General features: G+C 36.9%; 1 protein-coding gene across 2 annotated transcripts; it reads left to right on the forward strand.

Moving 5' to 3' along the window:
* The first annotated feature begins 7869 nt into the window (after positions 1 to 7869).
* tcerg1l (transcription elongation regulator 1 like) lies at positions 7870 to 78443 on the forward strand. Of its 2 annotated transcripts, XM_084435236.1 has the most exons (14): positions 7870 to 8367; positions 9260 to 9589; positions 12390 to 12536; positions 13346 to 13529; positions 28939 to 29115; positions 65343 to 65468; positions 69477 to 69559; positions 70823 to 70911; positions 73317 to 73459; positions 74738 to 74807; positions 75432 to 75528; positions 75732 to 75821; positions 77490 to 77608; positions 78171 to 78443. In XM_084435236.1, exons 2-14 carry the CDS (start codon positions 9326 to 9328, stop codon positions 78325 to 78327), a joined length of 1746 nt encoding a protein of 581 aa, XP_084291362.1. In that variant the 5' UTR covers positions 7870 to 8367; positions 9260 to 9325; the 3' UTR covers positions 78328 to 78443. The 2 variants fall into 2 exon arrangements, with proteins under 2 accessions (XP_084291362.1, XP_084291363.1); XM_084435237.1 differs by lacking the exon at positions 7870 to 8367 and having other exon boundaries at positions 9217 to 9589.
* The last annotated feature ends 65736 nt before the right edge of the window (positions 78444 to 144179 follow it).

Consider the following 144179-nt stretch of genomic DNA (forward strand, 5'->3'; position numbering starts at 1 on the left):
ATTTTCAAAGAAACTTGTAATACAAAATTTTTTACTTTTCATGGGTACTTTCATTGTGTAAAGTTTCATTTTGTTAGGAGTAAAGGAAAAAAATAGCCCCATTGGGGGTGTATTGTTGCCTGGCCTTATTGGCACACATCTCGGATTGATGAGAATTTAACATATTTCCTCAACTAGGATTTCTTAGGACTTTTAGTATGTTGTTCTGGACACCTCATAGAAAAGATCTATGCTGAAAAAAATTCTTTTACAATTTATTCTATTTTTGGCTCCAAAATGAGTTACTTTGCCTGGACTAGTATTGCTACGTCACCTAATGTGGGTGGGAGAGGTTGTCAATTAAGAGCAGGCAGGTGTATAGGCACCTGGGGTCCTCATGCCGGCAGCCATTCACTGTAGCTAGCTGCTAACCAAGCGGCAACATTCTAATCTGAAAAATGAAGCCTACCCGGAAGTGCGAAAAACTGCAATACATCGAAAATCCGCTAGGGACAGGTCCCAAAAGGGAGCAAATGTCCATACACCCCCATGTTAAAATGTCCGTTTTCACAGCATAAATTCATGTTTTTACAGGTTGGTCCCATGGACTTTTATTGTATTTTTCGATAGGTTCCGAGTGCCTGACAACTGTGAGGGGGGTTAATTTTTTTCTAACTCGTTAGTTTAGATCGTATTTAGATATAAAATGTATGACAAATAAGGGCGCGATTCACAGCTTGATTGACAGCTGACAACGAGCATAGGCTGCGCCGAGTGGAATTCCTGAAATTTGACGTCTCGGCCATGATCTGACACAACACATCATACCTGTAAGTTATCCTTTCTGAACATTTGTATTGCAATATGGCGCCGCCCATACCCCCCATAAACGGCCTCAAAACCGTTCTTCAGAAGTCTATGGGTGACGTCACAGACGCTTTGTCCATATTTTTTACAGTCTATGCTGCTAACGCGTTGGAGTGCAGCAGTGTTCCGCGGTGCTGTTTGTAGCGCAAGCGTTCAGTGACCCTGGTGAATGCGTGAAGCGCCGGAACACTGTCTACTCACCCAATCGCTAGACTGCAAAAAGAGGCTACAGCCAATCCGACTGTCGGCTGCTGTTCTCTTGAATGTGTTTGAATGTGTATGTATGTGCAGGTGCTGCTTTTTAGACACTTTTTCGTTTTGTTTATTGATTTATTTATTTTTATTTTTATTTTACCACTAGCCGGCGGGCTGTAAGAGATTTGTGTTAGTGAACTGATTGTGACCACTGGCTAGCGGTTTCTTCTTTGTGTTTGTCTTCCCCCCTTCCCTATTAATAGCCTCGTGTGGATTGGGCCCATAGGATAGATTAGCCCACCGGGTTGTAGCTTGGTTTCCTTAGAGTGTTTCACCCATTTGGAACCGATGTGTGCAGTGTAATGCTGTGAAGTGTGCATCTTTTGTAATAGCTCAAAGAGCATGGTTGCCGTGGTGTGTAAGCTGAGTTTGTAGTGTTCGTTCTACTCTAAAGTGGTGTGCCTTAGCTCACGTGTGGTATCGAAACCTAGGCCTGGTTAAGCTTATATTCCGGTGGCCCACCCAACTATGGCTTATCCCTATGTTAAATGATGGATTTGTGTGTTATTTATTGACAACCTAAAGCGACTCATTTTTAACTAAGATAAAATAAAGATTGTATCTTTTTACTTCGCTAAACCAAGCCTGTGCGTGCTTCTTTATAAAATAGAGTCCCCTTGCTCTCACCAGTCTTGTCCAAGGGGTGGCGTAGTCAGCACTGCCATCGCCCCTCCAGGGGGCAACAGTAGTAAGAACTACAGACAATCTGCATTAACACAGTTTTAGGTATTAGTGGGCCACAGCTGATTTGCAGCAACTATTTCAGCAAGTATAACGTGCGTAATAACTTGAGTTAGCCTGTTAGCTGGAATATAAAACACAAAACTACGTATTTTGAACACCCAGTAGAAAATATATACATAAATAATTATTCATACTTACAGGTTGTGATTATGAGGAGCAAGTTGGTCCAAATAAACTGAGTACTGAACTATTTCAAGAGCAAGTATTTTCCGATTCCAGTTAGGGTACCGCTTTCAACTCCGAGATTTGAGAAGCGGGCATCAGTAAAATGTTTGTGGGCAGAGACAATGTACAACATAGGCGGGCATTATGTACATTTCTTTTCTAGTGACATAGAAGCGTCACGCAGTGAGATTCGAATTAAAAACAACTTGTTAAGGCAGTGGCATAGCAAGTTGTAACTAATTAGTCCCAGGCCCATATGCAATTTTTTTACAGGCCAACCTAACCCCGCCCTCCAAGTACATCGAAGAGACAGAGACGTTCACTGTAGCGCATAAAAAATAAAATAAAAATAAAAAACGATACCATAAAAAACACACTCAACCCAACATCTTTTCACAACCAGAACGGAACTAAAATAACCAAGGCTCAGCAAATGTCAATAATAAACTACTGCATGCAAACACAAACGATCTTGGCACAGCGGACCAAATTGTAAAAACTACTCACTCATTTTAGTTGCATTCTTCGGGCCTTTCTTTCGGCAAATTCATCCATGATGTCCTTGGTGTTTACTTCATGGCTTCGTGCATTCTCAATGGAAAGTTGGTGCTCCGCAAATATGTTTTTATTAGCTTCAGTTTTGAAAATGAGCGCTCCGCCCGTTTTATTTTTATTTTTCTTTGGCGTGGCAATGCAGCGTTTGCTCGTAGTATTGCGTCATTAAACGAATGACAGCGTAGTTCTATGGCAGCCGCGCGCGGGGTGCAAAAAAGAACAAATGCACACAATTATTAATTATTAAATTACAGAGAAACAAGAAATGACTGCACATGACATGCATAAAATATATATATATATATATATATATATATATATATATTCGTTGTAATTAAAAGGTCCCCCTCGGCTAGCCCCCAATCGGCCCAGTCCCAATACCCTGCATTCTGAGTCGATTCTTTCTTTGTTTTGGGAGACATTATAACTTCATTTATCGTGCATTTTCGACTTTACAACTTTTACATTCACAAACAGCTGTATTACACATTGTATGAAAGGGAATATTCGGAAAAAAACAAACATAGGCTAATAGGGGCACTTTTCTTTAAGTTAAAAAGAACAGCATTTATTTAAAACAGAAATATTTTGTAACATTATAAATGTCTTTACTGTAGCTTTTGATCAATTTAATGCATCCTTGCTGAATATAAGAATTCATTTTGTTAAATTTCATTTTGCTGAATGTAACAACTTGAACATATTAGTCCTACAGGGACATTTGCAGTGAATTTGCAACTTTGTGTTCCACAGAAGAATGTAAAGAAAGAGCAACTATAGAAACTATTCGCGATAGGGTTAGTGCACCGCTACACCACAACACCAATCCCTCCAATCATTGTTTTCATCCCAGAAGTCACAGGATCCTGCCTGTACAATCAACACTTTCCTGAACAGTAGAAGCGGTACATCAATTTTCCAATGCCCGCGGCAGCTGTGGTATGAACAAGCACTTTTGTAATACAGCACAAGCGATGGGAATATTCCTGTCCCAGAATCTAACATTAAAACAAACAAGCAGAACACAGGGAAAACCTCTGACTAGTTCCCAAGTGAGGTTTAGACCTCACACATGTAAATGACCAGATTCAGGAACAGTGCTATCCTGAGGCTATGACTCCACCAGGCATTATGAAATGACTGACACAAAAACACATTATACACATTTTACTTGTTATTTAGCTGCTAGTTGCCAAACTTTTTTGAATGTTAATAGATTAAAATAATTAATTGTGATTTAATTAAATATTAGCATTTTAAATTATTTTAATATAATTTACTTTGAATAAGCTATAGTCATCTTGCGCCCCCCAAGGAGCCCCTCTGCTTTAGATCATTTAAATAATTATAGATTTAAATAACTACTGACAGCTATTTAAACCCCATGTTCTGTTATCGCATGTTTTAATGAGAGACACCAATGCTATGTTATTATTTTTCTAAAATATAACATTTATTTTCCTTCCAAGTTATTTTAATGTGTTGCTCTTATTGAATCTTTATTTATTTCTTTAAGCTTTTATAACTAGAAGCTTTAATCCTCTGTTGTATCACAAATTAGACATGCACTCAGTTGACTTGCATCAAATTCTTGACAGAAAACCTAAAAAAACTGACCCATAATGCACTTTCACAGTCTTATTGTGGACGAATAAACGATTTTCCTTTCAGCTAATGGCATGAAGCTCTTTTACTTTTAACCCCTTCTCTTCCACATTCTGGTATACAACAGGGCACTTTTTTTTTTTCATTGAAAATTCTGTTTAACTCCAATAGCATTTCAGTCAAAACAACACTCAACACTGTCAACACTGACTAAAGAGAGATGAAAAAAGTGTTGGGAAACCTGTTTGAAAACAGACATTTTTTCCAGTTCTAGTTGGTGATGGTCCAGAAATCTACACTTCAGCCTTTTATTTGACATATTTTGTACTCAGTAGCAAAAGTGGTTACACTTTATTTTAACCCTTAAATGCATGAATGTTTTGCCAATCATTATTACATATTCAGGTCTTTATCTTCTTCACCAGATGTAACACCAATATTTGATTGCTTTCAGTATTTTCTCTTGCAGTAAATTGCTGAACCATTTAAAATGTTGCTGATGATACTTCCTATTCTTTTGTTTTCTGCCTGCGGTAACTACGAGTGAAACACTTCATCATTGTGTATCAGACATTTCCACCTTGTGGAATAAAGGTGAATTGCACTTATTCAGTCATCAAAGATTCAATTATTGTTGTGCAGAAAACATATCTTTACACTGTAACAAAAATTACAAAAATTAATATGAAAACAGGCATTCATTTATATATATTTTTTCCCTTGTTATATTGTTTATAATGAATTGATTGAGGGATACTAAGAAGGTTGATGTCTAACTTTAAAATGAATGAGGATGTGGGTATGCGTTTAAGGGTTAATGTCCATGTTACAGTGTAATTACACATTTAAGTACTGAGTAATAGTAATTAACTACATACTTTAGGGTTAGGGTATGATTAATTGTGCCTGATTTATAGTTATCTCTATAACGTGTAACAAGGGCACAATCAAATGAAATTGTGTCATTTTGTTAATTTGTGCACTAAACACATCAATATAAATGAGTTCCACTGTGCTTCAAAGAATCTTTAATCATAAAATGGTAGTAATTGTGTCCATATATACACCAGCTTGACCCTGTAATTAACCTCACCATGTGCTCTGTCTTAGCATAATCATGCATCCAGCTGTGAGGGGCGTTTAACATTCATGTTTTCTCTGAAACAAATAGACCAAAGCCTTTCGATGTCAAGGCAATATGTTTCAATAGTATTGTGGGCCCATGCCAAGCCAGTTCCTCCGGGTAAGACACCATTCACAATGGATCATCTCTCTTTTTAACACTATTAAAATATAAATGAACGTCCATTGTGCCAAACAGCACTATCAGCCTTTGCTGTTGCTCAGGTAACCAAGGTGATGATTGTGGCACCATGTTTTCTGAATATTCTTGTAATGCTGAATATATTCTGACATGCTTTCCTCATGCTCACAGAATCTAAAGTAAGACCGGCCTCGGGCATTAGACACACTGAAATGAAATCAGAAATGGTTGGAAAATTTCATTTCTGCATCCAGATTTTTCCTTCAGAGAAATGGCAACTCCTACGGCAGACCCCAAAACTGGAATATCTGGAATATCAACTGAAACAGGCCCAGTCAAATCATATCGGCACAGCACTGACAGGGCCATATTCTGTGCCAGGAACAGTCGTGGGTATCCAGCCTCTCTCTCCAACCAATCTAGTAGGGTGAATGAAAGGGGCAACAGTCACTAATTATGAGCACAGACCGATTTTTAAAAGTACATGAAACTGTGCGAGAGCCTGGGGTGTGAGGCCACACAGCTCAAGATTTTTGTTGGAGAAAATTAAGAAGTCATGGCCTAGGGGTTTCCTTGCTTTCAAGTCAAATTGTTGAGTTCTCTCTCACTCCCAGAATTTATGAACCTACCCTAGTAATAAATTGATTTGGAATGCTTACCAACACCATAAATGATAGTTATAAAAGCCAAATGAAGAACTGGGCTTTTGGCAGAGGATACAGATGTTGCATTGAGGGATTTATGAAACGATCAAAAGATCACACAAATAGTCTTTGTCTGCTACTACATATACACTACGTTGAGATTTTTGAAAATTATTATTTATTTGAAAGAAATTAATAGTTTTATTCAGCACTGATGCATTAAATTGACCAAAGTGACAGTAAAGATTTATAATGTTACAAAAATAATCATTTAAAATAAACACTGTTCATTTGAATTAAATATTACAAAAATTAACAAAAATATAACCAGCATAACAGTTTTCAACATTGATAATAATCAGAAATATTTCTTGAGCAGCAAATCAGCATATTAGAATGATTTCTGAAGGATCATGTGACACTGAAGACTGGAGTAATGATGCTGAAAATTACCGTCACAGGCATAAATTACATTTGATAATTGTATATTCAAATAGAAAAGTTATTTTAAATTGTAATTCTATTTCACAATATTTTAGTTTTGGTCAAATAAATGCAGCTTTAGTGAGCATAAGAGTCTTTTCAAAAACATAAAAAATCTTTCAACTTTAAACTTTTGAAAGAGAGTGTACTTTTAACTGAAACTTTAATGCAGATATTCTGAGTTGTGAAGAAGAAACCTCTTTTGCAAGTACTGAAGTATCATCTGTGAATCACAGACCACACCATACAGTGGACATTCATTTATAATACGCGTGTATACATATGCTTGCTTACTGTTTTTGCTTGCAGGATAATCCAACCTGGGGTTAGGCGCATGGGGTTACGTTTCATGGATTATACTTTGTGGTAATCGAATCTGTAACCTTTCAGTCACCAGCCCTGAGCCATTACTCCATTTCACACTTCCAGGGCTCTTCCAAACTGTATAAACTCAGGCTGGGGTGTCAAATCCACTTATTATATCATTTGTGTTCGCACACAGCGTTTTGTGACATTCACAAGAGTTAGAGTTGATCCACTTCTGATGAGACGCCCAGTTGTAGGCAAAAGAAAAGAAAAAGAAAAACTTTGGATAACCTCGATTTCCCTCTATATGGCTGCTGAAACATACCCCCTGGCGATGTAAGAAAAATATGATGACTTGTGCTTCAGAGTCACCACAGAGGATTGATTGATGAGAAAAAAAAAGACAAGAAAAGCTCTTTGACAAGGCCCCCCATTGACCAAGGCAATATTGGAAGGCTCCCCATGTAGACTATATTTCCTCTGTACTTCTTTAATGATGACAAATGTGCCTTTTTCATCCTTTTTATGAACAGAAACTAAGAGTGACAATAGATTAAAATAACCACTATTTCAGACGTTTACATCGATATTTTAGCTGTTTTTTAATTTATTTATTAAATTATTCAAATAATTATACTATATTAAAATAATTGTAGTAATTCATATATTGATATTTTCCCTTTGAATTGTTTTAATGTGTTGCCTGTCCCAATCAAAAACTGTCAGATTATTTATTTAATCTTTTATAAGTGATTGAAACTTTATGCACTTTTCAGATATCTGACTATTATGCATTCTAATCAGGTCTTAAAAAGCCCCAGGGGTCCCCAAACAGAACATGAGGATTAAATTGGTTTTAAACAAGGTAAAGCATGTCACCCTTAATAGATTAAAACAGTTGTCACAATATTCTAATCATCCCAGATCATCTGAGGGCGAGGTGTGCGTGTTTGTGCGTCCTGACGCACTGTGCTGTTCTGCGCACGGCGCCATCAGATCCGCTCAGAACGCATAAGCACCCGGTCTGGACTGCCAGGACTTTCAGCTGAGCAGAAGCACAGTCGCATCTCTTCATCAACGAGGAATTTCTACTTAACATACACAAGTTCTACAAGCATGCATAAGAAATAGAGGATTATATCGTGATGAGGAATGGTTTTGAGATTCTTTAAGAGGCACCACTGCGGGAGGCTGGAGAATCATCGGCTTGACAGTGAACAGATTTCCACGAGATTCCCACGGAGCTCTTGAGAACGAAATGAACAACCCGCCGCTGTGATCGTGCACATGGAGAGTGCGATCCAAGGCGCGTGAACGCACGCACGGCGCTTTGGACACTTTGGACACATTTCTTACTGGATACCTCAGAAACCTTCGTCTGCAGCTACAGTTCCATTTTAATTGATCTGTTTATAGTTTGCATTATTTATTTATTTTCACCGAAACACTAACAGACACATACATTATGTTGAACTAAGCTGTTTTTGAAACACCTCATAGGTGAGTTCGCATGCATGTTTGGCTACAATAACTTTTCCGTTTAAGTTTCACGGAAAAGCTTTCTTGATAAATGTCTTGCATCCACATGTTTAAGTCAATGCATGCATGTGCTGCAGAATTTTGGGAGGGGAGCCTATTTAATTACCTTTTTAATTATTATTATTTATTTAAAAATGAGATTCGGATTTTGACCTTAACTTAATGAGATAGGCTATATGATTATCTATAGTGAAATAGGCTAATATAACAGAAGTGATGTGGTGATATTGGAGTTCTGGTTATGCAGTTAAAATAATTTACGCATGTAATTAGCCTATTATTGTTTTTGTAATTTGTGCTAAAATGTGCATCAACTTTCAGGGGACTTTCGGACAGTGCAGTATAGTAAAACATCATTTTGTTCCTTTGGTTTATTGGTTTATTTTAGCGAAAGACCCGGAATAACTTTTCCATTAAACACAGAAAAGCACTCTTGATAATGTCTTGCATCCACCTGTGCATGCGGATGCATGTGCTGCAGAATTTGGGAGGGGAGCCTGTTTATTATGTTTCAGTGGGCTTTTTTTTCAGATTCGGATTCTCTTATTATAGCCTACCTGAACTAAATGAGATTTTTTTAATGTTTACAGCAGATTGTCAAATGAAACATAACACATAGGCTACTTACGGGGATTTTGCGTTTCGGCTATGCAGATAATAATAATAAAAATATATATATATATGCATGCATAGTAATGAAATGTGTGGTGAAATAGAGATGTAACTTTGAGAGACTTTTGGACAGTGCTCCCATATGACGAAACATTATCGTTGTCATCTAGCTTTTTTTTTTTTTCATCAGAGACGCTGGGGTGCTGATAAATGTGCGATATCTATCTGTGTTTTTTTTCAGTGTCCGTACTGCACTGACAGCTTCCTTGGTCTCCATCCTTCTTCCGAGTTGTAGGATGCAGCAGGAATGATCCCGGTCCAGCGCGTTAAAGCTCAGCCTCAGCTGTGGCACGTGAGCGCGGAAGCTCCTCCATGGCTCTGGATGGTCCCGAACACCTCCAGACTGTGTAGGGTGGGTTCTGCTCCTCCGGTGCTCATCTCCTCTCGCCCTCCTCCGGTGATTCAGGCAGTCTCGGGATGGCAGATGTCCTGCGATCCGTTTGTGCCTGTGATGCGCGCTCCCGCCGCGGAACCCGCGACCATCAGTCAGTTCAGTCTGCCCAGTGTTCAGGTAACAGGGTTTTGCATGCAAATAACAAAGCCCAATTTCCTCTACTGAACGTACAGAGTTTAAAACGGCTATTTAATGAATGAATAAATGCATTTGTTTATTATCCGGTAGTATTATTATATACAAGGACCTCCTTCAGCTGAGTCTTGGTTCATCTGAGGGTTTCTTCTTATATATTTTAGGGAGATTTGGAATACCAAACAGCAATAATAACTATGATATTACAGATAGCAGTAGATGTAGAGCAACCATAGAAAACTCTATGTTTAGTCCCCCATGCAGGTTTTGGGAGACAATTGTTACTTTTCCAAGACCCACTATAGGCATATGCCTTCTATTATTTGGAATGTATGGAATGAAACATTTGTGTTTAGTTTGTCAAATCAAGTGGCTTCTCTTAGTGGCGTCTTTTTAATATGAAATTTGTGTTGCTCATGCAACATTTTTTTTAGGACAGTTAATAAGATAATAAGATGATTATGCCATTAATTCATGTTCTGAAAAGTAATGAAATTCTTACTGGAAATTTTATTTGAACGTAATATTTAGATTGGCTACATTACTGTTGGACTTATCACCTATCACCCTGTTGATTATTTGTATGAGTGAATAATTTGTGTATGTGTTATTGAAATTGCAATAGAGCAAATATTGCATGTTCTTTCATAAAAGGCATTAAGACCTCACCTTGATCCATTAAGTACTCCGTGGCTTGACAAGTGCCATTTTATTTTCTGCATTGACGTATTTGCTATTGAAACAGGAAGCTCATGGGCTCGTGCTTAGAATCCTTTAGTTTGCATCACACCAGTGAATAATGATTTACTTCTTGCTTTTGTGATGTTAGAGAGAGGAACATTCTCATTCTAGGGACAGCCCTGTGAAAAAGATGAATATTTTTAAATATTACATGAGTATATTTTGTGAACTTGTAGGAGAACACTAGCATTTAGATGATCTCAAAAGGAAACAGACATAGACTAAAATCTAAAATACTAAAATATTTATTTATTTTTATTATTATTTTGTTTATTTGAATGGTTTTCCTTTTGGCCAAAGGTCAGAGGTCATCACCACAAATTATAGTGTGAATGTGGTTGAATAATATTTCCTTTTTCTGTGTCAAAACAGATTAGACATTGATCTTACGGTCATTTGTGTATTGAAATCTTCAGCTATATGCTGACTGACTCTGCAGTAAATGTAAAAAAAAATATATTGTAAATCAGAGATTTAATTGAGTTTTAAATGATTAGTACAAAAAGAAAAGGCAAATGCATTATGCACATGCATAATTACGTTTATTATTATTTATTTATTGCATTATTACAAGCGAGTGTCTGTCTTAGTTAATTATATTATAAGACCAATAAAGGTCTTGATTAAATCTTGAAACGGTTATAGTTAACTCGCAGCTGCTTGAATATGTCTAATAATATGGACAGGAAGGATTTAGATGTGCAGGACACGATTCGATGTTGATAACGTTTTATCAGCATCCCTTTTGGTGAACTGTTAAAGCTGAAAATCAAAATTCTGTGCATCATCTCCCTTCAGTTCCTCTGTATTACCACTAGAGGCGCTGTGTTCAGGATGACCCTCACATCCGCAGCTGAATCCCCCTCACGACTCAAACTCGGCTTGACATTTAATCTGTGTGCCGGGCAGAGGCATGGTCACCACTACTTCACATCCCCAGCGTTAAGAAATTTGTGCTTTCTCATTATTAAAGGGCTGTTCAGAGGAGGTGGCAAACATTCCCTCAATAGCACTGTACTGAAACCAGAGAGAAAGAGAGAGAGAGAGAGACAGTGGGAGCCAAGAGTATATTATTTAAACAGAGACTCTGAGTTGCAGACAGCCTTCAGAAGTCTTTGATTGACTGCTACTGCAGAAAGGCATTGACGCATAGCAGAGCATAATAGAATGGGACGTTATCCTGAATGCAGAAGATACAGAGGCAGCATAATCTGCAGAGAATTTAACATGAAATTACTGTATGTCCACAACCAAGCTTCTTTTTTGTAATATGATCATATGTTCTTCTAAGATCCACTAACATGAGGTGCAGTGGTTTGCACCATATTATTTTCACATAAGTGTGGATGTGGCCATTTGTAATGTGAATGTGTTTGGCTTCCGGTATAATCCGCTTCCTGTTATTTTTAGCTCTACAAAATTAATTAATTTTGCTGCTTGATATTGCAAACTGGTATTTCTTACCACATTATTTTAATGTATTGTCGCAATTATAAACACACGGGTCTGTAGCGCAAACTATTTTACTGTTTACTGCACTTTGTTGTTCTTCTCGTTATTTCCCTATAGTGGCTAATGAATCGTCAGAGAATCGGCACATTCAAAGAAAACTTCCGCATTGAAAAATAAAGTGGATAGTTTCTCTGGATTTATTGATTGAGAGGACATTGATATGGCCGTGATTGAGGCCGTCATTTTAAAGTGTAGTAATTAAACCTTCACTGGTCCAGAAAAGTCTGCTGTCATCAACTTTATGAGGAAAAACATTGATGGTTTTTGTTGACACTTGGGATTTTTATAATTTATTCTGTTGTAGTTGGTGAAATTGGTGAAGAACAGCAGGTGTCATGCCAAAAATATTTTTTTCCACAGAATACCATAACTTTTCCATAAATCTCCAAAGTCCCTGCAACCAAAATTATTTCTTGACAGCTTTTAGAGAATCCCTGTTAGGTCTTTTATGATTCAGTTATGATCTTTTCAATAAGATGGATCTGAAAGATCTCAGTGGTAATCTGTACTTCTCTTCTGTCTATCCCAGTGGGAGATGCCATCCAGGCCTCATGTGTTGGGTTACCAGCCTTCTGCAAGTGTGGATCTACTTCCAGTGTTTCCTCACGTATACCGGACTGTCCTGCCTCCACACTATGGAAAGGGCTGGGTGGAGAAACGTGTGCCTGACTACAAGGTAAAGGATGCATTCACTGTAATTGATCATATTTGGTTTTGGGGAATGAACATCTGTCCATCCGTCCATCCGTCCATCCGTCCATCCATCCATCCGTCAATCTATCCATCCGTCAATCCATCCATCCGTCAATCTGTCCATCCATCCATCCATCCATCCATCCATCAGTCAATCTGTCAATCTGTCCATCCATCCGTCCATCCGTCTGTCCATCCATCCATCCATCCATCCATCCGTCCTTCTGTCCATCCGTCCATCCATCCATCCATCCGTCCATCCGTTTGTCCATCCATCCATCCATCCATCCATCCATCCATCCATCCATCATCCATCCATCCATCCATCCGTCAATCTGTCCATCCATCATCCATCCATCCATCCATCCATCCGTCAATCTGTCCATCCATCATCCATCCATCCGTCAATCTGTCCGTCCATCCATCCATCCATCCATCCATCCATCCATCCATCCATCCATCCATCCATCCATCCATCCATCCATCCATCCATCATATTTGGTTTTGGGGAATGAACATCTGTCCATCCGTCCATCCATCCATCCGTCAATCTGTCCATCCATCCATCCGTCCATCCGTCAATCTGTCCATCCATCATCCATCCATCCATCCATCCATCCATCAGTCAATCTGTCCATCCATCCATCCATCCGTCCATCCGTTTGTCCATCCATCCATCCATCTAGCACAAAACCTCATATCCGCTTGTGGGTGTGAACAACTGTTCTTTGTGAAACTTTCAGTTTTTTGCCATTCTGTAACTGCACAGGATTTCTGATTTCTCATTTGCAGTTTTATCTTAACAACAACACTTTGGCTCTTGAAACCACCTGGATCAGTCCAGAGGAAATGGGAATTTTCCAGCGTCAGGAAAAACCACTGATGAGGACGAATCAAACAGCGTTGAGCATATGTAGGCCAGCTGCAGCCTCCAGGAATATCCACACTCTTCTTTTGACACCTAGGCGTGTGTCAGGTAGGAGGTTTCACCCATTTTTCCTACCTTTGTGATTCTGGCTTGCAGTTTGGCTAAAATTCATCAGAGGGATTTTTTTTTTTTATAATGAAGCTTTCTGTTTTCTATTTGCTCCCTAGGCTATTTCACTTTCTGCTTCTAGTTTCTTTTTAAACAGTTTTTCCTTTGTAATGTTAATCTTCTTATTTAACTTGATGGAACAATATTGGAGGATTGTCAACTGAGATTTTACGGAGCGAAAACCGAAGAGAGGCTGTCACTCTGTTTTTGTGTTTATGTGTGGGAAGAGAGGCGGGTTGATTTGTGCTTATGAAATGAAACTAAACTTACTTCAAATTTCAGCTCATTTTCAATCATGGTGTGGTTTAATCAACTAGAGCATGCAGAGAAGACTGCTTAAGAGTGTGTAATGAAGACCCATAATGAGTATGCAGTAGAAAACGAATTATGCCATTTGATTCTGGTAACTTGACAAATGTATACGACAATCTGTATACTACGCATCTTAGGGTGATTACTGTTTTGCAATATATTTTGAACTCTGTACCTTTTAAAAAGTTAATGCACGTGTTTAAACTGGTGTTTATCTATAAAGGAGTATAGAAGCCCAATATGTATCCCTCTAACACATTTCTTGAAACCAATCACTCACTTTCTCAAAACCTTAAACATAAAACCAAATTTTTAAACCACATTCACAGAACCTCTGACTCTTCTGGCAAAAATCAAACAATTGCCTCAAAACCATTTTATCTGTGCTCAAAATCAAAGAATGCTCTTAGATCATACACACAGCGAGTCAAAATTATAAACTCTACAGATCATTCATTAGACACTACATCAAAAAATGGAGACCACAGAATTCAATGCAATTACGTAAGTAATGACAACAGTAGTAGGTAAATAAATTGTATGAATCCACTGCAAGTATAGTATTGTACTGAATATTGAATAGTAGGCCTATCAAATGTCTGTATATTCACCACTTGCATAATGTGAAAATACAGTGACCCAACTGCAAAAGCCAAAAAGGTTACAGTAAAAAAAAACCTCTAACTGAAAAGCATGTTACAGTAAAGTACACTAAGAAGAGTTGTGCAACTGCAAAATCAAGGTCAGTGAGAGAGATTTTAAAGCTTCAGCATCATGTCTTCATGTTGGTCCGGCCGGAGGAGTTTCTCCAAATCACAGATAATGTGAATCTCTGCAGGCAAAGGGAAAAACCCTAAAGCAGATCCAGCCTTGACAACATTCTCCACACCTTGATCTTCCTTGTCCTCTTCCTCCTTGTACACATACTTTTCCTTCTCTCCCTCTTATATTGTTTCCATCCATTGTTGGTATCAACAGTCAGTGCAACATTTTGAGTACATTTTGGGACTCTGAACTGACTTGTATTATGTGCAGTTGGTTTGGTCACATCATTAGAAATAAGTGTGAACAGTTTTGAGTCGTTTTGTGTAAACAATGACAACTGTGTTGCAGTTGTGTTTAACTTTCGCCTACCTGTGTTTAGCATTTCGAAACATAAGCGCATCACAGTGCAAAATGTGTTTTAGTGAGTGAGAATGTGTTTAGAGTTTTGAAAAAAGAGAAAAAAGATTTTCAAACAGTGTTTTAACCTGAACTTGTTTAACGTTTTACAGAGTGATTTATTCGTCAAATTGATTTAGACTATTGAGAATTTGGTTCAGAGAATGGGGTTTAGTGTTTTAGCAATTCAGAAAAACTGTATTATGCATTATAAATAAGTATTTTTATTAAATCTTCAGAGGGCACTTTTTTTGTATAGCAGAGTTTGGCAAAAAAATACACGTACACATGATTTAATACATTTATTTAAAAAAGGGCAAGAAAAACAAGCTGGAAATAAAGAGCTAAAGTGATGGATTGACAGTGAGTTTACTTGAGGACAGCAACTTGAAGTTCATTTAGGATTTTTAACAATGTTTTTAAAATTTAAGTTGCTGTGTGTGTGTGTGTGTGTGTGTGTGAGAGAGAGAGAGAGAGAGAGAGAGAGAGAGAGAGAGAGAGAGAGAGAGAGAGAGAGAGAGAGAGAGAGAGAGAGAGAGAGAGAGAGAGAGAGAGAGAGAGAGAGAGAGAGAGAGTTTTATTTTTAAGAGCGCAAGATGCATTAAAGACACATAGAAAACCAAAGTGGTTGTAAAACAAGATTGTTTACTTACAATACGTTTACACCACATACTTTGCTCCTTGCAAAGTTTACATTGGCATACAGTATACAGAAGTCTGAAAGTTTCGGGATTAAACATGAGTGATCAGTTGTGTGGGAATAGTATCAGATCTATTTATCTAAACCCTTATGCTCAAAATAATTAATTAGTTTGAGTTGGGCAAACTTAAATTAAACAAATTAGTTCAATCAAATGAACTTTTATGAGTATTTAGAATTTTCTTTTTCTTTTGAGTTCACAAAGCTGAAACCTTTTAAGTAATCAGAATTGTTTCACTGTTTTGAGTTGAACTTGTTTCTTTTAATTTAGACAAACTTAAGTTTAAATGAAACTTAATGGGATTTCTATTTCCCATCATGCTTTGCCTTGACTTTCGAAAAGGGAGAGTAAATGCTAAAATTGAGAGTTATATAATGATTTTTGTGCAAAATCAATGTTAACTGGGAGATTTAGTGTTTAATGTTATGTTAATTTAAAATAATTTCTGTTATGTGTGTTTTTTTTATGCGAGTAGAGCATGAGCTTGGTTTGAATACAGGTATATGTTAAATGTGCTAGCTGTATTTAGAAGTTACTATGCTATGCTAATGCTATCAAAGCATTGTGTTATCTATTAGCAAGTTAGCACTTATTGAATTTGCTAGTTAAAACAATAGCTAAGGTTACACTACTAAAAGTTAAAATTACATGATCATTTTGAAGTTTAATGTATGAATGAACTTCTTTAAAGATGCAAACAAATAAAATGCCTGAGTACAAAAATAAAAATCTGCCAGTTCTGCTTACATAAACCTACATTTTTTTTAGTTTTGCCAACTTATTCTGGTTTACAGTGGGCCAAGTGTGAAATGTGCACACCTAGTAATCCAATCGATCAAAACACATGAAGTGACCCCTTAAAATATTCTCCTAAGTTAAATTTACCCGCAGTGAACAAGGTAAATTAAAAACAGACCAGGGATTCAGATAGAGCTGTGCAGTGTATCACATAGCTCTGCATTTAATTCCAAACACTCTTGTCCTCCAGCAGAGACTCAGTGTGCTACACCTGTGCTCTCCCCTGATCATAAGTCTTTAGCTGCAGATGCTTTCAGGTAGGCAGTGATGAATTAGATTGCAGATACACTCATGTGCCGTTCAAAGATTAGTCCTTGAGAGATGAAAAGTTCACTCTGTTGAGGGTTTTCTGTCTTTCAGGCCGCAAAGTCTATAATGAGTGAAAGTGAATGGAATATCTTAGCAGCACAGAGTCTTAACTTGTAAAATTTTGACCTTTGCTTCTACGCTTTTACATCTTTAACACTTCAAGTGTGCTTTAGAATAGAGGGAAGGTTTGAAACATGTTAATAAAGCTAATAGACATTCTGAACATATTGTAAATGTGAATGTAAAACTCTTGAATATTTCTCCCCTGGTATCCTTCAGTTCATCTTGAGAATATAATCTATATTAATATCATCCATCCATCCATCCATCCATCCATCCATCCATCCATCCATCCATCCATCCATCCATCCATCCATCCATCCATCCATCCATCCATCCATCCATCCATCCATCCATCCATCCATCCATCCATCCATCCATCCATCCATCCATCCATCCATCCATCCATCCATCCATCCATCCATCCATCCATCCATCCATCCATCCATCCATCCATCCATCCATCCATCCATCCATCCATCCATCCATCCATCCATCCATCCATCCATCCATCCAGATATAGAAACATAAACAACACTAATTTTAAAAGCCACTAATTTTAAAAACGTACCCATGAAAGTGTCACTTGAAAAGCTCTGGAAATGTCTGTACTGGCAAACTAATATAATTACTGACAAAAAAGATATAATTATTATATATATTGAGCATAAATTTTACATTAGTGCTTTGAGCGTGACTTTAAAGCCTTATATTGCTGTATGTAGGGAGCTCATTTTAGGGAACAGAATTACTGAGTAGTATGTATGTGTTCAGTCCACCCAACTATGTCCATATCCCTTATTTTGTAGATTGTTCTATTTCTAGTTCAAAGGCAAACATAGGCCATGGGAGCATTTATCCTGACAGTACAGTATGTGTTGTGCAGAAGGGGGGTGAGTCATTCTTACATTCGCAATACATTCTGAACAACATATTCTAGTAGGTTTCGGCTAGCAATGAGGTTCTTTCTATAGCTGATGACAGTTGTTAGAGATATACCACCCTGAATAATCTCTCTATGAAGTTCAGACTTTCTCTAGGCGAAACAGTAACCCAGTTTGAGTATCTCCGATATATATACAGTATATAGCATATATCACACATCTATATAGTGAAAAATAGCAGTGTGTAGAGGTTTGGAACAAAAAGAAAGAATTTTAATTTCGCCTGAACTATTGCTTTAAGTATGCACCATATCGGCAATAACATGGCAGACAAGAAATTATTAATCTCTACACGTGAGCAGGTTGTCAAGCTTCGGTCTTGTAGCGTGTGCTTTTCCTTACCCATTGAGGGTTTTTGTGGAATCGAGGTGACAAATATTAAGATGGAAATAACAGATGTGGGTGTGGAAGTGGAGTCTGCTGCCATCTGTCAAATACTTCTATGGTTCGTGGTTGCCTCTGTACGCTTCATAACCCAAAAATCATATCTCTACACCCCGTAACCCAAAAAACACCAGCAGTCTGTTTCTGTGACTGAAAAAAACATTGAGATGAGAGAAAATTACTTGTTTCTCATGCATGTATGCAAATCCGTTGGTTGTGACTGATGTTTTTGTGCTCCTGAGCATCTTATTATTGGGTTAAAAATTGGTGTATATATTTAAAGTTGGATTTATGGTTAATATTACGTTCTTGCATGCTGTTGTGAAGGTCATGAAACGACTTGAATATTTTATGGAACGGAAAGTTCTCTGGAAGTCCTCAAACTATAATTTTACATTCAGGAATAGGCCATCGTGGAGTTTGAAAGGAGCATCAAATGATGTTGGCACCTCAAAACTGTTCTTTAAACATGCAAAACTTTCCTTTTATAACTCTTTTGGGGCATAAAATAAGCATTCACCCCGTCTGTTGCCTGTCTGTTTCTCTAGGCCACAGGCAAGTTGCCTGAGAATTAGAAAGTTGATCTTTGATCTGGAGAATTACAAAATCTACTTGATCTTTGTCTTCACCTTTGATGAGCTTAGCTCGACATAAAGGTGAATGGATCAAACCATTGAACACACCTCTGCGTCAGTTACAAAGTGATAGTTATTCACCCTCGGCACAACAAAGCTTTGGGGAAGAATTGAACTTCAGAAGGTGAGATGTCTGTGTCCGGGAATCAGTTCTGGAGTGGTATTGAGAGTTGTTCTTACAAAGTCCTCCTCACGGGCTTGAGCCGTTGATGAGCGTGAGTCGAGGCAATAATTGGTGCCAGAGGGTGTGTGGCGTTCTCACAATCGAACACTGCGAGGAAGTCCAATTTGTGTCTTCGCAGTTACACTTCCTTACCGCAGGGAAAAGGAAGTTCTTGACGTCTGCAAGCACATCCACAGAGGTCAGCATCAGTTTAAGAGCTTATCCCTCAGGTAATGGCGTACTTTATTAGGGCTGCTAGAAATTCTCGTGATAAATTGGTGCGGCGCGCAGCATTTGCCTTTTGTTTAAAAGAAGTGTGTTGTTTTTTTCTCTCATAGTGCTGATTTCTGTCATACTATGATGTTTTCCTCAACTTTCTCGATTTTAATAAGCCTGGAACACAGTATTAGTCTCACTTGTCACACACACAGTTCTTTAACTGACTTTCTTATGCACATTGCACACAAAACTGGCAGCTACGATCCAAAAATCGAAGTTCCAATTTGCTGTCTGGTACAAGGTTGACGTGAGCGTTTCTGAACAGCTAATCACTGGATATACCAAAGTTTTAAAGGTTAGTGGCATCTCGCAAAGATATTCTAGGATTTTTTTTAAGGTATTTGCAATACTAAATAGATATCCACAAGCAGAACTGTATTATTGTTCAGCTATAAACAAGAAAACTAAAATAGTTTTTCTGCTGAAAGTGACAATCGCCAGATTTTTCACCTGAAAGAGACAATTATTGGAAGATTTTCACCTGAAAAATTCACTAGTAAGAGACAATTGGCAGATTTTTTTACCTGTAAGAGACAATGGGCAAATGTTTCATCTGAAAATTCACCTGAAAGAGACAAATGGCAGATTTTTCAACTGAAAATGTATTTGTAAGAGACAATTGGCAGATTTTTTACCTGTAAGAGACAATGGGCAAATGTTTCATCTGAAAATTCACATGAAATAGACAACTGGCAAATTTTTCACCTTAAAATTCACCTGAAAGAGACAAATGGCAGATTTTTCAACTGAAAATGTATTTGAAAGAGAGAATTGGATGTAGTAAATTGTGCATTCCAGTAGCTCAAACTGTACAGCATAGTCCTAGCGACGCCAAGGTCATGGGTTCAATTCCCAATTCAATGTAAGTTAAATTAAAAGCATCTGCCAAGTGTATATATGTATAAATTTAAGAAGTGTCAACAGTTCCAATGATACGTTCACTTATGTTTTGTTATGAACTTCAGTCTAACATTTTAAAATGATGCACAAAATAGATCTTGGGTGGCTGGAAACAACTCTGCATACACTTACTTAGAGTATGTTACAGGCTTAAGAGATTAAAGTGTATAAATACAATTTGCATGCACACACGTCACTGGAGGGAAACAGATATTAGTCAAATGATGTTCTACAGATTTAGCATTTCAAGTGACTTAATTATTATTTTTTTTCCATAAAGCAAGACCAAAGAAAAATGTGGTTATGTTCAGAAAATGATTGTTGAAGGTACAAGCCTGTAAACGCGTACATACAATCGTGGCATAATGAAAACAGAGCAAATCAATATCTGAAGCAAATAATTTCCTGGCATTCGGGCATTCTTCATCTACCCAGCACAGAATCTGCCGCCAGCCATGCATTCCAGGTCCATCATTAATAATCTGTGCTCTACAGTGTTTACATCTAACCAAAGGAAATAAGAAATATGTTCAGAACAAAATAAAAGGCGTAATAACTCAGACGTATGTTTCCATCTTCAGTGCAGTTTATCCCTCAGGGCCATTACACTCCTTTTGAAGGTTCCCATCCCTGTTCTGAGGCAAGCTTCGTATCGATCCATAACACCACTGCAGCTGGATGTCATGTACCGATAAACCAATATTTTATGGCGATTTATTTGTCATGTGTTCGTCTGTTTTGATTTGCATCAGCGTGAAAATCAATAAGTACAGTTATATGGTTTTTGGAATATAACAGTGTGCTGTCTCTGAGGGATAGTTTAGCCTCTGTGTTGATGGAAAGGTACAAACACAGAACGAGTTAAAATAGTCCGAATTTAGTGAAAACAATGGAATTCAATAAATTAGCATACATATATGAAGTCAACAGTAAATGATTGAGAAATTTAAGTTATGACAACATATGTTATCACTGTACATTGCTTTTTTTATAAGTTATTCAAGATTCAACTCATTTTTTAAAGTCAGTTTTTTAAGTAATTTAAGTTGAAATGACTTAAATATCCAAGTTGATCTATCTATCTATCTATCTATCTATCTATCTATCTATCTATCTATCTATCTATCTATCTATCTATCTATCTATCTATCTATCTATCTATCTATCTATCTATCTATCTATCTATCTATCTGTCTATCTATCTATCTATCTATCTATCTATCTATCTATCTATCTATCTATCTATCTATCTATCTATCTATCTATCTATCTATCTATCTATCTATCTATCTATCTATCTATCTATCTATCTATCTATCTATCTATCTATCTGTCTGTCTGTCTGTCTGTCTGTCTATCGACAGATCGCCACAGCACTGCTGAATAACGGTGCAGGAAACATTGAAATACATGAAAATGATTTGGTTCCAGTATTTTATCAAAACTAATCAACTAATCAATCCAATCAATTGAAATGTTACGTTAGTTTTATAGCAATTAATGAATGTAAAGTTGGAGTAGAAAAAATGCCTCCGTGTTTTAGACAGCCAAACTAGTTCAGGCTTTATTTTAGCTCGCTCAGGGTCGTTCATTTATCATCTAATAGGTGGAAGCATTGCAATGCTTCCTGAGGGCTTTCCTGAGAAGGGCTCATTCTGTTGTGTGCATTTTCAGGTTCTACACTGTGGTTTCTAGGCCAAAAAGTCATTTTTACTTTAACCCACCATTCCTCTGCTTCACAGACCCACTCCAAAATCTCATTTTTCATCTTCATGAATTTTAGCCTGGTCTTATTGACAGGACCTAATGGAACGTGAAAAGTCACTCTGGTTGCCTTGTCAAGAAATACGCAGCTTCTGGAAAATAGAGTTTAAAAGTTGAGCAGGCGATTTAGAAGTGCGCACTGAAGCGTTTTGGCCCACCTTGAATGGATCATGCCGAAAGCTCTCTCGGGAACTTTAATGAGGCTTTAAACACCTTCACGTGGAACTTTTTCATGCTTTTATTTTGTGCCACCATGAGATTCATAACCAAGACCAAACATTTTGAGAAACAGTTTGATCTCATTAGAGATAAAGGCTGAAATCAATAACACACAATTGATGCTAGAACATTAAAATGGGAAAGAAACAGAAATAAACTCTGCTTACTTTAGCTGTGCTAGAAGAATCCACTGCAGTGCAACAGTCACACGCTCCTTCGCATTTGACTCCATCTGGTCCAAACAGAAATCTAGACACATTTGAAATAAGAAACATTGATTTGTCTGACACACTTTTACTGCAGACTACGTGCGAATACTAATTATACACAGTGAAACTCCATATTCCAGGGTGTGAGTTAAACAATGACTTTCAGGGGGAGTTAATGTCTATAAAAGAGTTTTTAGGTCATTTTCAAGGGCACAGTCTGTTGAGCGGTGTCTCAAGCAATCCATATTTAAGTAGATTATACTGCACATCAGCCAAACCCACATGATTGTATTGGTCGTAGATTTCTCTTTTAATAGCTCAAGAGAAATAATGGAGCTCTTAATGTTTACTTGAAGTATATCGGCAGATGTTTCCCTTAAAATGATTTGGAAGTAAAAGCAGACCCAGATGGGACAATTGTTGATAATATATTTGATCGTTTGAGTTTGACTTTTGATTGCACACTTGTTGCAGAACCTGAATTCATCAAGGGCAACATGTTCCTGTATTAATAATTTGTTTTTGGAACAACATTCCAATCAATCAATCAATCAATCAATCAATCAATCAATAAGATATGAGGGACTTGTTTACAGTTTATGTCAAATTTAGGCTTACAACCAGGGTTATGTGCTTCTACATCAGTGTTATTCACCTATCAATTCCCTTTGATTTTAGGGATAAATTATGGATAAGTTTAGGTTTAGGAGTAGGGATAGGGTTAGGACTATGTTTTCGGACTGGAATGTTGTTCCAGGATCAACAGGATTTTGCCGCTTAGAAATATCCAGCCTGGTCTTTTGACACTATACAGCTAACAAAAATATATCCTAAGAACATTTTGCTAACATTCCCATTTAGTTATGAAAAAAATGCTTCAACGATGTATAAATAAAGTTTTTGTGCCAGCATTTTGAGAAAATTATTCATTTGAACGAACGTTCTATTAATGTTACTAGAAGAACATTCGGTTCCAAGAACAAATTCTGAGTTCCCTGTCCATATTTATCATAACAGTGTCATTTGGTCTGATATTTACATCTGATAAGTTACTTTTTACATGCATGTTATTCATAAAACCCATGCAATAACTTTCATTGATTGAAAATGTGTATGCAGAGCATGCTGCAATACTTTTGCCCTCCATTAAGGCAAATCAGCCAGCCAACACAATTTCAAATCAATACATATTGGCCCCTGTTCATATACCAGCAATGCATACCTGGCATTTTAATGACCTACCTGGATTTTAATTTTAAAGGTCCAAAAAGCATTCTTTAAAGTGCCAAAAATCACTGAATCTGTGCTATAGATACAGTATGCATGAGCAAATAAAAATGAAAATGTTAATATAAATATTAAAAAAATGAAAATATTAAAATGAGCACTTCTTGAGGGTTGGAAAATCTAAAAGAGACTTAAGTTAATATTTAAAACATTCTCCTGCCTTTTGTTATGCACTGATAAACTAATATTTACGCTGATTTATTTACTATGTGTTGTTCTTGATTCACGTTAGTGTGATTATCAGTAAGTATGCAAGGTTTAGGTAAATTCATCCATGTGCCATTTCTGTCGATGGAAAGGTTAAAACACACGGTCAGAGCTCCATGGAAACAGTGCTTTAGAACTTATGAACAGTTAAATGATGGTTATTACAATTCCTAGTATTACTGTTATTAGAACTGTAGTCAATGGTACAGTAAATGGCAGATAGATAGATTTTTTAGCAACATGCTCATTTAAAGTCATTTCAGAGGCGGAGAACATTATTAAATTAGATTTAGATTTAAAGGCAAAAAATCTTTTTCTTAAAGTGGGCGGATTAATTGTGCAAAGTACGATCATGAATGCGCATTAAAGGGATTAGTTCACCAAAAAATGAACATAAGTGAACGTAATTTTTTCTCAAACCTGTATGACTTTCGTTGTTCTTTTTCCATGTATTTAAAAAGCATAGGGGCACGTTTTAAAAGATTCCAAAGCAAAAGAATGTGCCACTTTTATAGGTGTAGTTGTATATAGGCATAATTTGGATGTTTGGTTGAACTATTCCGTTAAGAAGGTCATGTTGACTTCAGAACCATGTTTACTAAAATTGTTGTGCTTCTGCCAAACTTCTTTCTCAACTCAACTCAACTCTCCAACTTCATAAATTACGATAAAAGCCTCTTCTTTAGGCAGTTACCTTCAATCCACTTTTACCCTGAGAAGAAGTGCTCAGCATTATTATCTGGCCTATGTTACAGGAGGAGTTTGGGGAGACTAATGGCCTAATTCAACAGAATAAGTTGTTTTCAGGGAGACGGTATGAAGTAGTTTGTTAACCAGGTAACTAAGGTAACCGTGGGAGGACAGCATAGTAAGAGAGACAGACTCTGACACAGAGCCTCTTTGTGGATCAAGATGATGGCAGTGTAGTCTGGAGCGCACATAAGTGGCCGAAAGTTTCATAAGTGCAATCACTCGCCATTTCAGCACCGCTGCAGGACGGACAGCTCCAAAGCGCTGAAGGCTCCCGCTACATTTACCCTTGTCTTGGCCTGAATCTTTCTGCTCAATTTCTCTGAAACAAGACCCCCTGAGAGAGATGGGAGAGATTGCTCGAAACATGTCACACTTAGACTTCAACACACACACACACACACACCCACACACCACACACACACACACACACACACACACACACACACACACACACACACACACACACACACACAAACACACACACACGCACACACTCACATATTTTGAATTAGCTTTTATTTTTAATTTGAATTTATTTAAGTTTTAGTTATTTTATGTGATTTTGTCATTTTTTATTAGTTTTCTGTGTTTTTTATATTTCTGTTTAGCTTTAATTTATTTTTATTTATACTTATTATCCTACAACTCACAACTTATTTATCTTAGTTAGTTGGCAACATTTATAATTAATATATATATATATATATATATATATTTATTGTAAACTCGCAATTCTGAGAAATAATATCTTTTGTGAAATATAAACTTGCAATTATGCCTTTTTTATGCAAGTTTTTCTCCCACAATTCTGACGTTCCCCCCAGAATTGCAACTAACTAGCACTCACAAGAAAATGTTAGAATTGTGAGCTGACTTTTTTCCTCAAAATTGTTTATATCTCACAATTCTGACTTTAGAACTTGCAATTGTGAGTTTGCATCTCACAATTATGCAAAAAAAAAAAAAGTCTGAATTGTGAGGTGTAAAAAATCTAAATTGTGATTTATGATGCAATTTTTTTGTTCCGTGGTGAAAACAATCTTCCATTTGCATAATTTTACCTTTAACGCTTTTCTGGTTTTATATTTGTCATTTTATAACTTTTGATAAAATTGTATTAGTGCCCAAACTGTTGGTTCTGGTGACTAAGAGAAAGTTTATGAGTAAATATTGATTTTTTTTTTTTTTTTTTTCACTTCTTGCTATGTTCATATTTTTGTGATAGATATAAAATATTATTATTTAAATATTATAGTATATTACGTCTGTTGAAGTATCTGGGACAAGAGAAACATACAATCTAAAAATACATGCTCATAGTTCATAAATTATAAAATAAATATGTAAAAAATAAAATCATTTTAGATTTAATGCAACTTTCATGGACTGTAACAAAAAGAAACATTTCTGGGAGAGTTCATTACTGTATAGCTCGAAGAATCACTGTATACTATCATAGGGTAAATGGCTGAGATGTCAAAACAAACACTGACTGTGGTTCAAACGTAACTTGTGAAAGCATAAATCGTAAGGACTTGTTTCAGACAGGTTTGAGGACACTTCTTAGGAGCACAGCAATAATAGCTCCCCTTGAGACTGGGAAAATGCCCTCATTCCTGCAGCCTTTGGCCACCGTATATTTATAGTGTTTCTCCCTCTTCGTTAAACCTGTCAAAAGGCAGCACCCAGCCACGAAATGAAGAAAGATGTTTTTTTATATATCATGAGTGCTATTTTCCGAGCAGTGTTACTTTTGAGGATTTACCTGGTTTAGAGCCTGGGCTGGCTCTCAAGAGAAGCCCTCAGTGGATGTATAATTCAAGGTTTCTATTTCACGTCATGTCCGCGGAGAGCACTTCCTGATGAACGATGCATTGTTTATGTGATCTGTGCACCTGTCACTTCATCTCCAGTGGCGAGGTATTAAAGTGAAGCAGTTAGATCCACATTTATCATTACTATCAAGCTAAAAGGTTAGTAGAGTTTAATCTGCATTCCCCATACCCTTTGCTTCAGCTGTCAGATGACAGAGTATTCCTCCCTCCCCAACCGCCCTCTAAAGCGTTCTCGCTGTATGGGAGAGTGGATGTGCTGGAGCGGTTCCATATGATATATTCCCCGGTGGCCTGATTTCCAGTGCGCTACATGTGCATGCTAACTGCTCTGGTTGGCTCTGATCCGCCCACTCTGTACCATTAGATAAAGTGTTTCGGCTGCTCAGCATGGAAGAAACACCTCGCCTGCTCACTCCAAAGATCTCTTCAAGGTTTCGTTAAATAGCATTTCCTTCGCTCAGGGGAGACAGATGTTAGAAACGGTGGAGATGAGACGAGCATGTGTGTGTTAGCTCACCCAGGTGACTAATAAGGGATCTTCATCATGGTTTTGACAACACAGTGAAGTTAGGTACAGTGTAGATCACAACTACCATCCACTTCGGCTAGACATTTCAAAAAGATCTGCAATAAAGAATTCTAAAGCATGACATATAACGCCGTTGCGCTTCAGGCGACCCGAGTTCGAGCCCCGGCTCGCGGACCTTTCCAGATCCCCCCCCCCACTTCGCTTCCTGTCTGCTTACTGTCCTATCATAATAAAGGCAAAAACACCCCAAAAAAGAAAGAATTCTAAACCATGAACCAAAGCAAATCATATTGAAACCTTAATGAGCCAAAAATATAGTAAAAATCATGAAAAACAGCAAGGTATGTACACCGTAAAAAAAAAAAAAAAGTCTTTCTACTTCAAAATGTCACATTTGAATTCAATGTGTCACTTTTATTCATTGATTAGAATGTAAAATACAATATATTCGTTGGTTATGGCAAAATATTCAAACGTATACAAATATACAAGTGATTAGATGGTGTGACTGGAGTCTATTCTGGAGCTTTATGGGAGTCACTGCTGTTGTTCATGTTTACATTCAATAGCTCTTTAGGCTCACGCATAGAATCGGTTTTAGATCTTTAAAAATTCATACAGTGAAAAAAATCACGTAGAAACAGTTTTCACTCTTTAAAACGTAAATTTCTCAATTACAAATGGCAAGTATCACATTGAAATGAATGTGACATTTTGAAGTAGAAAGACTGAAATGGTATTTTCTTGTAAAACAGACTCCTGTAATCTCCAATCATTTTGATTTCCTTTCAAATAAAAAAAATGTTTTACAGTGTAATTCTTAAAAAAAAAAAATTAAAATTAAATTCAATGCTATGGAAACTACGATATAACAGTTGGTAGAGCTCGCTTTACAGTAAGTTAACACCATGGTAATGGATTTGATTCCCAACAAGTGCACATACTGATATAACGGCTATAGATTGCTTGTAACTTTATCCACATTACATTTTGGTTTTTCATTTGCAGCAAAAAGCATTTGCCAAATGCATAAATGTAATGTGGATGAAGTTGACTTTGCTTGCATGGTGGTCATAACTCCACATAATTCAGTTACAAACCACATTTCTTCTAATGTCTCTAATGTGCAGTTACAGAGTTTGGCTTGTTCACTGACTCACATATAGTATATATTTGTGTGTGAGGGTTTGGGATTGTGTTCAGATTTGATAAGGTTTTCAACACTTTGATGAAACTCACAGGCAAAGCCCATGAAACATTTGGCAGCCAGTTAAACCCCAGAACAAAGACAGTCCTGCACACGACACACATTGCATGTTCAAACCTCCACTGATGCACATGATGGAATTACAAGAATCTGTATTTATATGATTGTTTATATATGCAAACACTTCAGATTCTGAAGTCAAAAATGCACCCCATTTACTTTCTTATAATAACATGTAATTATTTTTTCCATGTGTGTTTTCATGTTGACTACTATGTTGTTTATATGAAATTATATGAAGGCAGATTACACATAGTAAAATGATTAAAGCCGCATAATACATAACATAACATCTCTAAAACATCATGCATTTAAAGTCGGCATGAAACGGAAGTTGCAATCGTCTTTCGTGTCATATCCAAGTGAAATTCCAACAAACACTTCGAACACTTGAACAAATATTGTAATTTTGATTTCATGGTGACTTTATGGTTTGATGATGAGGAAGAAAATCCACATCCACACAGACGTTACTGATTTACTGGGACAATTTTCCCATCCCAGTTCAAGTGCAACCATTAAAATAAACATTTATGAGCACGTTTTGTTAGATTGACCAGCAAAAGAATGGCCAGCAAAATACAGTGTTATTTCCAAAGTCAACTATTTATCAATCTTTATTTGTCTTTTCAGGTTGTCCCGTGGCCATTAAGCGAAGAGGAAGTTCTAAACGGATCGCTTTGGCAGCAGCAGCCATGATGGCGATGGATTCTGACGTGACACAGGGAGCATCTGTCTCTTCCGCTCACCCTCTCCACCTGCTCTCGCTCTCACCGATCAAGCTTCCGTTTCTGATGACACCTCATGCAGGTAAGGAGTACAACAGAAAAAGCTTTTATTAGTGATCCTATCCTATCTGCAGTTTTAGGGAGTAACTTACTAAAAGTAGATTCGCTCACAAAATTACATTTCGCAGTGACAGCAGCTCCGCTGTTTCCAAAATAGTGACGTTTTTTCAGTTAACATGGCGTGATATAACTGTCACAAGGGTTTGTGAATCATTCAAGAATGCATGATCGTGAATATGTTATTGCTTTTATAAAACAGGCATTACTATTGAGTAACTGTGCATTTCCAAACAAAGAGGAATGAACTATTGAGCTTCCCCAAGCAGAAGTGGCATACCTGAATGAATCTGTATAGTTGAAGGATGAGTGAGTGGTTTAATGAATCACTGGTCTGCGGTCCGTTAAAGGCGTAGTAGTATGTCCCAAAAACTTGCCTAATTTTCTGCTACACGGTCAAAAGTATGTACTTTTTCTTCACAAAAATAGTACATACTTTTAGGGTATAGGATAAGTATGTATATTCAGCCCGATCTCATCCCAAGGCGTCATATACTGACGCTTTTGACATTTCGTCTACATCCAACGCACATGGCACCCTTTAGTGTCAATATGAGACGCAGATAGATATGGGTCAGAAGGCGCCTCCTAGCGGTCTAACCCTAACCCTACCCCAGACCTAAACCTACCCATAACCGAACAAAGCGATCTGCGTCTCATATTGACGCTAAAGGGTGCCATGTGCGTTGGATGTAGACGAAATGTCAAAAGTGTCAGTATATGACGCCCTAGGATGAGAATGCGTTGGTATATTGGTACACAGAAATGGTCAACCTGAATGAATGAGTGAATGATCCAATGACTCACTTATAAGGATGAGTTGATGTATTTATTGTTGATGTACAACTTATAGTTGTTTGTTTCATCACTGAATGAATCACTGTGTTTAAACGAATCGGTTGACTTAATGATTCAGTGACTCATTCATAAAGATAGTCAGTTGTTTAGTTCCTAAAATAATCAGTGTTGTTGACCGAATCTGATGAGTGAATGTTTCAATTTCACTTTTAAGGACAGTTACTTATTTCACTTCTTAATGAATCAGTGTGTTTGAATGAATCAGTTGAGTTAATGAAGAAAGAATCACTTAAAAATGATTAAATTATGAGCTTTTTGAACGTAGCTTGACTGTTGATTTATTTTAGTTGATTAATGCACTAATTATTTAGTGCAAAGCAAACTTTGTTCCTGTTTGGTTTGCACTAAACTGTCTTTACCAAACTATACCAGCAACACTCTCTCCTCATCAGTGCTTCAGCACGCAACCCTTTTTTCTTCTGGCTCAGATTGAAACCAACCTGCTTTGCGTTGTTTTGTCTAACCCACTTGGTTAGATTCTTGGGTTCATAATGAGGGTCTGCTTTCTCACAAAGCTTCTGATGTCCTAATTGGTGAATTGTAATTGCAAATGCCTTTGGTTATGCAAATGTCACAGTTTTTTAGTCCTGGGTTGTCAGAAATAGTCTGCATGTTGTTTTATTCATTCACTTTAAACTTAGCACGCATGAAAGGAAAGGTTTTAAAGTGCATTCTGGTAAAAAAAAAAAAAAAAAAAAAAAAGTTAGCTTGTTTGTGTACAGTGCTTTCATGCAGACTTATTCGATTTGAGAGGAAATTTGAGGATTTTATATTTGTTGGTTTGGACTTTCCCAAGCAATTACAAGAAATGTTGCTGCTTGAGCACCCATCTACTTGCTGAGCTTGTTTAGGTGTTGTTCTTTCCGTGGCGTTCCCATTATTCTTCAAAAAGTAAAAGCTTCACTTTGCTGAAGTGGACGGGTTTAATTCAAGGGTCAGTGCATAATGACTGACCTGAAAGAAGTACGGACGTTTATTTAGGGAAACAGACAGAGCGTATCCTTTTTATTTTCTGGTCTTTTTTTTCTTTCTTTTTCTCTCTGTCTGTTTCTCTTCCTTCATGCCTATTGATTAACTGTTTCCTTCATCTGTTGTTCAGTGAACTTGTTCAGTCCCTCTTGCTTGTGGATTGCCTGAGGTAAAAAAAACATGCGTGCGTGTCAATAAGAGGGTGTACATGATTCTGAGTGCAGATCTATATATTTTATGAGCAAATGTATGTATTTCTCACCTCCAGTCTTGTATGTGGGTGTGAGGGATGAATACTCTAACAATGTATGTGCATGTTTGTCTGATGCCGTGGGCACTGTATCACTCTTCATGTCTGGTCCACAGAGCATCAGCCCACTGCATTCGAATTGTAATTGGCGTTGTAATTCTTTCTGATTGCAATCTAATTCTTAAGTTAGGAATTATTGGCGTACAGTTTGTGTAAGGGAAGATAATTGAGGTGTACGGCTCTCTCTGGATGCTGTGTTTAAGGATTGTAAACTTATGTAAGACAGTCTAATTAATTAACCCACAATTCAGTTTAACAGGAAGCTAAATAACTGGAAATACCAATGCAGTGAGTTTTTATCACTCCCTTTCTATATAAATTAGGCTCATCACAGAATGCACCTTATCACATCTCAACACGTGCCACAATTATCAAGATAAATTATCCTGTTTTAATTTTTGTATGAGTTATTAAATATTTAAAATGTTGATGTTCTTGGATGTCTAAAACTGGCTATGTATACATGTAAACATATATATCAAATAGAAATTTTTATGTTATGCATTTTTAATGTAAAAATTTTGTATCATTCATTTTGAATCCATATTTAAGCGGTAGCACTTCATTTAACAGTCCTGTTCCCCATGTACATACTATGAACTTATTATAGTCATTGCAATAACTGGTTAATAACTAGGGACTAACCCTGAAACTGTCCCTATACCAAACCATATTGACTTCCTTTTGTGTTCATTTTGTTCAGTTTCCCGCCACTCCTTGTTACCATCATCACGTCTTCATGAGTTCATTTGGTTCAGCTGTGTGTCGTTAATTATCTCATTAGTTCTCTTTGTTTGCCACATGTATACCCTGTGTTCTCCCTTAGTGTTTGTCAGTTCTTGTTGATGTTTGTTTGTGTGTTTCTCCAGAGTTTCTCCTAGTTCCAATGTGTTTGTTCAGTAAAGTCTTCATTCCTCATCATGCGTATTTCTTAGCACCACTATTCGTAACACTTATATAACCCAGTACTTTCTTAGGTAAGTACACTGTAAGTACACGTAAGTGCAACGTGCTGTAAAATAAAGTGTATTGCAGATGTTTGTGTTAAGAGCACTTTATTAGACACTGTGGACAGAGGTGGTACTCTTTTCTTGCAATGGCTGTTGTGAGACATCTTGCTGTCTACAGCCTACGGACACCTGACTTTTAAGTCAGTATCTTAACTAAAATGGAACTTGATAAGGGACAGATTTTTTCATAGGCAGCAAGTTTTGCAACACAAAAATATATAGTTCAGTCATGAACCTCTGTAGGGCACAGGCTGTCAGGCTGATACATGCAATCTACAAGAAATCGCATTATTGTGACACTGAAGCTGATTGGCCTCTGCTGATCCTGCAGCCAATGAAATTGCTTGCTCAGCATTTAAATAGTCTGGTTCATTGTTTGCTGTAAGTTAGTTCTGCAACACGCTCTCAGAGTTCCTCTGAAATCCTCCACCTCCCCCAGCTCCGCCTGTCTATTTATGTGTGTCTAATTATGTGTGTCAGTGAAGCTGCTTTGACACCATTTTGTTTTGTATAAAGTGTAGAAATGTGGGAGAAAAAAAAATATTTCAACAGAGTTTGGTGTTAACATGTTTCTAAACTAACTATATAACACATAAAATTACATAGCACATTCAGGTAAAATAGTCCTTTTTTAATTTTACTGAGCTGAATACATTTTGGTATTGAAATGATAAATTATAAGTACACATACATCAAATCATTTCTCTTTCTTTGTCTGCCAACTAAAATGTATTTTTCCTCCCATCTTAGATGGAAAGCGCTACACAGTGCATGCTTTTCATGTGATACTACAGTACCTTTGAATTAAGCCAAACAGAAGGTATTTTAGAATAATTATGATGCCTACCATTTGGATCAACCTTCATGATGGAAGCATGCATATGATGCTTCCTACGTAGAGCTAAATAGAGCCAGCGAGGAGTCTGTGGATGCTGATGGCAGTTGCACTGATGCATGTTTTTTGAAAGCAGATGTTGCCATTATATCAATGTGCATGAGTTGAGTTTAGTCACTTATTTATCATGCTCTCTGTTAGTGCCAGTGCTGTGGGGGGGAATCCTTTAATGCCAATGGAGGCGGCTTTGAGCTCTCTTCAAATGCCTGAATTACAGGAGTCCTACACATCTGTTCTGAGAGATTAAGCTTTCAACTGATGCCCTGAATGTGACTCCATTGTTGCCAAACCAATTTTTTTTCCTGCAATTAAATGATAGAGGAAGAGTATTGTATGACCAGAATTCGAAAAGTTTCCGATTACAGTATCAACATGAAGTTGAGTAACTGATTTTCTGTGTTTGTGTCAAAGGTGTTTATCTATTTATGTCGAGATGTTGCAGAGTAAGTTGAACTAATGTGTTGTCTGCCAAATTCCCAAGGCTTATGGTGTCTATAGATGCCTTTTACTGATGTGGGAGAAGTTGTTTTTTGGCTCACACCTAAAGATGTGTTTTTCTGCTCTTTACTTGGAAATCGACATGCTCAGTAGACTTGTAAACTCGGTGGGGGTGCACAATTTTATTGTTCTGCAGCGATAAATATGAAAAGAAACAAAGCTGGAAATATCAAATCTGAAAACGTACAAAAATTGAGACAAATGTGTATAGAAAACAATACATACACTGTTAGAAAAATCTGTAGAAATTACAGTATTACTGGCAGCTACTTGCCAGTAACTTACTGTAGATTTAAATTTATGTTATTTACTGGCAACAATTTGTTCAAAATTAAATGAACATTAAACATTAACAAGTCTTTATCTTTACAGAATAAAACTAAAATAACAGCCTCATGCAAAGCATTCTGGGAACCAAAATCTGAAGGAAAAAAACAGAAAAAGGTTGATGAAGATTTCTGGTTCCCAGAATGCTTTGCATTAGATTGTTATTTTATAATTTTATTCTGTAAAGACAAAGACTTGTTAATGTTTAATGTTCATTTAACTTTGAACAAACTGTTGCCAGTAAATAACATCAATTTAAATCTACAGTAAGTTTCTGGCAAACAGCTGCATAACTACAGCAAATTTTTTACAGTGTATGAAATCAATATAATATAACTATATATATTGTTGCTCAAAGGTTAAGAGTCAGATTTCTTTAAAGCTACACGGTGTAGGATTTTCTCCCATCTAGCGGTGAAATTGTTTATGACTACCAACTGAATATTACTTTCTAGCCCCTCCCATTCCGAGGGCGTTTTAACTCCTACGGTGGCCGTATTATTTCAAATCTGCCGGCAGTCGCGAGTAATCTCTCCCTTGCATTCGTCACGGTGCCACTGAGTGTCAAAACGCGAAAGGCGAAGCTTGAATTTCCAGGTATGTCCCTCTTTGGCTAATGTATTTTCAAGATGGAGGCGCAACATGGCTGCCGCCATTCGAGCGACTCGCTCGTATGTACAGTATTCTAAATGGCAGATTCTACGCTTACGAGAATACTTGATTAGTTGGTAGAAGTAATTACACATTAATGAGCACATATCACTTTGAAAGAACAAAGTGTTTTTTTGCTAAGAATCAACTTAAAAAATTACACAGTGTAGCTTTAACGATTTTTTTTTTTTTTTCAAAAAACTTACTGACCAAACTTTTGATTGGAAGTGTAATTCTGTCTCTGACTTCTGATATAGTATGTGGGTGAAGTTTTTGAGTTCCTGTTATACAAATGCCACTCTTGGAGTTTTCATGACTTATACAAGGTGTGACCCACCAAAAGCCAAAGGTCAAAATTTATACAAGCCGGGCTGCTGAATGAGGGGGCAATTATGCAAAGTACATTGTGTCTGATAACAGCAGTATTAGTAGGTCATGATTTACATAAGAAGTGTCTTCACTGCTTGGGCATAGAGATAACACTTTGGAGATTAATTTGAAGTTTTCTGAGAATTCTGATAAACACCTTCACTGATAAATCTTCAAATTTAGCTCTCTCTCTGTGTGTCTATCTCTTGAGAAGTCCTGCTAATTTTCCTAATTACAAACTTATCTCAAAACAGTAGTGGGCCGGTCCAGGGGTCAAACTGGTTAGATGCCATAACTACAGCAAATGCGTGTTGACCATAATATTTTTAACAAGCAAGATATTTTATTATATGAGTAGATGTTTTAACCAGTGACTACTTCTTTTTTCTTGGCTCTTTAAAGCCTAACATAACATATTTTATGCTATCTTTTGGCTTTCTCCGCTCAAAATATAATCAATTAAATGGACCCTCCTAAATATTTAAAGGTGCACTGTGTAATTTTTTGCGGCATCTAGTGGTGAGGTTGCGAATTGCAATCAAGAGAAGTTACGGTGGCCAACAGGAAAATGTCGTCGTCTGAGACAGCAGAGAGTAGCCAGTTAAGCAATGAGGTTTCTTTGCAAAGATAAATTAAGAAATTAGGTTTACTTAATTATTCAGTTCACAATTATGTTATTGTGAATATTATTGTTACTTGTTCATCATTGTGTCAGTGTTGACACAGACTTTAGTATTGAGTATGCGCTGACTTTAGCTAGCTTCTTTGCACGAAGAACAACATAGTGACAAAACACGTTTGTCCATTTAGGGCCACTGTAGAAACATGTCGGCGCATTTCAATGTAAGAGACCCGCGGTGTATATAGATAGAAATGGCTCATTCTAAGGTAATAAAAACAGAACGGTTCATTAAATAAGGTCTTCATACACCACTGAAAACATAGTTATGTATATGATATTGCATTTCTGTCAACTGATCCTCCTAATTATTACACAGTGCACCTTTAACACTGATACAGATTTAGTTTTTTTGAAAGACGTTGATACTTTTATATTGAATTGTCATAAGTGACAGTAAAGACATTTATAATGTTATAAAATATTTCTATTTAAAATAATGCTGCTCCTTTGAACTTTCTATTCATCAAAGAATCCACATTGATAATAATAAGAAATGTGTATTGAGCAGCGAATCAGCATAGAATGATTTCTGAAGGATCATGTGATACTGAAGGCTGAAGGAAAATTCAGATTTGGTCTCAGGAATAAGTTCGACTTTTTAAAAATATATTAAATAGAAAACAGTTACTTTAAACTGTAATAATATTTCTGTTTTTCTTTATTTTTGATTGAATAAATGTAATGTGTTTCAAAAACATAAAAAAAAAAAAATCGCACAAACCTCAGACTTGTAGATTTTGTCCAGTTTCCGCTCAGACAGTGATTGCACTGGCTCTCAGCTCTCAGCTCCTCCACCTCATGGACTCGTGGACAGCTTGTACTACTCTTGTTCACACTGATCAGGTCAGCCTTAAAGCTTTAATTGATTGAAAAGGTCACCGGAGAGCGATAAAGAGCGAGAGAGATGAGGATGATTAAAGTGGAGAGGTCTCTAGAACAGCTTTCATTAATATTATGCACTCTGACTGGACTAAGAGAGATTCACTAATGACTCTAAGGACGCTCGCTATGAATTCTGTACCATATTTAGATGAGCAGTTTGCCCCCTGGAAACTCCCTGCGTGGAGCCCTGATTTAGCAAATCTATCAAAGTTGTCATTATACCTTAAAATTCCTTCAATGATAAAATACTCTCTGCTGTTCTAGTTTCATGTAGACTACAAAATACATCCATAGGTTGATTCCAACCAATGGTGTGAATTTGGAGTGGTTGTTTCACCAATAGCAGACAGGGTAAATAATTCATTATTTTTTATAATAACTATTATTATTAATTAACAAAATAATGTGTGCCATTCAGCATCACGCTGTGAATAAAAGATGTGTCACTCTGTATTAATTTCCATGTTTTGGCATCACACTGCACACGCACAGCAACATTACCTGTAATTTGTTTCTGAACAACTGCACATTTGTGTCAGTGGTGGCGGAACTCGCCACAGCGCTCTCGTTTCAACACTTTGTTTGCTGTGTTTTATTAATGATTGAAGACAGGATCGCATCGCTAATTTTGCTGGTAATGTGATTCACTTGAAAAGAATGAACACAGACAGATAAAGTATTGAATCCTCTACATGAATTCAGGATGTTCTTTTTTTTAACAGACATGTCTAGAAATGGTACACTGGTAATTATCCAAGCCCTGGTTTGCCTTCTATTAAAAGCCTGTGTCTGATGTGTTCGCAGACTCTTTTCACAAGTAAGAGCAGATTTATGCCACGGAGCCTTTGATTTATGAAATCTCAATCATTAGGCCAAGCAGGATCTCATATAATGAAGTATTCTTAATCCAGGGCATAAAGACTAGTTAGTATAACTATCAGTACTTTAATTGTGTGATCATGCGATAGTCTATTTAGCAGTTTTGAATTTCTTATTACACTGATGCCATTATTATGAATCTTATCCTTTAGATAAAATAATCAAATGCGATTATTTTTTAATTTATTAGATAAAAAAAAAAAAAAAAAAATCGGAATCTATTTTCCAGCAAAATATGTATATTGTCATACAATTACTCATTCCATGGTATACAATTTTAGTCAAACTTTAGGTGTTTGTATCTTCTAAATAGCTGGTCATCATGGTGGATGAACTTCAGACAGAGCCGATAATTACCATTTTCTCGGAGGGAATATGCTATTGACAATTCGAGAAAGCCCTCCTGTAGATCACTGAGACATTGATTCTCACATTGTTATGCTGAACAGTTGGAGACTTTACAGATTTACTGCAAACCAGTTTCCCATAGCACTCAGATTTACTCACCAACACCCAAATCAATTTAGCCTGTCAAGTTCCCAGCTTCTCTGAGTCGCCGAATAAAACTCTTATCGCTTCTCCGTTCCTACAGTCTCCCTTTTTTAATGTGAGGTCATATCTTATCCGGAGAGATGCCCTCACAATTTCTAAAATAAGTGAACTCCACCAGTATCTTATCGTTTGGATGGAGAAAAGAAAGCTATTAGCAGTGCCTCCTGGTCCGCTGAAAGAGTTCTGAACTCTTCTTAAGACTTTTGAAGAGGGTCACTCCTTTCCTCTGTATCTGTCCCTTTGTAAGCCTCCACATTAAAATTCCCTTTCAAATTTTTTATCATCAAAAGGTGGGGGAAAACCTCTCGAATCTTCAAGCTGTGCTTCTGATTGGTTGTCAAAGTAGATGAGGGTCTAATCTCTGTGGGTGATGTCCTAATCTCTGCCCTCTGTTTAGCTTTTCACTCCGGTTCCTCAGCGGAATAAACTCAAGTCCGCTTCAAGGAGAGTCTCGAACACACCACTTCACGGCCCGTTTGAAAGTAAAATCACGAATTAGACCTCGGAAACATTGCAAAACAGCTTGTCTTGACTTTTTGGATTCTCATGTATATGTGTTTATACCAGGCTATCATCTGTGCTCAAATACATTCTAAAGGCAGGATCATGAATAAAAGCAAGCAGGCATGGTAGAGGTGGAGTTAATAGCAGGTGTTATATGCAGGAATGGACCTTTATCTTTACATAATGTGTCGTAGTCTAGGTTTGTGCAGCAGTGTATCATTTTATTCAAATAAAGCACCATAAAACACTACTGTGATCAAGGATGCTGAAGTGTTGAATAATGTATTAAATGACTGCCCTACTCTAGAGTGAACTGACATGTGTGGCTTTGGAGGCTTGGGTTCTCACCAGGAGTCTCTTTTCACTGTGTGCTGACGGTGAATATGAAATCTCATGCAACCAGTGTGTCAATAGTTGAAGAAAAAAACTCATCTGTAATCAGATTACTGTCATTTAAATGAGGCTGGTTTTTCCTCACATCATTAGCTTCAACCCTCACACTAGTTCTGTGCAATTAACTGGGGAGCTGAAGGCAGACTAATTATATTAATTTTAATTATGTAATATGTCATCATTATTATATTTTAATATTTGTTTCAGTGTACTTGATAAGTAGCTTGGGTGCTCTGATTATGATAGACAGGACCCTTGGTGTGGCGATGCTTAATTGAAATTCCATGCAATTTAGTACTAGTGTGCTGAACCTGAACCAAACTCGACTAGTTAAAGCGAGGGTTGTATTGGGATCTTTGAAATTCATCGGTGATTCTGGTGCCCATCAGCTGAACGACTGAACAATTCTGCATTCAAGTTATAGCAGAGTGTCGTTCCAGGTCATTCTTACCTCTGCGTGTAAGATACTTTTTTTTGCAATTCTACACATAAAATGTCCTTATAGCTGACAGATATCACTAAAATAGGTGTCTCTAGAAATCAGACCTGTCTCTGTGACAGAACTAGCGAAATTAAGTGAGTGAAGGGAGAAGCCCACACTTTTTAATTCAGAAACTCTCTCTGCCTGTTGAATGATTTTGCGCGTTGGAGCTGCTGACATCTGACACGTCCGTTATCAAGCTGGTGGAAGTTAGTAAAGTGCAGTAGCACTTCACTGCAGTACACGAGATCCAGGGGGCGGAGTTGGATCCAGATCTAAGGGGTGGAGATTGGTAGGTTTAGGGGTGGGTTTAGGGATCAGGGGGTGGAGATGTAAGGTGGGAGGAGTTGGATCTGGATCCAACTCCTCCCCCTGGATTTCATGTTCTGCAGTGAGGACCATCTCGTAAAGTGGCAGAAATTGCTTACAGCACGGTAGTCTCTTTAGATATTGTATTATTTGGAACGAACCACGGTACTTTTGTGTCTTTAACATGAGTACCATCGTGAGTACTATAGAGCACAGCTGTTTGCCTCTGTATGTAATGGAGGAGAAGGCGTCATTTTCTTTGTGCTTATGAAATATTTGTCTTATACACCAAAACTTTACATGCACAGAACAGCGCTTAGTCAGTCTTAGATGCACTGAAGAATGAGAATAAGACAAATAATTTGGAGACAAACAGCAATGAAATGCGTGTCATCAGGAGCATGCAAATATCCAATTTATACACCATTCAAAACTTTGGGGTCAGTAATATTGTTTTTTTTAGATATAAACAAAGTCATGGCACATAGGAAAGTAAAATCAAGAATGAGATCTCTTCAATTGTCAATCTCTTCATAAAAGTATTTCTTAAAAAAGAAACATACTGGCCCATTAAAACATTAATATGGTACAATATGCATTAGTTATAGGCCAGAAACTCACTTTAATACAATATGTAACTGAAATGTCCATCAAATCCTTTTATACCCTTTTTTTTTTTTCAGGTTCCTGCAGTTTCTCTGTGTATAGCAACACTCATTCATATGTAGTTTCGTCTCAAGAGTCAGTTTGCCGTTTTTATTCAGTCTGATTTTAGAAGCAATTTCAAGTCACTCTTGTGAATGGAGCAGCCAGCGGTGACACGCCAATATCCCTCTGATGTTTAATTCACAGGGCAGTCAAATACAAAGTGCTGCGATAGTGCTTCCCCTGAATTCTGTTCTGATGCCAAATTTATCACAGTATTTCTGGCAGGCCTATATATTGTAAGTCTCCGAAGTGCTGGTGAAGTCCTGCAACCCTCATACACAGATATTAAGCACACAGAAACAGCTGTATTACATTTCTTTGAGTGTTTTGCATCACCTACAAAGGTCTGTATATGCAGAGCCAGAGCAGACGTCGTTCTGAAGCGATAGGCGTTTGTGGGATGTGACAAACAGCACTATGTATATCTGCTTCTGAACCCACGCCGATCCCAGCACTCAGGTATCAGACATGATGTCCTGATTTGTATCTGCTCACTGTGAGTGCATCTTTAGTTGGCCAGGTGAATGACAGCTCTGCTATTCTCTGTTTTTAGACCTGTGCTGGGAAGAGATAGGTTTTTCCACAGTTAAGTGTGAATGGAAGAAGGAAAGATAGAGAGACTTGAGGAGAATTACAGCTAAACAAAGAGCCTTTCCACTGATAAGTCGTGCATGACACACGCTGGAGTGCTTGGAATGAGCGTGTTGGGTCACTGTACAGAAACGCTCTCCCAGGTGCATTATGAAAAGGTCATCTGCAAATATGCGTTCATGTTGTGGGAAACAACCTCAACTGACCTTTTGCTTTGAAAGGAGCTGAGGTTAGTATGCGACTCATTGCTACAATATTTCTGTGCTGGCTTAAATACCTTGGGGATTCTATGACTGATTCATGTTTGGTTAGGGCACTTTTTGCATATATATACAGTATATCTATCTATCTATCTATCTATCTATCTATCTATCTATCTATCTATCTATCTATCTATCTATCTATCTATCTATCTATCTATCTATCTATATATATATATATATATATATATGAAGAGTTCAGATGCAAAAGCCTCTAAGTGCCATCTGAAATTTTCTTCTAGAATGATCATTTTTATCAAGCTTGTATATTTAAGTTCAGTAATTTCACTTAAATGACAATTCATAGGTAATTTCCATTGCCATTTATGTGAAATTACTGAACTTAAATATACAAGCTTGATAAAAATGATCATTCTAGAAGAAAATTTCAGATGGCACTTAGAGGCTTTTGCATCTGCACTCTTCATATATATATATATATATATATATATATATATATATATATGCTACTGTTCTAATATTGTGTAGATTTTAAAACAGTAATATTGTGGAATGTTATTACAATTCAAAATGAATATATATATATCATTAATATTTAAGGAAGAATTTTTTAAATACCCAAAAATATAAAAAATATTTATATTCATGCCTATATTTGTATTGTTGCCTTAATTGCTTTTTTTTTTGGTTTTGTTTCTAATTTATTCATGATTGATGCACCACTAGCTAAGAGGAACAGTTTTTAACATTGAACAAAATCTGTTATTATTTATTCACCCTTATTTCATTCCAACCCCGTATGCTGTTATTTTTTTGTGTGGAAGAAAGAATCTCCACACAGCTCTTCACAGCGGCCACAACTGTCAAGCTCCAAAAAGGACCAACTCCATAAAAGCTTCATAAAAGTAGCCTGATGACTCATGCTCTCTATTCCAAGTCTTCTGAAGTTATTCAATAGCTTTGTATGAGGAACAGACCAAAATGTAGGTCATCATTTATTGAAAATCTTCCCAAAACTTTTCTTTTTGTGAACTGTTTCTTTAATGTTGTAGCTCACAGTATGTCTATATAGTGATGGTGAAAATCTTCACCACCAAATTCCAGCTTAGACCAGTATGAGTTTAAGCTGGTTTAGTCTGGGAAGTAATACAGTAGTAGAATAGCCATGACATTTAGAAGCCTGGTGTCTACCAGACCACAACATTATGATGGCGATTGGGTTGACAAGCTTTTATATACAGATTAACTTAGGGACATTGTCTGCAGAAGAACTACAGTTACATTACAGTGCACTACTTCATAAACTGTGCCTCACAGTGGTCTCAAACCTCTGTACGGCCTTTAGCTAAACCCACCAGATCGTTTCATCCATTTTCCCCAGGGCGAGATCATTCCCTCTGCCACATGAGCAGTGTCCTGAATTTCCCATTCAAACCTGGGTCTGATAGTCCCTCCGTTAGCCCAAACACAGATGGATAACTGTGTCACGAGAGCCAGCCATCGGGCCATGATGCAGTTTGAATAATATAACGGTCGGTTTAAGGTCAGGCTGGACTGAGCTACTGTTGCATATAATAGGGCCACAGTTGCATTATATTGTTGAATATTGCAGAATCTTCCTTTTGAACCACTGCCAGTGCTGTGTTGATTTAGCACAGATGCTATAATTCAGACAAAACGCTCAGGATTTTAGCGTTAGTGCCATGAAAACTGGAACTGTGCCATGAAATGAAAGCTTAGGCGACTCATGTGGCACAGCAGATGTGTTTGGTTTAAGAAACCAGTTCAAAATGCTGAAAGTTGCTGCAGAATGAGACTTTTGCAGGATGAATAAGATTATCACAAGATGTTTAGTGTTATGTTGTAAAGACATGGAATATTTTGGGAATGGCATAGTTAGAAATGTAGAATGTACCATTTCTTTGCCAAAATATGCAGTATACAACCAGAGTACACTTTTTTATACTCTATCCCACGATGCAATGCACTTGACTTGTGTGTGTGTGTGTGTGTGTATATATATATACAGTATGTATGTAAGAAGAGCTCAATCACACAGCATCTGTCTCTGAGGCTGATAATATATATAAATTCATGTTACTACAATCTACCTACCTAATTACAATCTACCCGTCTAAGCATATCAAATAGTAGTATGGTACATTGCATAGTATATTGCACATGTTATTTTTGAAATGCTATTTTCAAAGATTTTACAGCGTACAGTATATACTAACACTGCTGTTCACCGTACAATTTTCAATTTTCAACCTTAATTCAATTTTTCATCAAATGTTTCTGCATTATGTAAGATGAAGAGTGAGAGCTCTTGTAAGAGTACACAGTACAGCCTCAGAGACAGATGCAGTGTGATTGAGCTCTTCTTAAAGTGATAGCTCACCTAAAAAGTACCTGTAAATCATGATTTACTCAAACCATTATGTATAAGTCATGTAACCAAAAACATTATTTAGCTATCATATTACATTTTGGACAATATTCCTTAAAAAAAAACGAATTTCAGGTCATATTTTACTCCAAAAAAAAATAGGGACAGTTCAAATAAATAAGATAATATATAACAAATAATTAAACAAGAAATCATATTTTGCTTAAAGAAAATAAAGCATATTTTCACAATTATTAATATTGTTGGGCATTGTGATATTTTTATGACAATTAAGCACAATAAATTCTGATTACTGTAATACAAGGATGTGTGTTCAAATCATGTATTTAATTAATCCGATTATAGACAGTACTACCAAAATCACTAAAAACTAAAAGCAGTTTCAGTGATGCTTGAATAACTTGAAATAATGTCAAAATGCATATTTCATTGTGTTTGGGTGAACTGTTCCTTTAAGAAAAGCATTGTGTTTGTGTTTGCCACATCAATCCTCATTCTGTTTATAAGATACGTAGATTGTTCAAATGTTGTAGTCTTCCATCAAGTGAGTTTCTCACCAAAATGGCCTTGTTCCTGCAATGTTATAGCATTCTTCTGTAGACCTCTGGTAAATAATTGAACATTGTACTTTTTTTTTTTTTTTTTTTTGGTGCAGTCGACAGAAATGCAGAGCTTTAATAGCAAATCCACATGTGGGAACAAACCTTCTAGGCTCTTTTAAATTTTAATTGCGCTGAACCAAACATCTTTTTCACGCAATTGTTTGTTAAAGTGGGAAACTGATTACTAGCTGAGGTCTGAGTGTGGGGAAATTAGCAGGCACTATAGGGGCTCTGTGCACAGATTGCACTCCATCCATACAGTATATACTGAAGATGTGCTGGGAGCTTTCATCGCAGAGAGTTCAGGCATCTCCGGCTCATTCTTCATGTCATTATTTTCATACAATGGAGTGTCATTTCCTCGAGAGCAGAAATATTCTGTGTCTTAGCATTCTCGACAAAGCATTGAGTAAATAACACTAAAGGATCACTGGATGTAAGAAAAGCAGGAGGCAATGAAGGACAGTGTGTAATGGATGCATTTTAGTAAGCAGTGTGCAGAGCTTTGGAATGAACGAATCAAAGTGAGGATGCGCTATCATGCTTCACTATGCCATCTGTCTTTTTTGAGCACAATAATTGAAGTTAACAAGAAATATTTGAACTTTAATCTTGTAGTGAAACATTCATATAACTTGTATTAAAGTCTTTTCTGCTCACCAAGGCTACAATTAATTTATCAAAAATGCAGTCGAACTACTAATACTAAAATATTATCACAATTTAAAAATAACTTTCTATTGTAATATATTGTAAAATGTAATTTATTCCTGTGATGCAAAGTTGAATTTGCAGTTTTCAGTGTCACATGATCATTCCAATATGCTGATTTGCTGCTTAAGAAACATTTCTTATTATTATCAATGTTAAAAGCAGTTGTGCTGCTTAATATTTTTGAACTTGTGATACATATATATATATAAAAAAAAAAAAAATGGTATCAATATAAATGTCTTTAGTTTCGCTTTTGATCAATTGAATGCAAACAGTCTTAATAACAGTATAAATTAACTAATTAAATTGCACAATTTTCTGGGATTCATTGTCTTGAAAAGGTGCGTTTAAACTTGTAGTCATAAATATATTTACATATTTGTGACCCTGGACCACAAAACCAGTCATATGGGTACATTTTTTGAAACTGAGATTTAAACATCACCTGAAAGATAATAAATAAGCTTTCCACTGCTGTGTGGTTTGTTAGGATAGGACAATATTTGGCCGAGATATCTGGAATCTGAGGGTGCAAAAAAATCGAAACATTGAGAAAGTCGCCTTTAAAGTTGTCCATTTATGTTCGTGATTGTGCTGCATTCACTCACAAAAATAAATGTTTTATATATTTACGGTAGGAAATTTACAAAATATCTTCATGGAACATGATCTTTACTTAATATCCTAATGATTTTTGGCATAAAAGAAAAATCGATAATTTTGACCCATCCAATGTATTGTTGGCTATTGCCACAAATAAACCCGTGCGACTTATGACTGGTTTTGTGATCCAGGGTCACATTTAACCCCCAAATTCATATTAAATCAACATAAAGGAAGAATATTTAAGTGTATAAATACAATTTGTTCATCAGCATCTGTTTGCCAAGTACCATCAAGGCAGAATTGAACATATTGATTGCATTCAAAAATGTTTTTTTCTTTTCAGTTTTTGTTTAGAATTCATTAAGAACACACAGGAAATGTGGTCGATTTCAATTTCATGTGGACCCCAATAATCCCAGCATGTTATAATTGCAGGGTGTTTGCAGCTTACTGCTAAAGAACTAAAAATATTCCCTGTCAAACTATACGACTGCCTGTCAGCCTGCCTGTAAATGACAGGTAATTAAGAGCGAGGAAGTCATATGTCCCCATTTCAGTTCCTTCTCTTCCCCTTCAGATCTAGATTATGGTGTGACTGCGCTTAACAGACACTCCCACACTCACAGAAGTCTAGATGAGAACCGCAGGCATGTGTGTGTGTGTGTTTTTTTTTTTCTCCGATTTGAGATATATTGCATTTCTGGACTGGATAAGGATCCTTTCTGAGTGAAAAGCCATTCGACAGGCTGACACTTGCTAGAAGCTGATCTGTTTTCTAATCAAGACCGATGCCAGCATCACATGAAATCCTATAAGAGAAAGAGAAAGGAATCGAGAGACGGGGATAGCAGGAGGTTGAAAGAGGACAGATTTGAATAATTTGTTATTGTGAAGGAGAATAAAATTTGCTCTGAAGCGAAGGCAACGTGACATTGAATTGCAAAGCCTGCCAAAGCCCTTTCCTTGTTTTTAGAGGTAAATTTCAGAGCTTTGACCTTGCACAGACTTTTCAGGGTAGGACACAAGACAGGACTGTATCACAGCTGAGCTCTCGAATATATGAAACAGGGACATGCTAAAATCGTCTTGATACAGCAGCTCTCTTAAGAAGACAAATGAGAGGAGATTAATGAAATGTCGCTGCATAATGTCCTGAATCAACGCAACTATTTGACACTAGTGTCGTATTCTAATTCAGACCTTCTCAGGGCTCTTTTCAAATGGAAATGCATATGCATCTGCTCTGCCTCTTCTCCATCATCTATAACAATGGCTGCTTCCCAGCATGAGGACAACAAAAGCTTCCTATTTCAAGCATTAATATGATACTCTAACTAACAGTAAACATACACCCCCCAAAACTTGACCTGTGTTGCTTTCCAGAAGGGAGCTACAAGTAAATGTGAGCCGAGAAACCCTAATGCCTATAAGCCTAACGCCCCTGACAAAGCAATTTTGTTTCCACCCCGAATGAACACACCTTAGGCAGTTACTTTGGTAATTACACTGTTAGACTTTTCAAGGGTTTTTTACAGTAACTTACTGTAATTAAGATGTACAGTACCAAACCGTATTTCAGTTTTACAGTATGGTACTGTAATTGTGTAATACAGTGCATTACTGTAAAAACGAAGCTAATCAGTACACTACTGTAATTTCTTTTTTTATTTGTACTAAACATACATTAGATTTCATAATTTTGATATATGATTCATTTTATTTTTATCCTACATAAGTACTACTGACATACAAACCAATTAGACAAAGTTATCACAAAATACCATTTTTTTCTATTTAAAACATTTCATATATATCACAAAATAAACAGTCTGCCAATGCTGGAAATGATGTGTGAAATGTTTACACATGAATGGGTGAGTTTAGGGATAACGTTTTTTTGTGTTAATTTTAACTCATTCATTGTGTTAATGATTTTAACAAAGTAAATTTGTCAGAAAGATTAGCACAAAGATGTGTAAACGTGTTAAATTAACACATTATGTGCTGTCCTTCACTGCACACATTGTTAAAAACATACATAAAACCATAAATAAAACGTTAGCATTTGACAAAATGAATGTAGAGTCATTGGATGTTTAGCTTATATTATAATGAAATATCAACCATTACATTCATAAAACTGCAGAATATAAATACATTTTTAAGCAGTCAAAAAGGAAATGTCCAACACAGGACAAAACACAGTTACTTTCACAATACATGACACATAACCCCACCTTCAAAATAATTTCACTTATTTACAAAAAATTGTTGGATTCATGTACACTGGTGGCCAAAAGAAGTATTGAAGTATTTTGTATTGAAGTATTGATGCTCAAGAAACATGACTGTCTACTCCTCCATCTTTTCTACAGCATAGGAGTAAAAGTCATCATCAAAATAATCTTTAAAAAGCCAACACAATGTTCTTCTCCAAAGATTGGTTCCTGTTCAGAACTTGACTGACAACATCAGAATGTTCCCTGGTCTGTATGCGTGTCCACAAACACTAATGTACTCAGTCCTTCAGAGGAGATCCTGGTTCCAACACTATATACTGTAAGAGAGAGAGAGAGAGAGAGAGAGAGAGACAGAGAGAGAGACAGAGAGAGAGAGAAAATATTAGTGTCAAATTATTTTAAACCTCCTTTTTAATTTTTTTTTTATTATTATTTTCACAAAAACTTAAGAATATATATTTGTAAACAGCTTTTGTCAATAAATAGCATTACATTTTAATACTTACGACTAAATTCTGTCCAAAAATGCTGAGATCCATAGAGAGAAAGACTGACATCGATGATTTAGCCCATTTCAGCTTGTCTGCAGTGAAGGAGTACCTGTTTGAGACAAATACACAGTAAGACACATGCAAGAAATCACTGTGTGATGATCGTTCTCCTTCCTACAGTAGTTAACCCACCTGTGCGCTGATATTAGGACCTTCCTGTTCAGGTGGGAATGCAATGGTAGAGAGTCTTCTGCCTAATAAAATATCAAAATAATGCAAAAATATAAACCTAAGTAATTTAGAATGCTAGATTTGGTATGAATGAATTAGTGGAAGTATTACTGCAGTGCTTACCTGGATACATTTAATCTGGTGAGACTGAACAAAGACAATGGTCCATCTTCTGATTGGTTCATTTGCTGTGTAATAAATATAAAGTTAGACATGATGCAAAGGTCACTTATTTGATATAAAGTTAGCCAATTTTATAGAGATTTTATAAGATATTGTAAGCTACCTAGTTTGCACCAGTGGCTTCAAAGCACTTTTCACATATTGCTAATCATTTCAGCAAACTTATCTCAAAATATATCACAAATGGCCTACCTCCGGAAGCTTGCTAGAAGTCACTGGCGCGAATTGGCGCTTTGTTGCAGTTGCCTTTAAACACATACAAAAATGGAAGTAAATATTAAATTCCATAAAAAAACTTAAAAAAAACTAATGCTAAAACTATAAAGGTTCTCATCAGTAGTCCAACATTATCTACAACCAAAACAGAATTTCACATTAGTTAAGTTATTGTTAATGTAACTAAGCGTTGCTCGTTGGCATATTTAAACTCGACAATTCAATAATCTAACAAAGTCTGTAAAATGAAACGTTAGCGCAGTTTACCGTGGTAAAGTTCGTTACCGCCATGTTGACGAGTAACGTTAGGCTAACGTTATAACATAGGTTAAACTGAGCACAATCCTGTCAACACACACAGAATGTTTTGTTTTTTTACCTTGCTTGCTGGTCTCTCTCTCGGTGAAGTGAATTCCGTCTCTTCCCCAGGCCAGACACGAACGGCGCGGTCCATCAAAAGACAGTCAGAACCCAGTGATATTACACTGGATGCTCCGGCGCGACACGACAAAATCCCAGACAGTGTATAGTGATGCGCCGTTATATTTCTGACGTACGGTTTTCCGAGTCCAAGCGCTCGCGCTATTTCTGACAAGGGACAAACAGGTTTGCATTTTGTATTAATGGTCCGGTCGCTTCAATGTGTCCAATATAGACAACCTCTGGCTATTATAGCGTTGTAGACACGCGGTGTGAGGCAAAAATTAGGAAATAAAAAGCACGATGGAATGGTGCCAGCCAGAGAGACCGTTACGTCAAATACAGTAGTATACAGCAAATTTTAAAAATACAGTAAGTCTCTGTATGTGGTGTTTGACGTCACAGAAAATTCCCATGATGCAATGGGAATCACAGTTATTTACTGTAAAGAGAAATAGCAGTATAATACTGGGGGATTTAAAGTAAATAACAAAAGTCTAACAGTGTAGATGAAGCTGGAATGATTAAATAAGGTTTGTTAGGCCAGGTCCAGGACCAAAATGAAAACATTTAATCAACGGGATGCTCTGGAAATAGGGTTGTGAAACAACTGTTCTCATGAGCTGTCAGGTTGTCAGGTTGCATATGCAAGATAAACATAATTTAAAGTAGTTAAAGGGTTAGTTCATATCCAGAGCTTGACATTAACTTTTTTGCTCACCGGCCACTGTGGCTAGTGGTTTTCTAAGGTTACTAGCAACTCAGTAATTTTGACTGGCCACAATTTTGATTTCTATACCATGGGGAAAAACTGCCATATATATATATATTGATATTATCTCAAAATTTGGCAGTAGAATATTAGGCTGCTGTCACTTTAAGACCTGACGCACATATCCATTATACTGTTATACGTGCATTTTCTTTCTCAACTGTTTATGTTCACTTAAATCATATTCGTCAATGCTGTTTAAGCACAATAAGCAGCTAAAAAGAACTTGTACTGTACTTGTACTGAGAGTCTGCTTTATGTGCGCACCCTTTGGGTGTGAGCTCAAAATGAGTAATGAGAATAAGTAAAATTATATCAATACGTGCAATCCCATGCTGAAATTCAAGCCCTGTAACACCAACAAATGAGAGGAGCGAGTGAGGCGGGTTTGTTTGTGTCAGCTAGCTGTTGGATGATGAGATGAGAGCGAGAAAGCGCCACATCTGCGGAAAATGAGTATTGGAAGCGTTTCAGATATTTCGGTATAGATGATAGATGTATTCAGATATAGATGTCGAAAAATCTTTATTTCTGACAACACTACATTACACTTAGTTTATTATTTCAGATGTCTTTTTAAAAGACTACAATTAAAAAAAATGTATATATTTGATATAAATGGTGTGACTGCATCAAATGCCACTGCTGAAATCCACCCGCATTTGGCTGGTTGGCTGTTAATGTCAAGCCCTGTCCATATATATATATATATACATACACAGTATGTGTGTGTCTTTGCATTCTGGACGCGATGCTGTCTTGAAATATGGCCAAAACATGCCTTAAAATACTTCCTAGGTAAACAGCTGACTAGGTTTTGGATCAGAGCCATTGTCTTACTTCTCTCATACCCTTGATTCCACCGCTATCTCTTCGTTTCCACAGAGACCCGCAGCAGAAAGTTCCTGCTTCATTTTTAATGAATCCTGGCTCAAAGTTGCACATACTCTCCCCATGAAGTCTGTTTCTCTTGTAGCTCTTGCACACTCCCACATTTACCTCAGTGCTACACAAACTCTCTCTCACTGTATCTTGACCTCTCTCCATCCTGACTCTTCATACATATTATTAGACCTCATTTTACAAGTAGTCTCTTACTGTTGATCTCACAGTGTACTGTAAATTATCACACTCTCTCTTCTCAAGCTGCTCATCTTCTCTCTTTTCTTCCTCTCTCCACTACTTATGTACTTCACATTAGAAGCATCTCTGGTTAAAAATGTGTGGGGATTATTCCACATAGAGGACTTCTAAAACATAATTTAAAATAAAATAAAAAAATAATTCAGTTTAGTTTACAATTGTCACAAAAAAGTGGTTGTGCAGTGTGTTTTAATTGCCAATTTTAATGACCAATAGCCCATATATTTAAAGTCGGCATTAAATATAAGTTGCTATAGTCTTTTCTTCCCTTTTGTGACGTATATCTGATTGAAATGACTTCTTGAACTAGAGAAAATGTAGGGCGGGACTTGATATTGTTCACGGGGAATTGGTTGGATGGTTGTGGTTTGCTATTGGTCGATCTCATGTGATTGGCAGGTTGTCCCGCCCCCTTATGAGATTTCACTGCGGGTGGGGGAGTCATTTTGATTTGATTTTATTTACATTTATTTTTTCTATTTTGCTCTGCCAACAAAAATAGTTCCCAACAAACTGGCAAAAGCTGAATGTACAGTTGCACACACAACAGTGGTGTTTATGAATGGATGAATCCGTGCTTTTGAACAAATCGGCTGAATAAATGATTCATTGAATCACTCATAAAAACAACCGCTTGTTTCAATCCTGAATTATTCATTTTCAACCTAGTTGGTTGAATGAATCGATGATGTAACCTTTAGAAACAGTCAATGGAATAGGGCCATTTACATGACATCTGTTCAAAAGTTTAGGGACATTAAAAAATATTTGAAAGAAATTTATCATTTTCAACATTGATAATAATAAGACATTTTTTTGAGCAGCAAATTTTAGAAGGAATTCTAAACGATCACGTGACACTGAAGACTGGAGTAATGATGCTAAAAATTCAGCTTTAATACACCCAAATGGAAGCCCCCATATATCGCAAACAAGTTTTTACTCTCGCATGAGGTGGTTTTTCAGGCAATTTGAAAAAGGAATATTTCGCACAACTGCAATGGAAACAGTTTTATTGACTGTTCTGAAACAGTTTTGCGACTTTGAAAAGTCTGAAATAGTAAACATGGAAGAGGTGGAAGTAAAGTTCTCATAGGCGTTGTGTATAATTGCTTCAAACTCAGAGAGTCAAAATACACCCACGATATTTGGGAGAAAATGACTATGTGTACAGTGTGCTTGACATTTATGTAAATTATCCTATATCACAGCCAGTGTCTAAATAGCACCTGTCACCGCAAACATCACATTCCCACATTAGAGGCTGTATTTTTAGGCTTCTCATCCTCACTCTGAAAGAACTAGTACTCTTGCCACATTGCATCTTATTTCAGCCAAGAAACACCCACAGGAAGAGGCCGTCTGTCGACACGTAAAGTGACCAACCACTGTTCATTTAAAGTGTTATTAAGGAGCGGGTTCTGGGTTTTTTTTTTTTTTTAGCTGCTATAATGCACTTCTTGGTGTGTCTGTGTGAGTTCATGAGTTAGTGTCAAGCATTTTACGTATAGCGTCAAGCATGTTAGTGTCAAGCAGGTTGAACGCTAAGGCTGATGCAAAGTAATTAGGCCTTCAGAGATGTCAATTAGGCCTTTAGAGAAACCAAGACTTCAGTCTGAGGCTTTCACCTGCTCACTGGTTGAAAGAGGCTTGGCGGTAAATCAACTCCAAATCAGCATGTGTGTCAGGTAGACTCAAAGAGGTATTAATGTGTCAAGCTAAATATATTTGCTAACGGTCACTGCGACGTCTATACACATCACAAAGGCTTTACCTCATAACCAAACGTGACATGCATGTTCAGAAGCTGTAACAGGGTGAAGATTTTCAGTCAATAGCCGACATCAATTTTGCCTTTACCTTACACAAATCTATTAAGACTTCGAATATAGTGCATGTATCATATGAGTTACTTTCATGCTGCTTTTATGGTGTCTTTTAAGGAGCTTAAGGTCTCTGTGAAATCTCGAATGGGAAAAAGCTGCATGAAGTTTCTTCTTTTGGAGAGTTTGGAAGAGTAAATTTTTGGGGAAATATTCCTCCAATAAAAATGTTTTATTGGAAACCTCTTTTGTAAGCCACTTTGGATAAAAAGCATCTGCTAAATGCATAGGATTTTCCATTATGTAAATTGATCTATTTATAATAATTAAGTTGTTGTTGTTGTTAAATTATACTACACCAGCCATTTCAGTTAATTAATTGAAATAATTATTGTTTGTTTGTTTCTTGGGGTCAATCATTTTTTAATGACTAAAATCTTTAAATTTAGAATTTCGTCTCGGTGGGAGTTCAGTTTAAATGGTTATTTTTCTTCAAATTAAAAGTTTCAGGACCCATGTCAATGTTCCTCCATTAAACTGCCTAGTGGAGGAAATTAATGAACATATCATTCAGAACAAGCTTTGGCAGATTTATGGATCTCACAGTCCTGGCAGATGGAGAGAAAGGAGTTGAGTCCAAGAGGCTATATGGGACGGATTGTGCTCGCAAACAAAAGACAACAGGATCTGGATGGATCAAATGCACTGGTACTGCATAGATCAGTGGGTTTGGTGTGAAATGTGCAAATATTTAGTGTGGAAGAAATAGAAAAATCTGTCAAACATGGCGTGTTTTGAATTCTTACGCCAGTTTCACGTCAAATGAGTGTCTCGGTTCTAATTTTGAATGCCTCGTTTTTATCAACCCCGTTTCATCTCGATCGATTTACATATCACGTCTAAAATACTGAGCATTATTGCCCGGCCAAGGATGTGTCGCTGAGAATCTTTCAATTAAGCGAACACCTAGAGCTTAAAAGTTGCTTTTCAGGAAGTTTGTGCAGTGCAGTGTGTTCAAGGGCTAGAGAATGAAGACTATTGATTATAAAGGTACAGCATCTGCCTACAAATAATGCAAGACCTACAGTACTCCGCTGAAAAAGCCTTAATTTAAGCTTGTAAAGAAATATCACTTTATCAGAGGGAATATTATGCCACTGCAAGCATTAAATTGTGCTTTGCATATCACAATCTCAAAGACCCAGTGAATTCAATACCTGTCTGATCAGTTTGCATTTGTATTATTTGTATTGCAGTGTATTATTTTAAAGTAGGCCTATATAAAATACCAGATATGTGTGCTGGTAAAAGTGGGCAAAATGGCAGATATATTAGCAGATATTAGAAAATATTGACTCATCTTTCTGTTGTGGGCATATCGAAATTTGAGAACAAACTTGAGAAATTTGAAAACGAGAACATAATATCACTTTTATCTGACTAGCATTCCCTTGTGAAAAAGAAGTACACTTTATTACAGAAATTATATACTTTAAAATAATATACTTGAGTGCAGCTGAATGTAATGTTTTCAGATACTTAATTGCATGCATTATAGTTTAAATTTATATGAAATGCAATAGCTGAACTTTTGACCCACTTAAGTAAATTTTTTATGTAATTTCATAAAATGTTTCTATTGTCTTTGAAATATGGTTAAAGTGTGCTGAATGTACCAACAAGTATTTATGGTAAACTAAAATATATTCTAATGTAATTTCTATCAAAACTTTATATGTCATGAATTTGTATAATTTATAATTGTGCAATTTAGTGCATTTAAATTTAGTATATTGAGTAGTATAGTATATACTTTCCTTGTACTTTAGTAAGTTAGTCAACACATCAGAAAGAACAACGGATAACTTAATTTGACAGTATAACAAAGTGTACTTTTTAAATGTGTTATAAACGGTCATGAAAGTGCACGTGCTCTTTTATTAGAATAATATTGTTATCTGTAGGTATCGGTTTTTTATGTACTGTTAAGATTTGAAGTACACTTCAAGTGCACGTTCAATACAGTTAAGCACACTTTTTCTCAAGGATTAACAATTAGCAAATCATATTACACAGAAACTAAAGACTATTGGCTATTTTAAAACAAAACATGAGCCACCCCAAGGTCCTATTTGAATAGAAAATGCAACAGTTTTTGAGTTTGCTATGATGACCTGGCACTCTATTAGAAGTATGCGTTTGTATGATCTGAAAGAGTGTGTCAGTATTGCCAGTATCTTGCCTGCTGGCTCTACAACACTTGTACACATAAATGGAGGATGTTTGTTTTCTCAACATGGCAACGTTACAGAGTGTTACATCATGAAAGTGTCCTGATCACAGTCTCTTTGATTTAATTTTCGACTCACCTATGAGAACAGTACTTCAGACACTCTTCAGGATCTCAGTCTTTGTTCCCACTTCATTTAAGTGGAATATGTGTTTAGAATCAAGGCCAGCGTTCCAGGCATCAGGACCCACTCGGTAGGTGTTCATTTAATCTCTGTGTCCGTCGCTAAATGAATAACACATGAAATTTTCAGCAAAGTACTTTTGAATCCTTGAGCATCCAGTTGAATGCAGAAACCCAACAAAGAAAAATGTGTTTAAAGTGACAGTTCCTGCTAAAAAGGCCAGTTAGACTGACATGAATTTCACACAGTTCCAGGATGGTTTATGCTGGCCTGGCTGATGGATCCTTTTAGCAATGCTGTTCAACACTAAAACATTTGCTGCCTCACTGACCAGAAAGTCAGTGACTTAACAGGCATCATTTTTGGGCAGCTTGAAAATGTCATAAAGCTTCCCAAGCACCTTAACGTCTTGTCAATTGAACATTGTTTCTCAAACGAGTTCAAGAATTCACTATGTTTTTCTTTGTTGAATAAGGATCCAATGAGTGATTTGTCTAGTTTTAAACAATTGACAGATGAATGTTGCACCATTGGACACAACTCTTTAAAACATCAACAATAGAAGGTGTGGAAAGTATTTTCCCCTACCCTTTAAAAGTTGGAAGGTCTATTTATTTTGCTATCTTAACTCTTTCCCTGCCAGAATTATATATATATAATTTTTTTTTTTTTTTTTTAAGTTGCCAGTTACCGCCAGCATTTTTGATCATTTTCACAAAATGTTCATGGCCTCCAGAATATTTTGTTCTAGCTTAATGCATTCTTTTTTTTTTCTCAGACTACATCCAGATCGGATTCAGAACGATAATCAAAACATAGATGGAGTAGATTCATCAACACCCCCAAAGCTTCACAGTCCTATAGCTCGTCCTGGGTCGACATTTAATTCAGTAACATTAGGCCGTTTTGATTTATATGCTGTTTAATGCTGATGATCTTGTTATTTTACATATGCATCTGCTTACATGTGCTATCGCTTGTTTCTGCTTTTTCTTCGCCTGTGTTTTGATCAGGAGATCTTCTGATCTACTCTTTCAGAAGATGTGTAATAGTGTCCCATACCGTATAACAGTGAAAACATGGAAAGCCGTAAATTTCCGTCAATGGCGGGTAAAGAGTTAACCTCTGTACCTGTAAATGATTGGTTGCATTTATTGTATTTAGCATTGTTTTTGTTCCAGTTGAGAACCACTGATTTAGATTTTTAGACATTGAATTGAATTCGGACATGCCCTTTATGCCTTTCTACTTAATGTTGCCTTTGCAGGCAATAAACATTTTCAGACACAGCTTAGTTAATTTTTTTTAGACTTTTAGTGGTGTGTGTAGTTCTATAACCCATAGCAGCAGAAATGTAGATGTCCATGAGTAAGACTGAACACTTGTCTAAAGATCCTATATGACCTTTTAAACAGGAGATGTTATTCACATTTGGAAAATGCCATTTAGTATAATTGACTTACTTCCCTCTAGTAATCTCTATTGACCCAGCACTTCCAAGGGACAGGAGTACATCCATGTCCTGTTATCTAGATCTCAAATTAAATCCAAATTCATTAGTAAGACAAACAGGGCACACAATGAAGAGCAAGCAAACAGCCATATCACAGAAAGGACCTTGCATGAAAGTCTTTGCTGCCTTATTTATATATACCACATAGTGCTTTTATCAAAACAAAGTGTGCTGTGATAGTGAAATATTTTAATTTATGTAAAAAGGAGTGGTTGTGAAAGCCTACCAAGTGAGAAAACATGCTTGACTTGTTTCACTTGTACTACTTTGCCTCTTTCGATACAACAATTTAGGAAACAATCAGGGATTGCCTCAGCTCAGATGTCTGGCTAAACACTAATTGTTCCAGGATTTCCCAGAAGTTAAACCTCTTTAGAGTCACAAAGACTGGGGATCGTTGTGGGAGTTGCGGGCCTCTGTGTTTGAATTGTGTCCGAGCTTCTGGTTTCCTCAGCGCACCGCGTCATTGTAAGTCTACTTCTGTAAAATGTATAAAGCGTGTTTCAATATAGTGCAAGTAAAAAAAAAAAAAAAACAAAACACTGAATACTTAGATTTATGCAGTATGTAGCCGGGCCAGAGTTAGAAATACTTTCTATGCAGAGCAGCCCGGGTTCAATTCCCATGCTGGAATAAATGTTTCACCTCGTTTTAATAAATCAGGTAATCAAGTAAAATTGCAAATATATGCCATCAGTGAATGCATTAAGAGGAGCAGCATCTCCTTTGGTTTAATTTTAGTTATTAACACCCTGAAAGCAGTGAATAACTAATTTCAAGTGGCAGCTTCACTTATTCAAAGAAAGTGTTTTTACAGTAATTCTTGTGCTGTGAGTCACCTTTATACCATACTTGAATCTGCTTGCTACACTTAAAACAATCTGGTTGCAGTTACAGTAAAACACTGGGTTAAAAACAAACCAATTTGGGTTCACAACTACTTGTTTTTATTAAATTAATAGTTGTCGACATATACCTTAATATTCTTTGTCCTTGTGTCCCTAGCTCATCTATATGTTGGATAGTGTTCTTACAAAATTGTTGTTTTTATATATAATCTGCACATCCTTTGTTCTATTGAACTGCATTTATTATATTAGCTCACCTCTTAGGTCACCTGATGTGTTTGAGTGAATGCGTATAGCATTTGGTTGAGTATAAAATTCTGGAACTTGAACCAAAACTGAGATAACATTGTTGTTCCCTGCACTTACTAGACCTATTGGTTCTTTTAACCAATGCTCAGAGTTTTAATTTGTCTTTTGAGCTTTCTTGTTTCAAAGGGCTGAGCTGGTTTGCCCATTATTTACCCCAGAAGTGAAGTCTTCTATTGACCCTTGAAGTTTGTTCTAGTGGGTTATCAGAATCAAACAGTAGGTATTGATTTGTTTTTCTTGTAGACTTTGATTTCCTATATGCTGCCCTCTTTTATTTAAACTGCTGAGTCCAAAAAGGCCAATTTGTTCTCTTGCACATCTTCCCAAATGCGCTAAATGTATATGTCCATTTAGTTGATGCGTTCTGCGTTTGTACTCCTTTGTTTGAGCTCAACCCAGGTGCCATCCATCTATTTGAACCAACACATTGGTGATGCCATGGTTAGAGGGATATTTCAGCTAAAACTGAACTGACCCTGCTGACTTTTATTATATGGACAATATATAAAAAAAAAAATGTTTTTTTATATATATGTTTTATCTTCTTTGACGTTCCACGAAATAAAGAAAGTCATGCAGGTTTGGATCGGTATGAGGGTGAACAAATGATGACAGAGTTTTCATCCCTATCCCGTTAAGGTCCCAAAAAGGAGGCTCAATGGAACAACAATTCCAAAAAAATTGTAATTCAAACATAGCCATTCAAACTGCCTGCATTTTGAGTCCCTCACTTTCCCTGTTTCCCTGGGTTTTTTGTGGTCCTGCTGATCAGAGTAATTCCCAAATTAATGTCACGCATCTGAGGCCTTTTGTTTACCCGATCTTTAGACGGATCTGTTTGGGGAGATTAGTAAGGCCAGGGGTGGCAACCTTGGCGCGACAGGTCTGATTGGCCTCCCACAATGCACTGCTGAGGCGTGACATCCTTCAAAAACTGAGAATGGTAGATCAGTATCTGAAAGCATATAGGTCGACAACACTCGCCAGTGTGTGTACATGTGCGTTTCATGTGTTTATGTGCAATTTCGTGATTATATAAAACAGTATTTCAATCAGTTTTCCCAAATATAGAAATAAGACTGATTAAAGTGCCACTTGATGAGAAAATTACAGGGAGAGATATCGAACGCAGGGCAAAGCCGAAGTGCTGCAATGATGAGAGCTTGTGAAATTGTGTTGTCATTTTTTTATGACAGGGCAATATTACAAACAAGAATTCATCTTCAAAGTTTTGAAGAGGACCGTTGTCGCATGACAGCCTAAAAGAGGTAAGAGCCTCACTTTGGCTGCCAAGACAAACTAGAAATTTGGGTCCAATAAAAGATTGACTGCATTGGTTGCATCTCCACAACTTCAGAAAGTTGAACTAGAGAAATCTTAGAAGCCTTCAGAAGCTGTATCTGATAGCGTATATCAATTTCATGGATATTATAACTGGGATTAGTTTTGGCTACAATAATGAATGCAATAATAGTTAAAAGTAAAATCCATTATCCAATCAAAGGATTGTAGGCTGATGATGTAAAATATAAAATTAATTTTGTTTTTAGTGGGCCTACACCCAGATAACCTAAATCTCCCAGGCACTAAACTCCAACCCACACTGGGCTTTTCATAATTATTCCCAGAATTAATTAAAGAAAGAGTTTAAGCACAGCTTTTAACATTCAACTCATCTCTCCCAAAACACTCTTGCCCTAAGGCCACTCGGTTTAGCTCACAAGACGGAGTTCTTGATGCCTCCCAAAAAAAGAATGAAGCCTTCGGTTGTGTTGCATCTTAAGGCCAACAGGAGTCTCCGGAGTTAAAATGCTCGCAATTCTTGGCAGATGCGCCGCACGTCTTCGCTCATTGATTCTGATTTGCGTTTGATGTGCCGTGGGACTCAACTAGGTCACATTTTATTCCTTTGTTTCTTTGATACGAGATGTTTTGGCAGAGCGAGGTTTGAAATGGAAGGGAGAGGCAACCAGTGCTCGGAGACACTCAGTCTGTCGTAAATAACGTGACTCACAAAAATGGATTATGAAGCATGAGTTTTGAAGCCGTAGGTTTAATTATCTCACAGCATGTGATATTATTGCGCATTATACGTAAATAAAAGCATCATTATTGTTCCCTAGAGTTTGATAAAGCGAGAGGCAGAAAGGTGATTTATATGGTGAGCACATCAATAGTTATTAAAACCTGAGCTACAATGATATCAGAGCTGGATGTTCAAATGCCTCAAAAGGTGTTTTGGGACCAGAAAACTTTAAACTCAAGTCACTTGAAACGTCTTTTATAGAATGATTTCTGAAGGATCAAATGGAGTAATGATGCTTAAAATTCAGCTTTGCCAACAGTGATGGTCATTCTACTATAAGTAACTTTGCAACTACATGTCAACTAACTTTTATTAGAGTATTAGTAGACTGTATTATGTATTAGACTGTTAAGATTGTTAGGTTAGGGTTAGGTGTTAGGGTTCGGGAAAAAACCTGTTTGTTGGGGGGAGCATCAAAATAAAGTGTTTACCGATACTCTACTGAGAGTTAGTTAACACGTAGAATAGTGTTTTTGCTCAGTACAATTAAACAGATTGAGTCAGATACGGCAAATAAAACAAACAAAATATATCTGTTTTTTACTGCCTGGAATCTAAAAGTAACTTTTGGTTAATGAATTGCTATAAATGTGATTAGATTTTTTTATACTACATTTCTTAACATGATGATCAACTATCTTGACTTACGGTAATGTGATGCATGTTTTTTCCCTAATAACTACCGAGCCAAATTCGCTCATCCACTTTGAATATGATTAGATAGCACCTTCATGGTGGTGATCTTGTTTAAAAGGGCTGGCGATGTGATAAATGGTCCATAAAAATTGACCAGCTACCCGGCTGAGTGAATATAATCAGAAGTTATAGAAGCGTGTCTGATGGTGAGGCCAGTGAATCGTCTTGGTGGGCAGATACGATCAAGTAAGGGGCTTCAAGGTCCAGTGTCAATAGTAGCAATACATTCTCATTCATAATGAAGAGGCCATTCTGCTTCCCAAATAAATAAACATTTATTATTCTCTCGGTCACATGAGCATGACAGGAATTGTAAATTGATACAAATTAGTGGGATACACAGTGGGTGCATTGGAGTTCACCTCTTATGACAAATGCATATGACAAAAGATGTGGTCTGTTCGGACCTATACACTATGCTAATATTTGGAAATGGACATGTGCATATCTCAGGTCGGCATGTTGGTGACGTTACAGATGCTAAATGCTTTTCACACATTGCTTTGGCAGTCACACACAGCATGGATGAGACTACCTGTACTTTTTCTATTCCTTTTGTAGAAAGACATCCTCAGACAGTTGCATAAGAATTGTTTTTGCGTGGTTAAAAAAACTAGAAAGGAGAAAATGTTTGGACTCAGTAAAATTTTTGCCTAATGTTGCCTTCTAAAATACTTATTTTTAGCACACTGTATACAGTACTTAGACAGCATTATATATTCTTTGCAGAGAAGTCTCTCCTATAATGCATAGAGTGCTGCAGTGTTGATGTATTTTTATAGGACAACCAAGTTAGCATCACCTTCGATTTTTGCTTATGCATTTGGATTATATAAAAAATAAAAAAAGATAATCTTATAATAGTCTTCAAATGCTCACATTTATGAATTCTAAAGACTAAATACAATTTCAAGAAAACGCTGAAGTTAGGCTATAAGCAAACTAAACCACAGTTGCATGACTTAAACTTTACCATCATGACAACTCTTTAAATCTTTATAAAAAGTTGGAAAGTTTGAGTAAGAACATTTTTCAAGAATGCAAATATAAAGCGAGTAGATGAGTTTACCTGTTAGCCGTGATGACGTTTGATGTCCCCTACAGCCTAGTCTCATTTAGCCACTTGTTAGCAACCACCTTTTTCAAGACACATAAAAGCTTAGAAAAATCACACGTGGGGTTTACTGATGTATTTTGTGTCCTTGGATTAAACAGAAAAGGACCTTTAATCCCATTCAAAAAACAATTGACTTCTGGATGATGGAACAGGAAGTGCAAAAAATGACAACTCGTTTCCAGGTTTTAGAACGCATTCCTGCAGCACAAATGTTTACAAATGTATTAAGTCATGTAATGCTGTTTCTCTCATGCACAGCTATGTAGAACGCTTAAAATTGGTAACTTACCTGTGTGAGGTTTCATTTCTTTTTGGATGCTGCCTATATACAATAGGCTGTAGCCAGCAAGACAGCTCACTTGGTTTTTGGAACAAAGCCTTAGATTAGCCTGAAAACATCAGGGTACAGCGTCAAGCCAAATAAAAAAACACAGGCACTTAAAAATAAAAATTCCAGTGTTTTCGCAGCGATGCAATAAGAAAAAAACGTTTTTGGTTCCCAAAAACATTTCAGTAAGCAGTTCTTAAAGGAAGCATTATTATTTTAGAGTGAAGAGCATTTAAATATTCTAAAGAATCTTTTTCCACTATAAAGAACCTTTTGTTGGATGTTAAAGGTTCTTAATAGAACCATGCCAAAGAACCTTTATTTTTAAGAGTGTAGCAGTAGAACGCACAGTTTTAGACCTTGCATTTTAACCTTAACATTCACCACACATCATGTCGACTGTAAAGGTCTCTGTCTCTCACCCTTAGCAAACATTTTTCATATACAGGTCATTCTGAAAGCTTTCACTTGCTTTGTCTGATGCCTTCATAACAACAGATTACAAATTATGTCCTCGTCACCCTCTATCCCATCAGTTCTGACATCAAAACGCATCAAAGTCTCTTAACCTTCCCAAGAGTAATATCAACCAATCAACCCTGTTTCGCTCGGTTCAGGGTTTATACAGGACACCTCTATTTTTATGAGCAAATTCGTCCTTTTTTATCCTCAATGTGAAAGGATAAAAAAAAAAAGTGTTTAAAAGGAAAGTTAACTCAAAATTGAGATTGTCTACTCAAACTCGTGTCATATTTTAGCAGTGAGAAAGCAGTACTAGGGCAGAGGCAGTGAACGCTACGCTCTCGCTGTTGATTTTGGTAGCTTTAATCAGTTTTCAGGTTTTTGATCATGCGCGTTTAATTATTTAATGACTAAGCTGGAAGACATATTTTTACTGAGGCCTGCGTGCCTGTTCTCATTAAACGATCTCATCTTTATATACGTAAGACAAGCAGCTAATTCAAGATTGATGAGATATGTGTGAGACACGTCCTCAAGAGTACAGAAACAGCGCGACATACGCAACTTTAAGTGAAATAAATGAAAGCTAATGCCCAGTAAGCTAAAGACGAGCCAGACATCATGAAGTGTAGTGATGATCTATTGATGCCCAAGGTTATCAATCCAGCATTTGTGTGTGTGAGTTTCAGATCTCTCCTGGATCTGAAAGCAGTGGCAAGAACAGCCATATTGTTTCAGGGAACAGATGCAAATCATGCGTTCATGCACCATTAAATGTTTTAATGAGCAGATCTCATCATCTCCCTCTTCATTTAACTCCCATAACTCCCACTATCTTTTCAAAAAAGTAACTGACAGGACCCAACTGAGAATGAATGTCCTAAACAGTATTAGTGTGTCTCAAATCGTAGTATGTTGAAATTAATATTCCAAAGATACACGGATGTCTACTATTTCCGGTTCGAATTCGAATCCATGCACATTTTGATATTCACATCCATTTTGATTTATTTTTTGTGTAATTTCTTTCAATTGACATTATTTAACTGGTTCGTTTTTAAGTTGTGGCGTAAAAGGGCAACTACGGAAAGAGAAAGGGCAACATCATTTACAATCTCGAAAGCTTGATGACTTCAACCTTTTTTTGTGAAGCAGAACATCACAAATGCTTTAAAAATGCATCTGCTTTTTGTGCTCTTGGAAATGGCACATACATATTCAACCTGACAATCTGTCAACCCCTCTGGATTTCAGCAATGCCCAGCCCAGAGCTGAAGCCAAATGTAATTAACCTTTATGAAGAAGCAGAGTCTGTTGAGCAGAATTCGGACAGACGCTAGAAAATTAAAGGTTAAATATGGCCCGGTTGATGAGAAAGAGCCTCAAGGCTTTTCCAACATTTTCAGTGTTTAACCAGTTAGCGGAACTTTTGATTGAAGCTTTGATGAATTTAGCGTGTAATTTAAACACTTCTTTGATTCTCAATGATGAAGGCAATGTTGATTGGTCCTCCTGTAGGTTTGTTTATGACAGGTTTGAGATTTGGGAATTGATTCCATAGCCTTATTGGCTGGTGGAAACCGGATAGCCAGACTGAATTGTACTGCATAATGTTTGTGTATTTTGCAGTGTCCTTGGCATCATCTCTCTAATAGCATTACTTTCCACAGTTGGTCAGATTTAATAGGAAATAACATGGTATAATGCAATCCCTTCTGTATAAACAGCTTATTTCAGCTTAAGCTGGTCAAGTTGGTTTTTAAACCATACATTTCTTTTTTTTTTTTTTTGACCAAGATGACAGAAACCAGCGCCACCAACTGGTAATCGACACTCTTTTAGCTGGACCAGTTGAAAACCATGCAGAACCACCTTAAAGGCACAATATGTAAGATATTTGGATTACAATATACAAAAAACCCACTGGAACAATGTTATATATTTTGTTAACTTGTGTACTTACATTATCCCAAATGTTTTCAACAATGTTTAAATCCAGAGAAATCAGCTATTTTAACCAGTGTAACGTGTCATTGCGTCGCCTGTCAATGATGTAATATCCACGCTACCCTTTACTTCCGTAGAAACCATGAAGACACTTTAATATATTGTGTTTTATTAGACAGCCGAGTACCTGTTCGGTTAACTTTATTGATAGAAAACTTGATCATTATTATAGTCTTATTGTTTGAATCTCTAATTTTCTTGATTTACCGCGGGTAACATGTTTGTAACATGCCTCAGATACAACACTATTTTGACAAGTGGCAACTCCCATGATTCCACGCTCACTCTCGCAGTCATCATGCTACGCCTTTGTTATTGTTTTGAAAAACCTGCATACTGTGCCTTTAAGTTGGTTTTAGTTGGATTGAATTTTTGGCTGACCAGTCTGTTTTATCTGTAAATCTTTGTCTTTTTTCTCTCTGTGGTTCATGCATAGTAAAATCTACTTCCATGTTTTCTTTGTGGCATACAGGAACACGTAGAAGCTGGGAGAGCTTGCTGGGACCCGTCCTTCCATCTCAGATCACCGCATTAACATCACTCTCTGCTCCTGGAGTGACCCTACTCACTGGAAACTGGAAGGGGCAAAGAGCGACAAGTGAGATTACACACATGATATATAATACAATCCTTAGTAGAATTCTCACAATTGCTTTCCATTGTGTATACCAACCAGGGTTGCCAAGTCTGCATAACAAAACTAGCTCAATGGCCAATCAAAAATAGCCCAATGACCATATCCCAAATATCAAAACCGAAGGTAACACTTCATTTTGAAGGTCCCTTTTGAACATTCTGTTGACTATAAGTAACTTTGAAACTACGTCAACTAACTCTCATTAGAGTTTTAGTAGACTGTCTGCTTAATATCTGCTAACTCTTTATTGTGATCCTCCTTCAACAGACATTCTACTACTATAAATAACTTTGCAACTGCATGTCAACTTATTCAAACCCTAACCTAACAGTCTACTAATACTTGACTAACACTCTAATGAGAGTTAGTAGACATTTAGGTGCAACGTTACTCATTGTCAACAGAATGTGTTGACCATCAAAATAAAGTGAAACCAAAGCAAAAACATGCCATTTCCATACCTACAGTAACATATGTTTTACAGTCACTGTTATGCAAATTGAAACCACTTATAGTGATCATAAACACAGCTCAAAGGCTCCCTACCAATGGCATTCCTTCACAAAACTCAACATATAGCACAGTTTTATCATTGGTAGAATATGGAATATTTAAATACAAGCATTTACGTCAAATAAAATGTATGCAATATATTAAAATGAAAAAAATTCAAATTAAGTTTTGGCTAACCGTGCTGAGAATTTCAGGCAGAATCAAGTTTGTATAATCCTTCTGTGCCGAGTCAAGCTCAAGTGGAAATATAACTGGAACCGTACCTTACTGTTCTTAGAACCGTTAGGCCAGGCGGTGGAAAAAAGGCTGTTGTATTTAAGACAGATTTGACTCTGAACTCTGTGAACAAAACAGATCATATTTAATATATCCAGCTATGTTCAACCATCAACTTCTTTCCTTCTACACTGTGAGTCTGTGCAGTTCTGCTTTATGTGTTGCATGTTTTAGAGAACAGCATAAACAGCTTGTGATTCAACTAGTCGCCACACAGTTCTTCTTCTATACTGTCTTCTGTCTACGTAAGACCTCAGAGTGGAAGCTTGCCACGGAAGTGTCTGCGCTAACAGAAACAGATGAATGGTTTGTGTAGGCGTGGATGAGAGGTTTCTCGTCAACGCTTCCAGCGTAACGATGATGACTGATATAAATCAAACTGAATCTTTATTCAGCTTTATTGCAAAGCAGTTTGCTTGTTGAAATACAAAGAGTTGCTATGGGGCCAGAACCGTTTCATCCACGTTTAATCTGAATTTGTCAGTGCTAGATGTTTTGTAAGAAATCCATTACTATCTGCCCCCCTTATGCCACATTTAACTGTATACATACACTACTGCTCAGTGCTCAAAAGTAAAAGTGTGTTTTTTGAAGGAAAAGCAAGGATACATTCAACTGATCAAAAATATTAAAGGAGAACTCCGGTCAATTTTAACATTGAGCTCATTTATTTGTACATTTGGAGTGCTGTCAGCACAGAGAACAACGACAAAAATCGGTGTTGCCTACACTGTGTTATCCTCGTTTTAAAATTTGCACCCTGTTGACTTCATTGGGGCAAGTTTTAAACCTGCTTTTAGCCTCTTAACATCCTTGATGTGTCATTACAAGTGCACAGGTCATGTGAGTGATTCCTTCGGGGTGAACGCGGGTGAATCTGACTGCAGTAGATGTGAAAGAAATATATAAAAAATTATGTTTATTCAGCCAGCGCACATACCTGTGTTTACATCCTGTTTTCGTTCGAAGTCCAAAGTAGTCGATTGTCGAGTTCACGCGCATAGGTTTAGTACCTATGATCACGCGCGTGAACTCGACAATCGACTACTGTGGACTTCGACCGAAAACAGGATGTAAATACAGGTATGTGCGCTGGCTGAATAAACATCATTTTTATTCATATCTTTCACATCTACTGCAGTCAGATTAACCCGCGTTCACCCCGAAGGAATCACTCACATGACCTGTGCACTTGTAATGACACATCAAGGATGTTAAGAGGCTAAAAGCAGGTTTAAAACTTGCCCCATTGAAGTCAACAGGGTGCAAATTTTAAAAAGAGGATAACACGGTGTAGGAAACTCTGTTCTCTGTACTGACAGCACTCCAAATGCACAAAAAAATTAGCTCAATGTTAAAATTGACCGGAGTTCTCCTTTAAGCAGCACAACTGTTTTCAACATTGATAATAATCAGAAATGTTTCTTGAGCAGAAAATCAGCATATTAGAATGATTTCTGAATGATCATGTGACACACTGAGGACTGGAGTAATGATGCTGAAAATTCAGATTTGATCACAGTTTACAATATATTAAAATGTCACTGTTTTTCTGTATGTGATCAGTGCAACCTTGATGAGCATTCTTTAAAACATTAACATTAAAAAAATATGTAAAACTTCTTACGACCCAAAATTTTGAACATTGTCATTTGTCATTGCATTTTTCAAATATACATTTTTTTTATTGTACAACCAGTTGTATTATATGCTGATATACCATCAGAATGCCTTTTACGTAACTTTAGAATCGAGACAACCTTTAGCAATCCCCATTCACACCTCTGAGCAGGATCTATTTCTCCCTGATGTTTCTTTGTTGTTTTATCCTGAGCTGCTTCAGTATGCAGCCCGCTTGAGTTGAATTTCATGCAGGACAAAAGATCAAGCAGCGCATTTGATTTCCACTCCACCTTATGCTTGCCACATCTAATTTCATACTTTTCCATGGAGATAAAGTGCAAATTATTTTTGGGGCAGATTGAGTTTAAGTGTGTTCAAACTATCTAAAGTGACTGGCTTTGTGTTGTATAATGGTTTCTACCATTACTGACAGTCTCAGTGTGTAGTTTTCTTATTGATTTGTCTGCCAGCTGTTATTTGATTTTTGTAACAAGATTTATGCTTGTCAATTTCTCTTCAGAATGTTGCAATGTCTTTTGCTTTTTGATGTTGCTTGTAATGATGTTGCTTGTGATTTTTTTTTAATACATTATTGATTTTCTGAATGTTCTGTCAATAATCATTCTGAGCAAACAGCATTTAATTGTTTGGACTCAATGTATTACACTTTCTGTATACTGTATATACACTACCATTCAAAAGTTTGGGGTCAGTAAATTTGTCTTTTATGCTTATAGGCTGCATTTGATCAAAAATACAGTAAAAACAGTAGTAATAATTAAAAATATTATTGTAACACTGTAACACACACACACATGTGTGTTTGTTTTACTATATTGGTGAGGCAATTGCATAGACTTCCATTGATTTTATATGATTTTAATTATATTTTCTAAGGCCTAGCCCAACCCCTAAAACCTACTCATCAGAGAAACATGTGCAAAACACTAGATTTAAATATAAAAATGTTTTGGCTGATTTATAATCTTTTTTTAGTCGGTTGTCATTATATTTGACTATACGTGAAGACATTTGACCCTCACAAGTATAGCCAAATCTCACTAATCAATAATCACTAATCAATAATCTTTAATTTTCATAATTGAATGATTAATATTGAATTATAAAAATACAAAACACAACCTTTTAACTGTGGTGGAATTGCATGAGGAATAGCAATCAAGTAGAGAAAAATCCTGTCATTCACACATATGAACATAGCTATAATTAAAAGGATATATTCATATGTGCAAATGAAGGCACCCCTCTTGATGACTGCTAATCTTAAAATAGAAGGCACAATGATACATAGCTCTCAAACAAACTGATTTGCAGTGTTTCATAATGGGATTTTGGATGCCACACCATTTGATTAGTAGATGAAGTGAGTATTTGAGTGTTTAATTAGAATCTCTGACATCCATTTAGAAGGGAACTGTCTTTTACTCTTTTTATTTGAACTATATTTACTGTTGATGGGGTGCAGATTGTTTGAAGAAACAATGTGGATTGAAAATGGGCAACAGGGGGATACTGAGCATTTATCTCTGTCTTCAGATAAGATACTGGAATTAAAGAAGCCATCCTGCACAGACGCCTTAGTTCTCCGCCGCGGTCCAAACCCAGAGGCTAAAGCTGAGGTTCGTAATCTGTCTTTCTCTCATTAGCTATTCTTAAAATGATATTAAAGGCAACATCCACTTAACTGCCATTCAGTTCATTTGTTGCCAGACCATGATCCTCATGAAAATAGTTTTGGATTGTCTTAGAGGGAGAAAGAATATCGAACTGATTTGTGGAAAAGGTCACACTGCGGGCAGAATCAGATTTTGAGTCCAATTAAGATTGAGTTAATAATCGCTTTTGTTGAAGTGCGCCGTAACACAGTGTCCCCATAGGTGACGGCTTTTGAAATCTTCTCAGCCAGATTAATTAGTGAAATTCCCCCAGAACGGTAATTCATTTGACCATAAAGAGTGTGCAAGACCGCCAGCCCCGATGTGGAGAATCTGTAATCTGCAGCATTCGGTCATGCAGGGACTGGGTAATTGGTTGTTTTCCGAGTGTGTGTTCAAGGCTGAACGCATCTAGACCATTTATCAGGTTGATAATCAACACTATATTTTGTTATTAGCTTTGTAACCCATGTTTGGGGTGAGATAATTGAGGTTCACTTCGCCTGCGTGATTACAGAGTAGAAAAAAAAAAAACAAAAAAAAAAACACCTGCTCTGTTCCAAACCATTGTTGCAAATGAACTAAAATGAGATGCTTGATTTCATAAGTGACTTTGAAAATATACAGCGATGTTAAAAAAAAAAAAAAAAACTCTAATAAGCATAACAATACATATTTTGACTTTAATCTCGAAATGCTAGATTATTTTAAAAATCAAATTTTTTTTTTTTATGTTGCGGTTCAGCTCTTCAGTATATTTGTATGGATAATTTTCGGTATTGAATAAAGTATATTAATTGACATTACTCACGCTTGCTTTGTTCAAATCATGTTTTCATTGAGCTCTACACGATGCATTCTGGTATTGCACATATGCTTGCAAAATTGTGGTAACTGGATTAAGCAATAAGCATTGATTTCTTAAATTAATTTGGTTACTTTTTAATCTGAGATGAATTTGATTACTCTTGCATTCCTCCATGATGCCATAAATCACATCTAAAAACTTGTATTAAAATATATTAATTATATGAATAAAACAGAATGAACTTTTAGCTAATATCAAACACACACACACACACACACACATGCACACATATAAATTTAAGCATTCCTCATAACAAGACTCACATGGCCATTTCGGTCACTCAGACAACATCACATGCTCTTTTATGTCTTTTATGGTGTACCTTTCCTTTCGGTGTATGTGTGTGTGTTTGTGTCCAGGATGAGCCTTTTAAAGTCAGTATGGACGAGGATATCTTGCCCAAAGACAAGCGGCCAGTTGCAACCACGCCTATACCTGGATCACCATGGTAACTACCCGCTTTGTCTGCACAGATATGATTGTACAGCTCACCATTAATCTGATGCATCTTTATTGATAAAAAATGACTATCCGCATGCAAGATAATGACCAATCGATTGTTCTCTCACAACTGTCTCAGTGTCAACCTACACTTTAAAATGCCACAATTGAAATTGCAGTGTTTTTCTCCTGTTTTGAAATGCTTTAATAGCCACTTTGTTCTTATATAGTGATATAAAGATGTTTGTTTTATCTCCTCTCATTCTGTCATAAATGTCAGCAGCTTTAGCACCATTTAAATGATGCATGCTGCTGTATAACTGTTTGATGACAGTAATACATGCTTGGATAAAATACAGCAGTGCACATGGCAAACTTCCAACAGATGCTGTGACATCCAATCGAAAACCTGCATGAGGACAATGTGTTATGCAAGGCATCCATTTCTCTCTGCCAAAGCAGTGTGGGCTTTCCTTCCCTGCAAACAAACACACAAACATACACATACACACACTCAGACATTTTTGAAACCCGGCAGGCATCGTGGCTTATGGCAGTCAGCTTTTGTTGACACACACAAACTGGCTTGAACTGGTAAATCTTTGCTTTTACCATGTAGTTGATGACACCAGCTTTGCAGAATTGGAGCTGTTGTGTGATTATCCAGATATAGATGCGGGATTAGATTCCTTTGGTGCATAACAACCCATTTTAGAGTCTAGACAAAAAGGAAAGATCAAGTGAGATCACATGATAATGACAACATGGCGAATGTACGTCCGGATTACATTCATACTACAGACATTCATACTATGTTGAAACTAATTTTTTAGCGGTCGCATAGTAGGTACTTATTCTAAAGGAGTACCTACTCAAGAGAGCATGCTATTTCGGACGCAGCCTGTTTTGAACTCAGAGGTACCAATTCATAAGAATCATTTGTTCGTGAATCATGTGAATGATTTTTTAATATGAGGTCTTTTGCCTTGGGGCTGTAAATTCAGCAGCAGGGTCCGTCACCACTGATAACTGATGCAGGAAACCCTGGTATGACTAAATTATCGATAGTGGGATTTTAAAGGCCCGTTCACACTAAGAACGATAACTATAACCATAACCATAACTATACTAGCGTCCACACCAATGCATGATATCATGCTGTTTATTAAAAGGGGGGCTGGAGTTTATCGTCTGCTGCTTTAAATGCTCTTCAAGATTCTGATTGGATGTCAGTGTTTTTATCGTTCATTGGCCGAGGGAAAAAAATAGTTCTGAAAGTGATTCCAACGATAACGTTTCTTTGTGCCGTTATCGTTATAGTTGTGGTGTCCGCAATTATTTTATATTTAGAATGATTTTTAGAACTATATCTTTATTGTAATCATTATAGTTATCGTCCTTGGTGTTAACAGGCCTTAAGAATCAAATGAAGATTAATCAATGTATGTCAATTGTCTCATTTGTGCCTTTTTCATTTTAGGATCAACTTTGAGATGGAGTTAGATAGTGGCACAGTCACAGTGTTTGAGCTAGAAATAGATTATAGTAGTTCTGCATAGTAAGCTGAGACAGAAAAGAATGGGGAAAATATTACACGCAACAACTTCTGAGCAATAAAATGGTCCGTTGTGTAGAATAAAATAGGGCTCTAAATTTTGTGGTTATTGTTTTATATGTAGGCTGCATGGACATGATTTGAAAATTGAAGAATCCCTGCAAGGAAGGACAAATGAAGCATGCGACTAGCAACACCCATATGTTTGCACTATGATTAACTGCATATGAGCAGAGCGGATTCGCCGTTTCAAAGATTTTTTAATATCATTGGGTCAGTTTTATGGTACAGGAAGGCACTGCCGATCTCCCTGATGCGATTGGGTAGCAAAATGAAATGTCAGGATTGGTTTGTCATGGTTGGCATGAGGTTGTATCAAATTACCTCACAGACTACTGCAGAATCCATGAATTCTTTATCCGACTTACCCTGAATGAGGCCTGAAATGGGTCTAAAATTATCACTGTAAGGTATGAATATCTAGTGCGGAACGCCTGAAAAATTGGTCACTTTTGGATTTATGACCGGAATCTAAAACCTATAATAGGCTTGTAGATATTTGATTCTGGACATATTGTGGATTTTATCCATTTAAAAATATCTTGTGAAACAGCTTAAGGATGATTGCGGAAAAAAAAAAAGTTATAATGATTCAGGCCATCTGGTTTTAGTGGTTCTTAGTTGTCATGTGTGACCCTGAATCCTCTCTCTCTGGGTCACTTTGGTCTCGATGGGGGTGTTTTTCTTCATCAGGATTTCTTAGTCACTTTGTGAGAATACCACTAACAGGCTGTTGGGTTGTGTTTCTGTGTGTGTGTGAGTAAATAAAAGCATAACAGCATCTCTCTTTTCTCTAGGTGTGTGGTGTGGACAGGCGATGACAGGGTGTTCTTCTTCAATCCCACCATGCATTTGTCAGTATGGGAGAAACCAGTGGATCTGAAAGACCGTGGAGACCTCAATCGAATCATCGAGGACCCACCACATAAACGCAAGAAAGGTGAGACTCAATGATTCTGGCCAGAAATAGTAGACTATTCAGACATATTTAACATTCCCTTTTAAACATACCATGATTTGGGACACATTATATCCAATTTTAGAGACAATTCAGGATAGATAGTGTACGAATTAGTATGCAGGCGATGTGTTTTCTGACCTATTTAATGGCAAATTTATTTGTAATTGAAATCCAAATGGCACAGACAAAGATAAATCATTGGAACTCTTTATATAACTGAACTGAATTATCAAAATTGTAGCAAGTATGAAATATATGATGAAAACATCATCATCTTTAGTTATGGAAACTGTTATGGAAGATTCAGTAATTATCTAATTCCATCTCATCTCAACCTGTGATTTCCATGAACCTGTAATAAGGTAAAAGTGTTTACATTTTAGATGCTTTCAGTTTGTTGATATTGTGTTTCAGTGTGTATCCAAATCTAAGTAAATGCAAGTGTTCAGAAGTTTGGGGTTAGTCATATTTTTTTCTAATGTTTTTGAAATAAGATAATATGCTAATTTGCTGCTCAAGACAAAATTCATATATCATCAATGCTGAAAAGAGTTGCGCTGCTTAATATTTTGAAGGTGTGATTTCAGGTAAATTTCAGGATGAATAAAATCCCCCCCCCCCCCCCCAAGAAAGATACTTACCCCAAACTTTTGAATGGTAGCGTACAGTACTTGCAAATACTAATGAGATCACGTTGGCAAGTCCTACTGTAGCCTCAAGGTAAGAGTCACTTGAGTTCAGATTAAGTTGCTGAATCAGTGAAGTGTAACTCATGACTGATACAGGAGCACTGTAAAAGGGATGAACTTGACAAGGGATGAAGTTTAATCCTAACAGTGTGATAATGATGCTCAAGCTAAAGTTGAATACACACACCAAACTGGAGAAGTGATGTTCTCGCGGATTACCTAAAAGCAGTAATCCAATGAAGCGGCTCTGCAAATATTGAATTAGTCTGGATCTTGTCTGGAAGTTATTATATGGTTGGCTTCATTTCACAGAAGGCTTTTCATCTTTATTGATTTAGTTTTATTGCTGTTTCATGGAGATTATTTATTGATGACCTTAATCTATTCGAGTAAATTAGTTCTCATTGTACTTTTCAGATGAACAACCTGGCATGATCCAGGTATATCAATACAGAACCTCAAACAGCTGGTGTTGTGTGCATAAATAAAACTATATTATTTCACTATATAAATAAAACTATACTTTGTAGGATATATTCATCTAAAGCTTGATTTGTTCCATCAATAGACGACGGCTCAAATTCTGCTGATGAAGATGATGACGAGGATGAAGAGGAACGTAGTTCAAAGCGCTACAAGTAAGTCGGGTCGAGCCATGTAAAATATGACAACAGATGTATCCTGGGTCTGCTTTAACTGATAGGGAGGATATAGTGTCAGATGTGCTGTATGTCACTCACCTTAATAATCGCAGCTCAACAGGAAGTCTTTGATTTGTGGTGGGCAACATCTGCACTCACAGCTTGATGCAAATTTCACAATCTGTCTCTCTTGGTGATGATTTGAATCGAACAGTTGGGTGTTTGATGTATGTCCAAATGTCTGCGTAGAGACAAGAACACAAGCCTACACTTTACATTTCAAGAAGAACTGAGAGATTCTGAGAGGTCTTGTTTACGGTGAATATTTCATTTACGGCAACAAAGTGTGTTTTCTTTTTCAGTGTATGATTCAATTTAGTGATAGCAAAAAAGGCAGAGTGAGAACTGCTGAAATGACATGGATATTTAATTTACACAATATTTACTATAATATTTGTGTAGAGTTATTCATTGACAAGACTTTCGTAAACACTTTTATTTTAATCGGCATAGTGTGCATATCATAATAGTTTGGGCAGAATCAATGCAGTCTATTGGACATTACCTCCTGAGATATTAACAGCATTAAAGCTGTTGTATTTTGTCTCCATCGCTTTAAAGACTGGACCATCCTGATGAGTGTGATGAAGGAAAAAATGGATCATTACCGCTGGAGCTCCGGATCGGCCATTTCAGAGACATGCTTCTGGAAAGAGGGGTGAGAAATTCAGTGATTCTGGGACAATAATGAAACTTCAGACTTAGGGAATAAAGGAGATAAAGGTTAATCCAATAGTTCACCCAAAAGTGAAAATTCAGTGGGCCATAATAATCTTACAGATGGAGCAGTGTGTAATGAAGTGGGTGATTGACATGCGTTTGTTCTCTGTGAGCGTCAATCATCCTGTGTGTCTTGAACAGGTGTCTGCATTCTCCACCTGGGAGAAAGAACTGCACAAAATTGTATTTGATCCACGGTACCTGTTGCTGAGTCCAGAGGAACGTAAACAGGTATGACATGAAGCTTTCACATCAGCCTCAATCAACCTCAAACATTAATAAAACTTCATTACCTCTACACTTCCACAGGCGTCTAGTACCAGCATGGTCATTTTAAAAGTACTAGTAGTTGGTGGTAGGACCTACTGTAAGGTTTTGCGTTAACTGTATAAACTGTATCACATCATTGAGGATAATGAACAGAGGTGTCAAAAGTATTCACATTCATTACTCAGGTAGAAGTATAGATACTAGGGTTTAAAAAGACTTCTGTAGAAGTTGAAGTATCAACTCAAGCTTTTTACTCAAGTAAAAGTATAAAAGTACTTGATTCAAAACTACTTAAAGTATAAAAGTAAAAGTAATGTAAGAAAAAAAAATGCAATTAATGCTCTCTCCCGATTTCTCCCTCGCTTACCGCATCTAGGTTTCCTTCGGAGGAGTTTTGACGCTATTCAGGAGGCGGGACTCAGATCTAAACCGTTTGTGTAATTGGCCAATTTTTTTTTTTTTTAACGACGACAAGCCGGAATGAAAACAAGCCGAAATTAAATAGGAGTAACGAGGCTATTTTTAAAATGTAAGGAGTAGAAAGTACAGATAATTGCGTGAAAATGTAAGGAGTAGAAGTAAAAAGTCGTCTGAAAAATAATTACTCCAGTAAAGTATAGATACCCCAAATTTCTACTTAAGTAAGGTAACAAAGTATTTGTACTTCGTTACTTGACACCTCTGATAATGAAAATTATTTGCACTATATATTATGTAAGGAATAATTACAAAATAATGCACACCTAAGGTGGTAATGCGGCCACGACATGAAGCGGATGTGTGCAATATTTTCTAGTAATTCAATGAGCCAGAGTCAATTATTAGGCTTAAACTATGGTTACCACACCTCAAGACATTGTTCAGATGTCAAGACATTTGTCAGTTTTTTTTTCCTTAAAAACGCTCTTGTGTGTGGGACTAATTTCTTACTCATCTCATCCCATGCCTCCGTTGCTAATTCCAAAACGTCATTTTAGAGCTAGTCACAGAGGCTTGAGCAATTGATAGCAGACTAATGCTGTTATTATTGCAGTTATTAGAGAGAGAGAGAGATAGAGAGAGAGATTAAGTGTGTGTGAATTACCTGAGTCTGTGACTAAGTTTATCTGTTTCAAAAACAGCGCCATTATTACCTCGCTAGTGAGAAATGTCATGTAGCTTTTAAGTTGCTAGACTATTTTACTGATTAAATCATCAAAACAGCACTAATGACACATTTCTGTGCGAGTGTGTGTGTCCGTACTACATGTGTGTACGTTTGAGTGGGAGAAAAAGAGTATGTGCTTTCCATACATAATAAAATTTAATTTTGTGGCAAAAAACATGGAAATAATTTGTCATTTTTATCCTATTGTTTACTATATTAATTTGCTTTGTCAGTGTCGTTGTGGGTTTTGGTTCTATTGCTGTTGTAGGCTGTATGAAACTTTGAAATAACTGAAATCAGTTGGCGAAGTGATATGAACCTGTAATGCGGTCAAGACCTGCCTGGAACTATTTTATCCGTGTGTTTCCCTGAAAATAATTGCACACCTTAGAACGTTCGTCAATCAAGAATCATGCATTCAGCAGCCCTGTAGTATAAATAAACATTAAATCTACCTTCCCATGTATTTAATTTGCCAACAGATTTATGATCAGTTTGTCAAAGCAAGAATGAAAGAGGAGCACAAAGAGAAAAAATGCAAACTCCAGCAAGCGAAAGAAGAATACAGAAAACTGCTGGAGGAGTCAAAAATCACAACCAGGTGAGCTTATACAGTATATGAGTGTGACTGCTTTTGCATTAATAATAAAAAAAAAAAAAAAACATCTCTAGAGCGGATTATTCATTCAGCAAAAGTGTTAAATTACTGATGGTCGTGTATTTGATTATAACCTTGTTTCTTGTTAAAGGTCTCTTACAGACCTGAATTCAAACAAGCCACAGGGATTAGCTCTCGGCTTGAAGTTTGCCTCTTTGCAGGTTGAACGGAGACCGGCTTTCGCTTTTACTCTATTCTTCACCTGATTCATTTATAATGAATGGAATGGAAGAGACATGAATCCATACACTTGAGGCAAAACAATGAGGTTTTAATGCACCAAAATGAGTGGTTTCCTTGTAAAATTGTGCATTATTGCTGTATTTGCTCTGTGCAGGTTCATGTGTTTTCAGCTCTTTTCCAGACTTGAGACTCACGACTGTACAATCTCCTCTATGAGACGTCTTTCAAAGTCTAGCCACGAAAACCACCATGATCCATCACACTGATGACATAAAACATTTGATGACTGTCAAGGGTCTCATTTTGATGTTCTCTTTTGTAGGTCAACGTTTAAAGAGTTCTTGGACAAGTACGGAAAGGATCCTCGATTCAAACAGGTTCTGAAGAGGAAAGACCAGGAACTGTTTTTTACCCAGTTCATCAGCACATTGAAGAAGCGGGACAAGGAGAACCGAATGCGTCTGAGGAAGATGAGATGAGTGCTTGCGGACAGGGACGTGAAGTCTCCACACTACTGTGAACTGATTTCCTGTGACTGTTTATCACAGCGTATAGACGGTGATACCATCTGCCCATATGTCTGACCAAATGCCAAGGGCAGTGTTGCTGTTTGCTTTTCAATGACTGACTTTCAAACAAAGGAACAAATACAAAACCAGCTGGGTCTGGACAGCGGTTTGGGGATTAACTCTGTATATGTGAATGTGTTTCATATTGAAGCTCTTAATCTCCGGTTTGAGTAAAACAAGGTTCCTAAATCACAACACTGAACATGAATACAGAGTCTGACTCGATAGAAGCATCTAAAGCCATTGACCTGTGTGCACAGGTGGAAAATGATTTTTATAAAAATTGTACATAGATGTTGATTTACTTGGCGCTGTCTTGAAAGTGACCGTAGAAGTGAAACCATTTTATCAGAGTAAGGGAACGTTTACACGACACCGTTTTCAGCTAAAAACGGAAAGCTTTTTATGCATTTTGGCTGTTCGTTTATACGACAATGGTGTTTTGGTCAAAGTGCAAGATTTTGAAACCAATACGGTTGTCGTCTCTGTGTAAACTACAAAAACGTACATTTGTGAAACCGGTGACGTCATCCGCATGTGTATTATGTGTTCAGTCTATTGGTGCGTAGTGTTTCTTTACAAAGTGACATCGCCAACTACTGGCCTGGGATGAATAATACAGTGTTTTTAGTCGGTTTCGCAGATCCGTGTGAACGGGGATCGTTTTGACACCTTTGGAAAACCGTTTCCGTTTTTAGTACATGGTTGTCGTGTAAACGTACCGTAAGACCAGATTCAGACAGCATCTGTGAGAAACAGTAAGTGGTGTTGTGTGTCGATAGAATTTTTCAAATGTTGTCTAACGGTTTGTTGTAATTAAATTTGTCATGGTATCGTAAAATGAAAGTGATGCTTTTTACAGAAAATTAATGTACAGCTCTGTGAAGCGTTGTAAATCTCAAGTCGGAGCAAGTGGATCCTGATTACAGAGAGAGATTTCATTGAAAGGACTGTAGATGTTTAGGCTGCATTCAATTCATGTAGCTATTTGCAAGTATGATTAAATAAATTATTTTATTTATTCTGGTTGAAATGCAATTTTACATTTTCTGTCAGCTTTTATACACACTAAAAACCATATTCAGGGCTTAACAATATGGATTTTTTTATCATTTTTTCTGTTGACAATGCTAATGTTACCAGCTATTTTACTGCATTGATCTTTGTTTCAGAAAAATAAATAAAAAAACATCGTTTTACTTGCAAAATAAGATTAAGATTATAATGTATAAAGACTTAATATATATGGCATTAATTCTTACAAATAGTACATATTTGGATATCATTTTCAGCACATTTAGACTTTTGCAAAGTCATTCTTGCAATTTAAATAAATGATTTATTTTAGCTAGCATTACCTTGTTGACATTGAAATCAGCAGGATGAACAAGGAACCCAAGAATTCAAATGTTTGTTTTCAAGACATTAAAACATATGTACATAATCTTTGGATTTAAGAAATGGCGATACAAATTAAATGAAAAATAAAATAAATAAATAAATAAAAAAGGGAAACCTTTGCAAAACTTTCTAATGTCATCCTTATTGCTGGGACATTACAGTATGATATTATGTTGACATTTCATTATAAATTTTTATTTTCTACTTTTTTTTTTTTACTGTAATACTTCAGTTAGAGCTTTCAATCTCCAAACATTTGATTTTATTGATAATTGTTTTTGTTGATATTGAAATAAATTACATATATTGTGGAAAGTTAAATAAAAAGCAAATTCCAATTAAACATTTCTGAATACAATACACATGACCTCTAGAAAAATGTCACATCCAATTTTCTTGGCCATAGAAAACAAGTTATTCATGTCCAGTTTCCTAATTAACTTTGACATGCCAGAAGAAATGTCAGCTGAATAAATGTCCAGTTTCATTTTGTGTTCCTAGATGTTAGAATTCAGTGTGACTAATTAAATGTTGATGGACAATTTTCACTTGTTACTGTGCACATTTGTCAGCAAGACACATCCAAACAATTAACATTTCTCATGCATCAAGTTTAAAAATAAATCCGGGTGCACACTAAGATTTTGACTAATGTTTCCTCTGATCGTAGACCAAAATCTGAAGTGTTTGATCGCTAGTTTGACATGTTCGCCGACAGCCTATATCAATAACCATTGCAATCTAATTTTACCTCCAACGAAATTCTGCCAGTGTCAGAAGTTTTGAGGTGCAGTCTTTGCAGTGTGACTTTTACGACAACTGTCAAATAAAGAACCAATAGGAGCGCAGAACCTGATGACACAATTTGTGAGACAACAACAAAGCACCACTCGCTCCACACACACACACATCTTCATTTTTTCCAGTTTTCTTTTCAAGAGAAGCAATGATTAAATGAACGCTAGAGATTGGTTTGTGTTTGCTAGCCACCATTTCTAACCCACACATAAATGCAGCTCATAGTCAATGAACGTGTCACGGATTGATGATGTAAAACTCTGGATGAGTTACTTAACAGGATCATGTTCTTACAGTCTGACAAGCAACAGTTGTAAATTGTACAGTGTGCACCCAGCTTTAGATAATAAAGCTTTTGTATATAAACTTTGGGTGATGATTCTTAGATTCATGTTGTTTGGATTGACATTATTGACATGTTCTTTGGGCATCACTGAAGCTCTTTGGTTTAATGTGGTGGCCTGTTTTCAGCTGCATTGCCTACAAACACAACAAAGACTGTATTTCATCACAAGCACCCTCATTATTTCAACACAAGAGACAATTGAGACAAGAAAACCCTGAATATTTAATGAATGTGATACTAAGGCTGGAAATAAATCTGTTTTTTTTTTTTTACCCATAGCCCAATGATTATTTGAAACCCTTTTCACACAGCCATGCACTGATGCTGGAGAAGTATCTTTCAGATGTCCTTATACACAGTCCTTATTCAGCCTGTCTTGGATCAATGAGGTCAAGGGAACCACGTTCTATAGCGAAGGGACCAATGACGTCTGCAGCTCTCCAGATAATACAACAAAATAGCCAGCATAGGACAAGTCATGACTTTTTAACAATGAAATAGAGTGGGCACCTATGTCAGTTAGGGATACTTCACTCACAAATGAAAATTCTGTCAAACCTGCGTGACTTCAGAAGACTACTTGTGTGATACATAATGCAGCTTCACAGCTGTGGTCACTATGAAAAAGAGCTTTTTGTTGATTCTTTAGAAATTACATTTTGGGTTTGGGATTAATAACCTGGAAGAAAACCACAATGATTTACACTTTGAAGAAGCGATATCATTTTAGAAAACACTGAGGGGGAATTGAAACAAATAGATTCAATTATCTTTTCCAGTTGTCCTATAATACAACAGCAAATATCACAATAACTATTAAAGCACAACACTTAGTATAGCACTTCTACAGTAGAAGGACACCCTTTTCACTCCCTGCAGAAATAACAATAAGCCACAGCTATTTTAACACCTTTAGCAGAGTTGTCTCTCTTAAATTAGTCTAATTAACACTAGCATATAAGAATGGTTTCTGAAGGATCATGTGACACTGAAGACTGGAGTGATGATGCTGAACATTTAGCTTTGCATCACAGGAATAAATGTCACAGTGTCAAAACTAAAAAGGGCCTTTAATGTAGGCTTCATTTCTTTCTTCAAAATATTTAGTCCTGTTCAAATATTACCAATCATCAATACTTGAAGTACATCAGAAAATGATATCCTCTCTCAGATTGTGTTAAATTAAAAAGTGTCGACTCCATGAGAAAATTCCCCTTGCATATTCTTCCACCATATAAATGTATTTGCCCTCTGACTTATCTCCTCTCACAGCACGTACAGCAGTGGAGCCGTCCACACATCGGGAATGATGGAGAATTTGCCAACTGGCATTGAGGCCCAGCGCTCGTTTACTGGGTGACGGAGCCGGAGTGTGTTCAGGCCGTCAGTAGTGCTGCATTCCCTCTGTGCCTCACACAGGCTGATTGAACCGACTCACTGGTGAGGAAAAGTCAACAGCCCTTCTCCATCAATGTCAACTCAATGAAACACAACTATAAATAAGCACAGGGACGGCAGACAGTGCGCTGGCAAACTGTTTTATGGGGGAGTAAACTCCATTATGGCTCCACGGGACATCCATAGTCTCTGGCTTCATTCCAAGCGTGCGTCTACTCCTATCCATTATTGAAACCGCAGGTGACTGTGGTGCAGGATCAGGGAGGAAAGCTCAGGGTGAGGGGGAGAGATCACTATATAGTACCTGACCTGACTGGAAGGGGATGGTTGCAGATGGTTGAGACATGCACAAGTTTTTCACTCTATGTTCCAAGAAAAGACTGAAAAATCATGGTTCACCTTCAGTTTGCTGTTAACTTAAAGTGCCCCTATGCTATTTTAAAGGTTCCTAATTTTGTTTTGTAGGTCTCCTACAAATTATTTACATGCATCAAAGGTCAAAAATCACTTCAATTTTCTCATAATATACACTGTATATTACTTAATTTACAGAGTCTGAAACGGTTCTTTCGAAGATTCAGTCTCTCTTAATGCCTCCTTTCCGAGAGCTTACTTAGCTCTGATTGGTCAGACGGCACAGTCTGTTGTGATTGGTTTACCGCTTACAGCGCAAGTCGGACACGAAACGCCCATTACCAAATATGAATTTCAGCTCCGGAAGCTTCGGCAGCTCTTGATACACAGTGATACGAACAGTTACGATGACATCGGTTTTACCGTATCAATTCCAGAGCGAGTCCTCATACTTTTGAATTGCATGCAAAGTGGATTTGGAATGCTGAAAACAGCACAAAACCAAACTCTTCCAGTCTCGGCTAAAACTACAGTGTTTGAGGGCGGGAAAAAGTAGTAAATGAAGACCATATGCGAACAGGAAGCGAAACTGGAATCGATTCTTTATTTTAGGAAACATTAACTTTATTTAACATTTTACATTTAATCATTTAGCAGACGCTTTTATCCAAAGAGACTTACAAATGCGGAGAGCAATAGAAGCAAATCAAACCAACAGTAGGGCAACAATATGCAAGTGACGTGACCTGTCCCAGTTAGTCCAGCACAGTAGCAAGTTTAAAAAAATAAAAATAATTAATATATAATAGTAAGTGTTAATATTAATGCGTCTCTAGCAGTTTCTTGAAAATGCCTAAAGATTCTGGTTGAGATGGGCAGGTCATTCCACCAGCTTGGAACAGTCAAGGTAAAGGTCTGTTAAAGTGATTTTGTGCCTCTTTGGGATGGCACCACAAGGCACCATTCACTTGCAGAACGCAAGCTTCTGCAGGGCACATAGATCTGAAGTAGAAAGTTTAGGTATAGGAGAGCAGAGCCAGTGGTTGTTCTGTAGGCAAACATCAGTGCCTTGAATTTGATGCGAGCAACGATTGATTGGCAACCAGTGCAATTTTCTGCCACTTTCAATGATTTTTTGAGGAGGGGTGTGACATGCGCTCTCTTCAGCTTTTTAAAGACAACTCTTGCTGCAGCATTCTGGATCAGTTGCAGAGGTTTGACAATGCATGCTGGAAGGCCTGCCAAGAGAGCATTACAATAGTCTAGTCTGGATAGAACAAGAGCTTGAACGAGAGGCTTGATTCTCTTAATGTTGTTTAAGGCAAATCTGCAGGACCGTAGCCTGGGAAAACCCTGACGAACTTCCGGCAAATTTGAGATTTACTCTGCAAGTCCGTCCGGCCAAGAGCCCATTTAAGGCCATTTCCAATTTTTACAAATCGAGCCACCGATCACAAATGTTGAGGCGGGCTTTACACGATGACGATCGCTCTGATTGGTTTTAGGTCTATTCAATTGCGCCCAGAGGCATTTGAGCAACGTCCGTTGGTTACGCTGTGAATGAACCTTCCCCAGACCCACTCTCAGTTACAATTGAGAAGGGTCTGGTGTCAACCAGGCTAGCAGGGCCGGGCAGTACTAGCAATGTGGTCTGTGAAGTTTAACTGATCATCAATCACAACTTCACGGTTCCTGGCTGTCCTGGATGGAGTCATGGTTGAAGAACCTAGCTGAATGGAGAAGTTGTGATGAAGTGTTGGGTTGGCCAAGACCACAAGCAGTTCTGTCTTCGCAAGGGTTAGTTGAAGGTGGTGGTTGTTCTTCATCCATCAAGAAATGTATGTCAGGTCTGCTGAGATGCAAGTAGCTACCGACAGTATCCTCTGGTTGGAATGAGAGGTAGAGTTGTGTGTCATCAGCACAGCAGTGATAGGAAAACCCATGATTCAGAATGACAGATCCTAGTGATGACATTTAGATGGAAAAGAGAAGTGGTCCAAGCCCTGAGCCCTGAGACACCCCAGTAGCTAGATGTTGCCACTTCACCACTCCACGACAACCTGAAGGACCTACCTGAGAGGTAAGACTTGAATCATTGGAGATTGAAAGGAGGATCTGGTGGTTAACTGTGCCAAACACAGCAGACATATCCAGCAAGATGAGAACTGAGGATTTGGAAGCTGCTCTTGCCAGTCTCAGAGCTTCAATAACCGAGAGCAGGGCAGCTTCAGTTGAGTGGCCACTTTTGAAACCAGACTGGTTGTTGTCTAGGAGGTTGTTCTGTGTAAGAAATGTTACTATTTGTTGTGCAATTTGATTTTTAAAACTGAAACAAACAGCTATATTACACACTGCATGAAAGGTAATATTGGAAAAATCACTAAGCCAATTAACAAATGGTTCAACTGAAAATAATCAATAGAAAGGAATGATTAATTCACAAATCAGACTGATCCACTTTTTGAGTGACTCAGTGGTCCAGTTAATTGGTTCACAGCTCTGATGAAGGGCACGATTACCAGTGAATAACAACTTTCAAGATCAACTACTCTTAACTACTCTACTCAGAAATTGCTAGTACATTTAAATAAACTTTTTCATACTTGTTTTCCCCATTTGTTTGCAGTGAAGTAACAGTAGTATAAAAGATTGAAAAATGAAAAAAAGATTGAAAAAAAATGACAAGTGTTAACGACATTTCAGTCTATTCATCACACATATAGACATTGATAGTACGTTTTTTTTAGATCTTGATAGTTGTACTGAAAAGACTTGCATTAAGTTTGTACTCTATGGGTTGGGAGCAACACCATACAGAATTTAGAACAACGTGTGTGAGTAAATCATGACAATTTTTTATTAATTTGGAAGAGCTAAAGACGTTAAACGGAAGCTGATTCTGCATAATATTTTATTTAGACTTAATATTGAGTGTCACATTTATGATCTAACCTGACATCATGCAAAACATAATTTCCCATGCTCTTTTGAATTAAAAGCATTTGGTTTACTTTACTACAAATTACTTTTAAACATTTAAAATGCTGCTGAAAAAATCAGATTTTTCTGAAAGTGACATTTTTATATAACAATCGTAAGCACTTTAACATTTACAGATCAGTTCAGTAGGCTATTCACTGCAAAAGCTAAATGCAAAGAGGTTAGCAAATAATAACAGAGGTCATTTGTGTATTGAAGTCTTACAGGTGAAGCAAAAAAGTGGGAGAAATATACTTAATTTTCAAAAAGTGAATATTACGGCCCTTTGAAGTCACTTAATGTTCAACACAAATCATTAAACAGCTTTAAACTCATATCATGACGAATCAAAGCTCCCTTGATCTTTTGAGTTAAAAGATATACTGTAACTTTCAAAAATATAACCTTTTCCCCAGTGAAACAGACTGAAAGTAAAAATGGCTCACTCAATCAATACATTTCAACATATGAACAAAGAGGCCCTCGATGGAACAAAAAAATACTTTATATAACATTAAACAGCAAACCTACAGCTTGCAAATATTTAACTTCACATGCAAAGAGAGTATAGCAGAAGAAAAATTGCAGATTTAATTCTGAGGGTCAGAAAGAAGGTGGGAAATGGTTAAATTGAAATAATGACTGTTTGTGGCACAAAATGTCTTACTAACTGTGAATATACAACGCTATCTCACGACCAATTCGTACGAATTCGTACGAATGATAAAAAGTTGGCTAATTCGTACTAATTCGTACGACCTCACTCGTACGAATTTGTACGATTTGTCTAAACCCACGTGATGGGTAGGTTTAGGGGCGGGGTCAGGGGTAGGTCATTCGTATGAATTCATACGAATTGGCCAATTCGTAAAATATGTAAGATTTTGCAAAAATCGTACTAATTCGTACGAGTCAGGTCGTATGAATTCGTACGAATAGGCCACCTCGTAGAATTTGTACGTTTTCCCGTGAGATCGGGCTCGAATATATACTATATAAAAAAAGGATTATTAAAAAACATAACTTGAGGTCAAACTAACACTAACTAAACAATCATATATGCAATTGTAACATCCAGCACGTACAGAGGTCTAACTCACAGTTTTGAATAAATCAAACATCTGGCTCAGTGGAGGAAACGTAGAGTCAGTGGTACTTTTTTTTACGTGGCATCATCTGTGACCGGTCTGGAGTGCTGACGCAAGTATATATCTCTTGATAATTGAGAAAAATGAGATCTGTAGAATCAAACCTGTCTCAAGAGGTACAAAAAGGGAGGAAAGGACAGAAGAAAAGAGGTTAAAATGAGAGCATACCGGCTTGAGCGAGCGCAGGTGCAGCGCTGTAGTGGTAATGCATCACAATCAATATTGATCAAAATGCAGACATCAAGACTAACGAAAGGCAAGAATTCTGGAAATGCAGACGTTATTTTACAATTTGCCACTATTATATTATATTGGAAATGCCATTTATATTTTTCACCTGCTTTAAAGTAAATCCTAATTGCTTAGAAAGAAAACAGAACACTTCCTCTTCAAAAAGTCGATTTGAGATATCATTCATTTTCTTTTGCACATGTGCATGTTAGTAATAGGGAAGAGTGGTGGTGAAAAGCTTTTAGATCAATAATAATGATGCTTTCAGCAAGGAGCACTAAAAATAAACATCTTCAAATGGATATAATTATGAATATAAGAATGAGATTAAAAAAAGAACAACACCAAAATTAAAGCTAAAAATAACCCAGCTTTTGTGCCACCAAAGCTACGTTTCCATCCAAAGTTGCTAATTTAACTTACTACAAGTATGCGCAAAATTTGAAATATCACATAAAACATTTGCGAATAAAGCTGTGAATCACATCTACTGTTGAGGCAAAGTCACGTTTTTGTTGCACATTGAGGGATATGTATTCGGTAAATTTTTGCTTATGCACATGTCTTCCTATCAGATAAAAAAAAAGAACTTGCTTCAGTTTTAATGCGCATTCCAACCACCATTTTTTATGTGACATCCCAAATAAAAACACTTTATTTTGATGGTCCACTTTCGACATTCTACTATTTGACATAAGTAACTTTGCAACTACATGTCAACCAACTCTCATTAGAGTATTAGTAGACTGCATAATATCTGTTAACACTTTATTTTGATGCTCCCCAACAGACATTCCACTGACTATAAGTAACTTTGCAACTACATGTCAACCCTAACCTAAGTCTAATACTCTAATGAGAGTTAGTTGACATGTAGTAGCAAAGTGTCTTATAGTTAGTAGAGTTATAGTAGTAAAAACTACCAGAGTGATATATGCAAAGCTGCTGGGCAAAAACAGTGGATTTCAGAGTGTTATTCCTCCCAAGTCAAACATTTGCTTCTACATCTAGAAGTGTCCGCTTGATTGTGGGCAAATACATCTGCACCTGTGGCCATTTTTATGAAGCATCTGAAGTCTGATATCTCTCGCATTTATACCAATCCCTGACACAAAAAGTTTAGCCCTGTGGCAACATGAATCCATGAATTCTAAAGTGCAAATACAGCCTTGTAGTCTCTATGTTCTGACATGCCATCTATCTATCTATCTATCATCAAACAATAAACAGACATTCTTAAAGCTCAGAACAACTTCCGAGTTTATATCACACAATTTTGACTTTATTTGTCAAAAATGTGAGTTTATATCACGCAATTCTGACTTTATTTCTCAGAAATGCGAGTGTATATCATGCAATTCTGACTTTATTTATTCATTGGCGAAAAAAAGCTTCCATACAGATCTGCAAACCAAATCAAACACAAATGAATTTCTTGATCTCAAAGAAGTCAATTCATCATGTTCTATAAATATTTCAACATCAAATCAAAACAATCCAAACTGCTCATTCTGTGTTTCTGAACTCTGATAAATCTTTAGCAAGCTGCTGCTTCATACAAGGGCGAATTCCAGTTTGCTCAATGCTAATTAGAGGACATTCAGTAGTTTAATCGATATCAGAGTGAATACAGGCGGTATTGAACAAACTGCAATGTCGATTGGCTACTAAAGATGACTCTGACTATATCTTACAAATAGGGCACAGAGGAATATGCATTACACATAACTTTTAATGTTAACAGTGAAAAAATGACCCAGTTTTCACAGATAATAATGGTTTAGGAGTGGCTGACATCACCAGTGTGATGAATTTCTTATCATTTACTCACTCCCATATCGTTCCAACTCCATTTTATTTCGTCTTTTCCATGAAACACAAAATGTGATGGTATAGGCAAAATGTACGAGGTGTTCGTATCCAGAAAAAAATATCCCCCCCCAAAAAAAGCATCATAAAATACATATATATTTGACCCATTTCGGTTTTAGTATACCAAAAATATATAATTGGTGTTAAAATAACTTGAGGCTGTGCATCCCTCATTCATTAATGATGTTCATATGCATTCATGCTTTGCATTCATATGGGCAAATGCGTTTCACTCAGTTTAGTTGGTGAGTTTAACTGAACGTTGTCTAACTATTCTAATCATTTTAACATTTTCAAAATAATTTTCATCACTGATGAATATGTTCATACAGTACATATCTGAATATTTACAAGAGTCTAGAAGAGGAGCCAAACCCCACGGCCTTCATGAGCCTCGTTATACAGTGATAAATTAAAGACCTGCAACTTAATGTCCCTTAAAATGAAGACGCTTTGTGGGGCTGACTGCTAGCATTATTCTAGCTGACAGTGCATTGGTCATTTAACAGACTGCGCTTTTGCCGTTTCGCGTCTGTGTGCAGCTTTTGCCAGTTGCCGTCTATTTGCATATGCAGAGCAAGCAAGGAAGACAATCTGTCCCAGACCATTTTATATTTGTAACATAAATGGTGAAATGCACCCACTAATGAAACGCCATTTTATTTAATTTGAATAGTTTAACAAAGAAGTTGAGACGAGTGCACTTTTTGCATTTCGTGGCGTCATGGGGCAGTGATCAGCGCATATGCTTCTGATCTCATACTCCTCTTCTGTCATTAGAGCTGAACACTGAAGTTGCATAGCCCCAGTTGTTTTAAACAGATTTTTCATTTTTTTTTTCTGCTTGGGAAACCCAGTGTGTCTATGGTAGAACTTATATCGTACAGTGTGAATAGTACTGTCTGAAATTTGGCACATTGATTGAACCTTTCAGTTCAGAAGCATTATTTTTTTACTCAGAGTTCAGCAAAGTTAGCCATTTATAATCGTTTATGTTCTGGCCCAGTGTGTGTGTGTGTGTCTATTTGAGCTCAAGTGAATGCATTGTGCCGTTTTCTTTGTAAAGCACACATAGAATGTAGGCTGACAGACCATTGATATAACCATTTGTCTTTCTCTTTTTTTTTTCTATTGTTGCTCACCTTAATGGACCCGTATTCCAGTCCATGGGCGAATCAAGCATCATTTTTGCTGTCTACTGTCTGTGACGTTTATCTACACTCTGTAATGGTCCATCAAGCATCCCAATTCACTGAAAAACATTTCCAAGCAGCAATCAACCTGGATACATAAATGACACACAATGGACAGAGAGATACACAATGGATCAATGGACAGCAACCCCTCTTTGTTGAAAAATGGACATTCAGGAAGCTGTTAGACAGCTGGAAAATCACTGGAAATTGAGTGAGAACAAATCCTGGACAAGCAATGTGCCACTTACTGCAGCTTCATAAATGCCTGGTTACATACAGAATGTGGTGGTCAGAACAAAACAACATATACAGTGTGATCCAAATGTCTAAGACCACATTCTGGATTATGTTTTAATTTACTGTATACCTGGAAATCATAAAAAACATTAGTTATGTTTTAAAAAATAAATTAAATCAAACTTTTCACCACAGTTTTATTGTGTTTTTCTACACAGCTTATCGCTTTTATAAGAAATGTGGCAACAGCAATATGATACAAACATGTCATATTCTGAATAAACTATTCTTCCACCAATAAAACATTTCATTGGCACATTAAAGAGGCCATACAAGTCTTGATTTTGTTTTGGGGTTTTTTACGCTTGTTTTTTTGCTTGAATGTTCAAAAATCACATTATTTTTCACAAATTTGACATTGTTGCAGCTCCTCTCTTCCCAGTCTGTCAGTAACACTCTGTTTAGTTTCTGACCCTATGAAGCCCCTCCTTCCGAAAAGCGCAATATGCTCTGATTGGTCGGCTGAGCCAGTGTGTTGTGATTGGTCAACCACTTCAAGCGTGTTTCAGAAATGTCACGCCCCTTACCATAACTGTGAGTTTCAACACACTATTAACGCAACTCAACCAGGCTTTATGCCCTTCATATTGCATATACTTCTTTGGGTGGGAATTATTTAAATGAGGAATATTGTGACGTGTTTGTTCCCGAAAGATTTTTCATGCTCAAACAGCAACACATCACATTAAAAGAAAGTTGCAAATGTAAAAATGATGGGTCCTCTTTAATACATAATTACCAACATTTCACAGTGGCTTTGAGTGTAGCTCATTCAATCAGAATTTAGAAATAAAAGAATCATAATCATATGTTATTAAAGCAACAAGCCACTTGAGCCTGAGTTAAAATCTAAATAGAGTGAAAAGCTCATCCAATCTGATTTTTATGCCAAAACGTTGCACATTTTAAATACAGAATAAGTGAATACTTGAAAGCATTCCAGACTAACACTTTCATACAGACAGCATCTCTTTTGATCAATTGTTTTGTGTGAGGTTTATGAATCATGACTAAATTCATTTCTCATCTAAAATCCCACATGTGCTTTCTGTGGAGAAAATTGTACTGTTATTTCCCTGCAAGGCACTCAAATATTTGTCTGCAGCAATTTGTGTTGATGCAACAGCAAATCACACGCTGAGTTTTGAGAAATGAGTGGGGTTAAATAAAGGTTCCACTCCTTTAAGCCGTCTGACCGCATGCCGTCTGGTAACTAACCGAAGAACAAGAGTTTGATTCAAAAACAGAACCTTGTTGCTGCCTGTAAAAAGGTAATCCTTGCTCTTCCCTTTCTGAAAGCCTGTGTGAGGTAAACATGTCTCTAGCTTCTCTGGTCTCTTAGCTGTGGTCCGTAATGGCCAATCTGGCAGGGTGGCAAATGGCTCCCTGACTCCTGAAATATTCACCAAATCCTCAATTAGAGCTCGGTGTCACCTCTCCCATTTGTCAGTGCCTCATTTGGCTGGGGTTTCGCGCTCTCTAGCAGGAGATGTGCCACTTTCAATGACTAATTAATCAAGTCTTGGCACTTTTTCAGGCGGAGAGGAAAAGTAATCTTCCGTCTATAGGGAATGAGTGTAAAATGTTTATTCCATACGCTATTTTAATCTATCATTTACAGGTGATTCACACAAGGACGAGGCTGACCATACGCTGCTTTCTCAAGGGGCTCATTAGGGACCAACAAAGAGCTTGCTTCATATATTTATTTAATATGTATCAGCAATATTTACTAGAATATGCAAAATGTCTATATTCCAAAAAAGCACATTTGTAGTACACACTTGAATTGAATTAGTCCATAAAGTCTGAAACAACTAGTGAAAATACTTTCTTTTTTAATACAATTTTCCATTGCGTTTTTTATTTCATTGCAATTTGTATTATCAGAACATATACGCATTCTAAAGTTTGGGGTCGGTAAGATTTTTAATACGTTTCTTATGCACACCAAGGATGCATTTATTTGATTGAAAACACATAAAAACAGTATTATTGGGAAAAATTATTCCAATTTGATCAAAGCTGAAATTTTAGCATTATTACTCCAGTCTTCAGTGTCACATGATCCTTCAGAAATCACTCTAATATGCTGATTTGCTGTTGACATTTTCAATGTCGAAAACAGCTGTGCTGCTTAATATTCAACTAAGCCATTCATACAGAACATTTTCAATGTAATCAGTACTGTTCATTAAAGGGGTCATATAATGGTACATGCACTTTTACAAGTTGATTGTACTGAAATGTGTGTTGGCAGTGCCTGTACACAACCATCATAAAATGATAAAAATCAATCCAGTGTTTTGTTTTTAATCTTCTTATATGTTTTCCCCTATCTCAAATCAAGTCGTTCGATTTTGTGACGTCACAAAATCGACGCCCCTCCCACGATTGTTGATTGACAGCAGCGTTTCAACACAGATCCGCCCTCGCTCGTGAGCGAACTGTCAATCATAGTCCGCGCGGTCATTGTTGATACGCTGGAGCACTGTCTATGAGCAGAATGGCGTCTAAGCGATTGTGGTGTTCTGTTCTTGGGTGTAACAACGAACACAGCAATCATTTTGATGTTCCTAAATCCGAACCGCTGAAGACGCAGTGGCTGAGTTTTGTTTTCGAAGGGAATATTCCCCACGATCAACGTCAATGCTTTCATGTTTGCGCGAATCATTTCACACACCAGACTGCTTTATAAACTGCTCCTGAAAAAAGGATCGGTACCAACTATTCGTGTTCCTGCTGCACCTCCAGAATAACTGAAGTGAGTGTAACATTTTATTAACTTTTATATTAATATTTATATTAATCTTTGCAAATCGCTTGCTGCACGCTTCCCGATGAATGCGGCTAAGGTTTACACTCAGGGTACATTACGGCATGTTTTCTATGTATGACGTTCTCAATATAATTCATAATCCCACGTTTATAATGAACAACGCGTTATGGTTATTGTGTTATTGTGTTACAAACAGTGTACGCACAGAACAGAGGGGCGGGGTGAGCAAAGCTCATTATCATTTAAAGACACATGCACTTAAACGGCGTGCTGAAAACAGAGCTGTTTTTGACCAGGTAAAATGAGTGTTTTCTTACAATACTAATGAGAATTTTTAATTAAAGTATATTACAAACTTTTAATTTAGACCCTAAAGAATCATATTAGCTTGTACAAAAATGCCATTATATGACCCCTTTAACACTTACAGGGGTACGGCATTTCCTTATGCAAACAGGTTCTTCAAACAGAACTTCACAAGCATTCTGAATTTGTGTGGAAGTTTCCTCTGTGACACTCTATCAAATACTCACTTCAACCATGACTTGTCCAACATTGACTTGTGCGAGTTCCACCAGAAGGTAAACTGAGAAAATTGGAAAAGCATATATATCGAATTGCTGCAGGTTATTATTTATAGTGCTCTTTGATCATGGCAAGGGACTGGGATTGTGAATATTGAACGAGGCACCTGGGACTCAATCAGATGACACATAACTATTGCATCATAATGCAAGTACTTGAATACATACTTAGAAGTGGCCACTCTTCTTAAGCAACATGGCACCGGAAGTCCTTCAACTTCACAAGCAGACGTTTTAAAGATAATTTTTTTTAATGTTAAATTGTAAGAACTTTTTAAGTTGAATCCAACCAGTATTCATGAAATATGAAGTGATATTTGCAACTGTAGGACTTTAAAACAAAATAACAAGCAGTAAAACAAACAGATCTATTGAATGTCCATTTAAAATATAATCGGTTAACTCTGTTTAATTTAGCCATGTGTCTGTCTGCACCTCTTTCCCTTCACTGCCACATTAGTGAAAGCAGTGAGTCAGATTTATTACTGAGATAAAGCATTAGAAAATAGTCAATTAAGAGTATAATGAGCACTAGTATTAGTCTGCTAATTTTGCCCGTTGCTGACTAAATGACTGGCACTAGCAGCTATAGTTCTGTAATCACCAACTCAGCATTTAAGGAGCAGATCACCCAAAAATTAAGTTCCTGTCATTATTTGTGTGGAAATCTTCATGAAGCTCTTTTCCATTCAAGGAAAAATAATAGTGGCATAATTTCATTGTTGGCTGAAATACATTGCTGTGGCTAACGACTATTGAAAATGTTTCAAAATGAAAACTGAAAGCATTCAAAGTGAATAACATTCACACATCTCATTGGCAAGCAATCTTTCTGACTTCATTTAACTCACTCACAAAGTTTAGAGAACTAAACAGACCTGCATTCGTCTTGTTTAGTTTGACATTCTAAGATTGATAGTTTGAGGAACCAGCGGAATGTTTTTCATCTCAGTAAAATTGCCATGTTGTAGCAATTCATGTCAGAAGCATAAAATGCATTTCCTTTGTGGCAGAGAGATTCAATAATAATTACCAGTGCAGAAACAAGGGGGTCAAATGCATTGCTTAATGTTGGAAGAGACAAATACAGTTGCATTTATTGTAGAGCTTTTGGAAGCTCACAGCCAAAGGCCAACACATATTTATATAGCAGTCATCAGCAGATACAAAACCTTTTCATAAAACCAGTGTGAAAGAATGAAAGCCATCCAATAGTGATAGAAATGACACCAATACGTGTTTTTAATTATTATTTGTAAAGACTGACTAAAACCAAAAATTGTATGAGAAATTGCAGAAATCATACTAAACAATATACTAAGCAAAAATTGTTACTAAAACCTGTGAATATACAACATCATCCATTTACTGTTCTCTTTTTGATTTCACAAGCTATACCAAAAAGCTAATTCTGCTATTAAATATTAGTTTTCATACTATGAAGCTGAGGATGTTTCATCCATGCTTTATACATTTCTAATCAGGTGCGAATTTTTGAACACGTATGAAAAAAGCTTATGAAAAACTAGGAGATGGTTGAAAATATGACTGCTGGATGCTGGCTGCAAGGTTCTGGACAGAATGGTGCAGAAAATAATTAAGCCTTTTTCAGCTAGACTGCTTCAGAGAATGCTTGGCAGATTTCAATATGGGGCCCTGCAGGAGAAATATGGAAATGAATCCAAAGAAGAAGGAAGCTGGGAATTTAAATCAGCCTGCAATGATCTAGGATACATACATCATTGAGGGAAGAAAACATGCTACGACCAAGAAATGATGTCTCACACAATACGTGCCAAGAGCTTTTTTTTTTTTTGTCACGCAACCCAGACTGTCAAACCTTAGTGTGATGGAAATTATTCACATCACATAATAAAAATAAAAAAATCTATACTTTTTTTCTTTAGGTGAAAATATACAACATTAAAAGGAATTGTTCAGAGAAAAATTAAAATACTGTCATTGTTCACTCACCTGCATGTCTTTCCAAACAGAAAAGATCAGATTTTGAAGACTGTGCTGGGTTTTTCTCTCTATATATAATTACAATGAATGGTGTCGGAAACTTCCAAGCTTTAGAAAGGATGTGAAAGCATCATAAAAAAATAAAATAAATTGACTGATATATATGAGGAACAAAAGTCTTCTCTTCCAGTGAGCTGTTAACAATATGACGAGATCACAATATCCACATGAGTCAATTTTTGTGAGTGAACTGGTTCATTTAAAAAGAACTAACTGATAAGAATGATTCATTTCACATATTGGGCATTGCTATTTAATGATTGCACCAAGAAGAGCTAGGTTGAATTTTTAATGAATAACAACTTCACTTATCTTTCTCCTGACACAAAGCCATCAAATGACTCCAGAAGACTTGTATAGTTTTATGGTGCTTATTTGTGCTTTTTGGAGTTTAAAAGTTCTGGTCACTATTAATTGTAAATGCAGCTTAATGAAATTATCAGTGCATTAAAAAAATTAAAATCATTTTGTTTAAAAAGTGGCTTTGGATTGACATGGGGGTGAGAAAATGTTCACTTTTGGGTGAAATATTTATTCAATGCTTTCATGAGATCTGACCGCCACGATCCTCGGTCTACTCCAATGTTTCTCTTCTTTTACCCTTGATGTTTCTTGCACCCCATGTTGTGATTCTCCTACTCTGGATGGGAAATGTACAACATCAAACAGGTTTGACACTTGACAGGTCTCCTCATTTCATTCTTCAATGAGTTTGTGTCATTTCTCCATGCTGAGGCACTTCTGACAGACAGACAGTTTCCTGGCATCAAACTCACAGCACCAACATCTCAGCCTCGAGCAGAGAGGACACGTCTTATAAGGGAGCATTACTAATTATTAAAAGGCTCTGACTAATACACACTAAAGAGATTAGCTGACCAAAGAGAATCATGGGATTGCTACATATTTAGACACAACACTGAATACATAAATGCTGCAGCTAACCATAAATTTAGTAACTTTCAGTTATGCAATTATCAGAACATGAACCGCATTTTTGTAGAATTTTCTTACCTAAAGTCAACATTTAGTACTAGTAAAGGTAGGTAACTATGGAAGCTTGTTTCCGTCACAGAATAAATAAATAAAAAGCGACATTTTATCTCACAATTTTAACTTTATTGTGAGTTTGTATCTAGATCGAGATATAAACTCGCAATATTAAGAAAAAAAGTCAGAATTGTGAGTTTATATCTTGCAATTCTGAGTTTATTTCTCACAAGGTTTTACGTTTTTATTCCACGGCAGAAACAAGCTTCCCTAAGTAAGATATTTAAATGAATTAAAAAATGTATTCGATTGACAGCCCAAGCTTATTTACATTTCTTAAAGCACATTTTAAAAGGGCAAGAAGAATCATGTTTACCAAAATATAGCTCTAAAAAAGAGAGCATGTTTACATCCAGCACAGCACAGTCCTTCAACCAAATATTTATGGCCAACCTTGCACACAGTGAATAAAATTTCCCCACATTCTGCATATGCAATGCCTCCTTATTGCTTTCTTGCCTTGCTTTCTCACACTGCCGCATGTTCTGTCCGGGTGAATTGATGTTTTGAATCTACTAATGGCCGAATCAATGTCTTAACAACCAACATGACTACTTGATTTACATGCATGAAAGAAAAATAACCTTATAACCGCTTATGCTCGTTGTCATTATGTTCTCATCTCATCTTTCAAATCACTTATAGATGACAAGTGATCATTCACCATTGGAAAAAATATATATATTGGCACCACCAAGGGATTTCATCATTAGTATTGATTCATACAAATCTACAGCTAGACAGCCTGGAAGGTAAAATGTTATTTTGTTCAACTACACAAGACACCAGAATTTCATGCATGCATGCAAAACTGTATTTGTTCAGGGGTAAAATTAGAAAAAGATCCTCATCAGAGCTTCATTTTTAAATATATGACGTTGATTTCAGGGTATAGTAACTAGAGACACATTATAATGTTGTTAAAATGACCTCAGATAATGTGCAGCTGTAGTATTATACTAAGCAGTATGGCATTAAATCAGAATTTCAGCTATTTATCAGACAGACACTTGATTCAGCACATATTAAGATATCAACCTGATGCCTTGAGGGCCTTCTGTCCTCACTGCTTTTGTGCCGTCATTTCAAACATGGCAGATAAAAACACCTCATCCACCAGATCAAGAAACTCAAATGGCGTTTAGAGGAATATTTCTGTCATTATTAATTATCACCCTTATGATGTTCCAAACCCATATGCAGCTCTTTTCAATTCAACGACCACATCTGTCAACCTCCCAAAAAGAACCAAAAATATCATAAAACACCAGCAGAGGGGAATATTTTCCACGGTCCGTTTTTCCGTGAGGGCCCCCTAAAGCACAGGCCATGCTGACCAGGCATCTCAGTACAAGTGTGTTACATTAAACATTAAATAAAAATTAAATGAAAGAACCGTTCACTATATTTGTAGTTGTATTGTGTTTTTGCTTGTTTCAGACAAAATGACGGTCTACTTGATGGCGTAAAGGAACCGACGAATTGGCTTTATGAGCCACTGTGCATTGGTAGTAGGGATTTTTTCATTGACTGCAAGTTACATAGTTACACCAGTAGATGGAGACAAGTGACTGTCTTAATGAGTGAGCCATTCATTCAAACGATTTGTTCAAAAACATACTGATGCATTCAGGAACAATACAAATTGCTGTCTTGAGTCATTGAATCATTCGCTCATCCAATTCGTTCAAAAACACTGATTCATTCAGGGATGCTTTGAGTAGGAAGGGAAAATTCTTTTTTATTCTTTTTTTTTTTACGTTGTGGACACACAAAGCGCTAGGCTTTGGCTTCTTTAGAACCATTTAGTTGGCGGGGGAAAAAAACGTGAACTGGACAAATTTAGTCTGAAACGTAATTTACTCAATGTTAACGTATTGTTTATTGAACTGTTTACCAGCGGTGTTGTGCTTATGGCTGAATCACTGCAGTAAAGAAACAGCACTCTTGCTCATGTGATATTGCTTAAATAACACCTCTGAGGTTGACAAAAGATGATACAATCTTTGTCTGTCTTCTCAGCGCCGTAACCTTGTTCAGCTCTGTGCTCTTGGGTTCACCGGCCACTTTCAATTGTAACAGATCTTACTAAGTCCAGTTCAGCAGCTGTGGGGGCATTATGGGAAATGTTCCATCACTCGCTCCGTGTCTTAGAGCAAAAGGTCACTGCAAGAATAGAGCTTGCACTTTGGGGACAGGAGGTTATTATGACAAAGCTGTAAAAGTGTGAAGGACTTTAAAGTGTGATTCTAAAATAAAAATAAAAAGACAGTGATATTTACACCACCGAAATGAAGCAGGGTTGTGCATTATTCAAAAATGAATTCAGAATGCCTTTTGAATTCCTGAATTTGAATTGAAATTGCAAACACACTAAATTCTTTACGTTTATACAGTATATATATATATATAGATTTTAAATGTTTTTGAAAGAGGTCTCTATTCTCACCAAGGTTGCATTTATTTGATAAAAATGTACTAAAAACAGTAATATTGTTAGATATTATTGCAATCTAAAATACCTGTTTTCTATTTTAATATACTGTAAACAGTCATTTATTCCTGTGACGAAAAGCTGAATTTTCAGCATTATTGCTCTTCAGTGGCACACGATCCTTCAAAAACCACTATAATATGCTGATTTCTTATTGTTGAAAAAAAGTTGTGCCGCTTAATATTCTTGTGGAAGATGTGATACACTTATTTATGCGTTATAAATCTTAATACAATGTAATGCATCCATCCTGTTGGTCTAAAAAAGTTCCTGTTGTAGATTTTCTTCATATTTTCAGTTCCCACCATTCAAATTCAAACTCACAATCATGATATTCGAACGCAATCCGATTTACAATGTTCCAGAATCCTTTTTCCAAAACAGAACAAATATTGTTAAATCCTGCTAGTAAGATGTTTTAGAAAGTTCACAATGCAAAGTTTTGAGTGTAAAACTCCCAAACAAGGTTCATTTTTCTCTTCAGTCTTCAGGTATGTCCCCTGGATGATGCATGATGCTTCAGTCTAGGGCGATTAATGTTGCTGTTCTCTCATCTTTAACTGTAGAGCAGGGCCAGGTTTGGACTAATGGCAGTCAGCCCAGCTAGACTGATTACTAGAAGAGAACTAAATAGCACTTCCTAATTACCTGCTCAAGAAAAAGCAGATCGTTGGCACCGGTGTTACACTGGCTTGCCCAAATCACTCTTTTCATGATAAACAGGGCGGGATGACAGATAACAGAAATGGTGAGACCTGCACAGAGAGACTCACTGAATGATATTTCCTGAGGTTACTGATGTTGAATTCCTGCTAAATGTGCTCTACTTTTTACAAAGAGGGGAATTCACCAATATTTAATTGTGCCCATTTATTTTAGCACCCAAAGGATTTACGTAAATGAAGTAAAGGTGCAAACATATCAAAAATCTGTGCAGAATGCAATTCCACATTGAAACAATAAAAATGAAAGAGAACATTATCAACATACTCAACCTTTATTGTTTTTCGCTGCATGAGTGGCAATGTTTACTATAATGTTCGGGACAAAAGAGTTTTAATTTGGCACTCATTTTTAATCAGAGAAGATCAAAAAGAGACACTTGTGAAGTTTGTTCGCTTGTAGTGTGGACGGCTTGTTTGTGAGGATCTGCCGTTTAATATTACACTGGGAACAATTGGAAATGTAATCAGAGATGAGGCAATTAGCTTCCTTCTCACAATATTCTGTGAAGTTCGTTTGTCCAGCTATTAGCACTTTGATGTTGGTTTCATTCTACATGTTTTAAAGCTGAAGTGTGTTTTTTATGTATAAAATTATCTTTTATACCAGTTTAATATGCAAAATGGCTTTTCACAATGAGCGTACACTGGGTTATCGTCGTGCTAAACGCTTTTAAACCCGGATAAAGGAATGTTGTAATTTAGAAGCGGGGTCGGCACCGCATTTTACCCGGGGTTAGAGCAGGGTTGGCACCACTTTTGTGCCGTTAACCGTTGCAAAATGCATACAAACTGAAACAATGCGGTGTTAGACACAATGTGCAGTGTAAATGCTATGTTTCAGTGTTTGAGGAGAAAAATTAGTGAAGATGAGACCGTTTCATTCTTACATTTATAGTCTGAAAACTACATTTTGGAAAAACTTGCATAATTATTATATATATATATATATATATATATATATATATATAATAATTATGCAAGTTTTTCCAAAATAATATGAGAACACAATGCTAGAGCCTTTATGTAAACAGGTCGCATGCTGCATTCGTCCAATCAGTGACACCGCAAATATGCAAATAAGCACGTTAACCCGGGGTTTAGGAATGTACATGTGAAACGTCCAACACATTCTCATCCTAGGGCATCATTATACTGACGCTTTTGACATTTCGTCTACACTCAACGCACATGGCACCTTTTAGCGTCAATATGAGACGCACAGAGCTTTGTTCGGTTATGGGTAGGTTTAGGTCTGGGGTAGGGTTAGGGTTAGACCGCTAATAGGCGCCTTCTGGCCCATATTTATCTACGTCTCATATTGACGCTAAAGGGTGCCATGTGCGTTGGATGTAGACGAAATGTCAAAAGCGTCAGTATATGACGCCTTGGGATGAGAACGGGCTGGAAACGTCAGTGCATGAACGCTTAATATTAATTGTTAACCCCATGTAAATTATGAGCAGTGTGAAACATGAAGCAAGATAACCCAGGATTCCGTTTACCCGGGGTTAAGAATGACCCAGTGTTAACTATTTCACGGGTGAAAAGTCCTATTGTGAACTATAAATAAGCTATTAGTTGAGTCAACATCACGACTACACTGGCATTGTTTGGCTAAACAATGGCAAAGAGTTTGGGAAAACTTTTTGAAAACCCTCATTATTTTGTAACTCTTTTACTAGTGCCGCAGACACACTTTCAGCTTTAAGCAACTCTGGGAGGCAAACATTTCTGACTCCAGATTTTGAGAACAAACAATGCGGGCATCTTTCAAATCAGGTTTTGAAAGTCCACAGCTGCTAGATCTCGTGTACAAAGCACCATTCTGTCCAGCAGAACATAATTACTCTCACCCACACAAGCCAATATGATAATACACACATTCCCTTTGATCCGTTCAGTGTGTGAACAGAGAGAGGGAGCGTGCTGATAAGATGTTTGGAGACGACGTGGCGTGTTTTTCCTGCTTCGTGTCAGTCTCGGCTTCAGATCAGGATGATTCATTCTGAGCTTTTCACTTTAATTACAAATTGCCTGCAGCACAAACCTTCAGCAGCAACAAAATAAACTATTTGCTACTTGATTGCCACAGGCATGCAGTTAGCAAAGACAACCCACAAGCTTCTAAAGGGACAGTCTGAGCCTCACAGATGTTCCCTGTCACAGTAAAGAACCGAACAAGCAATGCAGGTGCAATGCAAGATGACCTTCAGCCAAAGGAAAAGGGATAAAAAGAGATAAAGAAACAGAGCAGAATGCTGACTTGCTTTGGGGACTTTGAAGAAATATGTTTCTCAGCAATTTGTATATATGTTGCACTATATAAATAATTAATTTTTAACAAACATCATACTGTACTTTTTCATGATGTTTACTTCACCACTATACACCCAGTTGAACATGACGTCTTGGCTAAATACTCACAGTGGTTTTATTGCTTTGGCAAGAGCTCTAAATCTCCCTGCTTTTTTAAAAGGAAAGTTCACCCACAAAATGTGTCATAATTTACATTTATATTTATGCACTCACAGACGCTTTTATCCAAAGCGACTTACATTGCATTTCAAGGTACGCATTTACATTCTTAACAGTTCTTGCTTTCCCTGGGAATCGAACCCATGACCTTAGCGTTGCAAGCGCCAACGCTCTACTGTTTGAGCTACAGGAAAATTTTGTGCTTTCGTGATGTTCCAGCTCTGTGTATGTCTTGCTTTCTTCTGCAGAACACAAAAAAGAAAGTCAATTTAACTTTCGAGTATCGAGCTCTAAAAGCGCCATTAAGAAAAAAAAAAAGAAGAAAAAAAGAAAAAAACGTCTGCAATATTTTTCTTAAGTGATAGTTTTGTGTGATGAAAAGACATCATGCATTTTCTTGGTGTATCACATTTATATTTGAAAAGTTTAGCACTAAAGTGCACAGTAAGAAAATGAGACGGAACACACACACACACACACACACACATACATTGATAATAAACCTTTAACACTACACTATATAAACCCTCAGGTGTTCGCTTAGTAAAAGGTCAACTCTGTAAAACTCAGCAGTTGTGTGTTCCATAAAAAGCACTAAAAGAAGCAGGTTTTTAATAAAATAAACTTTACAGGAACCTTTCTTATGATTTTAGGTAACAACATGATCAATCTTTTTTTGTCATGCGGGCAGAGCTTGTAGGACTCGTGTCTTCATTTGAATTTTGTCATTATTAAAGTAATTGTTGAGATTACATGATAACAATAACATAAAGTGCATTGTTATATCAACCTATTCAATATGGATATTAATGTATCACTACTGGGCTGATGGATTCAATGAATCATATATTTTCTTTGTTTCTCTAGATTCAAGAGAAATTTAAGCATGTGATCCAGCTGGGAATCTCTAATCGAGCTCTTAGCCATCTGCGTACTGACCCTTCCCTCGGATCTGTGCTAATGGAAACGTCTTTCATTGTCCTTGAGCACAGACAGATGTTAGTATGCGATGCATGTTGGTATGCTACAGACAATTTTGTTTATTAATATATACAACGTATAGGATGAGCAAGTAAGAAGAGACTGGTCTCAGTATTGGAAATTAGAGCAGTTTATGCTTATTGACTGAAAAACAGTTAATTTCAAAATGTACTCTCCAATGCAGTCCCATGCAAAGCATGCTGGGAACCGAGTGCCACAGTGAATGGTTGCCCACTGCTCCGTGTGTGCATGTCCACGGTTTGTAGTGTGTTTGTTTTCACTACTCACTGCTCCTAATGTGTATGCACTACATTGGATGGGTTAAACGCAGAGGACAAATTCTGAGTGTGGGTTACCATAGTTAGCTTTCACGTCACTTAGCCTCACTTCACTTGAACTACAGATCCACTGTCCAAGTTGGAAAAGAAAACTGATTAATGCAGTCCCAACACAAAATGATTATGTTAACTTTCTTTTTACAAATTTAAGTTGATTTAACATAATCATATTCATTTTTTGGCAAAAGTAAAATAAAGGTGCTTCAGCACATTTTAACAAAGAAATTTGATCAAGCAGCAAAAATGTATTTTTAAAAACAGATACAGACTATATATATATATATATATATATATATATATATATATATATATATATATGTATGCATGTATGTGTGTGTGTGTGTGTGTGTGTGTGTGTGTGGTGAAGGGGGAGCCAACACTTTACATCTTTGTCCTGTGCATATTAGCGACGAAGGGAATTGCTCTGTTTACTTGCATGTCTTTGAAAATGTTATGAAAAGTTAGTTCATGTTTTCTCTGTGGCAGTCACGCTGTAGACAATTGGTCTGAATCAAATATTTAATTGAAATTTCAGTGTGGATTACATCTCATCGCTAAAGGTTCAATAACCGATGAAACCATAGTGCATGATATGGTCCTCCAATCCAATCTGTCAAGTCGAATTGTAATTCCATCTCTGGTTTGCTTAGAAGGACAATTTGCTCTTGCTGTTGCATTAGCATATTTGCACTCTCATACCGCCTGCGGCAAATGTTATTTAAACTAATCTGATCTGTGCAGATGCCCAGATAAATAAGCCAAAAGACACAAGCCCTCCAGCAGAATATCTCCATTCAGGTTGTAATAAACTCATCTCACTTTAATAGATCATACTGTTTTTCAGGTTGTTGTGACGACATTGGCTGCAAGACAAACCAGGGAACATCAGCCAAATATGTAACTGTTACTCTGCAAAAAAACATGATAATATTTCTTGCACCACAGGGAAGAAGTCTAACATATTTGTAGAAGGGAATGCTGCAGCTGACCATGCTTATTTGAAGTATGGATTACTACATAGAAAAAATGCCGTTGCATCAAAACAGACATTGGGCCCATTGTACAGCGACGTTCTATCATTCCTATTTTGCACCCGACGCACAGCGGACTTTTCCCTCGACAGACGCATGTCGGTAAATCAGGGAATGAACTTGTGCTCCTGGGGGGCGGTTCAGGAGGTGTGTTCCGGCGCAAACGTTCCCTGGTGCTATTTTGCAGTTTCAGAAAACAATTCCTCCACAGACCAGGAAAAACCTAGTCTAAAGTCATGTTTTCAGTGCCGCGTTCAGATGCTATTTTAAGGGCGCATGCTTGGCCATAATGTAGCGTGTGCACAACGCGCATACACTTTGCTTCTCTCATCTACACAGAGACGCAGCAGTTCACATTTTTGCAAACCATACATAATTACAAGGAAAAATATACCACATGAGGGAAATCACTGTGGTGTCCATGAAGATGTTAAAAAAATAGGCATAAATCTAGCTTACACTTTTACCAAAATTATTATACGCCTGTTTAACCGAAGCTTATTTGGGTGGGTTTCTCCCATCCCCATACAATGTCACTTCTCCGTGTTTTATGGCCCTGACGAGAACGTCGGTCTCCTCGGCTGTGAACTGCTCCTGGTGTGCGCCTGGCAAATCCGCCTTTATAATAGCAAGCCGCCATGGAACAAGCGTGCCTGCTCTTAAAGGGAATGTGAGATGACGCTCTGATTGGATTATTTCACATTACGCCCAAACCACACCTATGAGTAATGTAGCTACTTCAGACCAACCCATTTTAGATTTGCGTCGGGTGCAAGAGTCATTTATCCCGCCGGTATAATAGCAACAGCGCCAGAGATCCGCCCACAAAGTTACTTGCGTTTCACGTTTGATACTTGCGTTTCAGATCGTTAAAATAGGGCCCATTGTGTTAAGACTGTACAAGTCCATACAGTATGCGATTTTGGACGCATCATGTGTCTAGCAGTTATCCAAGGGATAATTATCTTACTTTTCATTCTGAAATTAGACTGATCTAAGTTTTTATGCAATTGACTTAAAAAGCTATGAAAAGTCTTAAAGAAAACAGTATTTGAAACACCCCCAATGCTGCAGAGATTATGTAGGCCAAAACCCAGAAACGAGTCAGAATTTTAGCACTTCTGGTACCATCGACTCATTTTTTTTAGTTTTTGGTTAAATGCCTAAAATAAGGTCTGTGGTGAACACAAGATCAAGATATTTTCACATTTTATTCCATGACATAAAAGACATCAGTAAACCCTACTTGTGAGTGTTTAAAGCTTGTACTTGCCTTGAAAATGCGGTTGCTAACAAGTAGCTATATGAGAAAAAAAGAGGTTGTCATGATTGTATTTATACTTCAAAATTCACAAGTTATTTATGAAGATTATCATGATGAATAAAATGTGGAAGAATCATATATTTGTATTAGTCACAGAGCTTATTTTCAGCAATAATCCAAAAGCCAATGGAAAAATCCAATTGGGTTTTTGTCGAAGGAACCAGGGTGATGCTAAGTTTCAGATTGTCCAACAAAAATGCATCGTCACTGCAGCACTCTATAATTCAGTGGTGTAGTTTTAGTGACTCTTCTTGCAGTTTAAATAGTTACACCAACAGGTAGCAACAAGAGAGTGTTTTTATGAGTGACTCATTAAATTATTTATTAAACTGATTTGTTCAAAAACGATGATTCATTCAAGTCAATGAATCATTCACTCAAATGTTTCATTAAAAAAAATAATAATTCAGTAACGAGTTCCTGAGTCTTGTGGCTATATTTTAATAGTGTGCATTTTATATACTTTTAATCTAATGTTAAACTAATTCTCTACTAAACTAATGTATTTTGTTAAAATGATTTCCTGTAGTAATGGACATTATGCCACAAACGCAACAACATGATGTTTACATGAGCTTAAAGGACATTTATCATATTTGAGCTGCCAATGTCCAGCGGGTGAACCGTTGTCCTGCAGTTTACTCAGGGGTGTTTTGCTCCTGCACTCTTTTGGCACCCAAAGTGAACTTTCCAAAGCTGTTTCACGCAATGTTCTGAAATGTCACACAGTGTGTTTTGTTTACTGGTTTTGAATGTTCCCTATCTACCGGGGCGGCAGTGACTCAACAGTCTCTCTGCTTTTTAATTTCTCCTCTTTGTTATTGATGCAGCTCGGCTTCTCAGATTACTGGGCTCATTGTTTGTACAAGATGTAATTATCGATCTGCGGGCAATCTGTTTGGCCTTGAAAGGTTTTTGTCAGTGCTTGTCTCAGCCCAGCTGTTGCTCTCTTCCCATGTGGTTAACAAGTGGACATTAGGTTTAAAAAAAAAAACTTGAGGCTCACTGTTTTAGACTACTAATTACTTGTATCTCTAGCTCTCGGCAGTTATTATAGTGGGAAATGATTTATGGGAAGATTCAAAATGTTGATTTATATAAACCCACAACTCAGCACTTTGTTGCTCCCACATATACAATATATAAATAAACTTCAAACGGTTACATGCAACAAATGGCAGTGCCGATGTTCAAAGAAATGCTCCACAGAAAAAGATCTGCAGTATTGAAGTCATTGGTTTGTGCAGCTTATTTCCCATGATGCTCAGCACACAAGAGCAGAAATATTGAACCAGCTTGTGTCCCTTTGTCAATAAATCCATGGACAGCACCTCGGAAAACACTATTATTACCTTGAAGTAAATACGCTATTATTAGCTCAGAGTGTATTCTTGTAGAAGATGAAACTGATAGCAAAGGATGAAATCCCATTGAAAGCATTTACACCGGCACAGATTTGCACATTTTCAAATTGACAATATTTCTATGCAATGGGACCTATTGTTGTGTAATGAGGTTCATAAAACCAGTGGACTGGTTATTCGAAAACCACCTCATACGCATGTGCTCCTACAGAAACCTTCGTATATCCAAATGAACAGAATCACTTGAATATGAATTTCCACCGCACAAGCTAGCACTGCTTATTACCAACATCCTCAGTCAGTCAATCTCTCTGAGGTGGAGAAAAGTAGACTGTTCATGAGCTGTTGGTAAACAGTCACTGTTTTCCACTGAAGCTCCTTATATTAAAATCATAAATACATATCGATTCAATCTCTTGACTGAACTTTTATTGATTCACTTGGGAACAGCAATTAATTTTTTGTCCACTGTAGAGGACATTTATTTTTAGGGAAATTCTCTGCCACATATCACAGTCCTGGATATTAAAAAGGAGCATATGCAGCTTATCAGGGATGCCAAATGGTCAGCAGAACTTTATACTAAAGCACTAGTATATTACAAACATTACACAAAACACTACTTTTTGCCTATAAGACATAAAAAAATAAAAAAGAAGACTGATTTGCCTCTGTATATAAGTAAATAAATAAATATCTTAGCTGATTATTTGGTAATTTTATTGTTATTATTTGTCAGGGAGAAGTATCACATCTGCATATCCCAGCTGTGTTTGTTGAATATCAATTGTATTACAATTTGCTGGCCCTGGTCCAGCATGACGACTCTCCAAAGCCATGTTATCGCATCAGCCTGTCATCAATGCAATAACTTTTCTCTGGATTACACAAAAGCAAAACACATGAAAATAAGAGGATAAGAGGAAAACAGATATGTAGCCATGGATAAATAACATATTTCTTCTAGATGCTATTTCCATCTCTTTAGCAACAGTCAGCTCCGTTTCTGCTGTCTCCAGTAAAGTGCCTTTTAAATCTGACATGCATCTAGTGGGCAGCTAGATCACCAGCATGAGCTGCAGGTTATGCTTGACTTGTTCATTGTTTTGGACAGTAATTGTATAACAAAAAATAAGCAAACGCCTACCCTGCTGTATGTATGTGACTGTGGATTACAATAATCGTTATTTACAGGCCAATTCAAAAGGCAAGTCGATTTTAACGCGTCCCTAAAACCCTGACTGTGATAATAAGCTTTATTTCCTTAAATATCTCATTTTAATAATTTGTTTATAAATAGCTATGGTTAAGCACTACAGTTCTTTTTAATTGGGCAACCACCTAAAAACATGTCAATGTAAAATTGCTTATTGTTAACAGACACTGTTAGTTAAAATGATTAAGAAGAATAAATGGAAAATTGTTCATATATATATATATATATATATATATATATATATATATATATATATATATATATATATATATATATATGTGTGTGTGTGTGTGTGTGTGTATGTGCTGCAGAGCATCTGATTGTGTCTCACTGTGATCCTGTGTTCTCTCACTCCTGTGTTATTTGTCATGCTGTGATGGATGGGCTGCTAGTTTGAGTTTCTTGATTAATATGCTGCTCACACTCTCCAGCTGTAGTGTGTTATGTCACAAACTGGGAGTTTGGTTGGTAGGGGACAAAAGGTCAGGTGATATGTCAGGTCCCTGCAGATACCAGATAGAAATCTAATATAATTCATTTTTAACCTGGTTCACCAACAACACCCAAAGACTGGAACATGTGGTTTTCCAAACCACATGTCCAAAAGTCATTGAATTATTCACTCAAACGATTTGTTCAAAAACATGATTCATTCAGAACAATGAAACAATGAGACTCACAGGTTGCAACAGTATATTAACATTAGCAGGTACATTTGATTAAAATCACTTTTATAACAATAAACCACATTTTTATTGCTTGAATAATAAAAAAAATGTTTTATGCTGATATAAATCAGGTTATTTGAATAAATCAGAGTATCAAGAGTGACAAATGGGTTTCTGTTAAAGACAATAAAAACTCAATGAAAAGGTAAATGACTATATATTGGCTTAACTAGAAATAATTACCTAGTCTTATATCAGTGATTCCATATTAGCTGATGTAGAATTATGAGAGTTATGTAGTGATGTAGATTTATCATGGCTTTATCACTGCACACTGAACATGCACATACATTTCCTCTCTGTCAATACTTTCATACGTCTCTTATGAAAACACTGAATATTTTTGCAGTTGGTTACAACGAAGGTTTTCCCAATGTTCCATGGACATTTTTATTCCTTATTTTCACACATTGGAAATTAAGGTTAGAGTCAAGGCAGAAACTCAAAAACTCTTTCATGATGCTTTGAGGAGCTTGGAGTTTGAGTCTAAACTTTGAGTGAAAGAGAAAAATAAACCACTCACTGCATCTGAAATCCCATACTGAGTAGGCACTACATTTAATTTACTTCGCTACCGTTAAAAAGTATGTTCTATATAGTATGACTATGGTTAGTGTGAATGAAAGACTATGTATTCAGATACTCTTTTGGCATAATGTTTTTACATACTGTTTAATAGGGAAGAATTAGATTTCAGACACAGCATAAGATTTTTTTGGCTTTAGAAAGAAAGAAAGAAAGAACTGAATTCTTGCTCAATGATTTTAATCTGTGATAAAATATGATGGGATAATCAAATAACCTTCAAAACCGCTCTAAATGAAATATGGACCCCTCACAGTGGTTTTCTGACTGACAGAATAATTGGACATCAGCTGGATGGGTTTAAACAGTCCAAGAAGAGATCCTGACTCAGTAATTGACCATTTGATCAAGAGGAGATGAAGAATTGTATCTGATCGTCTGCATGCAGTCAAAGAATCACAATATCACGTTATTTGCCAGATAAAATTAGACAAATATTTTGCAGGGAATTCATATTACATTTTCAATAACAGCTTGGAAGGTTATTGGTAATGACATGTAAAAGCTGCAATATAACAAAAACTCATCCAGATGGAACATTAAGTGAAATGGAAACTCATGGTATCATTCACCTTCATTTGCATTCAAGGTTGTAAACTGAATTATTCATGAACTCAGAGGGGTATAAAGGTCTCATCAAGACGCTTTGATTCAAAAAAACATTTTACAACATTATCCATTAAAGCATCACATGGGAATATTGCACAAATTAGAAGTCTATAAGTACACTTTTAAAAGCATAAAAGCTTACACGTTGTCTGAACTAATCTGGTTGTTTTCAATTTCATTCCTAGCTTTTTATTACCATAAAAGCCTACATAACAGAGCATTTTATTTTAGTATTTTCAAAATGATTCATGATGAATATTGACAACAGTGTCATCATGGTAACTGAGGCTAGTTGTCCAAAAACCCAATCGTAAAAAAAAATTAAATAAAAAAATAATAATTTGAATTATTTCTAGTCCTTTGATGGAGGACATTCCAAATCTTTTTTTTATTTATTTTTATTTATTTGTGGTTTGTATTATTCTATATTACGCACATCCATCGTAGACAGAGCATGCCAAATATTGCTTGCAGACGTAATGTCTCCCATGCTGTGGTTTTGCAGCATTTTAATTTTCACAAAACAAATATAAAACAACTAAAGTGGCTCAATAATCGAGCTCATTGGACGTAATGGAAAATTCTTCGGAGAAGCAAATTAAATCCTGCTGAAATCATTATAGCTGACAAATGTCGTGGCAAATACAACAGGTGGACTCTGTGGAGCTCTTAATGGGCTTCTCATAATGCAACAGTTTTTGAAAAGTGTTTGCCTTTCAAATTTATGGGAAACTGGTTTTCAAGAGTATGCATTTCTAGAGTGTTTAAATGTGTGAGTTTACATATTCCTTGGTTTAATCCCAACGAATGCATGTTAAGAGAACCTCCTGGAAAATATGAAATGATGATTCTGTCATTATTTGCTCACCTTCTTAAACAAGATTCATTCACTCTACATTGATACTCCAGCTAAAATGGAACAAATTGTATTCAGTTTTAAATTCATTGGATCTGGTAAGAACATATCAACCATCCAACCCAATCTTATGGAAAAGCATAACTATATTACAAGTTGGTGATTTCGTATGAATTTGTACGATGTTACAACATTTTTGCACATTTTTTAGAATGATCCCCAACCCTCTAAACCTATCCACCACTGGGACATAAGCAGATCAGACGAAGAAGTATGAATGAGAATGTACAAACTGATTAGAATTAGCCACCAATTCACCAAATGTAAAATAGTTACGCATTGCCATGAGACTGTGCTGCATTTAATAATGATTTATTATTGAATGAAATAGGGGGAAACTAAATTTCAAAAGAGTGGCTGGGTTTAAAATCTACTGCATGCCATCCTGCCATCTACATAGCATATAACGTATACTATTCTGTAAAAAAAAAAAAAAAGAACATATAGCACAAAGCAGTTTAAACTATAGTATGTTGCTATACATGGCCTAAAAAATTCCTGCATTGCCATTGAGATGAAATTAGAGTTTCAGATCAATGCACATCATCTGACTCAGACAACACACTTTGTCAGCTACGTTTAACACAGTTCTAACATCTTTCCACTGACAGTCTCATCTCGGTTGTGTGTAGTAGCGTGTGAAGAGATTCAGATGCCAGCTAAACCCACCATCAGGGAACTGCTGAAATTGTCCGGATGAGCAGCAAAACTTTTCTAACAAAACAAAGCCCAGTTGCAAAAAAATAACCCCTTTATGGTACAATTCTTAGACTCAGGCTCAGGTGGCACAGCAACAAAACCAGCTGGAAATATAAAAGAAAAATATAAAAGAAAAAACTAATATAAAAGAAATGTTATAAACATATTTTAAAGACATTGGACAATAAATTGTTAATTGAAAAACATTGGTGACATTATTGATTCAAGCATGTCTTCACATTTAATCTCTCACAGTCCAATGATCTTTCATATTCCCTGCTAAAAAGTACAACTACAAAGAGCTAACCAGGTGTGGTACAGTTTTCATCAGTTCGTATCCCTATTAGGTCATGATGAAAGGTAGCATGCCGGTAGCCTAGTTTGTTTTTATCTCCGACACTTGATGAACAGCTATTGTGACTGATCACAGTTTAAGTCGACATCTTCAGTTTAAACATTAACAAGTCCCATTTGTGTTAAAATGGCTTTAAAAAGCTTTTTGTGATTTAGTCATCCATATTCAGCAAGATATTAACAATACACTAACTTCCATTTGTTCAGACAATTATGCACGGGTGAACTTGAACTAATTTACATGCAGAATGCGTAACTCCCATTGTGAATAGGCCATTGCCATCGCAACATGCATAATGCAATATCCTAAAAATCTCTGAAATAATTCACGAGTAGCAAAAACTTCAGTAGAGGCCTACTACTAATATACTGTATAATTTACTATACTAATTTAAAGGGTTAGTTCAGCCAAAAAATGAAAATTCTCGAATTATTTATTCACCCTCATGTAGTTCCAAACTAATAAGACTTTTGTTCATCTTCGAAAACAAAAATTAAGATATATAAATGAAATCTGGGAGATTTCTGTCCCTCCATTGACAGTCCACGCAACTACCACTTTTTTGCTTCAAAAAGTTCATAAAGAGATTAAAACTAATCCATATCAATCAAGCAGATTAGTCCACATTTTCTGAGACTGGATCGCTTTTTATGTTATGGCTTTTATTCACATATAAACATTCATCAACTCACATCAGTAATGGTAAAAGGAGAACCAATGAGGTTAATTCTCGTGCGTCAAGCAAGTACGGTTGAGCTTCTGTTTATGTTCTCTGATCAATGTCCATAAAATCAGTGTGAATAAAAGCCTAAATTCAATCTGTAAATCATGTAAAGCGATCCAGTCGCATGGGAAAAATTGGACCAAACCACTCAATTAATAAAGATTAGTGTTACATTATAAGAAAGAACATAAAGGGCCCTATTTTAACTATCTAAGTGCATGATCTAAAGTGCACAGCGCAAGTGCACTTAGGGTGAAAATGGGAAAAATGGTCGGTGCACCCGGTGCATGGTCTAAAAGGGTTGTCCCTATTCTCTTAATGAGTAATAGCCAGGTGTGTTTAGGGCGTAACGTGCAATAAACCAATCAGAGTCTCATCTCCCATTCCCTTTAAAAGCAAGCTGCGCTCGCGCCATGGCGGATTCGCTATTTACATGGCGGAATTTGCAATTCCGAATTTTTTTATATTGGCATGTTTGTGTGCTACTGGGTGTGTAATAAGCAAAGTGTACACGTGTTGTGGACCCGCCCATAGGTGCATTACTAATGCGCCCTTCAAATAACAAAAAAATTAAAAATACTGTGCCATTGACTTTAGATCACGTTTTTGTGGGTCAATGGCAGTCTATTTCAAAATAGCAACGCGCCAACAATGTGCCCGAACACACCTTGTTTTCAGACCAGCACGCCAGCATCGGCGCACAAATGGGCGCAAACGCATTTGCTATTTTAACAACGTGGCGCAGGACGTGAAAATGATAACTGGCGACGCATTGCGCCGGGTGTATGATAGGGCCCATAATGTGTGATCACAGGTGGGCAAGTTTCAGACGTGGCTCCTCCAATCAGAGTTCAGAGTCTGATCTGTTTTATAAACCAAAGGGATTCAGTTTGCTCTACATCTCAGTTTCTAAACCTCCATCCTCCAGTTCGCAATATATTCCGGGCAGCATGCCGGTTTTGAATGGCACTTCAGGGGAGCTGAGCCCCGGCTATAGCACATGTTCCATCCCGACTACACACTGTTCAACAAACACTCACCTAATTCCTGCTTTCCTCTTCTGTCCCCAACCCCCCTACAGGCATCATCTCTTGTCTTTTCTCTTCTATCTCTTTATCTCCCACTCATTTGACTATCCTTGCACAGAAATGGTTGAGATGATTTGTATTCATGCTGATGTGAGCTCCTGCTCCCATGCTCTCAGAAGCCTTGCAAAGATGGCTGGAGAACCGTTGGATTTGCGTAATACCTCCCAACGGCTTCCTCTTAGCAATCTCATATGCCACATTAACAATCCCATTGGCTCTCCCGTCAGTCATTGTTGCTTCAATACGGCAGCGTTGCGTGCGCAGCTTACCAAAATTCCTGCCATGGACATTTTCCAGTCGTGATGTCCAGCCAAGGCCTCCCGCAGGGTGCTCCCTTCAGGGTTTTCGGCAGTGCTGACGCGAACAGACAAAACTAATGCACTGCGGCACTTTTAATGTAAAAAGATATATGGGGAAAATACTATTCATGTCACCTAGACATCATTTAAATATCTCTATAGAGTAATTTTATCCTCTCAGGTAAAGCTCCGAGACGTACTACCAGGAAACATAGCAACTTTGCCTGTATTACATTGTCAGACAGCTTTAAGGTTAATCATATTTATAAATGTAGACAAACCCACATCTAGAAAACTTTCATTCAATTGCCGTAGGCTATGGCTAAGAGACCAACAAATATATTATTTTGGCAGATTAACTGGTGTAGATTTAACAATTAAAATAGTTTTAATTCAATTGAATCAATACATTGATTTGTACTAGAATTGCAGAATCTTTGCTGACAAGACTACGAATTAAAGTCGCCCTGAAATAAAAATCAACAATTCCATCCAATCAACTTTTTATAGTAGAGTATTTCCCAACTTTGGAATACTCTAGTATTAAATATAAAGGTATTTATATAAAATATAAATATTTTTTTTATGTGCCCCGTAATCTTTAATCAAAATATCTTACCCTCCCTCTTTCAGCAGCATAAATGTTCTTCTCTGATGACGTTTTTACTGGAGCTAGGACGGGGCAACCTGTCATTTACCTGAGATCCACCAATAGCAAACCACAACCATCCACCAATCAATTCTTCATGGACAAAATCAAGTCCTGCCCTACATTTATTCTTGCTCGAGAAGTAATTTCACTCGGATATACGTCACAATAGGGAAGAAAAGACTATCGCATCTACCATTTCATGCTGACTTTATTAACATTAGCACCACAGCATTAGAAATAATGGCTGAGTCTGAAAGCTTAGGCAGCCGACTTGTTGCCTCACTGCCTTATTAGGCAATGACTCTGCAGGCGGTGTTTGTGCACAAAGATACCTCAGGCAACTGATTTCAGGCAGACTTCTGAGCAGCGTAATGGTTTAATGATCTACAACAAAATAGAGCGAGCTTTGGTGATAACTAAGTAAATATTTAATTTCTTCAATAGCCATTTCTTTCTAGAAATGATGTCAAAAACGTACATTTACACACAAACTGACCACCAACCACAACTTTCAGACGCAATCTTTATTTTTTTTACCTCAACTGTCAAGGAATAGAATGCAGAGGAAAGCGGGATATCAAAGAAATTGAAGGATACATCTATGCTGCCTTCAATAATCGATCAAATGAAGGTATCTCAGGAGACAGGAAGTAAAGCTAACATTGGATTCAGACGTGCATTGATGCCTTTCTACCTTGGAATGCATCCTCCGAAGGCACCACTTTTAAGCTTTTAATATTTTACCCAAGTTTGCCGTGTAAATTCAAAGAAACGTTAAAACAAACTTGTCCTTCTACCGCTGCCTTCGCTTGCTGCAAGTAAAAACAAAAACAGAGTGTTACCAGTGTGATGTGATTCACAAGGAAATTAACCTTATGAGTTCATTTATGAGATCCAAAAGACTCACAGACTCAAAAGTTCTGAATTCGAGTCATTTTAACCAGTCCTTTACTGAATTAGTGGTTACTGAATAGAAACGATAACATACTGAACAGCAAGTCAGTACTTGGACCCCCTTTTGCCTTCAGAACTGCCTTAATTCTTCATGGCATAGATTCAACAAGGTGCTGAAAAAATTCCTCAGAGATTTCAGTCCATATTGACATGACAGCATCACGCAGTTGCGGCAGATTTGTCGGCTGCACATCCATGATGTAAATCTCCTGTTCCAGCACATCCCAAAGGTGCTCTATTGGACTGAGATCTGGTGAATATGGAGGCCATATGAGTATAGTGAACTCATTGTCAGGTTCAAGAAACCAGTTTGAGATTTTTTTTTGAGCTGTGTGACACGGGGTGTTATCCTGTTGGAAGTAGCTATCAGAAGCTGGGTACACTGTGGTCATAAAAGGATAGACATGGTCAGCAGCAATACTCAGGCTGTGGCGTTAATGGTGCTCAATTGGTACTAAAAGGCCCAAAGTGTGCCAAGAAAATATCTAATACACCATTACACCACCAGCTGCAGCCTGACATGTTAAGACAAAGGCATGACATGCAACACGTACAGATACAGTTTTAGGTCAGTAAAGATGTTCCTCCTGCAGTTGCACAGAACAAGAGCACATACATAATTCAGGACTTTTCAATTCGAGCCTCGAATAGTGGCAGAACTAATTAACTATTCTGTGCAACCCTAATGTGGAATGTATTTAAGTCGCACTGTGAAGGCAAAAGTATTGTTCCAACCATTCGATTTTAGTTTTTTACGATCCACCACACTTACAATCAATTTCTTCTTTGCTCCTTTTAAACAACCAGCCTATTTCATTCTCATTTAGAAGTTCAAAATGGCTAATAATACAGTGTAGTATTTGTCAAAGAGTTGCAAGTGCTCCTTGAATGAGTTCTAAAACAAAATAAATGGCGCTCATACTGAAACAGCAGCATTCACAGTGAGCTAAGCGGGAAGGATCAGCTTGAGAAAAACAACCCTTTATATTCCCAGCCTTGACTGACGGAGTGTATTCAGCAGGATATCTGCAGCCATTCCTCGGCTGTTCCTTGCCATCCATCACTTTAATTTAATTATTGCATCCATTAACCATGTGACACCACAGGTTATACCATGCTGAGGCTCACCCCATGAGACCACATTTCTTCGCAATTAAGGAAATCATACGCATGTCTTTTTAATAATGTGGGTCGCAGAGTCGTTTGTGACCCTGGTGTAGACTGAACAGCAGCTAATTCCTGCTCAAAATGAGCAGCCGAGGAAATAACAGGTCAGTTTGGCTCTCACCTCATGTTTTATTCCCGCCAGCCTCGTGAGAGACTGATCCGGCCTTACGCTTACCGCAAATAACGAATGCAGGGCAGTGCTGGCTTATTTGTGCATTGGTGTGTGAAGATGATTGGCTAATTACACTGTCAAGCTCTTCCCTCATTCCAAGTTCAGATGGACCCTCATTACTGGCCATTAAAGACTGTGAATAGGCCGATAGTTTAGATTAGCAACTCCACAAAGTTTACATTAACAACATGGCCACATCGGCTGATGTCCTTGGCTAAAAGGGTGTTCTGTAGACAGCCTTATAAAATATGGAGCAAACTATACTTATGCTTAATTTTTTAACGTCTGAACAATAAATATTAAATTTAGCAATTTGTCTTAAGGGTTGCACTTACATAATGCATTCCTAAAATAGGATGGAAATGGAGAGGCAGATAAAACTCCACTCATTTATAATGTGTAGTACATGTCTGATGGAAATATATTAATTTAGGACGCCAATCAAAACGGCATTTTTTTATTTTTTTTTATCTCTGGGGGAAAATCTACCTAAAAATCTACCGATCTATTGCATTGATCCAGTTCCTCCTCCTAATAGCTATAGCAAATATGCATGTAAAGAGGTTTACAGACACTACACATGCCATAAAGTCAATGAGCCTGTCATCAACTTTCAGTTAATGTATTCTACTGCCTGTAAATCTTAATTGAGATTGAATAAGCATTGATCATTTTAATTTGCATATCTATCTATCTATCCATCCATCCATCAAACTGAACTAATTAAAAATAGTTAATAATAAAAGTTTATAGGCATATTTCATTTTCAGTCAGAAATGGCAAATATTTATGTATGCAGAAACATTTAATTAATTTGGTTAATAGGTACATCAAGTAATTAGACTGCTCAAAATGTAACTGATTGACAAATCTTCTATTTCCTTAAAATGACTACTTAGTTCCCAAGGTTGCTTTCCTTAAATTTAAAGAAGAACCGATCAGTGCCAATCATTGGAGTCAGTGTGTGCTCACCTCGCCACACTCTCTCCACCTTTGCTCAGTTAACAGGCTGTAGATTACACACGTCAGTGACCAGCGCTCATCCACCTGTCGGTTTCCTCCAGCCCTGGCAGAACTCCTGTCACCCGTGGGATTAGCATCACGCTACGGCTGTTTAAGATGGAGGTCACAAAGGCGTATAGCACTGGCGGGAGTGCCGGCTGCCCTTCCACACCACTCGGAAAGCTTCTTTCCAGGACTTGATTTTGTCTCTCTCTGCATGGCGTTCCTGCATTGATCCAGTTCCTCCTCCTAATAGCTATGGATCTCAGGCCCAGCTCTAGGGGCCAATAAGAGCAAATATGCGTGTAAAGAGGTTTACAGACACTCAAACCACGACAAACCATGCCATAAACTCAATGAGCCTCAACTTTCAGTTTATGAATTCTACTGCCTGCAAATCTTAATTGAGATTGAATAAGCAGTGATCATTTTAATTTGCATATCTATCTATCTATCTATCTATCTATCTATCTATCTATCTATCTATCTATCTATCTATCTATCTATCTATCTATCCATCTCCATCCATCAGTTTGAAGGCAGTAAGATTATACCAATGACTTTACTGTCACTTTTGTCAAAGTACGTCAAACTAACTAAAAAAACAACACAGAAATCCCCAAAAACAACATGTATTCCCATTTTCTCAAAAACACATAAAATAACACACAAACATCTGCTCTCCAATCCAATCTCAAGCAAAGTATGCTGGGAACTACTGCATATTTTCAGTGAATGCAATACAAATTATTCAAGTAATCTCGAATCTAATTATATACAATCATCATAATCAGAAAATGTTGCAAGCCAGATTCAAACTCAAAACGGCCACTTAAGTAACACTGCTTATTACTTAAGTGGCCGTTTTGAGGCCACTGCTTAAGTAACACAGAGTTATATAACACTGCTTAACACTGCAAAGCATCTCTCTGACCACTTTTAACTGCCAGTAAATCTTACTTTACAAGCATCTGACGAATAGGAAGACGAACATTTGTTTTACTCGTACTAATTTGCATAAATATTATGAAATCATATTCATTTATCAAGTGATCTGGTATAAAATCAGTGTTAGAATTACTGGACCAAACACGTACTGTAATGTAAACCTAGAAGCACTCGTTTAATTTCACATACATCAGCGTGTGACAATCTTCGCCCAGCGTAGGGGACATAAATCTTGCCTGGCTATTCCTTCTGAGCTCCTACATAAAACTGCCACCGAATCTCTAGACGGCTTCCTTATCAGTTGTAAAATGACAAGTGTTTATGTTTTCAGTGTGTTTCGAGCAAAACGTTACATCGCCTGACAGTGAAAACACAAACGGAGCTTCAGGCGAGATTAGCTTAATCAAAAGCAATCCGCAAACGTGTCGTCATCTCCGACGTACTGGTTATGTCTACTGGCAGCACAGGACTGCAGGAGACACGGTGCTTTATCTGGGCTGAATGATGGAAAAACAAACATAGGGATAGGCTTGATATCTGCATGAAATGCCTCGTTTTGAGCATCAGTCCCACAGTAGCACCACTTGTAGTTTTACCTGTCTCTCTATCTCTCATCCTATCTTTTGCTTTTTCTTTCCTGTGACTGAAAGTGCGAGTTGTGTGGGTTAATGTAGGTTTATGATGGCTTGGTCTTTATTTTGACATGACAATCGCTCAACGTTAAGAGGTGAAGAGCCTTTTTCTGCTCTGTGCTCAGTCACGTGCTGTTTCTGTGATGCTGAAAGCATTTTCAACTACATTGATTTTTTAAGTGAGTTTTTCATCATAAATATTTCATACAGTGTTATTTTTGATGTTTTTGACAAATTTTTGTGCACCAGTAGGGGTCAATGGCAAATTATATACACACTATATATATACACAAATCATATAGAATTCATTCGTAATTCTTTTTTTTTTCTTTTTTTGGGGGGAAATTGAAAACACGTTCAAAAAAGGACACTGTATGCTAATATATCCGAACAAACAAAACGCCACCAAACACGAGTAATACTACTTAACTAATTATCACATTGTTTGGTTATTTCTGAAACACTCAGATGGAATAGAAACACTTGTAAATTTGATATCTGCAGAGGACCATGTTTATCGCACCCATGTGCGGTGCTGTATGTTTTGAAAGGCATCAACATATGGGGCTTTGTGGGAGAAAGTAATTAAATTTGATTTAATCCCTCATCCTCCTCCATAAGATGCCAATATAGCAGCGATGAATTCAGAGAGCATAAACGTGCGTCACGGCAGGAGGCTCGAGCTGCTCGATTCTGGCCGCTCTTTCGGCACCGGTTCCACGGTGAGGTATGAAGAAATGAGTGACAGATGAAGGATTACGATCTGGCCTGGAGGCAGCCATGTGTCAGCTCTATTGATCCCACAGCCGGCTCCAGTCAATGACCATGTGATTATCATCAAGCATGTTGACACCTCTCACACACACATGGCATTAAACTCTCATGCCAGTACAGGGGCTTCCTCTTCCTATTGACTCATTTCACATTGAGATGTCAGAATACCTACAGCCTCCATCTGCCGCACCAAAGAAACTGGAGAGGATTTCATTGGGGGCGGAAATCTCCCATGTGTACAAACATATGCACAACAATAGGTCAAAGGCTAGTTTACCTCTCCAAAAAACATCACATGCTCACATATTTCCTGTCTTGCTTTGCTTCTGAACATTGAAAAATAACTATGCTAGTTCTACACACTATGTCAAAGCCATATGTGATACCAAAAGTGGCAATAATTATAAATATAAAATCAAAAAATCTATTCATCAACAAATATAGAAAAAAGGTATCACAGTTTACACAAAAAATTTAAGTAGTACAACATAATAATAATAATAATAATAAAGCAAATCAACATAGAATGATTTCCGAAGGATCATGTGACACTGAAGACTGGAGTAATGACACACTGTGTATACACTATATTTATATTAGGTATGCATTATATATTTTTTAATCTCTTATAAACCTTAACCACTAACATTCATATGCATGTCAAATTTATTTTATTTTTTTTCGCTTTCATATTCGCTTTTTATAAGTATGTAATATAGAGGTATGAGCTTTATAGCGACCTCTCAATGCCAACTGGGTGACAAATTCCGACCGTCGAATGATGTGTCATTTTGTTGTCAACATCAACTCATACGCCTGTGATTCTACATTTAGAACTCTAAGGCCCCGTTTACACTGCCAGTGAAATGTGACCCAATTCCGATTTTTTGCTCACATGTGACACAGATCGGATGTGTTCAATGACAGTGTAAACAGGAAAAAAACGCATGAATTCGGATATTTCCAGATCGGATTCAGGCCTCATTCATATGTGGAAATAAATCGGATATGTGCCAATGCGACTGTCATGTAAACAGGCAGATCGGATTTTCTGAGGCATTAGGCAACGTCTCCGCGGTCTAATGACGAAAGAAACCCCGACGCACATCTACAAAGGGACGGATGGCCCGACGAAACGTTGTGTCATTGTAGGAGAGGAATGTGGAGAGGGGCACGGGAAGTGTTTTCACATTGTAAATTTAACGAAAATTTTTGTTCATTTACATTTATTCATTTTAAGCAATTAATAATTTATTTGTAATAAACACTTTAAGTGGGCTATTTAAATTTAAAAAGTGCTAGGACTATTTACATGTTCAATTATATTTTTAAAACATGCGCGCAGATTGTGATGTAATATTGTGTGTGCATAGAAAGAATTTGTCCGCAGCCGCTCAAAAAAGAAAAAGAAAATTGTCCATAGCTGCTCAACTCCACTGTCAGTGTTGTGTAAGTAAAGGCTCTAGACAGTTTTTTTGTGTTAATTTCTATTTCTTGTCGCTGTGCAGGCTCTTTATTGTATAGCAGTGAACAGCCCTTAATTTATGTGCCGTAGATCGGTCCGTTGCATTACGAATGAAAGCAGTATCAGTAATCTCAAATATGTGATGTGCAGTCAAGTTCGGGTGTGTATGTTGTTTTAACGAGTGTTCTCACCGATACGCTTGTGATTCGTGGACAACGAGTTTTATAGACATTGTTTCTTATTCAAAAGTGGTGTTTGGCAACTTTGCATATCGCAGAGCATGAAACATATTTTGTGTTCGTCCATTTGTGCAAGAGAATTTAACCCTTTAAGCATGCGCGATATGTTTCAGATAGTAGGCTACTAGCCATGGCAAGTGTAAACATGTGATTCGGATATGGGTCACAATTTAAAGAACGTGTAAACAGACAGTCAAAAAAATCGGATTTAGGCAACAAATCAGAATTGGGCATCAAGACCTGCAGTGTAAACGAGGCCTTAGAGGATAAACTGCCCTATGACAAAACTCGAAACAGCAAACATTAATTCTCATCAAACCAGTTGAATCGCAATTAAAAGTAATTATCCCGTGATGACGACATGCATGCGCATTAAAATCAGCTTATTGATAATAATGGAACAACACTTTGAAAAAGTTATTTTCCATTATTATTTATAGCTGGATCTGCATTTTCATGGTTAAAAAATTAAATAAAAATTGTTTGTTATAAGAGGCAATAAAAACAACCTTGTGCATCAAAACCGCTCTTTCCTGGTAAAAGAAACTACTTGATTTTCAAAAGTCAATAATTTAAATTTACGAAAGCTGCAACATTTTAGACTCTGAGTAACATATCATTTGTTTAAGCCATGAAGTCAACTTCATTCCGTAAAACATGGATAATGAACTACACAAATAGCATTTCAAACGCCTCCAGCACGTTTAATAATTACTCAATATATACACCAACAGCAAGCTGAACTTTTCAAGTGTTAAAAATGTAGAACTGCATACATGGAGAGCAAACTTTAAATATATGTGTATTGATATGACAGGGTTTATGAAAACATGTTCCTAAACAGAATGGACACTGCTTCTCACATGCCATTAAAGCAACGATAACGCAGTACACACTGACACCCAATGTGCACTTACACACTTTACCTACAGAGTATTTGACGTGTGTGTGTTGTGAAAGGAACTGCACAGCCCTGCTGGCTAAAGGGGAAGCGCACATTAGGAATTATTCTCCGATAGGCCGTGATTAGCTGTCAAACTGCAAGAAAGATGAGAATGGAGAGAGAGAGACGGGCGACTGTGCTCATTGTTGGTGGTTTTATCTCATCCCGCCAGCTCCCACTCATGTGATTACTCAACGCAGAGCTCTAGTGCACTGTCAACCTTCACGTCTGACAATTGTTCGGTCCACTGATATTACTGTAAAATACCAGACGTGATACTTCAATTAATGGGAGAATAGCAAGAAAAAGGCACAGTGCACCACATACAAGCTTTACAAACAGATTAAAGTGTGGTCTAGCGTTTAGAGTGCTAAAACATATTAAGTCATGGAGCTCAGGTGGGTGGCACAAGTTCAAATCTGGCTCGCAAAGTCGCAACTTCATTCTACCCCCTTCTGCATGGAGTTTTCTGTCCTATCTCTCGCAGTCACTATAACAATAAGCTGAAAAACGAACATAAAGACCAATTTTTTTCTTCAAATTAGAACGAGTATGAATATTCCATTTAGTCTCTTAAAATTAATAATTGATAGAAGGCCATGAAAACTGCATGCATATTAAAAATTATTATAAATATAATTATTTTTAACTGTTAGACTTACATATCCACACGCACACACATGCACACACACAAACATTTTCACATATTTATAAGACATTTTTCATATTAACAAGAAATAATACAGTACCGTTCAAAAGTTTAGGGTCAGTAAGTTTTTTGTTTTTTAGAACAAAATGAATACTTTTATTTAACAAGGATGCATTAAATTTATCAAAAGTAACAAAAAAGACATACACACACACACATATATATATATAAAAGATTGTATAATGTTATGAAAGATTAATATTTTAAATAAAGAGTGTTCTTTAGAAATTTCTGTTCATCAAAGAATCCTGGAAAAATAAAAAAAAAAATAACAAGGTTTCCACAAAAATAATAACCAGCAAAACTGTTTTCAACAATGATAATTATAAGAATGATTTCCGTAAAATCTGTGACAATAAGACTGGAATAATGATGCTGAAAAATCAGCTTTGCATCACAAGAATAAAAAAATTTTTTATTTATTTTGAATGGTAATAATATTTCATATTGAAAAATGTAATCAGCCTTGGTGAGCATATAAGAGACTTCAAAAACATAAAAAATCTTACTGACCCCAATAATTAGTCACAAAACTATTTAGACTTTGAAACATTGTTAATATGCTATGAAAATTAACAATTTTAGAATAAAACCTAAACTGAAAGACAAGGTATAGAAATATTTTTTTAAGAAGTAACTTACATGTATAACACAAGAGCAATATACAGTGCTATGCATAAGTTTAGACACCCATGCTAAAGTTGACTAAAAATTAGGAAAAATTCAACCTTTAAGGACACCAGTTTTCTTTGTGAATGAATAATGTAAAGTTCCCTTGGCCTTTGGAATTAAAATAGCCCCACATCATCACATAGCCTTCACCATACCTAGAGATTGGCATGGGGTACTTTCCATAAGATCATCTCTCAATGCAAATCAAACCAGCTATTAGGCTAACTGAAATAAAACCATGCCAATCTCTAGGTATGGTGAAGGCTATGTGATGATGTGGGGCTATTTTAATTCCAAAGGCCAAGGGAACTTTATCAGGATGCATAGTATCCTGGATCCATGAAGTAACTGGCCCTTAAAAATAAAAATCTGCCTGCCTCTATGGGAATTTAACATAGGGGTGTCCAGACTTATGCACCCTGTATTTTAAGGAAGAACATTTATTTATTTACGATGCATTATTCATTCACAAAGAAAATTGGTGTCCTTAAAGGTTGGATTTTTCCTCATTTTTTTAATTAAGGCATTAAGTTCAATTTCCAAAAGATGATTTTTTATTCCTCTTTTTAGTCAACTTTAGCATGGGTGTCTAAACTTATGCATAGCACTGTAGATAGACTTAACTAAACCAGCACTGACTCTCCAATATGTCCCTCAGCTCCAGAAAGGCAAACAATAGGCATATTGCATATATTTGATTGAGTGTATTATTATTATTATGAAGTTAGGTTTGTGTTCCCAGGAAACTGCCAGCATGTCTTTAGTAAAATGACATGCTGTGAGAAGTAGCAGAAGGAGACCGAGCCTCATAGTTCTGCCTGTTTCAGCACTTGGCATTCAAAAGTGTCCCTAAAGAGCTGCGAGAACAAAATAGAGGCTAGAAGAGAGAGACTCAAGCTTGGTTCATTTCATCTTTGATTATTTCATAATGTCTTATACTCTATTAAAGCTTTTTGCTTCAATTTTACAGTAATTTGATTATAATTCATACCAATGTAATTAAAACCAACACAGGCTTGCATTTCAGTTAGCTAATCGCATTACTAATAATCAATTTGAGGGTATCCTGAGGGCAAAAGGCATCTGTCTCTTTAAATGTTCCTGAAAGGGCAACAGATTTACTAACTGACTTGTCAGCCAATACAATAGATCCACACACCTACTAGACAATTGTGTCTCAGTCCTGGACTGCATCCCAGTTCACACAGGGTGAACACGGTTAAAGTGAGACGCTTAAAGTGTAGACTCAGACGTCATGCCCTCAGACTGTTGGCTGAACGTCTGATGCACATGGAAAAACAAAATTGGAAACATTTTGAGGAGTTTCTAAGTCGTCATCTGATTGGTTGAATTCTACAGGATTTCCGGGTGACTTGTGTGTCACGTTCTTTAACGGTCTGGCTGGAAACAAAAATGCTGTGATGCCAAACCCCCTCATGGAAGAAGAAAGCCGCCACGTTTACAACTGTGACAATGAGCGCTTATCAGGATCAACTAAACGCTAGATTTTCAAAAGTAGTATGTTAAGTATGTCAAGTTTGTGGCATAGACTCTTTAAAATACAGCCAAGAATTTTACACACCTTTTTTTTTTATATAGTAGGGACATCAACGTTTGCATTTTCACGCCCCTCAACATGACGCTGAACAAAACGAGCTGTGATTGGTTGCTTTGCATGTCAGTCAGATGATGTCTGGTCAGTCCTTGGCCAATGAAAGCTGCTATGGAGTCCAGACCTTCTGCCATCAGGCTGGAGATCTGGCTATGCCAGACTACTTAAAGTGAAACTTCACCGATTTTCAACCCGCATTGTATTGTTATATTGTTGGTAGTATAAGTAAATGAAAAATACTCATATTACAGTACCTGGACCGAGAAATTCTAATTTATTAAGACTTTTGACAGCTCCAGGACTTTCGAGAAAACTAAAGATTATACTTCTTCATTTTTGTATCCTTGCCTATGGACAGTCGGATCGACAGAACAGTTATTGTAAAGGTAGGTTTATCGCTAAAAATTGTATCGTACTGTCTACATCAGAGGTCCTCAATCCTGCTCCTGGAGGGCCACTGTCCTGCAAAGTTTAGTTCCAACCCAAATCAAACACACCTGAATCAGCTCATCAAGCTCTTCAGAATCGCTTGAATATTCAAAGGCAGGTGTGCTGAAGAAGGTTGGAGCTAAACTCTGCAGGACAGTGGCCCTCCAGGAGCAGGATTGAAGACCTCTGGTCTACATTATGGTAAAAATGTAACACTACAATGGCAACAGCTTTACCTGTCCGCGATGGCGTTTTGCTTCGGGGGTTGGGAGGAATGGCCGTTTGGCTAAAAACACTGTGTTCGTGGTCATCCATTTTGAAACGTTGACTACAAACACTACGTTTTTCAGATTTTCCATCGCGGCGTTCTCTCCGTATTTACGATTCTTTGCAGCCTTTAGCCGATGCCTACAAGGCGCTGGATCCTTCACTTGAAACCGAAAGTAACTCCCGCTAAATGTTTACTCTTCAAATTATTGCACCCGGGAACAATACAAGTCAACACACCACTGTGACTAAAAGTTTACTAAGAAGTTTTTCATACTAAAACAAGGGGGTAGTAAGTGTATCCATAGAAGACTAGTGGGAGAGGCCTTGGATGGTAACATGCCCAGTGCATTATGGTGTTGAGTTTTTCCTACCTATTCAGCAAAAGGGAAGATAACAGCCTTTTTTCTCTATTCAAGTAGCACCAATTTCAAACATTGTTTCGCCTTTCTAATTTATAGGCAGCCAAGTTTTATTGAAAGCCCATTTTTCCAGCGGTGAAGTGCACCTTTAAAGGGATAATTCACCCAATAAATTAAAACTGACATCATTTACTCACATTCATTTAACCTGTATGGCTTTTGCATAGTTGTAAAAGCATGCATGAATGCACAATGCAACTCACCAGATAAACTATGCCATATGGACACATTTGGCAAACTATTTTCAATGCAATGCATCATGCATACTAATATTAATCTTGCAGGCTGTTTAAGATGGAAAATGTGAATTGGATGCTGCAACTGTGATTACATTTATTTGTGAAACGATATTGTACGAATTTATATTACCTCATACGTGCAATATAGCAAACAGAAAATGTTACTAAACTAATTTCAAGAAAATGTTTTTCCCTCTGAGATGCCTTACTCAGGTGAAGATGCAGACAAGGTATAATAAATTCCGCTGCCACTGAACTTGCTAATGAAAACAGCATAAACAGATTGTTCTGTGCTCCATCATTCCTGTTTATAAGAGCAGATATCCATCATTATGACAGCCTGCTGTATTTGACTTCGCTATATAGCGGCTGGTTCATTTGCCCTGGTCAGAAGTTTCACTACAAAATCATTCATGTCCAGCACTTTAAAAAGTCAACAGCGCTCTATGTCTCTCATCATTCATTCTGGAACGAAAACAGTTTATTTCCTGTTAGTGTAGAGTACACTCAGGAATCACGTTATTTATTTATTTTTACAGAAATGAGTCATGATGCTCCTAGTTTATGGATAAAATGATTTGGTATAATACAAAATAAAAAAGGAAAAAATAACAGCATACAATGTTTGGAACAATATCACGGTGAGTAAGTACACAATAAATAAATAAATGACGTTAAGCATTATCTAATTATTATAATTAATACAAAAAAATATATATATATAAACCTGAAAAAAAGGTAATAAAAGTAATTTAAAAAAAAGTAATAAAAGTGTTTGTTCTAGAACGTGCCCACACATTGATGTTGTACAAACAATGTTATTTTAGTATTATTTATATACTATTTTCACTTGGATCTCTCACAGTTTACAAAAGCCAAGGCCGAAGTATTGGTTGTAAAAGTTGTAATATTTCCAGACGCCAGAGCCAAACCTGCTACATACAATGCGCTATGTGACGTTTCCAGCTAATGCCTCCCTCGATTTATCTCTCTGACAGCCGATCCATACAGATAAATCACCTCGTAAGGTTTTTCTCTCTACACACTCCAACCTGCACTGTATCAAACGATTAGGAGCGCACCAGCCTCTTCAGGGAGAGAATCAAAACTCTTCACTGCAGTAAACTTTCATAGAGAGTTCTAGATATGTTTGGCTCATAGCTTTTCTTGTGACAGTGAAAAGTGTTAATGCCTTTTCCAAATAGAAAACAACTAACTGACCATAACGGCACAACAAAAGGTCCATTGCCATTCTATTGAGAAGAGCTTTGAGAAAATGATTGGCCATCATTCTCCGATTTTCAGAATTTTTCGTCTATGCTCGCTTTATTCGTCTCTCTTTGCTGGTGCACAATAACAGTTTGTCCATTCGTCTGTGTAGGTCAAATTTATTTTTCGCTCTGTCTGAAAAGGCGCGCGGGTAACAAACCGAACACAAGTGGTGTCGACGGGCTCACGCGCACTAAAAAGCTGCAGGTAAAATGACAGGTGGGCTGATCTAACACAGGAGGTGCTAGCTTTGAAGAGTGATCTTCTGTGTTGTCAGAATTTTGATATCTAACCCAGGAATGGAAACTGTTGAATAACTGATGTTGTTGTTTTGGAGAGCCTGCTGTATTTTTGTCCACGGATTGCACAAAATGATTGAGCTTTATCAGCCGAGGCCGTGGAAGCGCACAACCCTCAGCGGGGAACATCAGGGCTTTATTGTCACTTTCTTTTATTCTGACATTCTCATTCCTACACCAGGAATCAAGGTGCATTAGACAGGATGAATTTTTAACCAGCTGTCCTCTGTGAAATGTGCCCAGATGAATAAAACAAAGGTTAAAGACACGCAATGAAAAGTCTTACCTGCAGATTGAGTGGCCCAAATAAATGCTTGATTGCTTGACAACATATAAAGCCCCGGAGAGAGAGAGTTATGGACTATGGAGTTGAGAGAAATAGAAGGAGAATGATGTAAGACAAAAAAAGAGAGAGGTCTATTCAGAAATGAAATGTGGATTTTAAAAGTATTATTATTATCATGCTGATTTTTGTAATGTAACAGTTCTATCAAACAGGATGGGATTTTACAGTAAAATGAAAACAGCACTAATCTCATCCAATTCATTGCTGATACTTACTCATGTTTGAGCTGTTGTATTCCCTCTAAAGTGATGTCACTTCCTGGATTATGATGTAATTTGTTAAAGGCAAGGGGACTGGGTAGCATTGGCCACCTCACCCCTGCTGGTAGATGCCGTAACTACACCATCAAACAAGAAAAAAACATAATATAAAAAAATACACAGAAATAAATTATAAATTAAAAGCTTGACTAAAAAGATGTGTCTTAAGAAGTTTCTTAAAATAATCCACAGAAGCAGCATTCCTAATAGATGAAAAAGCCTATTTACAACGAGGCCGACACAAAGAGAGAGAGAGAGCCAGCAGAGCAGAGAGAGCAACCGGGTATGGATGGAATAACCAAATCACAGATGTAATCTGGAGCCAACCCATGTATTGCTTTATAAGTTAAAATCAGAATTTTAAAATCAATACGTGATTGAACTGGAAGCCAATGCAGTTGCTGGAGCACGGGGGTAATGTGATGGCATGAAGATTTATAAGTCAAAACACGTGCGGCTGAGTTTTGTATATATTGCAACCTCTTAATCGAACTTGCTGGTAAACCCGCAAAGAGAGAATAACAATAATCAAGCCTCTCTGCATCAGGCCTAGAGAGAAAAGGTCTAATGCGAGCAATGTTCCAAAGATGGAAAGAAAAACAACCTTGGTTATGTTTTTAAAATGAGAATTAAATGTCAGATGAGCATAAAAAAAAAATCACGCCCAAATTACACACCTGGCCAGAAGGGGAAATTAGGCTATTGTCTACTTAAGGTTTAAGATCATTACACTCATTGGCATTAGATGGAGTGCCAGTTTTAAAATGTCAGTTTTGGAACAATTTAGCTTAAGAAAGTTGTTTCATCCACGCCTTGATTTCCAGCAAACAGCCAGAGAGAGACGAAGAGGAAAAAGTGAGATCAGGCTGAGAGCTAATATAAATCTGGGTGTCATCCACATAACAATGATAGTTCCAGGCCATACTTCTCAATAATCTGCCCAAGAGGCAGCATATAAACACATAAACACATAAAACGGGACCCAAAACTGACCCCTGAGGGACACCCTGACACAAAGGCACATTCTGAGATCTGTTAGTACCCAGGTAAACAAGTTGGGACTATAGGTCTATACTGTGTCCAGATTTAAACCCAAACCGAGAAGTTTCTAGTAGGCTATTCGTATAGAGGTGAGTTTGGAGTTGGCCAGCAACCACACACTCAAGGACTTTTGCCAGGAAAGGTACATTTCAAATAGGTATACAGTGTTATTGGACAGATCAGAAATATCACTCGTGGGATTTTTAGCGCAATTTTCCACCGGACAAAATTGCGATTGTTAACTCATGATTTCTGTTCTGTCTGTGCGCACCAATCTTGCACTTCTATCTACTCCTCAACCAGACCACCTAGAGACTTCGGGTTTTCGGCATTATGTTAAGGAAGGTCTAATCTCGGGAACGCACAAAAAAAATCCAGGAAAAGATTTTGGATTTCCTGGAAATTCCAGAAAAAATTCTGTTTTTTGCTAATTTCTCGGCAACCATAATAGCTATCGAGTTGAAACAAATTGCAATCGATAGCTTCTAAAATTTACAATAATATTAGAAAAAAAGATTTGATCAAAAATCTTTCCTTTATGCTTCAAAAATTGAATTTTGAGTGTTGTGATCCCATGACGTGAGAAAATTGGGCTAAAACACTCACTGAGTTTTTATTACTTGTTTTGAACTGGCATAACTGCTGCCATTCTTAGAGCAGGAGAGATAACCCCTGTATTGAGTGAAGGATTGACAATAGCAGTGATGTGGGGTACAATAACAGTAGTAGGGAGGGAATCAAGTATGCAAGTAGCTGAATTCATTGACAAAACAAGTTTAGAACAGCATTGAAACTTGAAAAATCAAGTCTGATGCTGATCAAACATTGATCTATGAACTGTTAGGCCAGATTTTTAGTTTTTCAGCTCAAACTGCCTGCCTATAGGCTATAGCCTTCGTTTGGCGTAACTCAGATGTATACCAAGGAGAAAATCTCTTTAAAGAAACACGTTTTTTTCAGAGGGGCCAACTCATCCAGAATAGATGTAAAAGCAGCATTATGTTGGTCGATAGAGGCCGCAACCGGTAAGTCACCAATAGTATGACTAAGAAGGTCAAGATCAATATCACTGATTTTCCTAAAACAGATAACACGTTTTTTCACAGTCTGTTTGTACAGAGATCAAACAGATAATTAGGTTATTTTTATCACAACGTGAAGGCAATTGTATAGACAAGCTTGTAAACCATTTAACTGACTGTTTCTATCTTACGGAGCCCTTAAAGGGACATGGTGGTAGAAAAAAAAAAGAGATTGGAGGGGAAAAAAAAAATATTTTAAAGGGGACATTACGAAATTCTGACTTTTTGGGTCCCCGGTGCATCTACCAACCCAGAAAACGTGAAAAGTGACAGCCAATCCAGTTTTTCTGCAAGCATGTCAAAAAATAAGCCAATCAGATTTAACTCCCCTTCTGACATAGAAAAAGGATCTTATTATAATATTAATGCCCCTTAATCTGCACGTTTCCACCCACGGACCCGTCATTTGGATTTCACAAGCAACAATAGTGTAACAGGTTCTATCTAACGCAATGGCAAAAGATTGAGCAAAGCAAGCATGCAAACTGTTCTGTCATTGGCTGCAGACGAGCACAGAAGACTATTTGACCAAAAAATGTCACAGCTGTCTTTTAAAGACCTCAGGGAACTGTGTCAACTAGTTCACCCAAAAATGAAAATTCTGTCATCATTTACTCACCCTCAAGTTGTTTCAAACCTGTAAGAATTTCTTTTTTCTGCTGAACACAAAAAAAAGATATTTTGAAAAATGTCTCTGACCAAACAGTTGATGGACCCCATTGACTTCCATAGTAGGAAAAAAAAAAAATACTATGGAAGTCAATGGGGTCCATCAACTGTTTGGTCACAGACATTTTTCAAAATATCTTTTTTATGATAAATATCAGTAAATGATGACAGAATTTTCATTTTTGGGTGAACTATCCCTTTAAAGTTAAACATGACAAGTCTATGAGATGAATCAATTTAACTCCACAACAACTACATAAATGTATCCACTAACCATTCAGAAACGTCCAGGTGCATCTAAAAGTTGAACCTCTTCCTGAGTCTCTCCATAAGGCTGCACTAGCTGTTTCTGAGATTTTAGATGAGTAAGATTCACGTGTTTTGTTATTGCTGGAGTATCCGAAGCTCGTGTAATGGATCAGCCATCTTCTAAACAGGGGTGGAGAGCAGTAGCTCATTTGCATTTAAAGAAACACACACAAAAATGGCGCGTTTTTGCTCACACCCAAAAAGGGGCAAATTTGACAAGCTATAATAAATTATTTGGGGGGTATTTTGAGCTGAAATTTCACAGACACATTCTGGGGATACCATAGATTTATATTACATCTTGTGAAAAGGGGCAAAATATGTCAACTTTAATGCTTTTCCCATTCTCTCGCAAATGTTTTGCATTCCCCTTAGAACACAAAATCATTGACATATAATATTTCCTCCCATCTCATATTTTTTTATGCCCATCCCATGCTCTCTCTCTCTCACACACACACAAACAAAAAAATATATTCTTCAATAAACGGTTCTAAACGGATAATAATAAGAAATTTTACTTGAGCACCAAATCAACGCTAATTTGTCTTTACTGTATGTTTGATCAAATAAATTCAACCTTGAACACATTTTTTTTTTTTTTTTACATTTAAAAAAATAAACATTTGAATGGTAGCAATGTAGGGGGATACAATTTTAAGGGAAGCCAGACTCTCCATGCAGTGTTAAAGCAGTTGCCCAACGGTGTGCATACAACTTTGTTCTGCAAAATGTCACGCTGAAAAACATTTGGGCTCCGACCCATGAATCTTGATGCCCACCCGAGTATCCTTGTGTTCAGGAGGGTCCTTGTGTTCACCTAAGCAAAAATCTTGCTTATATAAAGCAGACATAGAGATGTAAAGACGTGTCCCCTTTTCACCTACTGATGATTGAGGTCCGTTTGAAGTGATGTAAAACACACAAGTCAAATTAGAACTGGATCACAAACACCTTCTTTAATCTTAGTGAAGCAGAGACATATTTGCAGTGGCAGTCAAAAGTTTGGAATAAGAAAATAAAATAAATTAATACTTTTATTCAACAAGGATACATTTAATTGATACAAAGTGACAGTAAAGACATTTATAATGTTGTAAAAGATTTATTTTTTCAAATGAATGTTGGTCTTTTGAACTTTATCAGAAAATACTGAAATAAAATGTATCATGGTATCTACAAAAATATTAATCAGCAGCATGAACTATTTTATCAGCAAAAACCTTTATTAATAATTAACCACCAATAATAACTGAGCACCAAAACAGCATATTAGTATGATTTATAAAGGATCATGTGACACTGAAGACTGGAGTAATGATGCTGAAAAATCAGCTTTGATCAAAGGAATATATATATATATATATATATATATATATATATATATATGTATATATATATATATATATATATGTGTGTATATATATATATATATATATATATATATATGTGTGTGTGTGTGTGTGTGTGTGTGTGTGTGTGTGTGTGTGTGTGTGTATGGAGAAGTTCAGATGCAAAAGCCTCTAAGTGCCATCTGAAAGTTTCTTCTAGAATGATAATTTTTTATCAAGCTCCTATATTTAAGTTCAGTAGTTTCACTTAAATGCCAATTAATAGGTCATTTTCATTGCTATTTAAGTGAAATTACTGAACTTAAATATACAAGCTTGATAAAAATGATCATTCAAGAAGAAAATTTCAGATGGCACTTAGAGGCTTTTGCATCTGAACTCTTCATATATATACATATATAAAATAATATATATTTAAATAAACAGCTATTTTAAATTGTAAAAAAAGAAGAAGAAGAAGAAGAAGAAGAAGAAGAAGAAGAAGAAGAAGAAGAAGAAGAAGAAGAAGAAGAAGAAGAAGAAGAAAAAGAAGAACCTATAGTACAACAAACATCAAGCTGTCTCGGTTATCAGGGTGTTTTTGAAGGGTCAGAGGAGAAAAACATGTGCAATGCTCAGAGATGCTGATGACTGAAAAGGTAAAAATTACAGTGTTCTTCCCATTTCTTTCCTGCTGCCAAATAGCCAATAATGTCTCTCTTAAGCACAGGTTTCCGGGACAGAAAGGCCTATTTGATTGTTCCCTTTCATGCTGGAACAATTTCAGCACAGCTTGTCATGTACCAAGTCCCTCGTACACACTTTTAAACTTTTATTAAACTTGCATGAACTTTAACACAGAGGTGTACACTTCTGAAAGCTGGAGGATTCATTTTACTTGATGATTTTCTCGCAAGATCAGATTTGGATGCAGGAATGGGTGTGTGGATAGAGGGATAGAATCCCGATGCAATGTAGAGAAGAAAAGAAGAGCTCAGTTCCCTCTTCGTTCCGGCTCATGGGTCAGTAACCAAGCTACTATGGAAATCTGTGTGACTATATCTGTTTATACAACTGCATAGGGCCAGATCTGCACACACACACAAAAATAATATTTGTATGGCTTTCAAAGGGACGGTGCTATTCTTGTGAGAAATTCATACTGTCTGGTAGCCCGAATAAATTTTTTCTTCTTCCTGGAACTGCAAGAAAAACAAACATAAAAGGTTTTTTTTCTTTTTTCTTTTTTTTTTATAAATGTTTTACCCCCATCTCTAAAACTCCAAATTTACCCTTTTAAGGATTTTTTGCTGTTTCTCAGAAAATACGCCACCCTCACAGAGCCCTTAAATGGTTAAAGGGTTGGTTCACCCAAAAATGAGAATTCTGTCATTACTCACCCTAATGTCGTTCCAAACCCGTAAGACTTTCGTTCATCTTCGGAACACAAATGAAGATATTTTTAATAAACTCGAGTGCCTCCGTTGACAGCTACGCAACTACCACTTTGATGCTTCAAAAAGTTCATAAAGAGATCGTAAAACTAATTCATATGAATTGAGCGGTTTAGTCAAACTTTTCTGAAGAGAGACGATCACTTTATATGATGAACAAATTGAATTTAGGCTTAATATAATTAAGCATATAAACATTCATCAACTCGCATATCAGTTATGATGACCGGAAGTTCAAGCATGTTCACATGACGTGTGAGAACCAATGAGGTTCATTCTTCTGTTACGCAGCACGTTTGAGCTTCAGCAAGAACCAATGAGGTTCATTCTCGTGTTACGCAGCACGTTTGAGCTTCAGCAAGAACCAATAAGGTTCATTCTCGTGTTACGCAGCACATTTGAGCTTCTGCAAGAACCAATGAGGTTCATTCTCGTGTTACGCAGCACGTTTGAGCTTCAGCAAGAACCAATGAGGTTCATACTCGTGTTACGCAGCTCGTTTGAGCTTCAGCAAGAACCAATGAGGTTCATTCTCGTGTTACGCAGCACGTTTGAGCTTCAGCAAGAACCAATAAGGTTCATTCTCGTGTTACGCAGCACATTTGAGCTTCTGCAAGAACCAATGAGGTTCATTCTCGTGTTACGCAGCTTGTTTGAGCTTCAGCAAGAACCAATGAGGTTCATACTCGTGTTACGCAGCACAATTGAGCTTCTGCAAGAACCAATGAGGTTCATTGTCGTGTTACGCAGCACGTTTGAGCAAGAGCCAATGAGGTTCATTCTCGTGTTATGCAGCACGTTTGAGCTTCTGGAAGAACCAATGAGGTTCATTCTCATGTTACGCAGCACGTTTGAGCTTCTGGAAGAACCAATGAGGTTCATTCTCATGTTACGCAGCACGTTTGAGCTTCTGGAAGAACCAATGAGGTTCATTCTCGTGTTACGCAGCACGTTTGAGCTTCAGCAAGAACCAATGAGGTTCATTCTGATGTTACGCAGCACATTTGAGCTTCAGCAAGAACCAATGAGGTTCATTCTGATGTTACGCAGCACGTTTGAGCTTCTGGAAGAACCAATGAGGTTCATTCTTGTGTTACGCAGCACGTTTGAGCTTCAGCAAGAACAATGAGGTTCATTCTCGTGTTACGCAGCACGTTTGAGCTTCTGCAAGAACCAATGAGGTTCATTCTGATGTTACGCAGCACGTTTGAGCAAGAGCCAATGAGGTTCATTCTCGTGTTATGCAGCACGTTTGAGCTTCTGGAAGAACCAATGAGGTTCATTCTCATGTTACGCAGCACGTTTGAGCTTCAGCAAGAACCAATGAGGTTCATTCTGATGTTACGCAGCACGTTTGAGCTTCTGGAAGAACCAATGAGGTTCATTCTTGTGTTACGCAGCACGTTTGAGCTTCAGCAAGAACAATGAGGTTCATTCTCGTGTTACGCAGCACGTTTGAGCTTCAGCAAGAACAATGAGGTTCATTCTCGTGTTACGCAGCACGTTTGAGCTTCTGCAAGAACCAATGAGGTTCATTCTGATGTTACGCAGCACGTTTGAGCTTCTGGAAGAACCAATGAGGTTCATTCTTGTGTTACGCAGCACGTTTGAGCTTCAGCAAGAACCAATGAGGTTCATTCTCGTGTTACGCAGCACGTTTGAGCTTCAGGAAGATGTTTGTTTGAGCAGGTGCGGTTGAGCTTCTGTTTATGTTCACTGATCAATGTTTATATGTGAATAAAAGCCTAAATTCAATCTGTTCATCATATAAAGCGATCGAGTCTCTTCAGAAAATTTGGACTAAACCGTTCAGTTAATATGGATTAGTTTTACGATCTCTTCTTTATTAACCTTTTGAAGCGTCAAAGTGGTAGTTGAGTAGTTGTCAATGGGGGGACAGAAAGCTCTCAGATTTCATCAGAAAGATCTTCATTTGTGTTCCGAAGATAAACAAAAGTCTTATGGGTTTGGAACGACATGAGGGTGAGGAAATTATGACTTCATTTTTATTTTTGGGTGAACTAACCCTTTAAAGTGTCCAAAGAGGAATCTCGGCATATGACAATAAATTGACCTGGACCCATTTACTATATACATATATATATATAAATGTCCCTGTTTTTAAAGTCAACATGAAACACCCAAACACATTTTTGAAAACAATATTTAGCATCGTATGGCACATGCTTTTATTTTAATCCCCATGGATCAAGAGGAGTGGGAATGGGAGGGCTTGAAAAGTAACAGGCCAAAAAGGAAGGTTATTTCACATAACAATTTGTTTTATTAAGAATAACATGCCCTAATGAATAATTCACAATAAGATTAGGAACATGCATTAAGAAAGCAAAAAAGATTCCATTTTGATTTCATGTTGACTTTAAGAAGGTAATCACCAGAGTAAAAAGTGTGACACCTATAAATACATTCATGATGTCCTCTCAAGTCCTCCTTTCTCCAACTGTTTACGGTGAATCAGAATATACAAAACAAAATATGATTATAACAGTTATCCTTTAAAATCTAAGCAAATGCATCCTCTCAGCATGTGCAACCTCATAAATTAATTTTCATATATTACAGGTAAGTCAGGAAAGATATTAAAATGAGACTACCATCGAGGAAAAAAAACCTGTTTAGACTTTAAAATCATGTCTGATGCAGAGAGAAAAAAAAACAGAGAAAGAGAGAGACAGATAAAATTGAGAGAGAAAGCAAAAGATGCTAAAGATTCAGAAATGCTGTCTGGTCTCCTGTCTGAAAGAAACTCATCTGAAAGGCATTGTGTGAGTTCATTTGTGCTGTATGAGTTACAGCAGGTGTCCCACAGGTTCCCATGGCCGGTTTTCCTTTCATAGGGTCATACCACACAGGTCTGTATATAATTTATCAAGGTCTCTTCTCCAAAGGATTTTATTTGTATTTTTTTATTTAGTCTTACACTACCATTTTCTACCTTCTCTCTGACCGTTAGAATTAAACACAAGGCTTTTTGCTTAAACGCCTTCGTGACAGTGATACAAATGTGAAACGAGTAACAGCTCTCAGTTTGCGTTTTTGCAGAATATTTATGCAGCTCATTCAAAAGTTTGAGGACAGTAATATTTTTTAGAAACTAACACTGATCAAATTTGACACTTAAGACAGCATATGTTTCAAATGATTTCTATTTCTATTTGATATTTCTATCTATATAAACCTGTGCTAAAAGTCATTCTACATCTGAGAGACTATTTTAGTGACCTATTGGAAATGAGAATGACAAGGTCTAAATGGAGATGCATTGAATAGATGGTGTTTAGCCCACAGTTAGGACCTTTATTTACTATAAATAAAGAATACAATTGTTTAAAGTTGATGTGTGTCTTTTTTCAATGTAAAAATACTTTCATTTGCAGCTGTGAGTATACTATCTCTAGGTCAATTCTCCAAGAAAGTGTAACACAGTGACTGGGTGGTACTTTCAAAACATTATTCTGTTTTTTTGAGCATCTCGAACTGCAATGGTTTGAGTTTGGGTCAAGGCTATACTGTCCGATTAACAGCAGATGGGGGAAACAAGAAAAAAAGTCATTATTTTGCCGCTAATGGTGCACACAAAATTAGGTACATGCTCACAAGAGTGTTTGGTGCCTTGCAACTATATATATCTTAAATCTACTGCAGTTATACACAATCTATTAGTGATTGTTTCAGTAGTAAAAGACTGTACCTTTAAAGTTATTCTTCAATGTTTTTCATTTCCCTGCTCATTAGTTGCTCTTTATGTGTAAAATATCCTTCTCCGAATTTCTTCAGGCACAAACTATATAGACCTACTCTATGAAATATATACATATTATCTCTGGAGATAGACTAAGTACTTTAATGGATTTTGTGAGGGCTCTTTTCCACACATAACTGAGCAGCTAAATTAGTATGAATTATAAAACTCCCTCTCACTCCGTCTTTCACGCACACACATGCATCTGAAGTGTGACTAAAAACTGAAAAAGGGAAAAACAAAAATTACAAGTATCTTGTAAAACAGGTGCTGAGAGCTTAAGGAACTTAAACTCTTGCTCACATTATAACTAATACAGAACTTCATTACCATTCAGATATACTTCCATCTGGAGGGAAGAAATAAATAAATCACACAAACAGTGAAAATTCTGTCACTTTAGTTAAGGCTCCAATTCTCACTATTAACTATTAACTATGACTTTTGCCTTAATAAACTCCTAATTACTGCTTATTAAAAGTTAGTAAAGTAGTTGTTAAGTTTAGGTATTGTGTAGGATTAATGGATGTAGAATATGGTCATGCAGAATAAGGCATTAATATGTGCTTTATAAGTACTAATAAACAGCCAATATCATAGTAATATGCATGCTAATAAGCAACAAGTTAATAGTGAGAATTGGATCCTAAACTAAAGTGTTACCAAAAAATGAAAACTCAAATTAATATTATATCTCACGCCTTGTATCGGAACTTAGTGAGCTGCCTAGGTAGGCTGCATTAAGGAATCATACAGAAGTTGTTCTCACAATGTAAAGACAGAAAGGGACATTATGCTATGAAGATGCCTATAAGGTAGCACTGCATATACTGTATCATTCACAGAGAAGGTAACACCATAATGCATTGCAATGCGGATCATAATAATGAAAAATTTGATCTAAAAATTTCATTAAAATACATGTTTTACCGTTTTTTAGCTTAGCAACATGCTATCAGTAAACGCTTTTGAAACCAATTTCAAGTACAATCTAAGAAAAGTCCATACAAATAGTGCACAATGTCACTGTGTCAATATGAAGGAATTACACTTTATTTCAATTGTTCATTTTTTTATGCCCACTTAAGACAGTCTACTAACTATGAATAACTTTGCAACTTCATATTCACCATTCATTTCCAACCACATGTCAACTAACTCTCCTTAGAGTACTAGTAGACTGTTAGGGTTAGTAAGATACATTGATGTAGTTGCAAAGTTACTTGTAGTCAGTATGTCTGTTGGGGAGCATCAACATAAATTGTTAGCAGATATTAAGCAGACAGTCTACTAATACCCTAATGAGAGTTAGTTGACATTTAGTGTAGTTCTAAATTTAGAATTTTAGAATTCTAAAATTACTTCCGTATACTTATTTTCCGTATAGATTTTTTACCCATATTTAAATTATACATCGCATTGTGTTTGTATTTCAAGGTTTGAAGGAAATGTCCATAAACTTAATGTTCTGGCATAAAATGCCAGTTCCTTCGCTGTTTACAGAGTTTTTTTTGTTTTGTTTTTACAGTGTAGAATCTCTGGTGCGCTTCACTATTTTGTATAATGCACAAAGTTGCTGCCTATGTAAGAGCTCAAGTGTTCATTACCCCAGCTTAATATCCTCCTCAAACATTTATTTTGTCCTACCTCACTGAACACATGACAACAAAGCATTGTCATGATATCCGGTTGATCTGACTCTTTCGATCCCATAATTAGCCTCCCTGGAGAGCAACGCTGGCAGACCAGTGGAGACAGATCATCTCAGCCCAGTCTCTTCCGGCATTATGAGGAGGTAAGACATCTCTAGTGAGGTGAGTGTGTGGTTGGCCAAGTTTCGTCCTCTGTAATAGTGATCTTTCTCTCAGGAAAACAGTATCTCTGAAAGAAAGATTAGCAGAATGGAACAAGAATGAGTGTTGTAGAAACAGCTCCACCAGGAGCTACACGTCTCAGTGCTTCAGAGCTTCATTTTGTCCAATGCTCTTGTAAACATTTCAGATTCATGTTGGCTACAACATCACTTCACATCACAATAAAACCCAGTAAATAAAAGAATAGTAAAATTCATTTCAGTTCATTGGAGACAAAAGATTTCCTTTATATTTTCCAGAGTTTTCAATGGCAAAAATGACCTAGACCAGTGGTTCTCAACTCCAGTCCTCGGGACCCACTGCTCTGCACATTTTGTATGTCTCCCTTATTTAACACACCTGAATCAGATCATCAGCTCATTAGGAGAGACTCCATGAACTGAACTGAGTGTGTCAGATAAGAGAGACATACAAAATGTGCAGAGCAGCGGGTCCTGAGTTGAGAACCACTGACCTAGACATTCAAAGACAACAGTTAATCAAGTCTAAAAGTGCGATACGAAGTCAACTTTGTGTGTATGCAAAATGAAAGATTCATATCCAAAAGCAAACATATTATAATTAAACCGTGCTTTAACAGAACATGCATTTGCATTTCTTACAGAAAAAGAAGCCAAAAAGATTCTATAGGCCTGCATGCAAAACTAGTTGTGCTTTTAAATATTAAATAAATACATTTTAATTAATAATAAATGAGAGATTTAGCATCTCTTTAAATTGTTAGTCAAGTCTCAAAATCTGGCCTCTGTAAACCGAAATTCTTGGTTTGAGCCAAGAATGTAAATGCTGAAGGATTTAAATATGCATGAAATTTTAATGAATTTACCAGAGCAAAAAAAAATAAAAAAACATCAAACATTCTCTCAAAACCCATGAGACGTTTTCTTTTTGAAGTCCAGTGTTTACTTTTCAGGCCAGGATTCACCTTTATACTGCTGTGAACAGCAAGTTCTACTTTGAGTTTAACAAAGAAATACTTTGCTGCATGCTAGTCAACATGACCTTATTTACTTCATTAATGCATAATCCTGGTCTTATTATTACGAAGAAAAAATGTTTGTCTTCATAATATTGTGTTGAAATATAATGACTTTCTCCTCCTCTAAAACTGCTTTGTTTTTTGTTTCATGCCCAATAAAGCAGCGTTTCAAGTGTTCAAGAGAACAAAATCGCCACTTCCTAGGAAATTTGCGCAAAATATCTGCAATAAAATATCTGCAACTGGTCCACTGGTTAGTCCAGATATCCAATCACATCCACTGCTGAGGCAAAGTCACGCAAGTTTTTTTGTTGCACATTGAAGGATGTGTTCGGTAAATGACCTGCAAAATTGAATTAATAATTCTATAGATTTTTTCTGCCTTGAGTTCACGAAGTTTCCAGTGTTTCTTTTGCAACTTCTTCCGTTGACAGAAAAATCTAATATGGTGAATCATTTATTGGATAATATTATAAATTATTTGCGATCCTATGGGTTAAGACATAAAATATAAAACTTTTTGGCTAATCCCTCTCAAAAACTTTGACAAAGTTATGGAGTACTTTATAAATATTTAAGGTCTTTTTTATTTTTTTCTCAACTGCTTCCTTTCCTGCTCTGCAAAAACCTTTCTGCTATCAATTTACATGTAGAGTTTAGGGACAAAATGCAATTAGAAGGCAAGATTACAAAACTGTTGACGTTTGGCTTTCGCAAAAGTTCCTGCATTAGTGCTGATCCGGTGGAAAAGTACAAATATATTTAGGATCATGGAGAAACACTTTGCTCTCGCTTGGTTTTCTCTTTCAGTCACCAGATCTCCAGAGGAAGGCAAAAGAAAAACCTCAAGTGTCTAGAAAGCACTGATGTACTATCTTTCCTAGTGTATTAGTCAAGCTAAATTTGTTTGGGCCTATACCTGACTTTTGAATTAGATGTGCTGTAATTTTGACTTGCTTTGTGTAGAAATGAACCAATACAGCCTGATCTCACGGCAATTCATACGAATTCTACGAGGTGGCTAATTCGTATGAATTCATACGACCTCACTCGTACGAATTAGTAAGATTTTTGCTAAATCGTACATATTTTACGAATTGCCCAATTCGTATGAATTCTTACGAATGACCTACCCCTGACCCCGCCCCTAAACCTACCCATCACGTGGGTTTTAGACAAATCATACAAATTCGTACGAGTGAGGTCATACGAATTAGCCACCTTTTAATCACTCGTACGAATTCATACGAATTGGTCGTGAGATAGCATTGACCAATACACAACTCGATGCTCTTTGCATCTGACGACGTGACATATTTTTAAACATCTCTGAGAGGACAAACCAGCGCCTTTGAATAGAAGTTAGTTTCTGCCATGGA

This window comes from Rutilus rutilus (genome assembly GCF_951802725.1).
Source record: "Rutilus rutilus genome assembly, chromosome: 16".
Lineage (NCBI taxonomy): Eukaryota > Metazoa > Chordata > Actinopteri > Cypriniformes > Leuciscidae > Rutilus > Rutilus rutilus.

What these genes read in the sequence shown, in the direction of transcription:
- tcerg1l (XM_084435236.1), top strand. Translation starts at nt 9,326, where the DNA reads ATGATCCCGGTCCAGCGCGTTAAAGCTCAGCCTCAGCTGTGGCACGTG. An exon ending in GAAGGGGCAAAGAGCGACAA is followed by an intron (nt 65,469 to 69,476) that starts GTGAGATTACAC and finishes CTCTGTCTTCAG; the next exon opens with ATAAGATACTGGAATTAAAG. An exon ending in GTCCAGAGGAACGTAAACAG is followed by an intron (nt 75,822 to 77,489) that starts GTATGACATGAA and finishes ATTTGCCAACAG; the next exon opens with ATTTATGATCAGTTTGTCAA.